The sequence below is a fragment of the Mya arenaria genome, chromosome 6, assembly GCF_026914265.1.
Source record: "Mya arenaria isolate MELC-2E11 chromosome 6, ASM2691426v1".
NCBI classification, from domain to species: Eukaryota; Metazoa; Mollusca; class Bivalvia; order Myida; family Myidae; genus Mya; species Mya arenaria.
The window spans coordinates 37,705,424-37,849,602 of record NC_069127.1 but is presented as its reverse complement, the minus strand read 5'-3'; the positions used below and the strand labels follow the sequence as shown (position 1 = coordinate 37,849,602).

The 144,179-nt window shown below is 34.3% G+C and overlaps 3 protein-coding genes, 1 long non-coding RNA gene and 1 pseudogene across 6 annotated transcripts; 2 read left to right on the top strand and 3 right to left on the bottom strand.

The window, feature by feature from the left end:
* The first annotated feature begins 24,328 nt into the window (after positions 1-24,328).
* LOC128237768 (uncharacterized) lies at positions 24,329-27,515 on the top strand. The gene is made up of 5 exons (XM_052953354.1): positions 24,329-24,444; positions 25,092-25,229; positions 25,574-25,653; positions 26,111-26,217; positions 26,637-27,515. The coding sequence occupies exons 1-5, from the start codon at positions 24,329-24,331 to the stop codon at positions 27,513-27,515; spliced, it is 1,320 nt and encodes a 439-aa protein (XP_052809314.1).
* A 478-nt stretch (positions 27,516-27,993) lies between these two features.
* LOC128237425 (uncharacterized) lies at positions 27,994-32,404 on the bottom strand (annotated as a pseudogene).
* Positions 32,405-42,070: 9,666 nt separating this feature from the next.
* LOC128237423 (phosphatidylinositol phosphatase PTPRQ-like) lies at positions 42,071-80,436 on the bottom strand. Of its 2 annotated transcripts, none has more exons than XM_052952952.1 (27): positions 80,238-80,436; positions 79,509-79,668; positions 78,280-78,573; positions 76,237-76,545; positions 71,301-71,501; positions 68,126-68,221; positions 65,638-65,834; positions 63,435-63,627; positions 59,924-60,082; positions 59,465-59,599; positions 58,667-58,833; positions 57,791-57,892; positions 54,987-55,062; positions 53,680-53,859; positions 52,687-52,791; positions 48,723-48,840; positions 48,265-48,341; positions 47,355-47,469; positions 46,790-46,832; positions 46,349-46,400; positions 45,460-45,503; positions 45,218-45,349; positions 44,812-44,934; positions 44,216-44,346; positions 43,967-44,111; positions 43,013-43,085; positions 42,071-42,874 (listed from the first exon to the last, which is right to left on the bottom strand). In XM_052952952.1, the coding sequence occupies exons 1-27, from the start codon at positions 80,283-80,285 to the stop codon at positions 42,831-42,833; spliced, it is 3,519 nt and encodes a 1,172-aa protein (XP_052808912.1). In that variant the 5' UTR covers positions 80,286-80,436; the 3' UTR covers positions 42,071-42,830. The 2 variants fall into 2 exon arrangements, with proteins under 2 accessions (XP_052808912.1, XP_052808914.1); XM_052952954.1 differs by having other exon boundaries at positions 78,280-78,570.
* On the top strand, positions 71,920-73,931 carry LOC128237424 (uncharacterized). 2 transcript variants are annotated; one of them, XR_008261603.1, is made up of 3 exons: positions 71,920-71,987; positions 72,652-72,709; positions 73,091-73,931. It is a non-coding gene; the product is annotated as an uncharacterized LOC128237424 (long non-coding RNA). The 2 variants fall into 2 exon arrangements; XR_008261602.1 differs by lacking the exon at positions 71,920-71,987 and adding an exon at positions 72,372-72,419.
* Positions 80,437-87,504: 7,068 nt separating the features above from the next.
* On the bottom strand, positions 87,505-130,354 carry LOC128237767 (fibrillin-1-like). Its single transcript, XM_052953353.1, has 60 exons — positions 130,246-130,354; positions 122,189-122,351; positions 121,281-121,412; positions 120,716-121,139; positions 120,120-120,257; positions 119,776-119,913; positions 119,490-119,639; positions 118,737-118,874; positions 118,217-118,354; positions 117,931-118,080; positions 117,181-117,318; positions 116,661-116,798; positions 115,625-115,762; positions 115,288-115,425; positions 115,002-115,151; positions 114,257-114,394; positions 113,739-113,876; positions 113,453-113,602; positions 112,708-112,845; positions 112,190-112,327; positions 111,904-112,053; positions 111,151-111,288; positions 110,770-110,907; positions 110,484-110,633; positions 109,704-109,841; positions 109,376-109,513; positions 109,090-109,239; positions 108,344-108,481; positions 107,828-107,965; positions 107,542-107,691; positions 106,788-106,925; positions 106,397-106,534; positions 106,111-106,260; positions 105,331-105,468; positions 105,001-105,138; positions 104,715-104,864; positions 103,970-104,107; positions 103,454-103,591; positions 103,168-103,317; positions 102,416-102,553; positions 102,080-102,217; positions 101,802-101,951; positions 101,044-101,228; positions 100,353-100,554; positions 97,150-97,308; positions 96,772-96,906; positions 96,455-96,624; positions 95,667-95,768; positions 95,051-95,126; positions 93,970-94,096; positions 93,733-93,768; positions 92,379-92,421; positions 92,052-92,103; positions 91,497-91,552; positions 91,242-91,373; positions 90,981-91,103; positions 88,449-88,579; positions 88,190-88,334; positions 87,909-87,990; positions 87,505-87,733 (listed from the first exon to the last, which is right to left on the bottom strand). The coding sequence occupies exons 4-60, from the start codon at positions 120,837-120,839 to the stop codon at positions 87,690-87,692; spliced, it is 7,512 nt and encodes a 2,503-aa protein (XP_052809313.1). The 5' UTR covers positions 120,840-121,139; positions 121,281-121,412; positions 122,189-122,351; positions 130,246-130,354; the 3' UTR covers positions 87,505-87,689.
* Between the last annotated feature and the right edge of the window lie 13,825 nt (positions 130,355-144,179).

Sequence of the window (144,179 nt, the reverse complement as noted above, 5' to 3'; positions counted from 1 at the left end):
TATGTGTCATCGGATCATAATTTGAAGTTTGGAAAATACAATGAAACGTTAGCCAGCAGATCAAACTTTTAGAACGCACTAAGTTTAAGCTATAGTAATATCCTCTATAAGGTGTGCATGTGTGTCCACAGGTCACATAATGTAATAGTGTAACACTTAGCCACTCTTAAACCATGAAACAATCCTTTTATAAGCCATTTTCATTACCGGGTGACTTTCTCTCAGAAATATTTTGAACACAAAGTTTTGCAATTTTCAAAACTTTCTGCAGATCATTCATCAAAACAGCAATGGAGAAATGCAACGTTACCTTAAATAAACGAAATAATATGATCCCTATTTAAAGCACGAAAATCGATGACAAACATCAACAATGGAAACAATACAGCCGAAACATGCTATGCTGAAATCTGCTATCTAGATATTCTGATTTTGTCTATTTTCTTTCCAATGTGTTGGGTTTAGTTTGACATGTTATTTTTCAGTTATATCGAAACTTTGTTATCTCGAAGGTTTTTTCCCGAGGCCCATATTTTAACCGACAATACAATAAACATCACGATTACGAAACATAATGTCAATTAAGGATTGATCGCATGTGTTCTTGCGTTTATGCTGTTTGAATGCAGTTATACACGAACACTTCTTGATCATATGCCCGCCTGCCCTACTGCGTTCATACAACATAAAGGTCATTTCCTATCATTGATATTATATAAAACATTTAAACAAAACATTTACCATTGAAAACGAGAAGCAATGGAGTGTTTAGTCTTACAACATACGTTTGTTTTAAAGAATAGATAGGTATTGTAACGTCTTATGTCGTTGGTTAAATGACGTCGAGCATATCCTATCGAAGCGCAATATTAAAATAAACAATGACATCATACCACCTTGCGTGTTATACAAAATAAACGCCAAATCATATCTATACAGAGGACAAGGGGAATGAAAATGTTGGAAAATGTTTACAATTAATTACTATCAAGGTAACAGAAACTCACGTTGTTTTGAACTGCGATGTGCTGGCCACACTTCCCAAAAGTTTAGTTGTATCACATTTGACTTCGTAATATTGAATTGTCCCTAAAGCTTTAAATAAAAGGCTGTAAATCGAGGCCGTACTGACCTACAAGATAAAATAAAGGTATTTTACGATATATTTGATAAATATAATGAGTTCATATATCATACAAATACCTTTGTCGCAAATCAATCATAAAGAAAATATGTGTGACATTTTCCAAATATCATAACCAAAAGGGTAACCCAAAGCTAATGTTTTAGGAAATGTTAGGTCTACCCGCGCCCATTTTCTGCATTGTCGACTTACGATCCTTGCGAACTATCGGACAAACCTAGTGTAAATACGACCGATTAGGCACAGTGGGTTCCACAATGGTCAAAATAAAGGTAAATTAAATTGATTCGGCTGTATACGAACTGTACTTCATCCGATTTTTTATTTTTTTTTTCTTAGAATTTCTAAGTGTCACAATATGATTAGACCGCCCATGGCTGAATAAATAGAAACTTCGGAAGTGCAAACTACATGTACATCCAAATATTAATTTTTTAAACGTATTTAGCTTTGTTTTTGAAGAGAACCTTTAATAAAGTTAACATCTAATATGAACGACAGCCAGCACGTTGAACAGCGACTTCAAAAGCGACTAGTTTTAAAAAAAAGGCGCAGAAAGGAAAGTTTTGAAACTGTATTTGAAGAATAAATTCACATAATTCCAGAACAAAAGAGACAGGTATATTGTAGATCTTTGCTTTAAGTTTCAGAGAAGTACGACGCATAATGTATTAATGGGAAGTAGATTAATAAGAGTATACAGTAGTCTCGGTTTAATTGAAAGTCTTGGTATGCTTCAAACAGCTCATTGTCAGCAATTGAAGATTCTACACAACGTCACCAATACTCGGGTAACGGCAGTCTCTGTATGCTTGTAACTGCTCATTGTAAGCAACTGACGGTTCTTCACAATCAACGACACCAATCCATCGGTTTACAATAGACTCGGTATGTTTGAAACTGCTCATTGTAAGCAATTGACGGTTTATACAATCAACGACAGCAATCATCGGCTAACAGCAGTCTCGGTATTCTTGAAACAGCTCATTGTCAGCAACTGAAGACTCACAATCAACAAACCAATCTTCGGCTTATATCACTCTCGATATGCTTCAGACAGCTCATTGTATGTTCTACACAATCGAATACTTCATCCATCGACTTACAGCAGTCTCGGTATGCTTCCAACCAACTGCTCATTGTCAGCATTGGAAGGTTCTACACAATTGATGACACCAATCATCGGCTTACATCACCCTCGGTATGTTTGAAACAGCTCATTGTCAGCAATTAAAGGTTCAACACAATCAATTACACCAATCATCGGCTTACAGCAGTCTCGGTATGCTTGAAACAGCTCATTGTCAGCAATTGAAGGTTCTACACAATCGACTTCTTCAACCATCGGCTTACAGCAGTCTCGGTATGCTTGAAACTGATATGCTTATTGTCAGCAATTGAAGGTTCTACACAATCGACGACACCAATCATGGGCTTACATGACTCTCGGTTTGCTTTAAACAGCTCATTGTCGGCAATTGAAGGTTCTACACAATCGATGACACCAATCATCGGCGTACATCACTCTCGGTATGCTTGAAACACCTCATTGTCAGCAATTGAAGGTTCTACACAATCGACTTCTTCAACCATCGGCTTACAGCAGTCTCGGTATGCTTGAAACTGATATGCTTATTGTCAGCAATTGAAGGTTCTACACAATCGACGACACCAATCATGGGCTTACATGACTCTCGGTTTGCTTTAAACAGCTCATTGTCGGCAATTGAAGGTTCTACACAATTTATGACACCAATCATCGGCGTACATCACTCTCGGTATGCTTGAAACACCTCATTGTCAGCAATTGAAGGCTCTACACAATCGACGACACCAATCATGGGCTTACATGACTCTCGGTTTGCTTTAAACAGCTCATTGTCGGCAATTGAAGGTTCTACACAATTTATGACACCAATCATCGGCGTACATCACTCTCGGTATGCTTGAAACAGCTCATTGTCAGCAATTGAAGGCTCTACACAATCAACGATACCAACCTTTCCGTTCAAGAGTCTCGGTTTGCTTGAAACTGCTCATTGCCAGTAATTGAAGGCTCTATACAATTAACGATACCGGCCTTCGGCTTCAAAGTCTTGTTATGCTTGAAACTGTCCATTGCCAGTAATTGGAGCTTCTAAACAAACAACGATACCAAACTTTGGTTTACAAGTGTCATGGTATGCTTGAAACTGCTCATTGTCATTAATTGGAGTTTCTACGCAATCCACGATACCAACCTTCGACTTACAAGAGTCTTGGTATGCTTGAAACTGCTCATTGCCAGTTATTGGAGTTTCTACGCAATCAATGACACCAACTATCGGCTTACAGCAGTCTCGGTATGCGTGGACCTGCTCGTTGCAAGCAAAATAAATCACCACAATCAACGCTACCGACCAACGGTTTACAGTCGTCGGGGCATGCTTGAAACTTATATTGCCAGGAATTGAAGGTGCAATGCAATCAACGACGCCAACCATCGGCTAACAGCCGTCTTAATATAATTGAAACTGCCAGCAATTGGCCGTGCAACATAACCAACGACATCAACCATAGGCTTACAGCAGTCTCAGTATAATTGAAACTGCTCATTGTCAGCAATGGAAGGTTCTACACAATTAATGACACCAATCATCGGCTTACATCACCCTCGGTATGCTTGAAACAGCTCATTGTCAGCAATTGAAGGTTCAACACAATCGACGACTTCAACAATCGGCTTACAGCAGTCTCGGTATGCTTGAAACTGCTCATTGTCAGCAATTGACGGTGCAACATATCCAACGACATCAACCATAGGCTTACAGCAGTCTCAGTATAATTGAAACTGCTCATTGCCAGCAATTGACGGTGCAACATATCCAACGACATCAACCATTTGCTTACAGCAGTCTCAGTATAATTAAAATATTAAATTGCCAGTAATTGAAGGTGCAACATAACCAATGACATCAACCATTTGCTTACAGCAGTCTCAGTTTAATTGAAACTGCTCATTGCCAGCAATTGACGGTGCAACATAACCAATGACATCAACCATTTGCTTACAGCAGTCTCAGTATAATTGAAAGATTTAATTGCCAGTAATTGAAGGTGCAACATAATTAACACCAACTATCGGCTTGTTGCAGTTTCAGTATGCTTGAAACTATTAATTACCATCATTCACATTATGGTTCCTGTTGACAACGTAATCTAATATAACGACACATTTTACTTACAACTTTTGTTACACCACAATCCGAATCTTCAACATTTATGGACTTGCTCAGCACGTACGTTCCATCAGTTAACGTTGCTGAACAATTCGGAGTAGCTGAAAGAGACACGTCATTATTTTTTATCGATTTGTATGCTCACAAATGTGCAAATAAATTAAGATACGAGATATGTCGAAACAATCACTGAAATCATTAGTATATCTTTTTAATGTGGAAAACAATTTACCAAGCCTTAACCATCAATCAAAGAGAAACTACAAGTACACATGAATTTTGTTTTCTTTAAAATACCCAGATAAGCTAATAAATTGAGGAAAAAAACTACTAAATTTAAAAAACGACATTCGTATGTATTCAAATTTGGGCATCATTTTTGAGATATAATTATGTCAAATATATATTAAAATATGTGCCTCACTTACTTAACACATAATAGTATTTTACGGCAGACTGTAAACCGGTAACAGCCGTATCGCCACTTGGTTTCAATCGCAACTCCAGTATGAATTCATCTGCGTCATTTATGGGCTTATGACACGTGTATGAAACTGGAAGAAACAAAAAGACAAGTACTGATGATGATGATGATGATGATGATGATGATGATGATGATGATGACGATGACGATGACGATGACGATGACGATAATGATGATGATGATGATGATGATGATGATGATGATGATGATGATGATGATGATGATGAAGATGATGATGATGATGATGATGATGATGATGATGATGATGATGATGATGATGATGATGATGATGATAATGAATTGGTATAAAATTGATTTTGCTACGTCATCTCGACATCGGTATCTTTGTACTTAATGGACTAGCGAGCACATTTGCGTAACGAAATGTTTGAATTTCTAAAGATCTGTATGAGCCATGAAGCGATATGAAAATGTCCTAGTACCCTCTTAAATTTAATTGCGCAATTTAAAACATTCAAAAACCAAAACTAATATTGCGATTAAAACTCAGATAAAAAAACAGAAGTGAATTTTCCCATAAGCTGCTTAATTGTCATTTATGAGAAAATTACGTTTATTTACTTATAACTTTAACTAAATTATCTTTTAAGTTTTTTTATCAAGATAAAACGCAACGACGAGTCTCATTAATTTGTATGTACACATTTGGGTACAGCAGACCGTATCGGGGAAATACACTAAAGAAAAAAAGACAAGCAAAAATAAACATAATAGCAATATGTCTGATAATATGATAGAATGATGTTTAACACCATGTACAGCTGTGCTTAATAATAATGCAATGTTTTATTGCTTTTTTATATTTTGTTGGTTTTTATTATTTGAGAACCCAAAACATACCACGAAGATACCGCTGATTATATTGATTGTATTTGGTATAACCTTAGTTTACATTATGTCGAGCATCCCGACGGTTTACATTTCTTTTATAAGCTCATCGTTGGTTTATAAAGATATATCAGTAAACAAATTATTTTCATTTTTTTGAAATTTCAGTCCGCTCTCAAGTCAAACTTAAACGGCAGAAGCAGGACTGATGGGCACCAAAACTAGATATTTTACACGTGGCTACTCCACTCGTTTAATACATCTTTCGGTGCCCACGCGCTGAAATAAATTACACTCCTACACTAAACAAATATCCTTTCTATATAATTTTTATTTAATAATCATTATTGTCTATTAACATATTAAGACGCTCAGAACAAACTACTGTATTATTTCCACAACTAAAAGAATTCTGGAATTGTGTTTATTAAATTTTCAAAATGTTACTTAGTAATAGAGTTCTCAACTTGTTGATAAATAATACATGGATATAAGTTCTTACCTTGATGTACCTGCGCAAAAACTCGTGTACATTGATGTAGAAGGACCACACGAAACACAGCAGCACGATTCTGACAAAAGGTTTGAAACATATCCATAATGTAATGATGTTCAAAGTTTAACTACGAATTGATATTGGAACATGTATCCTTGGGCTTTAAACACATCCATAAGGAATGGCAAAATTTAACAAATTCTACTTCAAATAAATATCATTGGTGAGGTTTACTGGCTTTAATCATATTCCTGAAATTGGGTTGTACAGTTTGGAGTAATTAAACTTGGATATTTTGGTACGTTTAATAATATCCGTTCGAATGTTTATTTATAAAGTTCAACTTATACGATTTGGAAAACATATGTACCCATTTAAATATGCATGTTAACAAATATTTAAATCTTTATCGATATCTTGAGTAATAATTAACAAATTTAAATTTTATGAATCAAAGATATAATTCTCTTTGTTGTTCGAGATGTATTTTTAAAAGCTATTGTTTTACATCTTGATGTGAAAATATCGGCATAGAAAATTAAAACAAAAATCGCAACAAAAGCACAAAAACAAGACATTGTATTTTATCATATTTAAAAAAAAAACATATAAAAGTTGATAGAAATATACTTACGCGCATTTTGGGTGTATGATTCGTCTGTCTCAATACTCCTTCTTTCAACTACGATTTGAAATACACCTAAGCAGTTTAAATTCATCGCATATAGTATATCCTACTGTAGAACATCTCATATTTGAGGTGAACTTATTTACATTGCGCTTATTTTACATTGATATATTGACAACTACAAAGACAACGGATCCCGAAGACTACCTTTAATATTGAATAATAGTTTGAACTCATTGCGCTTCCTTAGACGAGCGTATACGTTCAGCTGCATGTATCTTTAAAATTCCTCTGACTACATACACTACAAATAATGCTAATTAAACGACGTTTCGTTTCATTTAATTGTTCGTGACGTCGATACAACAAGTTACTTATATGCCGTTGGTCGAGACCTCGAATTACTGCTCTCGTATGTTTTGTGATGATCATCGTCATTGTGAGCGTTTTCAATTATCCCGAAGAAAGTTTGCAATAAACGAGTGGAAATAGAAAAAAATGATGGTTAAAATAAATAAAACCACCAATAGAAAAGCAGTCCATGGGTGTTTCAAAACACTAGATTACGGACAAAAATGTCTTTGCTAAACCATTCCAATCAACCCACCCTTGAAATGCGGAACAAGTAGCACTATATGGAACGGGTCTTCCATTTATTGATAATCTATTGATGACTGCCTTCGAGCTGTAGTGAAAACAGTGCTTGTCCATCATTTATCAGTATAAAAAAGTAACAATGTTTAACTGAGCAAGTCAATACCGTTCACATTTAAGTACAATTTATATTATATGATCAACATATGCATCGATTTTACAGTATTCACAATATAGCGGATTTCAAGTTTTCGCACTAGTGCGTTTTGAAACATGTTTTCTGAAATGATGCATGTTAGTGAAGTGAATTTATATTTCCTTTGATATTGACAAAAGCATGTTAACTAAATTTCGCTTGTCAACATAATAACGCAATTAAAATGTTGAAAGCGTTTACCCCGACAAGTCGTTTTTTTATTCTGTTCACAGGCATAAACAATCGAACTCAAAGTAATAGTTTAAGTGGCCCCAAACGATTATCGATGCGTGCCTGTCAGTAACTAAGAATTGGTTATGGGAATTGTTATGTTTTTAATCCTAATAGATAGTTCCGTATAGGAACTGATAAACCTTTAAGTACTAGGTTATATGAATATTTTTGTATGAGGCAAGTTTATTGAAAGTGTAAAATTAGTTGAAACCCGATATTTGCTGGGGACGTTTTCACTATTTGTTGTTGATAAGGTAAGGTAGAGTCTCAGTAGTTTTCTGAGTAAGTATATATAATAACATTTACCCCTTGTTTAAATACCAACATGTATTGAAGATTCTTCCGCTTGCTTTCAAATCCATATTAACCTTGCAATTTTAAATACCTATGTTCTTTTAATTCACATTTTAAACTGTGAAACACAATACGTCCCATTGTGTAACCCCACCCATTTATTCCTTTAACCTGTTATGTCAGGTAAGATTTCTCAAGATACCGCAGTTCATTTTGCGGAAGACATCCTAAAAAAGACAACAATGCAAATAATTGAACGTTTATTGTCAATTACCACATGGTGCAAGCTTACAGAAACTTTGATTTATTATCAATTTACAATAATTGCATTAAGAACGTTTCTTTAAAATAAGGATTTAAGCTACACGGTAACAAATCATATCCAGGATAGGAACACAGAAGCAGTGTCGCGAAGGATTTATGCGCAGTTCATGACGAACAATCATTCGGATAACTCATATCATCCGCTCAGAATATTTGATAGTTAAAGAAAGCATCTACCTGGTTTGCTGCAAAGTATGTGGTTAGTCAGTAACAAACTGTTCTGAATAGTTTCGGTCTGATGGATGCGTGCAATCGTTAAATGTTGTGTCACTTTAACTGTTTTTACTTACTTCATTATCTGCTTTAACATTTCATTCATCGACCCGCCTAGTACATCAAAGTAGTTCAGCATAACTGGTTGAATGCATCACTGGCTTGACGTCAGCAAGACTCTTATATGACTGTAATTTATGAGATGAAGAGAATAACGATGAAAGGCTCTATATCACACTTGGTTCACTTGGTTCACATGAAATCAGTCGCATAAAAGTAATTAACGTCAATAGTGGATTATCATCTCAACAATGTGACATGAAATCAACATTAGAGCCTCTAGTCTTCTACAGCTTTTGAATTCGAACCAGAATATGTTCAAAATAGTTTAGCATTAAAGACATGAACAAAAATCTTCAGATATGAGAACTGTGTAGATATGAATTTATTAAGAACAACTTAATATAACTTTGAGGCAAGTCAAGTATGGAAAAACCTTCCAATGGAAATATGGTGCCACCAAAAATGGCTAGAATGTAGAAGCTGGATCCGCACCTTCACCGGTCCGTTTTGTAAAAGATCAATGCGCAAATACTTGTTCATGTTTAATAAATAAGAATGAATTGAGAATCAATAGGTATTTTACTAAATATCTATAAAAAAATATATGCTTTGTCTTTATAAAAAAAGAGTGGTTTTTTTTTCAATGCGATGGCTAACACCAACTCAACAAAACCTGGAATTCAAATAGCAGAAATGATTCCAGCTGGAATTTAGGATATGAAAGCAAACAAGTATGTTGTTTTTCTTTTAAACCCTTATATCATAAACACCTTTCGAACATACACAACTATTAGTGATGTCTTGGCAACTTGTTTTCATGCACGAGTCATTTGTAACCACGGCGCCAGGTTCGGGGGTATAACGGGGAAAGCGGAGGAAATGGGCCGTGTTACTACCTACCCGTTTGCCCAGCAGTGCCAAGTGAATGCGATGGGGTTTTTTTTGCGCCAAAAATAGCGGGTAAACGACCGTGGCGTTGTGCCGGGAATTATTGGTTCCTTTAACGGGTTTTGTATGCTTTTTAGCCAAGTAGTTTTCCGAGTTTAACGAGATCACGCGATGAAGAAGATGGCGCCACATCCTGAATTTCTCCCAATCTGGAAATAAATCAGTTTCAAAGAGCCCTGTGTGCGGGGGCATTTAGCGGGGATATTACCAGCAGTTTGTCGTCGAGTGTCAAATTCCCCGCTATTCCCCGGACCTGTGGGGGTGCGTGGTGACTATTGACTGGTGCATTAAGGTGCTACGATTTGGTATATTGAATAATCATTTGTACACGTTGGTAAGTGATGATATTGTCAGGACTATTGCAGGCAGAGATTTTGATGGTAAAACTGTAGTTAGGGATTCACCCAGTCATAGAAGTAGCCATGTCTTTGTATGGTACTGTTTCATATAGTGTACAACCAAGTAGTTATTAAATAATATGATAATAGAGCCTCTAAGCAATACTTTCCAAAGCGGTTTTGTCTAGCAAGCTAAAGTAGAAGAATATATGAATGTACTCTCTTTTTACCAACTACAAAACTATACCATGCTGTAGTTCAAATGTACATACTGCAACAAAAAACATTGCTTTTTAAAGCTTATACTATGAGAATCAGTTTATAGACTTTAAAATATAACTATTTTTCAGTGGATTGTCACCTAGCGTGTTGACCTGCCGTACAAGTGGGAAAAAGTTAATCTTATCATTGCATACAATGTTTAAAGTCATCTCACTTTTTGTACTTGTGTGCATAAATTAGAAACGGTTTTTTAAACCTTTTCAAATATGAAACCTATTTAAAACTTCATGATTTATTTAAATTTTACCAGTTCCATGTTATGTTTTGTTATGTTTTGTATGTTTGTTTTGCTAAAAATTAGCTCATTGAGCTAATGCTTCTCATTATCATTTATCCGACTTTAAGTACAGATTCTTGAATATATTAAATCGTCATTGATTGTATATCAGTATCAATATCAATGAGAGTCAAACAATAGTCTCAAACACCGAGCTAATTAAACTGTTATTAGTTCGCGTTTACCAAAAAGGTATACCGAGTGTCACATTCAATCTTACCCTATATTTCTCCCACCTCAGATTAGTAGATCCATTGATTTAACCATGCAAGAAATTCTTATCTTGCCCACTGGCGAAGATAAAATGCCCGTATGGAACTCCTTTTTATTGGTCACCACATTGTAATTACCTCCCTTGTTGAAGACTGTCGTCTGTAGCATCATGGAAACCTTGTCTTGTGGCAATATTTAGAACGCCAATTAATTATTTCTCGCATCAAATGTCACAATAAAACATTTTTCACGAACCATTCAAGAAATAATGCTTCACTCTCCTTAGATCTAATTAAAGACCGATTTGACTATTAACTTAATCTGAACCTCTGCGCGCATATCCATGACAACCACGAATTATCACATATCCATACGCAATTATTTTCACTAAGCACAAAAGAGTTCCAGCAAAAAATACATTTTTACTTAATTTTATTTAACTGAGATGGGAGAAAAAGCATCTACCATAGCCGCTCGTGTAAGATAGGTTCGGTAAACCTCGTTTCCGCAAAACACCCTACGCTCGGGTCGGATTTAACCTATCTTACACTCTCGGCCATGATGGAAGATACTTATAATCTTGGTACCTGCCTACTAATAAACTGGAACCATTACACTCAAGTTATGCGTATAAAGTATTCCCATTTATGTCTGCAACATTCCCTTTGAACACCACAGGTTAACTACCTCACTTCAGGTGGAATATAACATAAATATGAGGTTAAGCAACGTGGTTTATTGAGGGTCATCCGCGTGGTACATCTTTTAACTATTTTAAAACACAGCATTTAACATATCATAAATAAACACTTGCTGACATGTTGTTTTACGGGGACTGCTGATACAATACAAACACTAACAAGATAAACACTCTTCTATTTACATTTATATTGGGATGCGATAATCCATGATACGAACATATCCAAAGATGTGGCGTTCATCTGAAAAAAAATGCATTTGCTGAAAGGCAGTTCATTCAAGAAAAGTGTACAATATTTAAAGGTATTACTTTCTAGCCGGTTGAACAAACACATTAGTTAAGCGCTTAAGATACATATATTTGCATATTTATTTTTTGTAACACCAAACACCTTGATTGTACATTGCCCATACACAAATGAAAACACTAATTAATAAGCATGTATCATGCACAAGTACATAACGTCCTGGCCATGTGTTAGCCCAAGCTATGCTGTTCACTATTATTTTAATTGTCCTACATTGAGTGAACAAGTTTCAACGTTTCGGTACGCTCATCCCTGTGGTTTTAGGTTGCTGAAATGCCCTCAAACTAACGTATTATGTCAGATATCAACATTTCCATCATTTCTTTGGTCATTTAAGTCCGTCTGTACACATACAATATTGAAATTACATGTCCGTAATTTGCAACTATTTTATAATGTCCGTTTTCCTGACGAAATATTGTTCTTTTATATGTGTTTTGACTTATGATACCAATGCTTTATACTTACTAATAGGGGTTTAAGTATTATATCGGCTTAACTTTGAAGAGTACTTGCCTTTCTGTTTTAAATGATGAATTCCCCATAAGAAATATAAAGTTTAATATGCGTGGCGTACTTTTTTCAAAATTATACTTTGAATTTGGAAGAAGATTTTAGCAAAAATATGTTGTTTTTTATTTGAAAAAATGCTTACTTTGTTTGTTCCCAGCTCTAGTAAGATAATGCTTTTAATTATGAAACTCTATGATTACACATTAGACCTAAATTTGCTAAAGCAGGCTGTGTGTATTGTCATCATATATTTCAAAAGTGTTTGCATAATGTACTCTGAATTGTATTCCTTCGTCTGCAAATAGGGTCTGATCCCTAATCATAGACGTCCTTGGGTATAATCTATTAGTTTATTATTATTTGTTTTATTATTAAGTTTCCTTCAGTAAATGCATATTTTGATCAGATGTGCCGTTTACTTTTTTGGGGATGGGTGGGATAAGCGTCAGCTTGTGCACACAACACAGACTTGTTAAAAAAACCAGTGAATTTACATTTTATTGACCGTTCAAAAGCGATACCTAACAATCCTTTATAAACACACCTATTTTATACGGTTTAACGTACGGTGTTATTTGTGGCCTTTACCCAGTGCCATTTAACGGGGTTTATGTTTAATTGTTTGGCTACTGATCTTGTTTCTGTAGTTTTTCACATACCTTTTGTGCTGTTGTTCCATGTTTCTGATGTGTGATTGTTTGTTTTTTTGAGTTCTTTGTCTTTGGCGTTCACCCTATTCCATTAAATGGGGTTTATGTTCAAACATTCGGCTACTGAACTTGTTTTTTGTAGTTTTTCATATAAATACTAGAATTATGTTCATCGATCAACACATTATTCAATACCTTATTCAAAGCAAATAAAATGCAAGTTTCAATACTGATACATTACTGATACTTTCATATTAAACTATACTAGGCTAGTAGATTGTATTAACGGTAATACATATTACGTACACATGAATATTAGTCACCAGTACTTAATGCTAACTAATGACAGTACAAGGACTGGAAATGAAATGTGCAATGCCTTACTTAATACCTTGTTCGAAGCGAATTAAACGCAGTTTTTATAACTAAAAGCTGAAAAGTATGTCGAATCCAAAAGTAATAGTGAGAACTATCGATAATGGGAAGAAGAACAATCAAACACAGTTAATACCTCGTTGCTGATGAGATTTCAGTTGTCGCTCTAAAGGTTGTCTTTATAGAACATAGTTTCTGTATTGTGTTTGGAACAAGTGTCTCTTTTAATAATATAACGTTCGAGTTGTTATATACGAATATATAGCATGAGGTAAATAACCAGATATTCTAAATCATCGATTACCAGGAAGGGCAACGTTCGAAAAAAAATACAGTACTAAAAAACCCTGTGAAAACTTCACAAACTTTTGAATTCGTTTAGGTTGTATTCATTGGTAACGTAGCAAACTCTTTGTTATTTAATTATCAGATACGGCGGTAGATGTCTATGCCTATATTACTGAAACCACACATGCGTTGTTCGCAAATAAATCAACACACAACTACTTAGGTATAATAAGTTCGACTTATACATTTATTGTTTTCATTGCTGATCGGCTGGTTATCGAGTGTGTTTGAGGCTGCTCGGTTCAACGAGATATGAAATATTAAATTAGTGTTAACTATTTTGTTGGTATGTTATATTGTCAAATTATTTTAGCATTAAAGAAAGAATTGTTTGAGCAGTGTGACAGTAATCCGCTGAAGAACCTTGAAAAATCAGCTCAATGAGATTGTCTGCATCTTTTAAGAAGAACAAACTTTTGATTGCTGGGTGTGTTCCATTATATCATTGTTTTAATGAAATAATTGTCCCAGGCTTTCCGAAAACGTGATATGATACCTTCCATATTTTTATTAAGATAAACCTGAATTAAAAAAAAACAGTTCAGTATATCACATAGATATGTTGATAAAAGATATATTCCTATAATAAAGTTATTCGTTCAATTAACAATAATCAATAAACAGTACTTGGGAAAACCGTTTGAAAATTAATCCCAATCCCCCACCAAAACAGCGAGTGCTACGACTGTGGGCTTGCTAATGATTGCCTTACTATCTCTTGTATCTCATTCGTTTCTTCAAAGTCGGTTCCAGGATTTCGTGCTAGAGGGTGCGTAATGAAAGGGACCCCTCCCTTACAACCCTTATGTATATTGTGCGTTGATGTGTTTTGTTTCCTCCCCATTTGTAAGCTAAATAGTATGTACTGGTGCTTTTAGTGTATTTTAAAATATTTTCTTCTATATTGACATAAACTAGTTCTTTTTGTCCATCCTCCTAAGCTTTATCCGCTAGGGAACTTAGGAACCAAATTCAAAACGATGACCTAAAATAAAATAAAAATACTTTGTACGTTATTAGACAATTCACATGAGACACTGCTTGATGCAAAATTTCAGTTAAATGTAGACTAAAATTCACAAAATAACATATATATTTAACTTCTGGCCTGTTTCATTAACACTCTAAGACGAAAACGATTTCAACTCCTAGCCTACAATAAGATGTAGAAGAGGACAATAGTTTGTTTCAGTATAAGATCAAAATATTTTTCACCAAGTGAGTACCAAAGGCAATAGCTTACAAGTGGCATAGCCAAGAGTAAGAAGTTACTTTTAGTGTTCACGTGGCGAAAATATTACGATTTTAAGGGTCTTCCACAAGAGTAAATTTTTTTTGAAGGACTTAAACATAATTCAAAAAACAACCACATTTTTTTTATTTAGATTAAAGGTTGAATATTTAGCAAGCGCAATAAATATATCCGTTGCTACATTGTTGTTGTAATTAGTACTTGTGCAAATTTTACGAAGATTTTTAATTGAAAAAGCATTTGCATTTTTCCGACAATGTCCATACATACAATAATCATGTATATGTGTCAATACAGTAAGTACTACCGCATCAACACTATCTTGAGGCTTAGTCGTGAATAAAGCTATTTGAAGAAAGACAGTTATGTAACCAAGAAATTAATTAAATCAAATTTTTGCATTATTTATATTGAATATCCTTTTATTGAAAATATATCATCAAGAACTCCCAAGACATTGCTAATAAGGTTGTCTATGGCATTTGAACACAGTGACATTGTTTACAGACTTTTTCAGAAAAAAACGCAAAGGCGTTTTTGGTCCAAAACTTTCTTTCGTAAAATTTGGTCAACTTTTTATTACTCAAAACATGTCACAAAGGTTGTTTGAATAACTCTTTAAAAATATTGTTTCTCAAGCCATAATTGAACATGATTTTTTGGAAAGTGTAATTTTGGCATTCCCCACCCACTTTTGCACAGGAGAGCTTGACATATAATATATAGTAGTATAAACAAACAATACATAAGAATGATACAAAGTCCTATGATATTATGCTTACCAAGCTCAGTTTATAGGTGAAACCAGGTTCACATAACTATGAGTCATGAGTTTGCGAAATTCCTTTGAGCGTTCAGCCTATTTTATGTACAAATTATTTGGGCGGGTTTAAATTTTAGTCTGGTTAATGCGTGCAGTCGTTTGTGACGTTTGGCATTTCAACTGGTTATACCTACTCTCTATAAGTGTTTTTTGAACTTCAATTGTCGATCCGCCTATCATACCAAAGCAGTTCAACGTTATCTAGATTATCTAGATGAATGCACCGCTGAATTGTCAAAACACCGTACTGATATGTCAGATTATAAATATATATTAGTCGTTTAAGAACATTAAAACTAAATGGTTCTACATATCACTCACGGGTTCACTGGCGATCAGCCTAGACACAAAAAGTAAAGTATACAGCGGATTAGAATCTACTATATGTGCCTTAATTAAGACACAGTGTTTAAAATTTAAATTATATTCAAATGGATGAAAGTGATTTACAAATCTGTCAAACATTTATTTTGGTGGATCAGCCGTCAGACGTCATTAATTGTTATCAGATAAATCGCTTAAAAAAGTGAGTGTCTGATATGCGAAAGCAAAGTTCAAACACACAAATGCATGATTTGACTATCTAAATTACATCATCAAATTGTAAAACGCTCGATGTGATCGTATGCAATGTAGATATGGCAGATAATATTGTGAATTTTATGATCACAAATGCCATCTAAATACAGTAAAACTGAGGCATAGGAATACAGATATCACCTTAATATTGAACAAATGAATGTGATTGATATTGAGTACGATTACGCAGCATATTGTTGAAATTAACACGTCTGGATTTGGCAACGAATATCCTCCTTACAATTTAGGCTAATTATTGGAAATATACATGCATTCTTTCTTTCAAGTGCTCAGGATGTATTATATTAAGGTATCCGTAACTATCATTATTTGAGACCCGACTTAATGTGGCGTCATTAAAAAGGATTGAACGAACACCATTGCATAAAAAGGTACCAAAATGTGTATTTATACAAGGTGCAATAATACATACAAAAATACACAAAACATGTATACAATAAATTGCAGTAGGAACTGACCATACATCTTGTTAAGTGTGTAGACTTAAAAAAGAAATCACACATTGTTTGGTAATATTATTAGTTTTCATACGTGTTTTCCTTAATGAGCTTAATATTTTGAAAGACACCTTCGATCGATTTTCCATATTTTGTAACGAATACCAAAATCCATACCTTTAAAATATGTTTACAAATTGCATTTAAATGTTTCAAAGTAATAATTTTACTCTAAAAAATATACCTTAAACGTTTCATATAAATCGCATGGCCTTTCTTTCATATTCCCTTTTTTTAAATTGATAACAATAATAATTCCACGTGAAACACTTTTCGTACCCATGTATTTTTTTATAAACATGGCAATTTACAAGATTAAATAACATTGATAAAAACAATAAGAATATTGGTTTTCTTTCATGGACGACATAGCAATGCACTGCAGTTTTCCCATCAACTGCGCATTTCATACGATTTCTTGCCCGAGCCCGTACTTTCAAGCCAAACACAATTCTCTAATTTCGTATTCACCCATGTTTGAAATCAATCAATGGTTTTATTCTCTAATGACTTACGTACGGTTTCTGTTTTCTCTAGTGGCCCTGCTTAGACATATTAACTTTCCACATTTGATATAGGCACTGCATATTCATAAAGAGTGTGTCCAATACGATATAGTAAATTGATGAAATCGAATACAAAATGTGTAATAAACAATTGGAATACCAATGCAATTTCCAAAACCACAAATGGAACGGCTGATCCGAGTCCTTCGCTATAAAACAAAGATGAATTTGTTGTTAAATGTATACACTTATGGAAGATCTTTGGGTTGATGATCTTCTATAAAAGTACCTTTAATGATAACCACGAAAATACAAAATTAATATTCTATTAAAGATTCACCTAGAATGTATGATAATTCGTCCTGCCTTTACGTTCGATCTACAGACTTTACAAGGTCAACGAATCCATCTTAACTGAACGTGGAGACTAGCGTGCATTGAAAGTGGTTAATATTCCTTGCGGTTCCCATCTGAAAGTTACATCCTTATTTTATCGTTAATTGACGAAGAAATTGTTACACTGCTGCTTTAAATTTAAACACTTGGCAAAGCTGTTCAAACAAGGAGTTGATGCCGTTCACGGACAACACACAAAACTGCTAGAGATCATCGTTTTAAATCTAGTTTTGGGCGGATATATACAACTAAAATGTCCTTGGTTAGATCAGAATATGCTTTAATATATGTAAATGACAACTTAATAAACAAGAGATAAAATTAAATAGCACGCTACTTTACTTACGTTTCAGATGCTCATCTTCATATGGGTATAAACTTCGTGTGTGTTCAGATATGTTACTTCCACATCTACATGTCTGTAGTTTTTTGGTTCATTAAAAATAATTGGCCAATACCGTAATTCTTTCTGAAATAGTGAACAATAAATTTACTTAACCTTTACCTATGTCTTTCGGTGGGTTATGTTCATCATGTACTCGACACATTACTGTTGAGAAAAAGTGATTATTGGGAAGAACATATCACTCAAATTATGAAGCAAAATTATGTGTTATTGAAACAGTTCATTGCCTGAATTGGTACGTACACCAATGATAACTCACTCTGAAAATAACCGTTTATGGTATTCATTTGCAAAAACCTCTATTCAGTAATACATAATGGTCCGAAAATACAACGCTTCATAGTGGATAATTCTTACTATATTTGTCAAAAAACAATTAACATTGTTGGTCAAACCTTTGGTGTTTTGCTCCCAGCAAACATAACAATAGTGTCAACTGCCTCCGCGAAAACCATTGTCCAAAATTGGTTTACGTAATCGGGCTTTGGGGCAGAGCAAAGCATATAATCCTCTTCAGACTTAAAGCCCTGAAAAATAACTTGTTTCATTAACATTTGAATTCAATTGTAACATTTAAACATCTACATTCAGAAACCGTTCAGTTTATGATTAAGTCGTATTGAAATGCACTTACAGAGATGTTCACTGTAGTGTACTTTTGGCAAGCAGTTTTAAGGACCCCTTTGTTTCCTGTTTAATAAGATAACGAAAAGTTATCATCACAAGAGATATGATATATATCATATTGACATTAAACTATGTGATGAATGTACAATTCCATAAGTTAAGCCACACATGGGCAAGATAGTATACCCGTAAACATACAAAACAGTATCGTAAACCATTGGATAGGAATTGAACAAGCCCAGTAGTGAACAAATCAAAACTAAGCCATGGCACAAGTCAAGAACCCAAACGACTATGAATACTAAACACAAACGTATAAGTGCAAAAACAAACAAAAATAAACACCGTAAACAGTCCACAAACAAACCGCACACTTTTCAAAATAGCTTTACCGATAAATGGTACGACATAAACGTCTTTGAACGGTCAGTCAAACACAGTTCGCCCAAACATGAGACTACTTTAGGCAAAGTCTATGGCCTCACAGTTGTCAAAGTAGTTATCAATAATTTCAAAAATAAAACAAATAAAACTTCATCAGAGCCAGCATCAACATACAGAATAGCGAATGATAAAGTACGAAAACAACAACATAACATATAAGTAAGCTATTTCAAACACGCAGCGAACGTATACAAACACCACCTAGAAATGAACGAATCAAGCCGGAGTACCAGTGCTAGCACTTCAAAATTGCCATCTGATATAGTTCGCCTTAGCCAGGTTTAAAAGAATATCTGGATTAAGTATAATAATGGAAGTCTCATAAAAAATAATAATACAAAAATATGTCTAAATGCTGTCGAATATTTTTTTTAAAATGCAAATAACAAGCGAATCGAAGTATTTGCCAAAAGTATTTTGTGTATAAGAGAGTATCGGCTTGTAGAACACGGGTGTAAAGAAGACTCAGGCGAACACTGTTTTGAAAACAATATTTTGACGTCAAGAAAACGAAATTTAAGCAAAAGTCAAACATTGATATTCGCATTCAGATAATGAGAATAAGAGCAAACATAGACAGTTCCCAACCGCTTGATGAGTCTACCCGCCATGCAAAATCCAATTAACCAGGTACGTTAATAAATATGAATCTGAAAATAAATGAATATAATATGTTTTGTGGAATTGATTTACATTATGAGTCATAAGCCAATACAAATTAAAGATGAATGCATTAGTCATTAGGCCACACCAAATTGTTAACTTGTTCATCGGATTTTTTTCCAAAAAATAATGGGGCGAGCGAGCGAAATAATAATAAAAATATTTGTTTTACATTTAGCAAAAAAAAGGAGCGAGCAAAGAGCGAACAAATATATATAATCATTTAACTCACTTTTGCTCACATTTTATTCACTTATTAACTAAACAATGATATTGTAAACAATACAAGGATAACATCCAGTGAAATAATGATAACACTAAAAGATAATTATATACAAATATTAGTTTTGAGATCAAACAAATGCCATTTGAGATCAAGCAAATGTATTTCTTTCAACAATTTCATAAATGAGAGAACTCAAAACTACAGTTTTCCAGATTTTTAAACCTTTTTGAAGTTTTTTTTCAAAATACCCTATGCATGGCTAAGTTAAAGCCTGGACACAAGCGCCAATGGTCACAGTCACCTGCCTGCCAAATGGCTTTTAACTAGGCTTTCCACTTTTCCTTAGGAGAACTTGGTTAAAAATAATTCTCTATTAAAATTCATTGTCATATCTCATGCCATGGAAATGACTAGACAAGGTGACTTGAAAAATAACTCACAAAATGAATAAAGGCATTTGCAATCAAATATAAACTACAGCTATCACTCTTGCTTTGACTACACAATTGGCCTTGGTAGCCATCTAAGTTCTGTAAGAGAATTTACAAAAAACCTATACCGTATTGTAAACCATTTCAGCTGAAATTATGTCACAGAAAATTCCAGCCAGCGCCATTTTGATTTTAGGCTTTCTCAGAATTTAACGCCTATTTTTTTTAAACTTGCAGATTTTCCTTATTTGCTTTAGATAGCTTGTTCAAATTTAGACAAGAAATAGAAAACATTAACATATATACAAAAGACACTTTTACTTCTTTTGTACTGCAGATACTGATTGGGTCAATTTTCATGTATAGCAAAAACATATTTCAAGAAAATACAAGAATATGCAATATATTTTCATAGACAATCAGCATAAATATTTAACACTTGAATGATTTCCATATATAGTTTTAATATACACATAAACATCTAAAAAATCTATAAACATTTATTCGCAACACAAAGTGTGATTACTAACTTTTTCAAATCACACAGTCTGACACCATTTTTTGTTATCCTTTTTGACTAATATTTACAAAATATACACAATCCGGCTTGTTTGATGTTTTTGTGTGAATGGTAAAACTCATGCGATTGCATGAAGCCCATATGAATGTCAGTCAGGTTAAATTTTAGCGTCATCCTACTGTCCACGAACATTGACTCATTGGTGACCAAGGCCTCTACCACAAGCACGCCCTCATTGCCTCGAGGGGACAGGAATTTCGTGATCCGCTGCGTCAGAGGAATCTGAAATTTTTATAAGCAATATTATACATAAATGTTCATTGTAGTATAATGTAGTATGCATTACTGAAACAGTTTGATGATAACACAAGAAAAGTGGTGCTCGTTTCTTGGCCAAACTTTATTTTTCTATTACTGTACATGCATTGCATATGAATTAAATAAACACTATACTCTGATCTGTAGCAAAATAAAAACAAACATGCATAAATCATTAAATGTATAAGTGTATAATTATTTTTGAATGAAACAAATAATACAAAAATACATCATATTTGCTATATTAACAGCAAAACAACAAAGAAGTTAAAATACACACCTGAAGTTTTTACCTGGACAGGTGTAGAAGGCATAGATGACCGATTGGAAACTGTATTTTCACTGTACACGGTTATCCGAATTCCCGTCAAACATGTCCGAACCAAATTCAAACTTTGGATTATCACTGTCATTCACGATAAAATTCAGCACTTCTGGCCCAGTATGTATACGTTTACTTTTAGCGCGAGCGAAATTGAAACAAACACATTTGTCCAAAATTTAATCAAACTTTAAATATTGGTAGAATTGTCAAATTGTTATTTGTTGACGTAATGTAGCCAATTTAGGCTCGATCATCTAGACGCTTGTATTCGGGTCTATATCGTTCATTGACTCTAATTAGAGCGGCTGCATGATTGAGCCGGTGGTTTGATAATTGTTACGATCGAAAAATGCGGTTATAAGGGAAAAGGCTACATTCTACTAAACAAATTAGCGCTCGTAAAAAAATAACTATTTTTTTTAAAATGGTGCGGGCGCAAGTGATACAAAAATAAAAATATTTTTTTGCTTTTCTGAAGAAATAGGTGCGAGAAATCCGATGAACAAGTTATCAATTTGGTGTGGCCTTATGGTGTGTTTGAAGTTGTTTGAAAATTGTGTTACCTGATATAACATTTTCGCAGAAGTTTAAACGAATGCCATCTTTATTCGAAACCTGAAATTATAACTAGCGATTAGATGTTGTTTTAATATTCAAGAACAATTTGTAAAGCAATACTTTTAAATAACTTAAAACTAATAATTGAATATGGCAATACGTAAAACTTAAAACTAAATAGTATTGACCGATAGATAAAAACAATATCGTGACTAGTCAGGATAAAATGATTATTAACGTTAATGTCATGGCTCAATGCTAGAAAGTATGACATATGTGTCTAATGAATAGAATGCCACATTTTTCCTGGGATAAACATAAACATATTTTGACTAGAACACTTCAATTTGAATGATGTGATCTTTGACCAATGAAGCATATTTTTTCAAAGCAGATATAACCAAATTGTCTCTTAATTTAATAATGAAAGAACAATTATCTTGATTCCTATCTATGTGAATATTAATATTGTTTCTATATTAACCGAGTCAGTAGTATTCTCCATCCCAATACTGTGATCTCTGTTCCTGAAACAAACAAGAAATAACGTAATACTAAACTTATTCTGTTTAATGACAACACGCAACTTTGATAGGAACTGCACAACTAAAGGTCACAAAACATGGACTATTTCCAACTGTTCTCTTAAGGCATAACCAGTCGGAAGATTTCCCCATGAAATCAAATAAGATTGCGTACCATGTACAATATTGGTTGTATCTACACGTAATGACTTTTACACACCACTTGATATATTGATGCACTTCGCAAAATTCGTTCAAATGCTAAGGCTTTATTTTCAAAACACATTGCATAACAAACTAGAGCTATCACAGCATATGATAAGAACCCCGAATGATAGAATATTTGAACCCAGGGACCATTTTATGACATGTGATAAGTCAACCGGGACACTTTTAAAATAGGGGTTCAAACATTGGTCATTTAGTGTTATGGTGCTCCTTGATTACGCACATCTGCTTTGAAATACTTCATGTTGTATAAAATATTCAACATCACTCTTAGGATCGAATATTCATTTGCAATACTTAAAAAAATGTAAAAATGTCATGTGATCAAGCAAATTTTGAAATGCATTGCGCGGTCGGGAAAGGACCAGTAAAAATGTCATCGGATGTTTGTCTCGTGCAATAGTGGAGTCGTCCTTCCTCGAACTCGGGTAATTATAGAAACATAACTGACATTACTTGAGTTTGATTAAGAAAAAATGAGTGGGAGGACGGACATACGGACAGGACAGCGCTTAGCCGTATTAATAGTCGGCATTAATGTTTAAGATTTTTTCAATATAAACAATTTACTTAGTAGAGTACAGAACTTAAAAATAATGAAACTGATAAAGTAAACAATGTTTAAATTCAGAGAAATCTTTCAAACAATAAGCTTCTCACAAAGATAATTTTATTGGATCAAGGGCCTTTTTACACTATGACGACAGAACCATTGACAACACTAAGGCTATCTCATCACTCTTATATTACTACAACAGCACAGGAGGTAAAAAAAGTGGTAACTTACATAAGTAGAGCCTTGCTCGTGCGTCTTCGGCAAAGGAAGATCAGTACAATGACAACCACAACCAAGGCTGCAACAACCCAACCACTATCAAGCCGATATTCACAGGAGCTGAAACAGACAAGGGACCTCATTTTGCTGTAAACGTATATATGTATAGGGTTTTCTTTTCGTGCCAACTTTACTGGGATTCAAGATCAAGTCTACTCCAGGCCGACCACACTTCAACTCCTCTTCAGCTTAAAAGAGACAAGTGACCAAACAAACTCGACTTCAAATGTTACCAACCAATCATCAATATTTTAACTCTTCATCAACATACTTAAAACAAACCTGACATCTACCATATCCCTCTTACCATGTCATTTCTATACATCCAAATTACATCAACTATTGTATTTTATTTATACATGTCCTGTTACATGTGTTTTATCTGCTATAGGGCGCGTAAGTCTCGTTTTACTTTCACTTTCGGTTTCGGACTTCCGGGTACATCACCGCCATTTATGAAAATGGTGTATTGTTATGCTTTTGGCTGTACGCATCGCACAGGGGCCAGACAGGCTTGTGGACTCTACAGGTTTCCGACTAATGACAAGGACAGAAAGAAATGGATTGACAGATGCAGGTAATTGCAACATTTTAGTCTACAAATACTAATTGTGACTAAATAATGTTCATTTTGTCAGTCGATCAGACGATGTTGCTGACATAAATGACCTTTGCTATTTATCACTGTTCATCAACAGTTGAGTTTAAGATACACGATATGTTGTGTACTTTTTCCATGCTGATTCACCAATGGTGTGAATACTACGAGATAACGAAGGTAAAACTAATTAAACAGAACCGTCGTCTATCTATTATATCATTACCCCACCCATCTCATTTAAAGAGACACGTTCATATATTTGTAATGTACAGTATGGTGGCAAGATTTTATAAATTTCATTGAAAAGTACATTTTGTTACTTGATTCAGTTACTTTACTTAATTGTATTAACAAACATTAAAAAGTTACTGACAGAAGTGAGATACCCAATTGTACCTAAATGTGTATGGCATAAACTCCACACGTCATGTACTGCCTTGATGTAGTGACAGTACTGGTGGAGTTGTATAACCTGAGCAGTTTATGTCTTACTATTGTATATCTACATATTTAAATAATTGTTCTTACAAGTACGCCTTATCACTGTTTAAATGTTCAACTGCTTGGATTGTCCCAGTATTTTCAATAGTATGATTATAAACGTATTCATGACAATATTTCAGACGGGCAGACAGGCAATATAACAGCAACGACCGGATATGTAGCTGTCATTTTGTTGATGGGAAGAAGGAGAATGGTCCAACCATCTTCAGCTTCAGTAAAGATGTTGGCAGCTTTCCAGACCTGCCAACCCCAACAAGGTAAATTTAATGAATATGTTGTGTAGTGTAATTGTTTTAAAACTTTTCACAGCTTATGCTAGATAGAACTTCCTCGTACGATAATAACACTATTTGTTGTCCAATATCCTTATAAAATCATAGCCACTGTGATTAATATCACAATCATAATGTGCTCTTTAGTAGTTTCAGTATGATTAAAATAATTAGACTACAGTTACTAAACTGCAACAAGGTCTGTAATTGTTATTTGAAATGATATTTATACATTTTCTTTCTTTATTTATTTTCATCCAGACGTAAAAACGCAAGGTGGAAGAGGCTGTGGAACCAGAAATTGACGTCCCTGATACAGCCACTGGCAGCAACCATGACCATAGCTACATAAAGCAGCCATTGTCAGAAATGGATGATATGGAAGGTTCTACAGCGTGTTCAAAATCTGGTACATTTTTTAGTATTCATACAAAAATAATAGACACAAAAAAGAACGCGGTCAATCCAGAGATCAAACCCAAGATCCCCTTGCAATACAGATGCTCTTACAAACTGAGCTAACTGAGCTCAATAAGTTTCATACTCTCTGACCAGTACTTTGTGCTGAACCATTTGAACATACATGAAGACAAACTTATTTTTGCTGAATATATTATTTCATGTGAAATGTCACAACAAAATTCAAAGATCAATCCCTGCATTGTTTTACTTCTATGTTGCCCTTTACTTTGTCCACAATTTACAAGTATATTTTAATGAATTTGTTTTATACAGAATGTTCCAATTTGTAATTAATATTCGTTTTTCTTATTTCTTGCCATTCCAGGGGCATATTGGACAAAAAACATTTTACTCCCAGGTGTCATAGGCAGTATTAATTACTTTTGTCATACAAAATGTTTCAGTTCCACAGCTGGAGGAGCAGATTGCAGAGTTAGAGAATGAAATCAAAACTCTTAAACTGTCGAAACCAAGACTGACGCTGCAAGATATAATTCATGATACAGATAAAGTAAGTTTGTTTACTTCAAGAGGATCTGTTCAGTGACATATTGAATTTATTTAATCAAGTGAACATCTAAAGTAATATTTTCACAAGTGAAAATGGGAAATGTTTGTGTTGACAATATGAATTAAGATTGATATCTCGATGAAACAAAACAATTGTTTTTATCATATGGTCAAAAGGACATTTACCAAGTGATAAATATATAAATGGTATGAATACATATTTACTTTAAAGTACTTAAAATACCTCTTATTGTCAAAACAATTGTGTTGTTTACATTGGTGATAAGCATTTTCACTTTATGACAGATACTCAGATTTCATATATTGATATGTCTACTGAATGCACAAGATCATTTATCGTAACATAATATACAACAGTCGCGTGGAATTAACTGACAGTATTGTTTCACTGTTTTGCAGATGCTGTTGTACACGTCATTCCCAACAGATGTTTTTCAAGTGCTGGCGAGCATGGTTCAGAGGATGGCCCCATTCAACTATTATGCTGGTTGGACTGTCACATGCTTTAGCATTCAGGATCAATTTCTGATGGCTTTGATGAAACTAAGGTTGAATTGTAAGGACCTAGATTTAGCTGTCCGGTTCAATACCAGCAGGGCAACTGTGTCTAACGTTATAAACACCTACATATCTGTATTGCATGAAATACTACATGATGGTGTTTTAAAGGCAGTAGGAATTCCAAGCCAGCTGAAATGCAAAGGCTCCATGCCAAAATCAATTGAAGATTTCACCTCTGCTAGAATCGCTATGGATGCTACAGAAATCATACAAGATGTGCCATCAGATATGAACAGTCAGTCGCTGTCTTACAGCAGCTACAAAAGCAGACACACTGTGAAGGCTGTAACCTGTGTTGCTCCAAATGGTGCACTTGTTTACAGTTCAGATTTATACCCAGGTTCCACATCCGATGCTGCAATTGTCGAACATTGTCATGTTCTAGACCAGCTTCAGCCTGGAGATCTAATTCTAGCAGACAAAGGATTTAATATATTTGATAAACTTCCAGCTGGTGTTTCATTAAATATTCCACCATTTTTATCCAGTAAAGGACATTTTACTAAGGAAGAGGCTGAATTGTGTTTCAAAATAGGAAGAAGTAGAATCCATGTTGAAAGAGCAAACGAAAGAATAAAAAAATATGATATTTTAAATCATATTCCTGCTCAGTATAGACATATGTCAACCAAAATATTTCAACTATGTTGCTGTTTGGTTAACCATCAGGCACCATTATTGAAGGAAATTGCTGATAAATATGAGATTTTGGAGTGAAACAGTAAACAACTAAATGAAAAGATCTTTCTTTTACTTCAGTTTGTGTCCTGTGCATGATAATCAAACACCACCTGTATGAAAAAAACGGTATTATATTTATGACAAACAAATATAACACACCAAATTTCTGTGCATAAGGTCAAATTTAAAACGAGAATTGAGGTCAATTGTGCATACGCCATGTGATCCGGCTTTTTTATACAAAAAGAGTTTCTGTAATGATCGCAGGACTTCCCTTTTGTTTAAAATAATTGATTCAATTAACACATTTTCAAACTTTAAAATAGTTTTCAAAGATGACAGAAGTTTGTTAAAGCAGTGTTTGATAGTTAACATTGAATGTGATACAGACTACTAAATCTTCTATAATGGCAGTGTCAAACTCTGACAATGGTCCATTTTCAGTGTCAGCTATTACATTAGTACATTCATCATTTTCATGAAGAAAATAAACTCAATAAAGTATATCTTATCATTAAAGAGATGGTAAAAATGTCAACATGTAAAAATCAATCATAGAAGACATATTAATTTCCCAATAATTGTCTTTTAATATTCTAACAATTTGCATGTCTTTCGTTGTCCAAACAACCAAATCACAACACTGAGTGCCAGTAATATGAAGCTGTCCCTGAATTTGGTGCCAGTAGTCATGTGAGCGTTTCAAGCACATCCTGCCATCTGGAGATAGGTCTGGAAAAAAAACAAAGTCGTCTTTTGATCATGTCTTATGAACAAAAAATGCTTGTTTCATTTTCATTTAAAATGATCACTTAAAGCTGCACTCTCACAGACTGACAGTTTTGACCTCTATTTTGGTCTCAGAATCAGCTGATTTTGGAATCCATGTCTTCAATTCAGTCATAAGAGGTAACTCACTGTAGAACAGATCTCAATTGGATGGAAAACTGCCGAAAATTTCATTTCTCTTCGAGCAATTTTAATGCTTTTAGCCATAGTATATTAATTTTGAAAACGTAAATATGAAAACTGCGATCAGCTCTTTTGGCAGCAGTCTTACATCACTCGTTTCCTGGCATTTATGCAAAAATTGGCTCATTCCAAGACAAAACTATAATAATTCAAAAATCAATCTGTGACAGAGCAGCTTTAAGTTAAATAAATAATAGTAGTTGATAGTTAACTGAAACATAATGGTATAAGCAAGCAGCATCAACATCTTCCATCAAGCGATAAGATAAATCAAGTTAACAGTTTGTGATATGTGTTTACAGTTTATGTCCACCTTTTTCTGTGTCAACAATCCAGAGATAAAATTATTATTTTTCACTTATATTGAAAATCATCTTATAGAATAAAATGAGTGAAAATACCTAGGTAGAAGTCTCTGTTTGAATGGCATGCCTCCGTAATAGTCATGTCCTTGGCAGAGAAAGGGCACTTCACCTCGATGATGTCTGGTGACATTACTGGCTGTTCCTTATCTTGGAGGTGAACGCGGCCACAATAATCTTCTTGAACAAACCCGTCAGGTGAAGCCCCAAGGATGCCTGATTCATGAAGCCAAATGCCTGTACAATACTAGATACACGTAAACAGTCATCAGCTACAATATGGTTTAACGACACTGGTCAATTAATGAATGTACCCATACTGGGGCTCAAATCACAAACCTCTTGATAACAAGGTTGATGCATTACACAGAGAGCTAAATCTCTACTTGTTTATTTATCAGCAAATTACAAATATTTCACTTCAATACTTTACAATCAAACATTCTCGGCAATAATACATAGACTAGTTATTCTTGAATATAGCAAACACCATTTACAGTATTATAATCATTTTCATCTCAATACAAATGTAATATACATGAAGGTCAATGAAAAGTGGTGGGAACTTAAAATGTACATTGACATGAGCTTTGTAACACAGATGAAGATGAATCCAATTTTGAAATTAAATATTCATATCACATTATCATTTGTGCATTGTGTAATATATTAACATGCAGTAACTGGTTGATGTCATTAGGTACCAAATCACATTAAAATGTACAAATCTTTATGGTACCTTTCAGCATTAAGCATTTTCAATAATAAGTATCATTGGATATTTTTCATGAATCAGAAAAAAACTAAAAGACATTTAAAATATTTACCAGTTTGTACCAATGTCACCCCTCCAGATCTGCAATATGCATCTAACCCATTTTTCTCCTAAGTTATTCCCCACTGGATAGGCGCCCTCTTCTGAAGATTGTAGGCGCTCAGTAGCCGTTTCTTCAGGGATGCACATAATCTGTAAATACATTATCATACTAAAGTGACATCATACATGTTATTAACAGTTGTATATAACTGAATACAAAGTATATTGCTATCATAATGCTTGGATAAAGGGAAAAATAATAATAAAGATAGTTTTACAAGAGACCTATTGGTTAGTTTATCATCCATAGCTTTACCGATTGTGTTTGGAAGCAGCAATTATTTGTCCAAAGTTGGAGGCAGTGAATCGGAGCTTTCTGGCGGCTGCCCAAAGGGAGTTTTCCCTCTGCCCGGTTGTCATGAAGGCTATCTGGGTTATATTCTCCTGGGACAGAACAAGTGATCGCCTAAAATATGTGCGTGGATCTTGTGATGAAAGGTACCCTGGGCTTACTAACACATCTTCAATCAGTGGTAATGGAAGTTGTGGCCGCTTGGGTTCCTCCAACAGAATCCAGTGTAAAGCTACAAGTAGATAGTAAATAATAAATTTCATTAATTAAAGGAAAATTGCAAAAGTTAACTATTACAAAAATAACATGCATACAATGCACAATCGTGTGAATAGGTATACATCATTATTTTACAAGATCCTTGTTTATCAATATTAATTTAATTATTATACTAAACATTATTATTTTGTCATTTGCAATATCAGAATTTGTCATTTGCAATTTTAGAAAATTTTATCAAAGTTCAGACCAAATATTTTGAATGCAGAACATTTTTTTATCAGAAGAAACAAATGAAAGTATCAAATTATGGTAACTAATAAAAATGACAACGTCAATGAACAGACATATTATTCAATCCCAACTGTAAAACAGTAACAAAAATCAACATTTAACCCCACAATTTCGCAACCTGTGAAACGCCCTAACTGCCCTAGGCAGTTATATAGAAATGAGCTGTCGTCTGCTGTGACAGTCCTCTTAAGAGCCCTGGATAAAAATATTTTTCAACAGACATCGATCCAGACTTCAAGCTTTTACCAGACCAAAGATTTTTTTGTCAACTTTGTTCTTTGCTGTTGTAAATTAGGCAAGTTTTTTACCAGTCATGCTCAAATCATACCAAACATGACTGATGGGTCAGGCAGTATCTGCAAATCGTGGTATTTAATCTTAATTGTTCTAGTTAATCAATAAAATTTATGTTAGCATTTCATATTAATAATGTAATTATAATATTTTTACCTGTACTCTTGTTGCCTTGGGGGATATAAGTCAGTCATTGTAACTGTAGTCTTTGGAGGTGCTGACTTCGGATGTTTGAGCCAACTGCATTTTATATCTGTTTTGCTAGCTCTCTTGTACCTGCAAACAAATGTACAAATGATGACCACATTTGAACAACATTTAAGAAGCAGTTATTTTACTATTGGAGACATATTATTGTACTTCAAAATGATAAATCACTGCTATGATTTCCGTTCAACAGTAAAAATGTATTTTTAGTCTCAATTAGTAATGTTCATATAGCCTTAGAGAAAAATAATCTGTATTTGTCCCAGCTATAGCAAATAATAATATCATTGAAAGTTAAGAGCTTTTAATGTGTACATATGGATATTTCGGATAAATATTTAATTATATTCAAAATATATATCACAACTGGACAAAAGTGATTAAAATATTTACCCAAACAACAAGACTGCTGCTACATGATGGCATTTATACTCAGCCATAGGGCATTGGCAACGTGTAGACTGCACTGCACAATTGTTTTCTTGCTCTAGGAATATCTGGGGGGAAAACACAGAAGAGCCTACTATAAATTAATACATACTATATATTTAGCATTACTAAATGAAAACAGTGAAAACCAAAAAATAAAGTCTAAGTGAGCTTTGCAACCATAACATCAAGTACAATATAAATCATTAGGATACATGTACAACATTATACATGTTTTATCCACAGGGGGCAGAAGCAACTTTGTTTTAAGTTTTCCTAGCCTATATATATATATATGTATATTAATTTTTATACATTAGAGAGAGAGAGAGAGTGAGGGAGAGCGAGATTATATACATTTACTCTCTATATATACATATTGGATAGGAAAGCTTACAAATAGTTTGCTTCTGCCCCCTGTGGTTGTGTCTGTCATCTGTCAAATATGTTTTCATCTATATTGAAATATGTCGATGAACAATAAAAAAGTAAATATTTGATAAATACACAATATCTTATAGATGCATAAGGGTAATCATATATATATACATGAATATACAGGTGTACTTCACCCACAAACTCAACGTTTTCAACTCTAAGATAGACAGAAGAGAAGATATGTAATACATCACTATAGTCATCAATAAATACTTGTTATTATTTAAAACGTAGTTCTCCACACATTTTTGTTTGAAAGTAACAGTTCCGGGATATTAACCAAGGCAGCAGGCACTATGAACCGGATTGAATCGATTTTTTGTTGACTGTACAGTAATGCGTAATACACAAAATGATGTTTTTTTACCTGGACAGAATACGACGTATCTCTCATGGATGCCTGAACATTTGCCTGTATCACTCTCAGTTCATCGATGGAAAATCGTAATACTCTCCCGCTTTCTACCGCTGCTTCACTTTTTCTTGTAAGCTTCACATGACCGTCGACGTATCTCGACCAATACAAAATAGATAGCGCCATGTTGTAGTTTGTTTGTACCCGGAAGTGCAAACTCTCGTTAATTCTCGGAGGTCACATGAGGTGACTTACATGCCCTATTAACTCAAATGCATACCTCATTACAATTTTTAATACGATTCATAATAACTTACACTATCCAATAGTATAGCTACTATACCCTTCAATACACATAGTTTAACCTAACCATTTTGTATCTTAGAGCAACTTGTTAGAACGACAGAAACGAGACATTTCAAAAGCTTTTAGCTTTGTTCTCACTTATGTCAAATCATTTTGATTTTGCATTTTCCTCTAACTTAGCTAGCTTTTTCTCTTGTACTAGCTTGAAAGTTGTTTATATTCTTTATATTGTATTGTTTATTTAAATGAATACTGTTTAAACCACATACTGAAACCCTGACATTCCTAATACTGAGCGTTGATTTGATTTGTGCAACAATGTTTTAAATCTGATATACGACAATAAAATTACAGCCTTTAATCGAAGCATATCTTGACGTTGTCTATGTGCATTTCTAAAGCATAACACACGAAACACCAATTTGACGGACATATCTTTCAATGGCCTCCAAAAAGGACAATGCAGTAACACCGGTATCAGCCCAGATGACAGACTCAAATACTTATAGATGATTAGATTTGAATGTTTTTTTTCTCTAAATACCACTTACCTGCCTCGGTGATAAAAGGTCCATACGTTTTATTGAGTGTACATCCCGTGCTGGTACAGACGACGGTAACAAACGTGCATGAAAATACATGTTAACATAAATATTTGATTGAAATTACTAGCGCAAAACTGATGTTGTTTATGTATGTTATATTTGGACGATGACCACATATTAATAAATTAGCAATCAATCTTACTTATTCCGGGTAATATGTGTATAACATTCTATATGGATCCCTCTTGTAGTTATGGCCAACGCAGAATTTTTGAAAAAAGGCAGCCAATGGCACTAATTTAATCACAAAACTTATCATAACCTATCTTTGACATAACGGACCAGGTATTATTTTTTAAAGCACATTGTATCAAATAATACAAATAATACAAAATAAAATACGATGATGCTGTATAAAGGCCATAAAGACTAGAGAAACACAAAATAAACAAAACAACACAGATATACCGCCCATGCATATACCATTCATATACTTTAAATTATTTACTGGATTATGCAAAACTGATGTTCGAGTATATACTTATTCAATTATTGTAGGACGATAATAGCTGGTTGGCAAGCTATTTATCAATGTTCGGGCTTAATACTGGTATCCTTTTTCAAAGTATATGAACTTAACATTCTTAAACACATGCATAAACCTATTTACAATCCGTCTCTGGCTGAAGGGGTCCATAACAATATGTACCCGCCGGGACCTCATCTCATTTTTTTCTGGTTCAAATTGAAGTGTTATGTTTTGATCAAGGGGAAGTAACTACAGTGGATTTTTAAAGTTATTCTAAAAGTTGATATTTCCACTCCTCCTTTCGATATTTCACTGTTGTTATTTCACTGATAAAACCCCATATTTCATAGAAAAGCATGAAATAAATATGTATATATGACATTTCAAATTTATTAAGTTATATTTTAAGAAGTAATTTTTGAAGCTGACAAATTAGATTTACCAATTGTTTTGATGCATTTTTAGCTGTTATATAATAATGACAATAGGACTGACTTACAATTTCATATTGTTCCATGGATAATGCAGCATCTTGGAAAATATAATGGGGAGACGTGTTGTGAACTGGGCATCAGTCATTTTACCTGTTTTAATAAACCTTATGTATTGTATTGGATCAACTTATAGGAAATAGGCTAACTTTGACTGAAGACCGACTAAGACGACATTCATTTTCACGTTCCTGATATCTATTAGTGTTCCATCTACATCTGTACTGAGAGCCGATGCTTGAGCTTATCCTACACAAGGTATGTACATTGGATGTTATAATATTTGTCTGAAGCACAATACATACCTTTAAAGAAACCAATGCAAAGAAAAATGCACCTACCAAGACGAAATAACGTGCAGTCCCCATTTTTTTGTATTTAGGACTAAACTTGTGTTAAGAACCAATGTCAAAGTCCAATTGAAATAGTATGTGTATAAATTTATTAAATTGATTTAACGAACTATTTATTCCAACTGACAAAAAGAATATGCACAAACATGTATTTTCAATATTCAAGATGGTCGACGAAACAAGGGAGTTTTAAATGCAAGATTGTTTGCTGAGTATGTGATTTTTTGTTAGCTTCCTGGTCACAGAGATTAGTTAGTTACGATTCGATAAAATTGTCACGCTATGCTGGGGTTGTCGTTCATTAGTAAGCATGTAGGCTACACAACACTATTAGTCGATGCCCTTGTATACAAGGCCATTGATTTAGTCCAGTATCAATTGCCATTTTTGAAACTTATAATTTAATATTAGTGTTTACTGTTCGCATGGAGAATATAGAAGATAGATATGCGGTTAATATATTTGTAATACATTTCCACATACGTGTACATTTTATTCATTTGACCTATTAATTACCCTGTACTTTACACAATAAATATCAACAAACATGCATTAGTTCAGTTAGTTTAGTTTCTAGGTGCGAGCCCAGAATTAGACGTTTAAGAAAGTTGCATGGAATTTAAACAAAACTCGACTCATGAAATGTAAACTGCACGCGTGTGATTCTCAATACACTAGGACATGCCCATGATTCATCACTTGTTTGTAGGAATAATAACCTTGAAACAATAAACGATACGAAAAGACTGGCAAGCAAACGACAGGTTTGCATATTTATATTGTTTAATAACTGATAAATACATACTTCAAAGACTAGATCTCCTGATATGTTTTACCTTTAATTGACTGATGGTACTTCTATGGAGGTAGAAACAAACGAAACTATATGTACATTCAATAGCTTGATCTCCTCCTATTGTGAATCTTCAATGGCTTCCTGGTGTTTCTTTAGAAGTAGATGCATATGAGACTATCGTTTTTATTCAATTTCTTGATCTCATAAAAAAGTGTACATTCAGTTGGATGCTGGTTGTCTATATAGGGAGATGAGAATATCGTGTACATTCAATTACTAGAACTCCTTCTATTAGGTACATTCAATTGGCTGCTCGTCTTTGTAAAGAAATAGAGACGTATGAAGCATTGGACTACCGTATACATTATATTACTAGTTGTCCCATAAGCGCGATTTTCATTAACATTACAACAATAAGTTGAACCGAGAACTGTCCCCTCTCCCCCCCCCCTCTCTCTCCTCTCTCTCTCTCTCTCCATCTCTTTCTCCGACCCACCCCCCTCTCTCTCTCTCTCTCTCTCTCTCTCTCTCTCTCTCTCTCATAAAAAACACGAATTAATGATAACCTGGTCGGAAGCTTTTGTAAAGCCTTATTGACTTTTCATTGCTTTCTTTCAGGCTTCCATTCTCAGAAAGATTTCCGTGCAAGTAATTTTCTGTACGTAACTCATAATTCAATGTAAAAGAATGATGTAATAACTAAATTTACACAAATCTATTTAAATACATTAAAATTTTCTGATTTAAGAAGTTTTAATCGAACATGAAACGTGTTGAATAAAACGTAGCCTTGACACGCTGTTCCTGTTTTTTTTTAACGTCGAGGTTTATTCGGGTTTCCTGTTTCCAAGTTATGAGCTTCATTTTAAGAAAAGCTTTACACATCTTTTCCATTTACAAATTATACACTCATATACATTACATATCAAACACAATTTTTCACCTTTTTACATTTTTGTTTAATGTTTTCTCTTACTATCATTTGTTCTTCTATGTGTTAAAAAACATTGTTTTTATCTAGATATTTAACAATTATTTGATTTTTTATAAATTCTGGCGGCCATTTTAAAAAAGTTACAAGACGGGTCTAGGTTCATAATGATTTTTGACAAAGTTGTATTTACCGCCTATTGCCTCTTTTGTCTACGTTTTGCACACTTCTCAACGACCTTGTAAATAATTCAAATGAGACCATGCTTCAAATGAAGACTGCATTAAGAAGAAATGATCAAAGATAAAGCTATATCTACAGAAAGGGATATGGAGATAGAGGAACATTTTAAAAAAAAAACACTCATTAAACCACTTGTTTTGTGTAATAATATTTTCAATGGCAAAATATGTGGTCCTCCCATTATTATTTTTATTTCATTTAATTAAAGAAAGAGTATTCATTGTACAGGCATATTTACGTACGCCATGTTGTGTTTTAGCTTAGTCCGTTATACCTTGATCTGCGTTATTAAAGAGACATACATTCCTCTCTCTCACTCACTCACTCACTCACTGACTCACTCACTGACTCACACACTGACTGACTGACTGACTGACTGACTGACTGACTGACTGACTGACTGACTGACTCACTGACTCACTCACTCACTCACTCACTCACTCACTCACTCACTCACTCACTCACTCACTCACTCCTAGAAATTCAAGAATGATAAGAAAATGTCATTTGTTTCCTTGTTGAAAAGCTTAAGTGAAGTGTATACAACTTATGGTTAAAACCGTAATTTTGCAAAAGATGCTTATCTTTCACGGTCGCATAAAATTCTTCCGCATTGTAATGTATAAATACGCACGATAATTGTTTACTCTCATAAATTGTTGATGTTTACTTTTCATCTGTATATAGTGTTATCTTTTCGTTCGCGACTTTTTTAAAGTGAAGAACAGGGCTATCATCAAAATTTGCCATTAAAAGGGCCGGCAACTAGATGACGTACTTTTGACCTGCGCATTCTCTCTCAGAATCGAATTTATTGTTAGGGATTTAAATGTAGAGCGTTGTTTTTTTTTATAGTTGGATTGATTTTCTCAGATATTATCAGAACTTAATTTGGTCAGAATAAACGCTTTGCTTCTGCCTAGATGAAACGACAAAATGCTAATGCTCAATACAATACGCCTTTCGCTCGATATAAGTACTAGCCAAGTATTTTGCATACCTCATACCATCATCTTAAAGAGATTCTTTGCCCGACAAGTGTACACGCGAGATGAGCCTTTCACGAATACACATCATAAACGCGACATATCCATGTATATGAAATGTCGGATCAATACCAGATAAAACAGAATCAAAAACGAACGTTGTAAAGCGATAACATGCTGAGAGAAACAAAAAGTAACAAGTGTTCATGCAAGCACATAACAAGCGCCCGTCGTTGGCATAACGCCCAAAATATTAGCCTATCAGCGGTCGTTTTCGGCTCTGATTTCAATGTCAAGTTAAAACAGCAAGTTATTATTTCGTTGATACAGCCGAACGTGTATTTTCTTGAAGACGCTGAACGACAAAATTTATAACTGGACGTCTATGTTATTTTAATTCTGCCCTGTTATCGCACCGCTAAAAAGGCGTACTTTTTACGAAAGTCAATGCAGAAATAATAAGTACACTCCTAAATAATTTTGTCATACGCTGGTTTTCACACACATTCATCTGAGGTTTAAAACCTTGTGAAATTACTTGCCATTATACAAATTCTATAGAATTTAATGCAAATTGTACATGCATAAATTACGCCTCCAACATAAATGACGCAACGTTATTGGTGAAGGATTGGTCACGCGGTGAACACATATTATTTCACTTCCGGTTAGCTTACATTGTACTAAAATGGCCCATATTTTCCGATTCCGATGAATCAATGAATTATTACCAAGCTAGTGGTGATGTGTGGATCAATGGTAACAGGGTGTCGACGTGATACATTCATTACGGGTGTATTATGTGACTCGATACATGGTTGACCCTATTTGGGATAAACTGGGCGCAGTAAGTAATGTACACTGACAGTGCGATATTTTTAGGCGCCGGGACCTAGAGAACACAATCGATATTACGAGTTGTTGACGTTTTGAAAACGATGTGACACAACTTGAAACTACTCTAACACCACAAATACTACACTCATTGCCCCCATTAATTATTTAAGGGAGATCCAGAAACACTTTTAACACCAAATTAAGTAAGCCTTGGAGATAGAGTACGCATGGCTTGGGGCTCGAAACCACGACAACCACGGAGTTCTAACCAAAGACAGCCGGATCTCTAGGATATCGCTAAAAATATCAACTGAGGTAATCAGACGGCTGTTTCCTACTCGCATTTTTTAGTATATAGATTATTTTGCTCTCAAATTAAATGACAGCAGTCAATCAGATTGCAGCCTGTAAGAAATTCATTAGTGGTGTTACAATATTTCATAATTATAATCTCTTGAAAAAATACTATTACTTAATGATGCATCATAAACTGTCAAAGGAAGGATGAACTAACTTACCAATGTTAAGCAATGTACAATCCCCATAGTTCTATATATCCATCAAGTTTTCAGAAGAATCAAAACATTTTATATAAAAATCCAAAAAGAATTCCTGTACAGAATGTTTATTTCCACTGACAATAGAACAATTTACAGACACTAGTGTAATTTTCAAAATTCAAGCTGGTCGAAATAAGAAGGAAGCATTTCTTCATGGATCGATACGTATGTGAATTTTGCAGGCTTTAATGTCACAAATAATAATAATAATAATAATAATAATAATAATAATAATAATAATAATGATAATAATAATAATAATAATAATAATAATCGTAAAGCTTTATCTAGAGCGCCTTTTGATTCGGATTTTCATTCGGAACCTTTTCACGGGTTTCGGTCTTTATCATGGTTTAACATGGACATGTGATTCGTACAATACGGAAAAAATATGGGATTTTTTGTACGTGCTTGCGTCCCAATACGGAAATATATTGTACCATCACGTGGTTGAAAACAGCGTCTACGATTGGACGTATATATTAGGAATAGAATATTTACATGCATATGACATTAGTCGTTCTAAGATATATTCTTATTCTGGATTCAGCAGATCGACAACTTAGTTGCAAAGTAATTTATATGAATTTATACCAAGAGAAGCCTATCGTGTGAGAGTTGGTTCACGATAGACCACGTGTTACCTTCGAACAATCAACAGGTAAGTTTCCTTGAAAACTGACCTTTATGTTGCCTGTATACTGTGGCAGAATATACAAATGATACCTAGTTAAGATACCTAAGATTTCTTGTGTTCGAAATTCTTTATTAACTATTAATTATCAAAAACTTGAATTAATTTTATTTGTCAGCAATGCCATTTTTGTGACAATTTCTCTCTATGTAAAACATGCTTATAAAAACAATCCCCACACCCTCACCTTAGAGCGACTTTATGCTACAATGTGTAATCAAATGAAAACCTGTTTTGTATAGTATGTAAACATGCTTAAATTGAAAACTTGAAATGTATACAATAATAGCATATGTGTAATGTAAGCTGAGAGGAAAAGTGCCCCCGCAGTGGGGCTCAAACCTATTACCACCTTAACACTAGCACTGCGGTCTTTGCCTACGGATCTTACTGAATGACTGGTTCTTGCCAGAACATACTACAAGCCTTCCTTATTAACCCTTTTTGCCAACGGATTCACTCATGCCGTATACCGCTGCAACCGTTACAGTAACCCTGTGAGGAAAAGTATGCCCGATGTGTGGCTTGAAATTATGAACGCCAGTACACAAGAACAACACAATACCTAATTGAGCCAAACCTAGGCGGATAGTTTTTATCCATAATTTACATATCGCAAAAACTGTAACAACAACAGCCCTAATGTTTACTTTCATCAAATATTATCAACAATTATAGTGATGTTAACATTGTAAACCCAGTAAAAAACACAACTTCAATCAATATCTTACTCAGTCTAAGGGAAATCGTATTTACACCGTTATACTATTGCTTCACCAACCCTCGGAATTCGCAAGGTTGACATTGTACATGTATATTTGCAGCAATTCCTTTTTTATCCGGAATATGCGTAAGCAACCTATCTGTGCTCGTCTGCGTTTCTGCGTACCAAAAATTACATAGGTCGAGTTCTTGGAGTAATCAATAGAAGGAAATGTCTCCTATGTACATTTAGCTATTGATATATATTTTTTGTCGTTTCAAATGAATTCAAAGGTTTATTTCAGCATCAATTTCAGAAAAGTCAACGGATCTTGTTGCCGTCCTTTGGATATGAAGGAAACTTCGTGAATGGTCACTTGAGGAAATTTATTTAGGTAATATAGACAGAACATTTAAACAAGTATTATCAGAAACTGTTTAAAACTACATATGCATTGGGTAAACCATCTGGTAATGTGTAAAAATGAAATTCTGTTCGTTTGTCTATGTTATTCTTGTAGCCATTAGCTTAATATTGTGCATTATGCTATTTATATCATGAGGTTAGGCCTCATGATAATTGAAGGCAACAATTGTTCTAGATCATTTGAAAACATTCATTATTTTAATTTGGAACTATGCATTTCACTTATTCATTTGTTGTTTATGATATAACTTTTTTATACTTGTCAGCATTAGACCTTCGTTTTAGTGTTCCTAAATACATGAAATACTGAAATACAAGTGAGAAATGGGTTTTCTTAACATCACTAGTAAGCTGGTTTTGTAAATATATTTTTAATCATTGACTGCAAAACAATGGTGTAAATGATGTGTTGTTTGTTTCATTCGATTGAAAAACAGTCACTTTCACCATACATCATATAGTACCATTTTTTCGAAGGTATATGAAACATAATAAATACATAATACACATGGTACTATATATAGTAACATTTTACTGTAGTGATTCGTTCCCCCCAAAATGATTATTGTTTCCACCGGTGATATTATCACGACACGTGAAGGCGATTATGGCATAATTGCCCGAGGAATACAAGTAAGTGCACCATGACGTCATTTTCACAAATAACTTGGCCGACGAAAACCTTGTTCTAGCAAAGCTTTTATCGTTTACCGTTACAGTTAATGACCCATTCCGTGATGCAGTATCGAGTACTACCGGGAACCGTACTGGGTGTTTATATTCGGTAAAGGTCAAACATTCCAGTGATTACAGAAATGGATTGCCGTCCAATTCCGAAAACAAGTGATAAAAGGTTTGCTTTTTTAATTTCCAGTAACTCGTTTTTTTAAAAGCTGATGCATTTTCAAACCAATTTGTTATGTCTCATTTTTTTAACTTTTCAAACTTCCTGATTATCAAATCTTATGTTGTTCCACAATTTAATTTTCAAAACCGGTTAAAGTCATAACTGCTGACCTACATGTACTCCGTTAAACAAATGACCAGTATGAATCATTTCAGAGAGAATCAAATGAACAAATGAAGGTTGTTGTACATATGTATACAAATGCGGGTGTACTGTCAAGAAGTATGTGCCTTATTTCATATCAATGAGTAGAAGGTATTATAATATAACATAATTGCTGCAGGTTTTTTTTAACCCATTCCGATGCTTAGTTTAACAAATAAACCAGATTACAGTGTAGACATACCACGTGTGATATCACAATAAGTTATTACAGGAAGCAAAATACATCTCGATTCAGATAGGATTATCAATGTAAGTTGGTTTTTTTATCTATTTTTACAAAAAATAGCGTAGGTCATGGGGAAAAACTGTACACTTTACTCGGTTTCTGAGCAATATGTTGAACATTTGTGTTCAAAAATCGTGGGCAAATGCTTAAAATGCATAACTATTGTTTGTTACAGCGAAAAGCAAAATAAGTTTCTGGTCTGTATGTTTATATATACATAGTCACCGTGTTTGCCTTTAAAACGGAAGTCTTCATATTTTGATAGTTATTAAGCCGAGGGTTGTTGGATTTGTTCGAACCCGTACTGATCAAACTGGTTATTTCTCGTAAAGGTTCATGAGTCAGGAGCAACTTTGCACCACGAAAATATCTTCAACAGTAACAATGCACATATAAGATATAATGACCCTGAAGTATTTCTCAATGGCTCTGTCTTTTTGTTCACAAATATTGATTTCGATTTCACATTTCTGATACAGTCTTAGACGATACCTAAACAGTGTTTCAATTATCATGTAGTTTATTGATAAAAATAAATGTAAAATATGTAGAACACACATGTAATATAATATTAATATAGAATGAGTGGTATTATCCATATCTTCGGGAAATGCCCATAACATATATTTATACAAATTGTTGTAAAAAAAACAGAAATGGAAATTTGTACATTTATCAGTATGAAAATTACTTAACGTGGCTTATATTTTTTGATCACATTATGCCAAATCGTTTCACCAAGAAACGTTTTCATCTATAAAACGTTAGTTTGTATTTCTGTTGTATATTTACGTATCCGAATAACTTTTTTCATATCATAAGTACGATAACAGCAGATATATAATGTAATATAAACACTTGGATACAATGAGTCTGGTTAAGAATGAGTTCAGCAGCAGACTTAGCTTCGGACCTCAGTCATCGACTTGCAGCGTTTGATAAACACTTTCAATTTGTGCTGAAATGAAAGTTAGACACTAATGGATGCTAAGGTTTAAGTAAGTTTGAAATATCTTTTACCAAACTTTTATGAACAGTTATCGTAAACCATTTTAACACAAGGCATAAACGGACAAACAAATTAATACCAATTTACCCGTGTTTTGGAGCGGTTCGTAGTCCCCAGTTCCGAGACGTTGCACACAGTCATGGGTAAAGATAAACAATTCCTGAAACGAACATCCATTGCACGTCCATCATAAACATTCATACCGTATTGTCATTTAAGATTTACTATTATAACCCTACAAGAAATGTAAAACTAAAGAGCTAACCCAACCATTGAAACACTTCCATGGGAATAATATCACAGTATTAAGGTAGTACACCCCTAATGTAAACCTTCACATGAAACTCCTCAATTTTAATGCTTTAGCCTATGTTGTTAAGCACAGGACTACAAATCTTTTGAGGGTTTCAAGGAAGTGCTTCGAATCCAGCTAGAAGCAAAAAATATTTTTTTTTTATTTACTAACATTATTTACAAAAGTTAATATTGTATTTTCACTGAAAAGTAATTAAATACATTTTTACACATAAACATTAGGTTCTGTGAAGATTTTATAATAACTTTTTGTTGCAGGCACGGCTGTAATAAGTAGTTGGGAATAACAAACTTTTTTTTTAAATGAGACGGCAAGATATTTTGATTTTTTGGCATGATTTTCCCGAAAGATTAAATAAAAATATTAATAAAAAAACAGGCCATGAGTATTCGTAGAACTTGTTATTTTTGCTTTTAAACATCGATGTTCTAATTTTACGCGGTCAAAACAGTTTGTTAAATTGAAATGTCATATTGCTATTTCAGTACAGTATGATTAAATTTGTTGGTGATGTGATCAATAATGTAATATTTCTGAAAGCAAATATATTTCTTGTTACTCTGATACCAAAATATTAGCAAAATGTTGAAAAATAAATGAAATAAAGGATTGTTATTGTCTTTTGGTTGATGTCGTTTTAATCGACAATTCTGAAATGGGGGTAGGGTAATTCAAATTTAAATAAAACAGAATACAGTTTTATTGCATTTTTTCAATAAACTAACCCGTGGAGGCATAAGGTCTTTGCGTGTCTTCGCCATATTTACCAACATTTTATAGACGTCTACTTTCTCTGCCAATGCCCCATCAGAAAGTTGCTGTAAACATGTATCCAATACCACGAACGGAACGGTAGATGCCAGGCCTTTGCTATAATATGATATTGTTGTTTTACTTCTTAGCTATAATATCTAATAAAGAAAGCTAATTTACATAATGAACAACTAGGAATTACATTTTGTTAAATATTTCACCTGGATTGCAAAAGGATACGCCCAGTCTTAACGTTTGATCTCACACACTTTACAAAGTAAACGAATCCATCTGGACTAAACGTGGAGACTGGCGCGCATTGAAAGTGGTTAACAGTTCTTGTCGTTAATCTCTGAAAGTAAATAGTATGTTAACTTCTCTAAAACATCAACATGAAGACATAAGTATCAATTGTTATACTGATGAAAAGCATATATTAAATTACACTTGACCAAGGTGTACAATCAAAGAGGTGTTGTCATTCCGGGAATGGCACAATGCATCTGCTAAGGGATCATCGTGTTGAATATCGTTTGGGGTGGAGATATTATACAGAAATACCTTTTTGAAAACGCCATATCAATGCGTTTATGATTTACAAATGACAGACAACTCTGACGCTTTTAGGAAAGCAGGGAATATATTGTGGAGTTACAATTAAGCAATTTTATAAATTGATTATAGGTTTGATTTCATTTACCATATACACTATATCTTATCGAACCCAGTTTGTCCAGCCAGAGTCACTTGAATGTGTTTAACGTGTAAAAGAGAACTTAATGAACGGAAGATAAAACACCCATGCTACTTTACTTACGTTGCAGATGTTAATTTTCATATGAGTATAAGCATTGTGTGTATTCAGGTATGTTACTTCCAGATCTACATGCCCGTAGTTCGTTGGTTCATTGAAATCAGATGGCCAATACCTCGATTCTTTCTGAAACAATGAACAATTAATTTCAACGTTTTCTTAACTCTTTGAGTGGGTTATGGTCATCATGCGTTTGACATGAAACCGCTATTGGTCACTAGGAATCAGTGTATTCAACAGAATTTTAGGTATTATTGAAATAGTTCTTGCCAGAATAAATACGTACACCAATGTCATCACAATCTCAAGTACCAGCTTAAGGGTACTATATTGCAAGAACTCCATTAAGGCAGACAATGGACACTTTGAATCGTATTTACCAAACGCCAACTGACATTGTTGGTCATACCTTATGAGCTTTACTTTCAGCAAACATAACAATGGTGTAAACTGCCTCCTCAAAAATCATTGTCCAAAATTGGTTGACTTTATCGATCGTTGGGTTAAAGCAAAGCTTATAATCCTTTTCAGGCCAACAACCCTGAAAATAAATTGTTTCGTTAACATTCGTATTAATTCATCACTTTTAAATAAACAGATACAGTTGAAAAACGTTCAGTATATGTTTATTTAGTAACGAAATGCACTTACAGAAATGTTCACGGTATTGTAATTTGGGCCAGCAGCTTGGTTTCCTGTTTCAATTAGAAATGATTGTTTGTATCTTGTGCAATATTGAAAAAAAGAATATGTGGTCCCCGATGTGATGAAGCCAACACCCGCGAAAAAAGTTATCAGTCCATATGAATCATATTTAACACATAAATAATAAATATAAAATATATAACATCCATGAACATTGAAATGAAATTGAGTAAAAAAATAGAATGTATTTAAGTTAAGTCACACATTGTATCCCCGTTAACGTAAAAGAAGCTTGGTAAAACATTCGATACATTTAAGAGCTATATATGTGAATATACATGTTTAGTTAGTTTAGTAATCCGGTTATTAATCGATCACGCGCAATCCAATTAACTTATAAGCATTGTAACTTGGAATGGTAAGGATTAAAAAAAAGTGTTTGGGTTGGGTTAGGGAGTGAAAAAGATCGATTTGATCAAATGTCGACATGTAAATGTAAATGTAAATTAAGGAAGTATTTCTAAAAAGACGTGTTTTTAAATTTGGTGAATATTTCATTTAAAATAGTAAACATCAAAGAGCGGAGAAATAATTGCTAGGTGAAGATCTATATATATTGAGGATTAGTTGGGTCATCAGGTTGGTTATCGAACGCGTACGCCATAAGCATTTTAAAGCATGATGACATGATGACAAACATACACGATGGCCACCTGCCTTTAAGTCAAACCCTAACCCAATTAACTATTATACTTTTTTAATGTGAATTTTTAAATAATTCATTCGATAGGAATAGAAGGAATTGAACTTTATTAGGAGTTTAGAAATGGTTAATGTAAAAGAAAAATGAATGCATAGATCATGTTATTTGAAACGGTATTGAACATGGTGTTACCTGATATAACATTTTCGTAGACGATTAAACGAATGCCATCTTTTGTTGAAACCTTTAATAATAAATAGTGATTTAATATTGCGAAAGGCTACCAGAGTTACGAGTACTAAGTAAAGCAACGCTCTGAACAAAATAAAGAAATGTGCATTGAGTATTTCAATACATTTTCATAAACTAAATGGGCTTTTTAAAGATATATCGTTTTTTTTAAACGTAAATATTTTGCTTAGACATTGACATTAATTCTTAACGCAAACCCTGTGTTGATTATTTCCCTGCGCTAAACACATTCTATGAATGGAACACTAAAATTGGTTGATGGTATTAATATTCAGGCATTTGACCAATTCATATTATTTGTGCCAAGAGAAGGTATCTGCAAATCCTCTTAATTCTGTAAATCCAATATAATTGAAAACAAAGAGTTTTTTCTTTATTCACCGAGTCAGTATTAATCTCGATTCCGACACCGTGTTCTTTGTTTCTGAAATAAACAAATAGGTAATATATAATAAAACAGAACATACATTAACTGTTTTAAGACAACATGTGATTGTAACCGCACAAAAACCTCACCATAAAATGGAATATGTTTTACTTCTTCTCTTGGACTGCATAATGATTCATAATACGTAGCACATTGGTAAAACTGACACATACTTGATAAAAATATGCTCAAATATTTAAAACCTGATCATTAAAAATACAATCTTTGCGGGGCCCTATTTAAAGTTAGTGCACCAAACTGATTATGATGCTAACATTTTTTAAATTACAGATCTCTTATTGTGTGAAACCTTCTTCATATTTAATACAACACCGAACTAATAAATAAGAACAGAATTAATAAAGAACACACATGCGAATCCAAACACATCTTTCAAAAAAATGAATCGAACAAGTGGTAATTTTGCTTTAAATCATTGAAAATACCTAGGCTCAATAGACTGATAATTATTTTGAAGAAAAGAACACCCATACGAGCTTAAAAGCGATGGTAACTTACATGGTTGGAGTCTTGTTCCTGTATCTTCTTAGAATAAAGACCACCACAACGGCAATGGCAAGGATTGCAATTACCCCAACAACTTTACCCACTATCATGCCTACAGGCTGAGGATCTACAATAGATCAGGGACAACATTTAAACATCTTTATCTACATTCCAATATAATAATATATAACAGCTTTAAAATTATAGTCGAGTCATATTTGGGGTTTGCTTACGAGCGCTTTTAAGATCATACATCATACAGAAACAAAACACCAATACACTTAGGATTTATTCATCATAAACTTAATGCAGATATCATCTTTGATTCAAATAGACGTTTAATCCCCGTATGTACTTTAACCGTAACAGTAATTGACCGATACATATAACGGAAGCACATAAGGAAATGGGCTAGTGAAACAGTGCACGTATCAAAATGAATAAAGGCCAAGTATCTTTACTATACTTTCATGTGAAAATATACAAATCGACATGAGCATTTAAACAACATGCATATTCTTTATTATACTCTTCAAACACTCTGACTTCTTAAATATATTCATTGCTAAGTCAATCAACGATTGCACATTTGAAACATCCAACAATTTAACACATTAAAAGGGCAACATTTATATCTAAACATCTTCTTGATTCGAGCTACGTACGTTCGCGCCAACAGACATTCCGTGCAAAATATATCTCCCAACATTTCACGTAAATTTCATGTTATATTAAGGTTTCCTAATGGTATAGGTATCCAATTTAACATATGAGGATTCGGTTTCGATCCGAACGTCTTACAATGATCTCCCAAAACGGACAATATCACCGGTACCCACTGAGTAAACAGTGTCAAAGGTGAATAATCTGTCTAAGAGGTCAGTATTTATAAACGATACATGCATTCATATATACCACTTACCTGCCTCCTTTGTAATGAAAGGTCCATACTTTTTGCTGACCGTACATCCCGTACTGGTACAAACAACAGCAACAATTCTGCAAGAAAGTACACGCAAACACTGCATACAATATTATGCTATATATTCGACTACCATTCGAACAAGGGGTATATCTTGATTAGTATTAATGCCTTAGTAATGGGCGTTGCTGGTAAGGTGCATGAACGGTCATTAAAAGTCTTAAAGCTTTTAAAGAGGTTAATATTACACAAATTATAGAAGAAAATAAATAGTGAGCTAAGCTTAATCGTGTTATAGCATACTTAAGTAGTTTCGAAAAATCCAACCCTGATGTTTAAGTATGCATTGAATGGACGACAAGCCAATGATTTTTCGTATTAATGGTTGAACTTATATAGGCAAACCTTTTCAATTTTAATGAACTTATAAGACAACATAAACACATGCCTCAACCTACATATATTCCGTCCCTGGCTCAAGTGGACCGTTACAGTATGTGCCCTCTGGAACGCCATCACAACTCTCTGTGCCCACTGTGTACGTGACGTTTGTGTAAGTGCTTCGACGCCTTCTCTCTGGTTATATTAAATTTTGAATAAATAGAGGATATTTGTTTATTCAGTGTAAGATCATAATTTATTTCACGAGTGTCATAGAAAAACATATTTTTTAAAATATAGTTTTTCTATGATCACGAGTGAAATAAAATACGATCTTACACTGAAATAATCAAAAAATCTGTTTCTTTTATGCTTATTTTCGGAGTTTTATTTTTTTTAAATTTATTTCTTAATTACCCTCTTTTTTGAAAAGGGTGTTATTTACGACGTTACCCGTGGGGCGCCCCTCACGCAAAATTATAGCCGTCAGCTTTTCTATTTCCGGTTTGTTGAGAAATTGTTCTCTGCTATTCATTCTTATAGTTTATAATTCGCTCGTTTTTTAGTGCAAACATTTTATGAGCAGTAATCAATGAAGTGCACATATGTTCCAAAACATAACGAAAACACTTTTATTTTAAGTGGGGCATGAATATATAACCAAATTACTACGCCGCCAATTAATGAATGAAAATTTGGAAGGTCAAATGTGTTAGTATAACAAATGCGGATACTCATTGAATTTTAAACATTTTTCTTAGTTTAAGACTGCATGTGTTTCACGGTACATGAATATTCAGTCATCTTACTGTCAGATACCAGTCGGTTTCGCTTGAAAACAGGTTTGTTTTCCAAGTAAAGAGTGAATGCCACGCTAGTTTGTTGACAAATATTTGGGTGTGGGTGGGGAAAAAAGATCAGATTATCTATAAATTGTTGTTTGAATTTTCCGGGAAGCTCGTTTTACGTATAACAACGGCAAACAGTTCAAGAAAGAAATAAACGATGATATAAAATTATTTTATGTTCGAACAGTTGTTTTCGTCTGTAATTTGTTTGGTATGAAAGCAAATGTTCGAGGATTCAGCTTCAAAATCAAGAAAAACGTTTGAAAAACGGGATAACCGGTAATAAACGGTAAGTGGTTTATTTCCAAATATATATTTATATAAATTTATAAAACATTTCTTTAAAGTAAAGTGTTCCATTTTGATCAAGGAGAAGAAACTACAAAGGAATTTAAAAGTAGTTCTGAAAGTTGATAGTTTCACTCCTTATTTTGCACTGTTGAAATTTCACTGTTAAAACCCCATATTTCATCAAAAAGCATGAAAGAAAATCAATGCTTTTAAAATGGAGACAAACTTGATATATGAGATATATAAGTATCTTTCATGGCCGAGAGTGTAAGAAAGGTTCTTTCCGACCCGAGCGTAGGGTAGAGCGTGCGGGATCGTCGGGATGATACTATCTTACACGATAGGCTATGATAGATGCTTTTTCTCCCACCTCAATTAAACAAAATTAAGTAAAAATGTTGTTTTTTGCTGGAACTCTATTGTGCTTAGTGAGAATAAATGCGTATGGATATGCGATAATTCATGGTTGTCATGGATATGCGCGCAGTGATTCAGATTATGTTAACGGTCAAATCGGTCTTAAAAAAATTCTGAGGAGAGTGAAGCATTATTTCTTGAAAGTTGAGTAAAAACTTTTTTATGGTGACATTTGAAGCGAGAAATACTGAATTAGCGTTCTAAATATTGCCACAAGACAAAGTTTCCATGGTTTAATTATTGGATCTACTTATCTGAGGTGGGAGAAACCAAATTCTGCTGTATCAGGCATTTCATTTATAGTGGCACTTATTGTTAACCGGTCTCACTATTAAGCTAACCTTTATCGCGATGCAGTTTAAATGAATAGTATATCATTAAATGAAAAAAAGTATTGCAATTAGAATATCAAAGCGAAATTAACACAATATTTGAAACAAACATAATAAAATAAGACATGCTAAGGGATTGGACCACAAGTTTTACCGACATAAGTTACGCTCCTGACCGAACAATGCATTAGTCAGTTTACGCCTGTAGAATGAGTGATGGTAGGTTCGATCCCCGCTAGATTCACAAAGTATATTTGAGAAGTTAGGAGACATCAAATTGAAAAGATATCCTTCTGACTGTGAATTCATAGATTTTACAAAATCAGAGACTCTAAACGAAAACACAACAACTGGCCCAAACAGCATGAAAACTACTTCAACGGCCTCCCGGTTCCTAGTTTCCCAGGAAACGGACTAGAGTGCAATTTTATAAGCTAGAATATCATCATTTATCATAATTAATATTAAGATCAGAATAAGATAAAGAGTTATCTGCCTCTGTAATACCTCTCTCAATATTTTGAACTGTTGAATAATTGCTCACAAGTATTGAGTTATACTGAAGTTGTTTTATGCGTAATAACTAAATGACCTTATTTGAGTATCATACATCACCTTTCCGCTAAATAACATTGGTAACAAAAGCTGTCTTAGGTCTGTTTGCTCAACTATACGCTGATTTACCTTAGAAATGAATGCATAAAAGATGTTAAAAAAACTAGAGATTGCTTTTTTGAAAAAGCGCTAGTCTTCCCTATAGTGTGGTCGTAGCTAAGAAAAAAAATGATTGGCATGAAATTTGTAATATTGGACTGGAGACAAACCAACGTTGAAGTTTGGTTTGTTTACCCATATTAAATAGTGAACATCTACTGCGACCTTGACCTTTTACCTACTGATCTCAAAATCAATAGGGGTCATCTTCTAGTCATAAGCATCTTGCATACCAAGAATGAAGTTCCTGGGTGCAAGCGTTCTTTAGTCACTGAGCGGTAACCGTTTCTTCACCTCAAGATCATGGCGACCTTGACCTTTGACCTGATCTCAAAATCAATAGGGTTCATCAACTAGTCATGACCACCCAGCATACCAAGTATGAAGTTCCTAGATTCAATCGTTCTTTAGTTATCGAGCGGAATCTTTTTTCATCTCAAGGTCACGGTGACCTTGACCTTTGACCTATTGATCTTAAAATCAAAAGGATTCATCTTCTAGCCATGACAAACTGGCATATCAAATTAAAAGTTCTTGGGTACACGCTTTCTTAAGTTTTAAAGCAGAAACTATTGTTAAGCTTAATGTCACCGCCAACATATTGTTTTTTTTTACCTGGAGGTAACCGCGACCTTGACCTTTGACCTACTGATCACAAAATCAATAGTGGTCATTTACTAGTCATTACCATCCAGCGTACTACGTATGAAGTTAGTGGGTCTAAGCGGTCTGTTGTTATTGTGCGGAAACGAAGTGTGACGTACGGACAGACTGACTGACGGACAGGGCAAAAACATTATGTCTCTCCATGAATGGGGGAGACATAAAAATCAAAATCAATCAGAGGCTGAAATTTGTATTTGTGTTGATATAGAGTTATGTAACCTAATTGTTTAAAGGCCCTGAACAACTACTTAAAGTCCATTGAATAAATATTAGTTGTTCACGGCCATCACGCAATTAGTTTACTTAGCTGCATATTATTCTAAATCCAAATTATTCACCCCAGTATGACTCAGGATCTTATGTTAAAACAAAGTTTAAAGGTACACTGTGTCTGGTTCAAGTTTTTCGTCAAATTTGGCTTTTCACTTAGTACTTCATTGAGTTGACTTTATGCTGCACAAATTGTTGAAAGCCATTATAAAATAAGGTTACATAACTCCATATTAACCTATATACAAATTATGGCCATTGATGAACGTTAACATTTAATGGCAACTTGGGATTTCAACTCCTATATCAGATAATTAACACTATACAATACAATAATAACTATATACAAAATTCACTTACTGTTCTTTGTTAACCAGTTATATGTGGTGATCCTGTACAGGCAGTTTTAAGCAGCATTATGCCAGCTATCCAGTACAGATAACTGTAACTACATGTATATCATTGAAAGTCTACAATTTCTATTATATACAAAATTCCCTTACTGTTCTTTGTTAACCAGTCAGCTGAAGTGATCCTATACAGGCCATTTAGTGCAGCCTTTTGCCAGTTGGCCAGAACATCAACCTTCTCTTGAGTGTCTGCATAGTCTGAAATTGTCCGCATATCAGTATATACAATGCTCATACAGAATTTTACAACTTTTGATAATGATCAGCATTGTTTAACAAAATGATATATTGACTCCAAGTCCAAGTGCATTTATGTTTCATGCGATAAGTAAATCTTCCTCATTCAAGTTAAAAGTGGCACAATATAGGTTGTTACAAACATTTTTTTAATTAATGCATTATTAAGTTTTACTCATTTGTTTTTGATGACCAAAGACAGAAAAGCATGTGATTTGTGTACATATAATATAAGATGTTTTTGGGTGTTTTTCATTAAGGAACAAAAGGCTTTTATATTTTTCTATCTGTACCTAAATCATACGCCTTATCTTGGTTTGATCATTCAAGTCAAATAAGTAATAAACATAATACTGCATTCAAACTGAATTAATTTTCTTTTGGCATCAACCCTTTTTGTGGCCCTTTGACTGACAAGATAATCCTATCAGAGTTCACAAAAATTCATCTAGGCCCTAATTTCTGGAAACTTTTTAAGTTCCTAATAACAGGGTTAAGTTAAGCTCACCATTTTTTTCAATAGTTCGTGTAATATTTACTTCCTTACTTCTTTTTTTTCTTTAGGAACTTTCTTTATATCTTTATTATAATCACAATAAAACATTTTCATCTATCAAAATTCATGTTAAGCATATATTTTGGCTAATTGAAATAAGCTACTTAAGCCAGTTAAGCTTAAGAAGTTTCGAGAAATTGGGGCCTGTTTTTCAATAGTCGAATAAGGGGCATTACTTATTTAAGCCAGGGTTATGGTTCTTGCTAAAGATCCTGTCTAACTTAGTTATGTCAAATGGGATACTAAATTGTTTAAAAACAACAACAGCAGGAGTAACAAAACATGATTGATACCAAGAAAGTTTTCTGGACATGCACTGCTTTTACACCCAAGTAAAGCGGTCCTCTGTACTCTTCCATTGGTTTCCTCAGTGAAATAATCCCTCACGAGATTCAGACTTATGAAGGTTTTGTCTTTCGAGCCTTCTTTCACAACCTGTAAGGTTGCGTCAGCTTCTTCAATATTTACAGGGACTGAAAAAAGAATGTAGAAATAACCTCAAGCAAAGGTTAGAAAACTGCTACCCTAAAATTATACCCAACAAAATTACTAAGTGTAATTGACTAAAACATTTGTTTCACTTTTTTCCACCAAAACACTCACATAAACCACTAACTTAAAGTAAACTTTTGAAATATAATGTCCATTTCTTAATCAATTTTAATGTAGCAACATTCCATTTTTTGTCGTTTGTTAAAAGTCAGTTGCTGAATATATTTATTCGAGTCCCTTATATAATTTTATTTACGCAAAGATCTGTTATGACCTCTATTCTTGTCTATTATTATACATGGGTTTAATCAATATTCCATTTCTCATGATCATCACAATTTTTATGACATTATGTATTACAAACTGACTACATTTAAAACTCAAAAGTTCATTTTCACTGCATTTTTTTTAGCGTGAGGCCACTATTTTTATCTGCCCGATCGATCATATGGTCATTGGGCACTCCTCATGGGACCTTACACTGTTCAAATTCTTGATGATAAGGTTTATGCTTGAATGGTGTCCACTCATTGGCTCCGTATATACAAAAGAATATTTTTAATGAGTATTTTGAAATGTAAACATTTTTGCTATGCGATGAAGACACCGACAATATGAAAATATTAGACAATCAAAATACTCTGACTTTATATTTTTGCAAAAACAGATGACCTAATTTAAAAAAAGAAAGACAAAAAATGCTAAAATACTATGTTACATAAATTTTATTCTGTGACTGTATTCATACATTTTTTAACAACGAATATCTTCGATACCCTGTATTTTTCAAATGTATTTGCATGCCTGTATTATGTGCATCATTTTCTTGCTTTTTTACATCTTACAAAAAAGATTTGTTTTGCTGAGTTGAAAATATTCACTAAGATGCTTTATGAATACAGCCCCAGATATTAAGAAAAGTTATGAATAAAACATGATATTCAATATTCATAAAAAAAATTATACTTTTCAGATCGAGTAACATTCAAAGTTCTTTTGTATTTTTTATAAATGACCAAAATGTATGTAAATGATAAGAGAATAAAATTGAAATTGTGGAAGCAAAACATGAAAACAGAAACTATGTAATCACAATTCAGCCACTCACATCCAGCTGGGGCCATTTCGTTGATCGTCATCTTCACCCCAATATTATCTGTACTCTTAGTGTTTACAGCATACACCTGTATATGTAATAAATATGTTGATTTTTTTTATAAGGCTGTAGGACGCTTAAGGCCTGCAGACTTTTATAACCGTATCTCGGAAATTGCATCGGCAGAACGACATATCATTTTAAACTTTTGGCGAATTAATGCACGCACGGGCGTATCAACCCCAGCGCAGTTAGAACTGCGTTGGTCAACGACCTAGTTTACAATTACATCGAAAATTCCTAGTAAGCAATCTGCTTCAATAGCTACGGACTGCGTTCTGCATATTAATTAGCTAGCTTAAAGTAGCTTAAAGTAGCGCTGTAAGGAATTTTCACTTAATGTATGCGGTTAATTTTGTTCGAATAAGATGCGTTTTGCGTAATATAACGCAATTAAAATTGTACAAAAGCAATTATATCAATATCAGCAAGTTACAGAACGCAAAATAAAAAGCATTATCTGCAAAAAGTTTCAAAATGAACGCTTACTGAATCGAATAAATACATGTATTATATACCTATGTTTAGATCTTGCTGCGGCCGAGGACCGAACATATTTACAGGTACATTGTACTTAAGAATAGAATCTGGGTAATCGCATTCGGACTGCTTTATACCCCGGAAATAAACTCTGCAAACTCGTTAAAACCCGGAAAAAATGGATCATATCTATATGATGCAATTAAATGCTAATTAGGCGTAAGATATCAAACCATAATGTTTTGAAAGAAATTTTAATCTTTATTTTATCCTACAATCAGTTTATTTTTGGAGATGGAAGTTCATTCATAAGAATATTTTCTATGTTTTAAATTGCTAACCAGTACTAAATGCATATTATACACTTTTACCATTCAAATCAAATCAGGTCAAGCGTTTACAGGCCGTCGGCCTGCTACAATTTGTGTCATAGTCATGTTATGCCGAATGACACTAAAAGTGTGTGAATAGTTATCAGTTTGTCTTAGTAATTTCAGAACAAAGTGTTGATCATGTAGCATAATGCAAATGCATATTTAAGAAACATTAATATAAATGAGTAGTCATTTGTTCATTTTGTTACATAGGTTGAGGGCATTATTAAGATGCATGTACATCAAACATACAGGGAATAAATAGTATCCGGGTGATTCGATCCAGAGGTATTTGTCGTTGTAGACGGAAGCCTTAAACATAAACCTTATTAATATGTTCAATGCATTTTGTTGGGATGCATTTGGTTACGCTGGCATAACCTGGACGTAAATTAAATACGCCTAAGTCAAGTTTGAAGTGTAGAGTATATTTTACTAAATATTCCTAAATGCTTTATTAGTGGCAGAGCATTGTTTATAAAACCAAAGCTCCAGATAAGGTTTAATATGATATTAAGAATTACTCCATACCTTATAAGTAACCATTTGGCGTATTCCACATTTCAAATGACTTATACTACATGATCTAATTGAGAATCAACATAAAACTTGCGAAGGAAATTATGAGCGAGCATATACTATCTTTAGAATTTTATGTTAATAATTATAGTTAACAATTTCATGACTATACTCACAAAACGTTGCAGACCGAAAGCCATTCAACGCTTTAAGCGCTTTGATTTAAACTAGAGCTATCTCATAACTCAGGTGATAACTAAACCTGCTTTCTGCCTAAACACAGGATGTTATTGAATGACTCGGGCGAATATTGAAATAAGAATCACTATAAAATGAATAAATTATATAGAGGAAAGAAATTCTTAATGGCCACAAGGTCAATATTACTGTTTTAAAGCCACTGTTTTGTGCACTGATGCATAAAAACTGGTTTTAAATTCGCCGATTCAATTCGTTACAGAAACCCTAAAATTCGGTTCGATTCGCATATTAAATATGCATGCCACAAAATGAGCCATTGTATCCGCATTCTAAACATGTCGATGTTTGTTAAGCGGCATTTGATTGTTTAATAATTAATCTGGAATCCAATCAATAATATATTTTCATTCTTACTAGTTACCAGTACCATGGCATCTCCCTTATTAAAAGATGCTCCTAAAAAAACTTAAATCAAGAGTGTGGGCACATTTCGTCTCTGCGACAAAAAGCAACATGTAAAATTTATTTCGATGACGTAAGTTATCCAAAGTACGGCAGCTCAACTTATCTCATGATGCATCATTTAAAAAGGAAACTCCATCTATGTGTTCAAAATTTGAGTCTGTCAAATCATATAATTGCACATGTACAGAAAAACACCACATATTTATAACATGTTTTGTTATTCATTTAAATATTATCAACAGTTTTTGTTATAAGTATGTTTTGTTTTGTTATTTAACTTTGTAAACAGAAAGTTTTGTTAATTATAATTTGTTCGATAAAACACTGTCCTAGTTTTTCATAAATGCAAGGATTTAACAACCTTTAAATATACAACTTTATATTAAATAGGAACAATAAGTAAAACATGAATTGAATCGAAAACAAATCGAATCAACATGTCTGTTATTGGACTTGAATCAAATCGTAAATCGTTGCAGCTCTACTACTACAACCCATGGTGGTGGTAGTGTGTTCCTTAAAGAATCAGAATGATATCTCTTAAACTTTGGGATAAGTTCACTCCACAAACGCTGATGTGGCCAAAAGTGTAAAACAATCAACATGTATGAGCACACAACTCTGAGACAAATGGCTGTATGTCACATATATTAAGCACTACTATCCATTATTGTGGTAATGTGCAGACTGCCATTTTATTATGCCACTCAATCTTACCTCAAAATGGTATGTTGATTCAGGTATCACATCAAACTCTTGACTGTAAAATCCGTCGCCAGTTTCCGACGTGAAGGACATTGTCTTTAACTCTCCGCCAACCTTAAACAAGAAAATCTCATATTCTATTATCATTATCATTTAACATCAGGACTAAATTATACTCTGTATGTATCATTTAATTTACAAGAGTTAGAAAATCACTCATTAAGCTTATTTTTATTATTATTTTAACATTCTTAAATCATCAAAAATGCAATCATGTAAAGTAAAAATCCTATATGCGACCACCCCGTTTTCACGACCAACCGGCTAATAAGACCGATTTATTTTCAGACCCGATCTTTTTCCTCTATAATTCAATGGTTGTAAACCCCGAAAGAACGGGCAGCCCATTATTCAGTAATATGACCGCTTAATCCAGCCCCTTTTAATTAATCACATGTTTAATTGATCCATTTACGCGACCGCAGGCAATTTGTTGATAGGTACTAAACATGTTTGTGTTCACACCTCGATTGACACGCAATACAAAAAAGTTTACAACCCCTGTCCTGGTTTTAGGATAATCACCGACCACTTTACGACAACACATAAGTAGCCGCTTTGCGATAGAGATCAAGATTAGAGTAAAAAACACGGAAGTGTTTGATAATTGATGGGTTTTTGATTGATTTAATGTTTTTGATTAGATTTTCGGGGAGTCACTTACTGTGAAAATATAATTACAGGACATTGAAACTGTGTTGTTTTAATAGATGTTATTCTTTGAAAAAATTATGATTCAAATTAAAAATGACTTTTACTGTATTGCAGAGCAAGTGTTTAAAGTTAACATTACATACTACATTATCGACCAAAGTCATCCAAACTTACCCCCGAATTAGTTGCTATGTTTCCAACATTGTGTTTCAGCACATATTCCTTTATATCACTATTGCGCTCCAACAACGAAGGAGCTTTCCAGCGGATTGTCATTTTGTGAAAATTGTCGGACCGCTGCTCAGCCTTAACTGCTTCAAAGTCAGTTACTGCTCCAGGCGCTGAAGTAATATTTGTGATTAAATAATTTTAACAATACTAGCTGATAATGTTGCATGGACCCTACCGGCTCTACCTTAAATGAGCTCCCTGAAGAAAATATCAGCACTTTTTTCAGTCAAATGAATGGCAACACTTGACAATCATTGAAACCAGAGATATTGGCCTTGCATGTGTTCATTTGAATATCTTGAACATTTAAACAATATAACAAAAAATACAGATTTGAATGCGTCAATGCAGCTGGTAACAATATCAAGGCTTATGTAGAACATTAATGAAAAAGCGTTGAAGAACAGACAAGCTAAATATTATATTTTGCAAAGGCTCATTCCTAGATTTGTATCTGTGATTGTTCTTGCTAAATCGAGTGAAAATTGCAGACTAAATGCTGGAGATTTCGTGGTTTCTGAATGAAGATTGGATACCAAATGATAAATATATGGGTATGAACTGTTTATTGGAGAAAATGGAGCAAGTTTACAAGCTATCAAAATGATATTATTTTTCAAACTTCAATCAACCTTTCTAGCTTAACCAGATAAGGTGGAGGTCGATCTACAACAATTTCATTGAAACATGTGTACAAAAAGGGTTTAAAAATATTAAACAGGATATAAATATTTTACTTACCTGAATGCAGAGTCCTATATTTTTGTGTAATATCTGATGTTTTAGCACAACCTACATTAGTTATTGCTTTGACACTCACAGTATAGTTCCAATACTCTTCTAGTCCATCAGCAATCCAACTGTTGTTTAAGTAACCTGTTTAATGTAGAGATTATTGAATAAAAATGTATATCTCGGATAAGACACATCATTCAGCTCAAGTTAAACAAAACAGGCAATATTACATTATTAAGTTACTTTTGTAATACATGTATGTAAAAAAACTATACTTACTTAGGAATTTGTTCCTTGGCATGCTCCTCTTCATTTAATTTAAGGTATTGTAATGCACAGTACTAGTATTAAGGGGGGTTATGAAAAAAATCAATCATAAACAGAAATACTTAAAAGGGTCTGTCTTACAAAAGATATTTGACTCAATAATATCCTATTATGTAGTGGATAATCTTGCTTGTTTACCAGTAACATTATATTTTTTGGAGTCTGCTCCCATGTCGGCAGTAAGGATCACCGTGTACGTGACTTGGCCCGGCCTTGGTCCTATCAGACTCCACGAAACATTGAAAGACGTCTTTCCTATATCAACCACTGGCTTAACAACTGGTGGAGCTTGGGGCTCTTCAAGTAAATGCAAATCGATATAAATATATTTTTTTAATTAGTCTTCAACTGGTATGTCTTAAACCCTTTTAAGGAACTAGACACCATGATACAACTGCAAGAAAAAAAGAGTAAAAAAAATACATTAAATTGGTGTCATAATGTATAACTCAATATTTACACCTCAACTTCCATTCCTTAAATGAACTGCCTTTTGGCAATTGCGTTCATCAATCGATGAACGCAACATCTTCGGATATGTGCGGATCGTAATTCATTGCATAACAATATACATGAAAGCTATTGATCTTGTTATTGGTTGTATTGTGTCTGCAGGTCCCGTAAAATATAGATCAACATTTTTAAAAGTGTTACTTTATTATATTTTAAATATATTGGTACCAGAAGTATTTCAATTTTACGTTATAAAGTGATTTCAAGTGGTTGATCTTTTCCCGCGTTAATGTGACGTCATTTGAAAAAAATGTTTCCTGCTATAGTCGGGTCGTTCTATTTACCGAATGGGTAAGAACGGGTTACTGAAAGGTTTTCTTAAATGAAATGAAGTATTTTTTTAACAATTCTTGAATGAAATAATGAACTATTGTTGTAAATATAAGGAATGCATTGCAGGGTTGATGTCATTATCGGAGATAGAACGCAATTGGGTTGGTCAAACCCCGCAATTCATTCCTTAATTAAATCTTAATTACTGATAATATTATATCGCTAACAAAACATGTGTCTTTTGCAGTTTTTGCATATTTTCCCATTTCCCATTTCAAAATTTACTGGGTTTGTCTAGCACGTAAATCCAAGTCAATTTAAAAATAACCTTGGTATATTATCTGCACTTTATCACATGACCTTCACAGGTTAAATATACACACTATAAACTTGAAAACCATTATGCGCTATTTTTAAACAGATAAAGTCAGCTGAGACAACGACAACATATTCTTTAATCGTGTAAAAATAATGTATTATCGGCCTCATACTAGCTCGTATTTGTAATTAAATACTTAAATGAAAATACCCTGTATTTGCTTAGTTTAGGACTATCTGGTGTCTAGTCCTTTTAAGATTTACATTTGAAAAGAGTGGTGTTCATTTAATAAAAAAGCCTATTATTTAGCGAGATAATATACATAAAGTAACAACATTACATTTAGCAGAAAACATTTCAAAAGTATAATACATCCTACACAAATGTACATAAAGATACATATCGTAGAAAAATGCTTAACTTACTTCTTCATGCATAAAAATGTTCAATCAGTTGTTAATAAAATACCATAGAACCAGAACTGTGTTCATAGGACACAGCTGCCTCTGCAATCATTGATTTGCAACATGAATGCCTTTTTTGAAGTAAGTTCTGTCATTATAAAGTCATTGTGCTGAGATAATGTCATTTTTTTTTTTTTTAAATGAAAATAAAATGACCAAAATGATTGTATGCAGCGAAACCCCATCTTTAATGATCAACGACATATATTTCTGTGACACTCTGTTTGAGGAGTTCAACTGACTATATTTGTTTAACTTTACTTTTAAAAGACAAAGAAATGACACATATCATAAGACTCCTTAAAATGTTCAAAGCACAAAAGTCTTCATTCTCAATCATCACTGCACAAGATGCCTGGCCATAAACTGGTTAAACTTTGAAAATAAAATAATGAAGGGCCTAAATTTCTAGTAAACAATGTACTGATATTAGTGAAACATTATGCCTTCTTAATACTGCTTTATCAGAAATATTGTTTATGGTTCCATATTTTTTTTGAAAATGAATACAAACATTTCAAACTTTGACAGTGACCTTTTCCTTTGAACCAAAGTTTTCCCAAGAGTGTTGACTGTAACATTTGACCTCACAAACAATAAGTTTGTTGTACTGTCTAAAGGCAACCTACCATTGAAGTTTCATGGTTCAAACAGTTCTTGAGTTATTATGTGGACAAGACATGAATCGGATCTAATGAACGACCAACCTACATTTCCAAACCTATATTCCCATTTTTTGTTCAAAGGAGGGCATAAAAAGAACTCAGCACAAAATACATTCTTCATTATCATAATATGCTGAATCAAGATACATAGAAAAATTGTCAAAGTGCCATAATTGTGGTCAAAACAGTCACAGCACAAACTACATCCTTCATACACTACCAACCACGCGTATTTTGCAAAATACATGTTGCCTTCGCAGAAAATTTGCATTTTCGCAGTAAATTTCAGTGATATATTACGCTGTAGCCAGCGTGGTGGTACACATATCACTACGTTCATCTGCTGCTACCGTGTACGACTTCCGAAATACATGCACACGAGTACAAAAAAAGATTATAATTTGTTAAGTGGGAGCAGAATGGCTTTCAACCAATTGCAAGGGTAAACAATTTCATCCCACACACTTGCTAATTAGGTCGCAGGAATATTGAGTGTTGGTTAAATCATTTTCAGAAATAAGTTAATTTCTACTTAGATATTCTGCCAAGACTTAAGGAAGATTTTGCCCCAGAAGCTCCGTTTGTTTTTCATGCGTCTTTGTTGGAAGAGCAGAGATCAGGTATTGTATATTGATTTTAAGTGTCAAAACTAATAAAACAAAAATGGATTTAGTTTTCATTTAAAATATTATCATTGCGCAAATTGTTTGATTTGTTATGTATGTTACTATTAATAGATTTCTGAAAGTCACTGTGGTCAAACACGCATTCAAAGTTCACAGCAGATAAGTTGCAGGCCTTCATGCCTCGTTTTCATGTGGAAAATCCCCTTCATGTCACCAGCTGTTTTTAATCACCAATAACAGATATCATATTATGATTAAATGCTACATATACACACAAGTTTAACCAAGCATTCAAAATTTAGATTAGTGTGAATATGTTGATGAAAGCGTCTGAAGACTTTCCCAGTTGCAAAGCATAATTTTTAAGAATCAAACTATTTCTTGAGTGTGACCCATAAGATTTGTATATTACTGGTTGAGTTCTTACGAACTTAATACAACTGACTAGAATTACATTTAAAGGGCTGGAAAAAAGAAACTGCCTTCAGAAATTGAGAACAGCTGCCTTAATTACCTTTAATTAACACCTTGCAATACTGCGTAAAGCGTTGACTTACCATGGGCGGGGGGAGGTAGGTAAATTATAGAAATAAACATGGCGTGCGATGTATATATCGCAAGGAATAGTGAAAAACAGATTAAAAAGATAGCGTCCGAGGTAAAGAACAATTGCATCAATTAGCAAATTCTGCAAAAAACACATGGTTGGCAGTGTACCATCATATCATGATGCTTGATCGTGTATGGATATTGGGTAGGGGGTGGGGGCATTATACAAAAATATTATACCTTCCTCTAGAGTCTTCATATTGATTGAAGCTGCATAACCTCTACCCTGAATTTGTACCACCGTCACAGAAACTGTGTAGTTTGTGTCAGGTAGGAGACTTTGAAACGTGTATGCTTTGTTTGCACGGATTACATCATGAGACTGGTCAATCTGTACTTGCAAATTTTGACCACAATGTGGCATGTCTATGTCCTGGAAAAAATAAATAAATAAAACTGTGTCTTGGAGCGCTCATGGAACAATTAAACGCCAACTTACGTCTGAAGTTTTCCAGTTGAAATAAAAGGGACACAATTCAACTTTACGTCTGAAGTTTTCCAGTTGAAATATAAGGGACACAATTCAACTATTATTGTAGCAAAAGTAATGTGCTTTGCTGTGTTTGAGTGTATTGTCTCTGACAACATGTGTACTATTTAAGCTTCATATGTATGACACCAAGACTATGACAGTACCTCATCTTTTTTCTTTGGAAATCATATTAGCTAACAAGAGCACTTGAAACGCTGACAAACATTCATCATTTCAATATTTATCTAAAACAAGAGGTCACATGCACAATATTTTCGCTGAAATATTTTAGTTTTGCCCACAGTTTTCATACCAACAATATTCTCCTCACGTCTGTCTGACCTAATAGAGTCACCCACTGAAGCCAGACACTGGGTACCCTTGATATCCCCGCAGTATTAAAATCAATCTTAACAGAGCCGCTAGTTATTTAAATGCAGAATGATTCTTTACCTTAACTAAACAAGAGCTTTAGTAAGACAGCGCGCTCGACTACACCCTTTGAATACAATAATGATGTAATATGTGCCTGTCAGAAGTAATAAAAAAAATATTAAAAAGTAGGGAAGAATCGCGATTTGAAAAAACCAGGTTTTTAATGATTGGCAGAAGAGATTCAGTTTCAACTGCTTTCATTTATTTTTTGTAACAGTGACCTTGATCCTAGTGGCCCCAAACACAATCCCATGGAAGTCCCCCATACACTTTTCCTACATATCAAGTTTGGTCACGTATGCCAACCATAACTGAAGTCATTCAGTACCAAACAGTAATCTATTTATAGTAACAGTGACCTTGACCCTAGTGGGCCAAAAGGCAATCCAATGAAAGCTCTCCATAAACTTGTCCTATATACAAGTTTGATCACACTATGTCAACCCTTACTCAAGTTATTCAGTACTAACCATATTTCTTTTTTTAGCAATAATGACCTTGACCTAGACAATAACTCTTGGGGCCCAAAACACAATCTTATAAAAGGTCTTTATAAACTCTTCATATATACCAAGTTTGGTCAAATATGTTGACCCTTACTTAAGTTATTCAATACCAACCATTTTTCTGTTATGAGTAGCCTCCCACCAGCCCGCCTGAACAATGACACAAGTCATTCTTGAATGACCTAAAGTCATTATTGAATGACTAGAAGTCATCATTGAATGACTTGTTTTCCCTTTGTGAAAACCTGGTAAAGAATTTAAAAATACGCCTGTGTAATAAGAATAGTTTGTATTAAGAGTTAAAATGGAGTTATGTAACCTTATTGTAAGACAATTGTCATTAATTGTGCAAAGAATCAAGTCAATTGAATAAAGGGTATAGATTTTTTTTATTAAAATCCCAACTTGCCCTAAAACTTTAACATAAGTCAATCAGGGGCCATAATTTGTATAAAGGATAATAAAGAGTAATGTAACCTCATTGTGTGATGATCCTGAACAAGTGTGTATAGTATTAAGTCATTTAAATGAAGGGTATAGAAGTTATTAATAAATATTCGAACCTGCCCTTAAACTTTAACCTAAGTTCCATAGTCAATCAGGGGCCATAATTTGTGTTAAGGATAATATGGAGTTATCTAACCTCATTATGTGATGGCACTGAACAACTGTGTGAAGTATTAAGTAAATTGAATGAAGGGTATTGGAGTTATAAGTGAAAATCCTAACTGGATGCCAACTCTAAGCGAGTTAGTATAGCCCTCCTATTCTTAGATTGTCAAGCTAAAAACAGTACACTGTGACTAACGAAGCAAAATATCAAAACATGCAACAATATTTAATGAGACAAAGTCACTCAAATGATGACAAATATAGCAATGGCTGATCATCATGACATTAGTGTGCCAGTTGGGTTTACAGAAGGCAATTTAAATGCCATGTCTACTTACCTTTTAACAAACACACTTACGTTGATGTCGCCAGTGGTGCAATTACTGCATCTCATAATGATTTCCTTGGCACACATACTGGCATCATTGTCTTGAAGTTGAACTATGTAACCAAGGTTTTCAGAGCTGTAGATATTGACTGGTTCAGACCAGGTGACAGAAAGTGCTCGGCTGGTTATGTTGTTTACAAAATTCAAGTTTTGCGGTTTGTCAGCCACTGAAAAGATTCATTGTAGCTACTTTAAATGTTAACATTTGAGCCACTGTATTATATTGGTACAGTAAAACTATGATGGCTCAAGCGACGCAGGGCCCGAGTAGGTCACAATCAATGTCATCAAAGCACAACATCGATATTTGTTAACAAAACTGTACACATGGTCCAAATTTCATTGCTGTAGCTTCATCAATAAGAAAAGAGGTCAAGAGGTCACAAACAAGGTCATCAAAGTACAAAATAAATATTTGTTGACAAAACAGTACACATGGTCCATATTTCATTGCTGTAGCGTCAAAAATCGAAATTAGGTAAAAAGGTCACAGTCAAGGTCACCTGAGGACAACATTGATGCTTGTTTGCAAAACTGTACACATGCTTCAAATTTCATTGATGTAGCTTCATATATAAGGAAGTAGGCCAAAAGGTCACAGTCAAGGTCATCAAAGAACAACATAAATATTTGTTTTCAAAACTGTACACATGGTCCAGAATTCACTACTGTAGCTTTACAAATAAGAAAGTAGGTCAAAAGGATTGGGACATATTAAGCTCCACAACAAATATCAAAAGGCCTTGTGGTTTGAATCAAGAAGATTTTGAAAAACATTCATATATAAGTCTCTAGGAAGCCCCGGTGCAGGGCCAGTTTTGACAAACCCCAGGGACATAATTTGAACCATCTTGGTAGAGTACCACTAAATAATGCCTTTTTGAAAAGAGCAAGAATCTTGGAACAGGGGTTTCAGACAAAAAAAAAATTCAAGCTTTTCCCTATATAAGTACAGTAAAACTGTGATCGACCGAGGACGCCATGGACCGAGCCAAAACCTCGAGGGAACCGATGTTTTGAACGACCCGAATTTCAATTTTCCAGTCTGTTATGAAATATCTTTCAGTGTATTTAAAGTTTGAATTCGTCAAACCAACTGTTTACTTAAAGAACCGATTATGTGTTGTGTTGTGGAAATCGCTTATATGTTCAAAGGCTGTCGTATACAAAATGTAAAATGTAAAAGATATATCGATAAACGAATAAATAAATAGAAATGTTTATTTTTACAAAATTGCCATATTGCAAAACAAAGTGACACGAAGGAATTCTTCTCGGAGACTCCGATGTTGAATCGATATGGTAGTGTTTATTCATATTTTTATTACTCATTTACATTTCTCACAATTAACTTCTCGTCATTAACAACTCATAACTATCTTCTCAAATGCCCTTATCAACTACTAATGGTCATGCGTAAACAGTGATAAATGGTTTTTCACACCGTATCAATTTACCTTTCAACTGTCATTGCAATTTTAACAACTTGCGAAAATTTTAACACCTAGCAACTGTTTGTTTATTTTGGAACACGCGTTTGGGAAAAAGTGAGAAATTATGACCTCGAGAGAGCCTTAAGGTTTTGTGCATGATTTGTGTACTTAGGACCGACTATATTGCTCGACTCCTCAACATATTTAGGTTTCGATGCAGCGTAGGTATATTTTATATGAAAATAGAAGAAAAATGTGCGGGACCAAGCTCCGACCTCGAGGGACCGCCGGTTCTCGAATGACCGCTTGTTCGAACGACCGCAGTTTTACTGTACGCCGACCTGTGAACCTCAGGGTGTGGCCAGTAGTGACCCCAAGGTCATGATTTGAACAAACGTTCACAACCAATTGTAACGAACGACAGACACTTCTGGTGTGACCAATGGAGCTAAAAATTAACCAACCTCAACTATAATTATGATCTCTTTTTAACAAGGGCAAGGTAGAGTACAACATAAAACCAACTGCACAACCAAAAATTAAGTTGTCTCTCTTTTATCCTAGACTTGGCTATAGACTTGGATAAAAATATCATTTTTGTTTTATATTTTCAAGTCATACATTGGTGGATCTGGCAGGTTTACAAAAGGAAACGAGCTCTTATAGATATCTAAAATCTGTACAAGTTTCATCCAGATAAAATCAAGACTGAAGACTGTATCGTGTTCACAAGCAATTTTTTACAGACACACTGATGCAAGGACGCACTGACGCACATACGACGTACACATTGTCATCGCATAAGCAATAAAAACAAACTATTTTGATGAAAACTGTTAAAATTGCAACATGAAATTAACTGATTTTAGTCTTAGATTTTCAAAATTATGTACAAAGGTGTATATCTGCCAGTTGTATTTCGGTGTTTGTTCATAAAATAAGCAAAATTAAACAAATTTGAACAACGTTTGAAAATATTGTTGCCAACTTCATATCTGTGAGCGAGTCCCATTAAAATAACTTACTTCTTGCCTTTGTTGTGCAAAATGTTTGCACTGCCCCGTACTCTGTAGACTTGTAGCCTTCATTCTGTGTGTACACCCGGAATACGTAGGCTGTACCTTAAAACAAGAAGAACAAGAAACGCCGCAATGCAACGAAACCAGGTTGTTAATGATTGACAGAAGAACTTCAGCCTGTGTCTGTTTTTCTATTTTTAGTAACAGTGACCTTGAACCCAAATGCAATCCATTGAAAGGTATCCATAAACTCTTCCTTTATAACAAGTTGTGTCAGGATATGTCAACCCTAACTTAAGTTATTCAGTTTCAACCATTTTTCTATGTTTAGTAACAGTGACCTTGATATTGAATCCAGGGACCCCAAACGCAATCCCATGAAAGATATTCATAAACTCTTCCTTTATACCTGGTTTGGTCAAGATATGTAGACCGGCCTGACTAAAATTATTCAGTTTCAACTGTTTTTTTATTTTTAGTAACAGTGACCTTGACCTTGACCCTAGGGATCCCAAACGCAATCCCATGAAAGGTACACATAAACTCTTTCCATAGACCAAGTTTGGTCAAGATATGTCGACCCTTACTAAAGTTATTCAGTTTCAAAGGTGAGTTTGACGCCGACCGGCCGCCCGCCGGCCCGCCCGTCCGCCCGCCCGAACAACGACGTTCGCCATTCTAATAACCAGGTTTCACTATGTGAAAACCTGGTTAACAAGAGATGTTTTTCAAACATTATGCCCCCCTGAGCGCCATGTGGTCAGGAATATTTGGACAATTGAATGAAGAATGCATGGACCAAATGACAGCTGATTTGGCATTTGATGCCTTTGAGGCCTTTTTGACCATTCAAAGTGTAATGATAGTAGGTAGAATTTTAAATCATGTTCAGATGATGACTGATATTTGCAGATAATCATGTATTCTCTTAGCACAGTCATCAAAATTAGACTTTTGGATGAACAAGCCCGAATTCTTATACTATTGCATGGTCTCTCTGACCTTGACCTTTGACCTGATGACCCTTTATGTTTGATGACCATAGGTCCTGGTATTAACTAGTTACCACTCGGACAAGCTTTGGTCTACCAACGAACAGACCGACCTACCGACTGACATGTGCAAAACAATATACCCCCTCTTCTTCAAAGGAGGGCATGAATATATAAACAAGAGATGTTTGTCAAACATTATGCCCCCCCCCCTCCTGAGTGCCATGTTGTCAGGATTATATGGACAATTGAATGAAATATGCATGGACCGAACTGACAGCTGATTTGTCACTGACATCTGATGCCGTTGAGGCAGTTTTAAGATTATCAACATTCAAAGTTTGAGGATAGAGTGTGTTGTGACCATGACCTTTGACTCTATGACCTCAAAATCCATAGGAGTCATCAACTGGTCACCAAAAATCTAAATGTCAATTTTGAGGGCCATGGATGCAGGCATTGACAAGTTATCATACAGAAAAGCTTTTTTCGTTCAAGGTTACTGTAACCTTGACCTTGGACCCGATGACCCCTAAAATCAAAAGGGGTGATCTACAGGTCAGACATATCACCAAGTCAAGTTTGAGGGCCATGGGTGCAGGCATTGTCGAATTATCACTTGAAACATTTTCCCATTTAAGGTCACTGTGAACTTGACCTTTGACCCAATGACCCCCAAAATCAATAGGGTTCATCTACGTGTCAGGCCCAACCTCCAAGGTAAGTTTGAGGGCCATGGGTGCAGGCATTGTTGAGTTAACACTCGAACAACATTTTACCATTCAAGGTCACTGTGACCTTGACCTTTGCCCCGATGAGCCCCAAAAACAATAGGGGTCAGCTACTGGTCAGGCCCAACCTCCAAGTCAAGTTTGAGGGCCATGGGTGCAGGTATTGTCGAGTTATCACATGGACAACTTTTTACCATTCAAGGTCACTGTGAACTTGACCTTTGGCCTGATGACCCCTAAATACAATAGGGGTCATCTACTGGTCAGGCCCAACCTACAATTCAATTATGAGGGCCATGGGTGCAGGCATTGTTGAGTTATCATTCGGACAACCTTTTAACATTCAAGGTCACTGTGACCTTGACCTTTGCCCCGATGAGCCCCAAAAACAATAGGGGTCATCTACTGGTCAGGCCCAACCTCCAAGTCATGTTTGAGGGCCATGGGTGCAGGTATTGTCGAGTTATCACATGGACAACTTTTTACCATTCAAGGTCACTGTAGCTTGGCCTGATGACCCCTAAATACAATAGGGGTCATCTACTGGTCAGGACCAACCTACAATTCAATTATGAGGGCCATGGGTGCAGGCATTGTTGAGTTATCACTCGGACAACTTTTTACCATTCAAGGTCATTGTGACCTTGACCTTTGACCCGATGAGCCCCAAAAACAACTGGTCAGCTACTGGTCAGGCCCAACCTCCAAGTCAATTATGAGGGCCATAGGTGCAGGCATTTTCGTGTTATCACATGGAAAATCTTTTACAATTAAAGGTCACTGTGACTTTGACCTTTGACCCGATGACCCCTAAAATTAATAGAGGTCATCTACTGGTCAGGACCAACCTTCATGTGAAGTTTGATGACCATACGTCCAGGAATTGTTTAGTTATCACTCGGACAAGCTTTGGTCTACCGACGGATTGACCGACCGACATACCGACATGCCTGTGCAAAGCAATATACCCCTCTTCTTCGAAGGGGGGCATAATAATAACAAAAACACTTTCAATCAAACAAGTGGCACAATTCAACAATTATTTAAGCCAAACTTATGGGCCTTACTAGTAACAACTGAACTAAGTTTCAGTTCAAAATCCTGATTTTTAAGGTATTGCCAAGGTTAAAAAAACTGCACACAATAATTATAATAATGACATTAGGATTAAGATAAAAGCTGAGCTAAAATTTTTGTAATTTCCTTGGTACATGTAGATTCACAGAAAATGCAACAAAGCTCTGGTATCTTTAGGGCAAGATTGTCACTCACCAATCAATTTAGTTTATATAAGTTTATTATAGATAGCTTGCTTGTGAAAACAGCTTTGATATACTTAAGTATGAATCACTCACTTGAATTAGAGGCATACTTGTATTCCACTTAATCACTCTCACCCATATGCCAAGATTTTGAACAGGCAGGGATAGGATTGATAGGGATACAAATGACACTAACCTGGTTCTAAGCCATGCACATTATAAGTTGTCCCAGTAGAGATTGTGTTATTCTGGAATTTTTCGGTATTTGATGGATATGACAAAGTGTGGACAACATATTGATCCAAATCACCATTGGGTTTCAGAGGAACAGTCCATGAAAGAGTAATATACTCATCATATATACTTTGGCAGGAAACATCAGTTGGTGGATCTGGCACTGAAATGTAGTGTTACAGGTATTTTTTAACCTCAAATAAAAACATAAAACTTGATTTAAGATAAGATTTATTATCAGAAATGAAAACTGATTAAAGATCATGAGGCAAGCATAAGGTAATGACAACTGGGGTGCGTTTCAGAGACGATCGTTAAGGCGATCGTTAGGTGATTTTGGTAGTACGACCAAAATCACCGATCGGCACCGTTTCAGAGACACAACGTGCACCTGCTTTATCGTTAATTTTGCTCGTAAACCTACGACCGGTAAGAGGCACTCGTTAACTTAACGATCAAGATGGCGGATGAAGATTTTCTCCATATCAAAGTATACTTTTACTTTTTATCAACATTTGAGAGTTTAATATTGCGTGTAGCATGTTCGCTGGTGTGGAATTTTCAAACTATGTCTAAAAATAGCTGAAAACAGTATGAAAATGTTCTTTTTCCGCCGTTCTGTCAAAAAAGGATTTTAACTGTAGAAGATGTAAGCTTTTTGTTATATCTGTGTAGTATGATGATATTGTGTACATCTAAAACATGGAATATGATGAAGAATTTGATTTGGTTTCATTGCTGTTAAATATGTCATGTAAAACATTTTCTATTTCGGATGGTTTTTAATTCGGATAAATAAATGCCTGTACATATTTTGTTGTAATATTACCGGCCTTTGTGGCATGTAGTCAGTGAATTATTGAACAGTGTTACCATTTTATCATGTCATGATATAACATAATTATTTTTTCTTATTTTTACACATCTAAAACTGATGCTAAATATGTAAATATACTGTACAGTACTGTAAATGGTACCATTTGATGCCAAGTGTACAATAAAAACTGAAATGAAAATTGCCATCAGTGTCATGGTCTTGGTGGAAAATGCTGTGTTCTTCATTGACATCTGTTTAATAATGGTATGGAAAAGGGAATTAAATTTTAATGTTGGTTTTATGAATAATAATGGAGGTATACATATTCAACATTTGAACACATTGTCATAAGGACTTATGTAGAAACTAAACTGCAAAACCATATTATGTATCTGCAGTTAATGCACAGGCTATGTACAGATGCTTATTGATATTCTATGTTTTCATTTTTTAGTGTTTTTACTTGTTAAATATTTGTTTTAGTTAATTATTTCAGGCTGGTGATAGAAAACTATCAGGAATGCTTCAAGCTGGCAATGGAGGGAAATGTAAAAGTAGGTAGGAAATGATAAAATGCAAAAGGATATTAACCAATGTTATGAATAATACAATAAGATGAATTTTATATTGATACAATGTTGGGCATCTTACTTTGAGCAGTTAACTGGTTCAACATACTTGTTATTTAACTTATATGAACATTAAACAAGAAATAAAATGTGACCAGAATGGCGTTGTTCATGTTTTCTTAAAAACCCTACTTATTTTTTTTAAAAAGACAATAATTTTCATAAAATATGCAAACTATTTCAGTTGAAATATGGGAATGTAAATTATGTGTTACTTGTAGTTTAACCATTAAAAGGAGTTTTCAAAAATGTATTATAATTATTGTGCTGTATTAAACATTATTTTGTAACTTTTTGCCTTTTCAGGACACTGAGATATCACAAGGTTTCAAAGATCTAGAATATGCTCACAGTCAGTCTTCCAGATACTCACCTTAAAGGTTCCAGTGTGTTTTAGGAGACTTTGTCAGAACAGTACTTTATACCTACATACACTGGAGATACCAGACCAAGCAGATAATTACAGATATATTGACACAGAATCTGAAATTAATTGCATATCCCAACACAACATAAGACTTTAAACTGTTAAATAGGCGATGAGGCATTTGTGTAACCTTCATTATTTGAAATGAAATTTCTTATAGTATTTATTTTAAGTTTGACTTTGCATTTAAAAGCCATTAGCATTAGATTTTTCAAAAATATATATATATATATTTATATAAATTCAACTGTGATGTATATCCAGTTGTACATGTTTGTGAATTATATAGGATTATCTTAATGATACATTTATTCAAACTTATGAATATATAGAAAACACACTACCATGGCTAATCATGTAAACATTCATACTATCTTTTTATAGAAATTAAGTGAATCTTTCGATATTTCTGAATACATTTATTTTTTACTTTGACTGGCTCATTTATAAACACAGAATGCTACATAAAGTGTATACTCCAGTGTATATCATAACATGATTGAAATAGATAATAGATAATATTTGCATGAACCTCTGAACACTTAACCACTATGGCAATCTGCACCAGTTAAGATACTTTTTGTTGAATAATGTGTTTTGATGAGACGAGCTTGTAAAATAGCTGTATTTCTTTTAGTAATTTTGTGTATTTGAAGCATGTCTGCAAATGTAGACTTTATCATGTATTTTGAATGGATCGGAAATGCTGTTTATTTAACTGTTATTACAACGATTGACACAATAAAGATGGATTTATGAATTGTCTTCATACAAAAAAACCAACCAGTCAATGTATTTTCGAACTGTTTCCCAATACAATAACTCTTAGTCACAGTTTTGGTGTGTATGAACTTTACGCGTTATCTAAGGCCGGTTGTTGATGATTGGATTCATCATCATCATCATCATCATCATCATCATCATCATCATCATCATCATCATCATCATCATCATCATCATCATCATCCACTGCACCAACCACAACCACCTTCACCACCAACTTCACACCTGCATCATCATCCACATCATCAATCATCAGCAACATCTACGCATCATCATCTCGTCATGAGCATTGTCGTCATCGTCACATCATAATTAGTATCATTGCCGTCTTCGCATCATCATTATTATTATCATCATCTAAGTCGTCGTCGTCGCATTATCACTATCGTTGTCATCGCATCATCATTATAGTGTCGTTGTCGCATTATTATTATTAAATCATCATTGCCGTTGTCATTGCATCATCGTGACTATCATCATCAGCACCATGCTGCACGTTTGCATTTACTTTACACAACGCATACTATAATATTTCACTTATCAAAGACGAATTTAAAGTAAAATCACCAGCCTGAAAAAAACAACGTAATTTGTTGTTGTCCAATTTTCATAATAATTACACAAATATTAAAATGAGCGTCGGAACCGCCACTGCCTCCATCACCAAAAATCCCGGATGACGATGTACTTAAGATACAATTGTAACATAAATAGCACATGGTTAATCAGAATAGAGACCACGAGTTTTATCATTTGTGTTAATCATTATAAAAAGGAGAGTTTCATTAATTGATTCCATTCAAGAGATTATCGGTATTATTATTATTATTATTATTATTATTATTATTATTATTATTATTATTATTATTATTATTATTATTATTATTATTACTATTATTATTATTATTAAAAAAGACAGGTGCGCTCATCAGGTCAAAGTGACGTAACGTCATTTAACTTCAGACTGGGTCACTCGCTTTAACGCTGTGCTTTATCGTTATTTTTTACGTACGACCGGAGAGTTTACGAGACGTTTCTGAAACGCCTTTATGATTATCGTTAAGTTGGTCGTTATAACGATCGTAAATTTACGATAATGGCAGATCGTAAAATCTATCTGAAACGCACCCCAGGACTCTGTTTTCATTTCAAACACAGTTTGGTACATGGAGGTTGCAGTTTTATGCAAATTGAACTGTAACGCATGACAATAAGAGTCATTCGTATGTTTGTTTCTTTCATTTTTCATTCAAAAAAGGGGCACAACTAAACAACTCTTCAGGCCAGAGTTATAGTCCTTGCTTAACATGTTCATATTGTCTCACAATAGAAACAAATCTACCAAGTTTTATTGAAAATATCTGTCATGTATTTCCGTTTTGGGAAAAATCCGACCCGAGGGCACCTGCATTTTCAGATTAAGAGGCTTGTAGAGTTACCGGCTACTCAGCGTGCCCAAGGGTTGGTTTATCTATCTGGAACTAACACACATGATTGATATTTTTTCTAGCATACCTTAAATTACATTTTTTGGTGAAAAAAAACCACACAGAAAATTACATTTTTGTACATTTCACCAAAAAGCATGTGCGGTGATGCTTACTGACATCATGACACGCAGTATTTTTTATTCATTGCATATGCCAAGAAGTTCCTTTGATATCACTTCTTGAAAGGGTTATTTTGTTTTGTTTTGAAGGCATACTTTTTGTAAAGTTAATATATATGGAACTCGTCTATGGATATATCATAATTATGGTTACATAAAGTGTATAATAATATAAATAGAAAATATTACGTCACAGCGTGTGACTCATCTGGCATAGGGGATGTCCGACAAATTTTCCAGCTCAGCTGAATTCACCGGAAATGCCTATCAGGTGTGCTTTAATAGAATATCATCAACAATTTTTGAGGAATGGCCAAGGTTAAAGTTTGCGCACAAAGCAAACACCCTGACAGCACCTAGGCTATCAGACTTGCCACACTAATTTTCTTTGAAAATCGCATACACACCATTATAAATTGATATTAGGAACATTTGTTCTGAAAAAAGGTTTAGTTATTGATATTCGGGATGATGATATGTGTCGAATATTTGAAAGTTATTATAACTTATCTACAAGTACTTTCTGTAAATTTCCTGAGCAATGCGCATCATTATAATAATTGCATAATGCATACAATCAATAGTTATGTAATATCGCAGAACAATCACTTTCAAAGGTAACAGTCCACATACCTTGAACAACAGTTTTGAATGTTGACTCAAACGTATCACTGGGTTCCGTATTTGATCCAGCATAGGTTTCACTTTTAGATATGATTTTGACATTATACACATTACCATTCTTTATGTCACTAAAAGATAATGTAGCACTGGCTGTTCCAACATTGGAAATTGACTGTTTTGATTCATTCCCATCAAGCACTTCTACACTATATCCTGACACCACTCCACTTGATGGTGCTGTCCAAACAAGTGTTACTCGCTGATCACTTGCATCTAAGTTGCTACTACCCAAATCTAATCTTCTGGGAGGCATTGGTTCTTGTGAAAACAGAAATAAAATCAGTTGTTTCACATGAATATATAAAAGACAAATACTTTATTATGTATATAAACAAGAGATGTTTGTCAAACATTATGCCCCCCTGAGCGCCATGTTGTCAGGATTATATGGAAAATTGCAGGAAATATGCATAGACCGAAATGACAGCTGATTTGTCACTGATATTGGATGCCGTTAAGGCAGTTTTAAGATTATGACCATTCAAAGTGTGAGGATAGAGTGTGTTATGCTCGCTTGCATCTAAATTGCTACTACCCAAATCTAGACTTGTGTGCGGCATTGGTTCTTGTGCAAAATGAAATAAAATCAGTTGTTTCACGTGTATACATAAAAGAAAAATACTTTGAATGAATATTATAATATTGATTTTGGTGATTATAAGTATCTTCCATGGCCGAGATTTTCATTCCGACCCGAGCGTAGGGGGGTTTTGCGGAATCTCGGTTTACCGAGTTAACGCAAAACACCCTGCGCGAGGGTCGGAATGAAACTATCTTACACGAGCGGTTATGGTAGATGTTTTTTCTCCCAACTCAGTTGAACAAAACTAAGTAAAAATGTATTTTTGCTGGAACTCATTTGTGCTTAGTGAAAATAATTGCGTATGGATGTGCGAGTATTCGTGGTTGTCATGGATATGCACGCAGTTATTCAGATTATGTTAATAGTCAAATCGGTACTTAAATAGTTCTAAGGAGAGTTAAGCATTATTTCTTCAAAGGTGCGTGAAAACTGTTTTACGGTGACAAATGAAGTGAGGAATGATTAATTAGCGTTCTAAATATTGCCACACGACAAGGTTTCCATGAGGCAGACGACAGTCTACAACAAGGGAGTTAATTACAATGTGGTGACTATTATAAAGGAGCTCCATACGGGCATTTTATCTTCGCCCGTGGGCAAGATAAGAATTTCTAGCATGGTTGAATTATTGGATCTACTTATCTGAGCTGGGAGAAAATGATATCTTCGTAATTATCTTAAAGGCAACAAGAGCATCTCATGAAGTTGTTAAAGCAAACATACGTTCTATTGCTTCTTTATTTAATATCCCTAAGAAAGTTTCTGCTTATATCACTAACATTCAACACGCATATTCTATTGCTCATTATAGTAATCACTTCAAACAAAACATATGTTAAGTGACATGCACAATAGCTTAGTATTTCCAAAGGCTAAGAAGTGTGGACAACTTTTTAGTTGAATAATTCAAAATTTTAGAAACCTCGTTTTACAATATTGCAAATATTAGGATTTGCTTAACACATATAAGCAGACATAAAATATGTAAGTACTGGTTTAAACCCCAAGCAAATTTACATTTTACTGACCGTTCCAATGCGATACCTAACAATCCTTGATAAACATACCTAGTTTTTTTTATATAGTATATATGCACCGTGCTGTTTGTGGAGTTTTGTGCTGTTCTTCCATGTGCCATTAAACCGGGGTTATGTTTATACTTTCTGCTACTGAGCTTGTTTCCGTATATTTTGGCATAAAATGAAAATCTTAAAGTTGTATTAAGGCTTTGAGACTATAGTAGACCACAGTAAATCTTTTAGCATTTATCTGCTATTAAACACACGGTTACAAGCCATTTTAATTAATATTTTCCATAAATGCATTATTTAGCAGTTAAAGGTGTATCAGTCAAAATTGATGTTTGTTATATATGTGTGATTTGGAATAAGAGGGTCACTTAAACATACTTGATGATTTTTGTATGAAGAGAGACGCAGTTCTTGGAGAGTCAGTTTGTGTGCCCCTGTTCACTGATGTCACTGTTATTAGGTAGTTCTTTCCTGGTGTAAGGCCTGTTATTGAAGTTGTTGTTGACATAATATTATCCTCAACACCTCCAACTATGGTATTATCATTTGATCTCCACTGAACCTTGTAGTCATAAATAAAGCCGCTTTTTCCACTTGGAGGGGTCCATGACACAATCATTGAAGTTGTGTCCACTTGAGAAAAGGTAATGCTGGTTACTTGAAGTTGTGCTACTGAAATCGCACAATTTATAAATTATTATGTATTCTTCTTCCAGATAAACTTAAGAAAAACACAATAAGATTAAATCCAGTTCATGAATGTTTAATGCTGATATAATAACACAATATTGTTTTTATTAATATTATTACTAGGCAAGACATGTGGACATACTCTCCTGGCAGTTACCACCAGCACTTAATCCATTGTCATCAGTATAGATATTTCACAAGAAACATTAACTAGCTTAAAGGAAGAATAGAACTTTTCAACATCAAACTAATGTTGTTTTATTTCTGATTGACATTCGAAATAGCTTCCTTACAATACAAAAGATATATTTATTTCAAATTTAGTTTAAAACTAATATCTGTAAAAATTATTCAGAAAAAAGGCTGCTTTAGCTTGCCAAGTTACAATAGTTTGATGAGAATAAACTTCTGCTTGTGTGTCATATGACCTTTAAACATGTTGGTGTCATTTGACCTAAAATACTTATTTTTTCTTTAGATTTTTTAAAGGGGTCACTCCCACCAACGATATAAAATAAAACAAAAAAACATGAATTGCTGTAGTTTTACAATGTCAGAAAATCTCGAAATGCATAAATATCTGAAAGTAAAACAACTTAAATTTGATACAAATGTTTTGAGTACGAAACCCATGTAAAGAAAAGTGCACAAACATAATGTTGTAACAAAAAGATGCAGCCAACGTGCACATTATCCATCAATCGCTCAATAGCAATCATAATTCTTACCTGAACACGCGTCTAGTTAAAGAAAGAAGTTTTTGAATGTATCAAAAAATATATGAACACAGCGAGCGGGTTCACTGATCAACTTATTGTGAAACTGCAGATATTTTATGCTAGATCGTTGGTAAAGTTGATTCCTCGGTTCTCGCTTGAGAAATTTAATTGTTATTAATAATGTCGACTAATAATTACTTTCTGTACATCCTCCATTAGCTGTGTAGTGTTCTGAGTCACAAACACAGGTGTTGCTCCCCAGGCAAACCTCTCCAGTACAAGTACAGTTGCTTGGATTAACGGTGCACGTTTGTCCAAGTCCGTGGCAGCTCCTTGTTAGTGACACCAAATTAACCAACTATAAAACATTATGTTTTAATAATAATTAATATTGTCAACATGAAGAAAATCATTTACATTCCAAACATATATCAAGCTTTATTTATAGGTGACGATACTATATCAGTGCTAACACAAATTTGGTACGTTGCTGATTAGAAGTAGATATCATACATATAGGATGGTAAATGGTTTAATCACTACAGCTGAAATGAAATTCCTACTCATCTGATAATTGTAAAAAAAACTTTTAAATCACTGAACAATTATCTGTAAAGACTTGGTACCAACAAAATATTAATAATAGGGTACTTATTCATTTCAGTGTCACTGTTACCGAATTTTTGTATGTATTAACAAATAACATTTACTGGCAGACCCCGATTCAAAGTGAGTCTTCAAATGTGATATTAACATCCATGCATCTTATAAAATGAATTGTATGGGAAAACCTTACCTGGCTTATTCGATCAATTATTCCTGTCATAGGCACTTTAGTTTGTTCACAAATTTATTTTATAAACAAGAATTCATATTATTTAATTAATGTTGCGACCAAACCTCAAAAAGATCAATAAAATAACCTACCAAAGCAAAATAGTGTACAGTTTCCATTGTTCTTAGTAAACACCACATGTTGAGAGCTGTCAGTGATGCAATGTATATATTTTATTTTTGACAACATATGTGTTGTCAATATTCAATAACAAATATCCTGTTCAAAACTGGCATCACCACAAAATGCATCATTTTTAACTTTTTCATGATAGTAGCTTAAACAAGGAAGTTTTAGACAACATTTATTCAAGTGCATAACTACATTGAAATGCTTGTGAAGATCTACAAGCTTCCGGGTCATAAATATAAGTTCCGTTACCCTTCGATAATCTAGTCAAAATACTTAGTTGTTGAGTTGTCGGTCCTTAGGTAAAGTGTAGGCTTCACATTACTATTACTCGACACGATTAGGATCAATTTACATTTTGAAACTTATAATTAATAAAGTACGAGTTAAAAACACATACACTTTTTTCGCAGCTAATTAACATTGAAAATAATACTGTGTGGCGGCTATGCAGTTATATCTATTTCAAATACCTATGCATTGAGTTCAATATATCCAAAGTTCACATTTTGTTCAATATACGTGCTCAATATTATTAGTTATGGGGTTAGTATGTGACCCGATATGCGATATACGGGGCGCAGAAAACCATATTGGAGAAGAACGAACCATTAATCACGTAATTTATATATGTCGATATTGTGTTTACATTGATCTAAATGCCAACACATATGGAAAATGTTACATTTGTTCATCGTTATCGGAAAAATACATCATTTAGGTACACTATAAATGTAGGTGACCCAATATGAAAGATATGGGGTCATCGCGTGACCGGTCGTGGACCAATATACTTGGTATAGGTAGTTGCTTGACCTTTTAATATCTGGCACTCTACTCTAAGATAAAACTTTTTTTTATTTAATGCACATGTACTCGTTTAAAGGATCGATGGGGCGTAACCATACCATAAGGTCCGTGGATGTAAAAAAAAATAAACTCATCTAAATTATGTGGTATTCCAGACGTAAATCGTTATTAATATTGAGATAAATGGTTTGAATAGAAAATGTTTTATATAATATAAAGAGATGGTTATGTGTATGATACACCATCCCCTTCCCTTGGAACGTTTGATTCCCAAAAATGTGGCGGTAATCTGGATGCCGACGTCTAGTACGCTTGGATTTAACTTGGAGCAAATTTGGACATTTATAAGTATTCGATATTCCGGTGCAAGCTCATTCCATGTCTATCAAAATGAAGGAGGTTTGAGGGCATGCCTCTGACCAATTTATTACGTTGCGGAAGTGTAGCATAAATAAATATAAAACCTGCTGGCATGCTGATTCATAGTGTTTAATAATAAGACTAACCGTTGAGGTCAGATTAATGAAGACATGTTACAGAACCAAAATTAAACTTAGGTTAATCATACTCCGTCAATACGTTTTTCGACCTGGTAGGCGTTAGTTGACTTGTGAACCCCAATTTCAACAAACTTCGAACAACTTAATGACTCACCTTAGAGTAAAATGTATTGGTTATTTCAGTTTGATGCAATATTTGAACAGTAGTACCTCAATATATTGCCTTTACAACATGTACTAATGTACTAACAACCACACATTCCACGTTGAGGTTGGTAGATTGTGACACAATGCTGTGTTACATTTCCTCTAAATGATATTTAAATCAATCGAATTAATTTGATTGATTGATAACTTTTGACGAGGTTTACCTAAGCAGGGATCCAACGTGTTTAGTGTTTGCCTATTTTTAAGTGTAAGCTTCTCAGTAATTTTAATCTTTCTAGAGGCCTTAACAAAAACGCTATTGAGTGTATAAGCTGAGCGATTGCTTGTTTAGAAAGTGAAAATCGAAAATTGCGTGACTTAAAACTATGACTTAGTTAAATTTTACTATTGTTTTACCAATTTTAGCTTTTTTACATTGAATTATTGCATCTATTCTCTTTGCCACAGCTAGTGCACTAACACTGACACTATACGACCGATTTTTTTATGCATAAACACCTTTAATGTTGGGCGAGGAAGTTTAATGCAGTTGGTGTGTGATGCAGAATCAGAAGAAGTGTGCATTTATAAAGTGTAATGAAGACACGAGATGTAAGACATGTTAATGTTTATAACAAAAGGCAAATTGTGGCCAAAAGGTATCAGCGACTGGTCAATATTTAAAAATTGTACTTAAATATATTAAGTAACTTCAATGTTACCTCAATATCACAAATAGCGCCGGTAGTCTACTGAAGTTTTAACCGTTTTTTATTCACTGGTATATTTCGCATCTATCATTGAAATAATAAATCACGCAGAAGCATTTTGTTTGGTAATGATCGAATTATTTATACTATATATATTTGTTATATATGTGCACTGATGGAAAATATAAATTGTGACAACTCACAAAACTTGTTGCGAGAATTGTCGAACTCTCTCTCTCTCTCTCTCTCTCTCTCGCTCCCTCCCTCCCTCCCTCCCTCCCTCTCTGTCTCTCTCTCTCTCTCTCTCTCTCTCTCTCTCTCTCTCTCCGTTCAAGAAACTGTGTGTACGTTACTCAGTGTAAAATAATGATGTAATAACTCGATTTTCACAATCTATTTATATAAAGTTCCCCTTATTATTGTAATTTATCGAACATGAAACGTATTGAATGACATGTAAACACATAGCTAATTGTAAAGCTAGATCTTTAATTACAATGATCACAGGCCGAATTGTCGGCTAAACACTGAAAAGTAAACACATAGCATGATTGTAAAGCTAGTTCATTAATTAAACTGATCTAAGGCCGAGTTCACGGCTAAACACTGACAAGTAAACACATAGCATGATTGTAAAGCTTTTTCGTTAATTAAACTGATCTCAGACCGACTTGTCGGCTAAACACTGACAAGTAAACACATAGAATGACTGTAAAGCTATTTCGTTAATTAAACTGATCTCAGGCCGAGTTGTCGGATAAACACTGACAAATAAACACATAACATGAGTGTAAAGCTAGTTTATCAATTAAACTGATCTCCGGCCGAGTTGTCGGCTAAACACTGATTGGTAAAACATAGCATGAGTGTAAAACTAGTTCTTTAATTCAATTTGTTGCAGGCCCATTAAACGGCTTAACATTGACTAGTAAAACATAGCATGGTTGTAAAGCTAGTTTGTTAATTAAACTGATCTCAGGCCGAGTTGTCGGCTAAACACTGAAAAGTAAACACATAGCATGATTGTAAAGCTTGTGCGTTGATTAAACTGATCGCAGGCCAAGTTGTCGGCTCAACACTGACAAGTAAACACAAAGCATGATTGTAAAGCTAGTGCGTTAATAAAACTGATCGCAGGCCGAGTTCACGGCTAATCATTTACTGTAATCACATATCATGATTGTAAAGATAGTTCGTTAGTTACACACTTACAATACACGTATTCACTGCAAAAAGGAAGAAGTCAAAACAAGGTTTCAAGTTAGCATCATAAAGTTGTGTATACAATTTGATAAACTTATGTACTAGGTGAACATATAATTTCTGCAGACTTGAAGAAGCCCCAATTACACCGACAAGTTTTTCACATGTTGCACCACCTGTACATACAGCATGTTTCTCCGGAGTTTCTGTGTACATGAATTAGATAAAGTCTGGTAGAAGTCACTTGTACACTGGCATGAGTTACTGATGCAGGACGCAGTGCCTTTTGAACAGTTGTTGGTAGCATACTCCGAAGTACATATGTCAAACAAACTAATGCTCAACATTTAGTCAAGGACGACTGGTTGTAGCCAACATTTCACTAACCCGTTGTTTTTGTCTTTATATCAAACACTGCTTTTCCGTGAACATGCATTTGTTGCAGACACTCGACATTCGGTATTATAAATAGGTGTTTGTAGCAGTTTTGCACGCTGAACATTTCCCGTTACCCTACTCATAAGGCATGTTTGGTCCAATAACATTTCCAAATCTAAAACACATATTCTGTACATTTATTCGTTGAAGACTTGCTGCAGCAATTATGACACTAATCCTTAGTTGCTATATTTAAAGCAATCATTTTTACTTGGTAAACATGTACTTTCTGCAGATTGGTAATAGCTCCGATTAAAACGGTAACCTCTTCCTGTTTTACACCAATGCAAGCAGCATAGGCAGCGAAACACTGTTAAGTGACTCCGAAATACAAAAAGCATGAGTACCTTTACTTTGCCTCTGTATCAAAATACACAGTAGATATATACAAAGAAGTAAATACTTCATGTGTGTGAACCAATAGATAATATTTACATGTTAATTTCCTAGTAATAAATTTGTGTGTATCCTAATTACAATACTAATGTCTACTCTGATAACATGTAATGGCGGCAGATCGGTATTAGCCACTAGAGCACTGGCAAGTGTTATTGGTGCAGTCAACATGACCGACTTAACACTGATTGGTGATATTAAAGTTCGCCAAGGTCAACCCCCGTAGTTTATTTTTATTGTTGATATTATTAAGAGCAATAGCTGATTGTAATGGCATTCCTTACCAATTACATAACGGCAAAAGAAAATTGCCAAAGATTATTCTTGTTTTTGCATAATCTGTACATATTTCACGTATGTGTTTCTATATCACAATTAATGTTAAATTTAAAATGACATTTCTGTGCGAATATGTTAGTAATAACACAAATGTTTTACTCTGTATACATATTTTTGGTTCGGCAGTTCGGTAATAGCCACTCAAGCACTGGCAAATGTTATTTATGCAGTCGGCATTTCCGGCCAAACACTGATTGGTGACAGTTGAATATGCCGTACAATCTTGTTTAAGTTTTACACCAGTAGTTTTTATTAACTTTTGATATTTTAGCAGAATTGGATAAACCTTTAATTCTGCATTACCTTCACATATTGAAATAATGTGTTTCCATAGCTAAAAGTCATACTCTGTGTACATATATTGACCACAGACTGTCAAAGGCACTGGAACACTGGCAAGCTCCATTTGTGCATGAAACCTAACCAGCTGTGCAATGAACGGTCCATCGATATTATTATCATATTAATGCATTTTTCTTTGATATATATTGATGCCTACATCAACGTTGTTCTTTCGGTATCGAACGACAAAAACCTACAAGCCAGATTGCGATGGACATAGCATTTTTGCACTGATCAGACCAACGTTAAACAAACTTTTAACTATCGTTTATTGTTCAGATATTTCTTATGATACTTAACAGACACAACTTAAATTAGCATTAGAAAAAGGCCAAGTATTATACCGATTCCATTCGGATTAAACTGAAGTTGAGAATAGAAAGCGACACAACTATTCCCGCTGTGTACATTTTCTTTTCCTAAAGTCATTTCTTAATTACATTGCGGCTTAATTCAGCATATAACACAGTTGAGTATACGCATGTGTTTGTTGACCCTTCGAAAGGTTTTGTAATTTATTAGACGTTTGGGTTGTTTGATCGCTTTGAATTCAATGAAAAGGCAAAGAAGCCAGAGCAAAAGTCCGGTTCAACGGTATCAGTTGCCCTTGTAGACCAAAAGGCATCTTCCTTTTGCATTAGTTTTCGAAATTTTGTTGTCCTTTGTTTTTAAAATAAAGGTAAATGACTTACAATTGTTTATCTGTAAAAACGACATTTAAAAAAAAATCGTGTTTTGTCATAATGTATTTATGCAAAGTAAAAGCATACATACAAAAAACATGAAAAACTATTAAAATGATTTTAATATCACACCATTAGACAATTAGTATCAGTTAATGTTAATATACTATCTCAGATATATACGTTTGGCATACATGATTATAAAATAACTATGTACATTCGCCTATTGCGACCAAATTTAACAAAAGGTTTTTTCTTATTGAATGAGTTCACATTCTGCTATTTCAATTTCAACAGGTTTGTAATCAATCAATCAATCAATATTTCTTAGTTGCATTATATTATTCGAAGAGCAAATAATAATTAGTGTAGATAAAGTCTCTATGATATATATTTGATTGGAATTTGCGAACATAATTTGCTTGATGTCAATGAAATTCTTTATCGTTTTCGTTTGCTCATTTGCTCATATGTTGTATAATTTTTTTTACTGATATTAAATTTTGTGCGGTATTCTTATCATCGTATATAAGAAATGAGTTCCTTGTCACTTAAACATCTAGGTATTTTATTCTGAGGCACCATGCAAATGGTTAAAGTAGTGTCATAGGTATCTTGATCTTTTGACAACAAAAGTGTTCCGTATAACAACTGTATATGATCTAAATACCCTAACAATGTTATTGTATGCAATTATACGTATTGGATGATTTTGGTGTTTAAAAAATACATAAACGAAAGGTTTATTAACACTTTTAACATTAGCAACTGAACAATTGTACACTGACAACTATTTTCCCATATAGCTGTGAAAGTAAAATATGCACTAAAATTTGGAAAAATCAATATTGGGATTTCATGGTAAAAGGGAGTCTGGGAGACTCAATAATACACTATGATATATCAATATCCAATATATACAATACAATATCGTCAACTTGATAATGGTAATGTGGAAAATGTTGCAAGTGTAATATTGGATCACCTTGTAGCAGGTATTATTGTAATTTCTACAGATTTATAACCCATTTCGATGTTGTTTATAAGTAAAACAGTTTGTATCATTATGATTGTGCTCCTTAAGAACTTATACGCAAAAGAAAATCTTGTACAATTCAAATTGATTCAAAACCTTTACATTTGTTTAAATTGTTGATTTTTTAACATTTTAAAGGCTGATAACGCATTATTTCAAATTTTGTACGTTTCATACATTAAACATATCCATGTATCTATGTATAGCTGAATCGCAGCGCGTTTGGAAGCTTAAAATGTATTTGATATGTGCGATGGACACAATCAATCAAAAATACAAAATTCATCTTATAATGTAGCATTTTGACGCTTTAATTTTGACAGAGTCAATGGTTATTGCCCTTTGAACACTTACATTCTAAAATATGAAAACAATATTGGGGGTTTGTTAGCGATTTGAAACTTTAAAAAATTGCTTTTAACAATTTTCATTTAATAAGTATTTTAAACATTTTCGAACGGATGCGTGCCTAAAATTTAATGATTTTTTTATCATACTCAATAAAAATGATTTTACAAATTTAAAAACAAATCACACACCTGATGTATGGTTACTTTTATTGTTACGTTATTATCATTATTTTTATTATTGTTTTTTTATTAGTAGCATAATTATTATTATTATTATTATTATTATTATTATTATTATTATTATTATTATTATTATTATTATTATTATTATTATTATTATTATTACAGCACACATTTAGCCTTAAATTATATATCATAATGCACATATTTCATTACAGGCGAATAAACTTTTGGGTGGATCTGGAAACGAATAAATCCAGTAGGAGAACTAGTCAGGAACATCAGTCATCAATATGCAGCATTTGATAATCACTTTCAATATGTTCTGGAAATATAAATCATATGACAAATCGTTTGACTTTCGCTTAAGACGATCAATGTTAAGGTTTTGGATATAATTAATACGTTTTATCGAATGTTTTTGAGCCGCTTTCGTCATAGTAATCGATCAACACAAGGAATGTTACGAAGCAGAATCTAGGATAAATGCATGGCAATACCTATATTATCCGTGCTTTTGAGCGGTAGGTAGTCACATTTTCCAATGCGTTGCACGCACTCATGGGTAAAAATTAGCAATTCCTGAAACGAGAATACATTGCACGACGATGAATGTATTCCTATTATATTTTCAATGCGATTTATTATAATTATAAGTGTGTAAGTACGGAAACAAAACACCTTGTATGGAACAAAGTCGCAAAGAGCTAATCGAAGTCATCGAAAACTTTCATGGAAACAAGATCAAAGGCTTTTTATTTTACTATTTCTATATACTCACCTGTGAAGGCAAAAGGTCTTTGCGAGTCTTCATGATATTCACCAACATCTTGTATACGTCTATTTGCTCTGCCAAGGACCCATCAGAAAGCTGCTGTATATATGTATCCAAGACAACAAACGGAACAGTGTATCCTAGGCCTTCGCTACAAGATTCAATGATTTCTTTTATTTTTGTAATAATCACCTAGTTATAACATTCAATAAAAAGCTCAACAACAAAATAAACAAAATGATTGAAAGATTGTTCAATGGTTCACCTTGAGTGTAACAGGATACGCCCAGTCTTCAGGTTCAATTTCACAAACTTTACAAAGTCAACGAAACTTTTTGGACTTAATGTCGAGAGTGGCGAGCATTGAACGTGGTTAATAGTCCTATCAGATCCTCTCTGTAAGTACATAATAAGTTACCTTCTCAAGAAGTTGCAACATATGTTTTCAGATGGAACAAGATTCCGTCCACGAGCTGATTTGAATAGTTTGTATGGTATAAGTTTAGTCCACGAAATACAGTATATATACTTGAAACAAGCTCAGTAGCAAAAAGTGTTTAATCATAAACCCGGCTTAATGGCACTGGGCAAACGCCAAAGACATAGAACATAAAAACAAAAATTCACATGCTGAAAAGTATGACAACATTGAATGTACTGTTTTACTAGAAAGGTATTAATAGTCAGTTATTGGATGCTTACTCACCAGAAAGATTTACAATAACCAAACTTTAAGTGACCCAAATTGTCGTGACCATAACCATTAACAGTTTTATTATACCTCAAATGCAGCACTCTGCATATATTGTATTCATCGACCCATAAGTACATAACAAGAGTGCCAACTGTCACAAAATACACATGTCATATTTTTTCGACACGAAGTGTGGTGAAAAGTGGTTCTACGTTAAGCCAAGTTTAGAGAAAATACAAGAGTCATAACTCCGGACGGAGGAAACATGGTTGGTTATCGAGCCTGACCGAGATTTTGTGCCCATACACAATTATCATCAATTTGGTGATGATCTGACAAAAGCTTCAAAAGTTGTTGATCGGAGAAGACTGATTGAAGGTCAATGCTGTAACTAAATGGCGATAACTGTCAGGTGACTCATGCAATAAGGCTGGTTATCGAAAACTTCCTTAAAATTATGCCCATACATTTTGTGACCAAGTTTTGTGATGATTGAACAAAAGTTTCTAAAATTGATTGGACTAAACCGATTTCAGGTAATTTATATAGCAATAGGGCGTTAACTCTCGGGTGATATGGCTGGTTATCAAACATGTCCAAATTATTATGGCAATATACATTCTAAATAAACTTGTCTAAGATTGAACACAGGCTTCTTAAGTTATTGAACGGACAATACCGATTTAGGTATTACTTGAATTAAAGAGCAATAACTCTTGAGTATCTCCAACGATATTGTTAGTTCTAAAACTTTTTCGAGGTATTATGCCAATACATTATGACCTAATTCGGATATGATTGGACAAAAGCTTCCAAAGTCATTGATCAAACAAGAACGATTTAAGGTTATTTATATATTCAAAGGGCAAAAGGTATTGAGTGACTCGTGCGATATGGCTTGTTATTAACAATGTCCGAGATATTATGCCAATTCACATTTTGACCAAATTTTTGAATGATTGGACAAGTTTTTTTAATGATCGTACAGTATTGAGTTGAAGTAATTTCTTTATTTAAAGGGCATAAACTCTCGGGTGACATACGTGACATAGCCCGATGCCCGTTTGTATAGGTGAAACTATAATGCGTCCCATTCTATGAACATGTATGTACAGATGTGTATTTATTCTAAATGTCGGGTAAAGAAGACAATGGTATATGTCATATATACTTTTTTATAGTCTCTATGTGTTTTTCATGCTACGCATTCAACACAATTAAATATATGCAAATATCGAAATCCAAAAAGAAGAAAGTTATTCATAAGCAATCAAACGGTTAAGTATTCTATTTGCAGATTTGATTTTCAATGAATTGGTAAATACCATTCTTAATTTCAAAAGCTATACATAAGGCATGTCACCTGACCGATAAATGAAGAAATTTATTGGTATTTCATTACACTTAAGCAACAAGAGTTCAGTTATCTTGCAGGTAAGTCATAACACTAAGGTACAATTCATTGTTATGGTATTGTCTACAATTTAATTATGTATGATTATACTCAACAAACGTTTAATCAAAATTTAATAATGTAGATGCCACTATCTGTATGAAATCATATATGTTCGGAGATGTCCAGCATAACGGCCTTAAGTATAGAATTGAAATTTAATACGATAATATACTTCGAAAGAAATTCATGCAGACATGATTTATACATATAATAGGCCATAGTTGACGCTGAATTGGGAGCGCCGTTTTGTGAGCTCGTGCGTGCGTGTGTGTGTGAATGTGTGGTTCCAACATGTATTTGTAACTTGATGCTGAAGTTATAAGACGCTTTTCATCACCTGTTGTTGTTTTCTATAGAAAGGCAAGTAAACAATTAAATAAATCCTGAATACCTCATTAGTAATTAAAATGAGTTGTAGGTGAACCGATGATAAAGCCCTTACGAACTTATTGGAAAACATGCACATTATTAGGAAATAAAATGAACCAAATCATTGATAAACTACTTCAGAAAATGATTTAACTCAAATAATATAAAAACTTCATAATTTTCTAACATTTTGCAGTGATTTTCCAGTAATTTGTTATATAATAAATCGTTTTTACGTTCTGCTTGTATCTGACCTGATCAAATCAAACGTAGCTTACCGAGGAGATGTTCAACGTCATATGGGTATGTGCTTCATACGTGTTCAAGTGTGCAACTTCCACGGCAACTTGTTTATAGTTTTTTGGTACATTGAAATCAAGTGGCCAGTACCTAAGCATTTTCTGAAAGAAAGGTAAAGAAAAAGGTTCAATTGTTAATCTTTCTGAACTTGTTTAATTGTAATCGCCTCTGATTTCCAACACCCATATTAATGATTTCAAAATATACTTTTCAAACTACGACTCCAACTGTTCGCATACCTTTGAAGTTTTATTTGCAGAAAACATCACAATGGTATCAACTTCCTCCACCAAAACCATGGTCCAAAAATCATTGACGTTATTGGGCTTAGGATCGAAACAAAGAATATAATCCTTTTCAGATTTACAGCCCTGAATTGACAAAAACAATGTTTACTGCCAAGCGTATTTTCTCAAACACTTTAATAATTTAAATATAAATAGAATAAACTTGATATTTGTACTGTGTGCAACTTATTACAGAAACACACTTACAGAAATATACACGGCATTGAACTTTTGGATATCAGTCAAAAGCATCCCTTGGTTTCCTGTATATGGTGAAAGGCCAAACATTATTATATATTTTGCAGTAATGAATTATAAACCTTAAGTTCAACACGACAGAGCAGAATACGCATGCAAAAGAAGTCATAAGTTCAATGTAATAATTTAAACAGAATTAATTAATAACATATTGCAAATATTATATGTTTGCACAATGTGTACAAAAACGTCTGTAAAATGTGTGCAAGATATTTTGCAAACAAACATTAATAAAAATGGATAATAAATGGAAAAGTAAGATACACTGTCATTAATATCAAATTAGGACAAATAGTCATTAATCATAAATGAGAACACTCGCTTGTTAATAATATAACTTTCCGTGGAAAACAGTATGCATAATCATTGTGACTACATTTGGTCTAGAAGCTAAAGAGATGACACAATCAGTTTGGTCACAATTTGATCACAAAAGAGCCATATGTGAAGTTCTAGATATTTCATTTATTCATGTTTGTGTACCACACAACATGCTATTATTACCTGCTATAACACGATCGTTGACGTTAAAACAAGTGTCATCGCTCGCTGAAACCTGAAAGTAAGACACGTTCTCGATCGATATTGTTAGAACTAAGATTAAGGTCATCAATATCAAAACGTTTTCACATTGGTCAAAATTTAACTTAAATATGTGTAATCTGATCCATGTCTTTTAAAAATTGGGGAATGAAATCTTCTATATGCATTGACTATTTAAGGGTTTTATACATGTACTTTTATTCAGTTCAAATATCACCCGATTGTTTCTCAATAATTTAATCCTAAAAGAGTTTCTTTTTAGTGAGCTCAAATAAATATTTAATTCACCGAATCAGTAATATTCTTGGTCCCCACTTTGTATTTAGTGTTCCTGAAACAATAAAATAAATTAATTAGTACAAACAGAATGTACATTATTAAGATACCTTGTGATGGCAATACCTGTATGACATTCATCGCACAAAAATGACGAGTAAGGACCATTCCAGGCGGAGATTAATTTCCGTGCTTACTTCTCTATCATAATGATTTAGATAATGGTATGGAATTAATAATTCATGTGCCAAAGTCGCAGCAGGACATCAGCCACTTTGTTTCATAAGGATATGCAAATTAAATAGACATGGCACGAGAAAGACAAGACACAATTGATATTCCCCCCATTGCCAAATGATTCATTGTGAAGGAAGAACAAACAATATCTGACTCCAATTTAAGGAAAGCTTTGTAATGAAAGTGAAAAACCTATTGTGTTACTTATCTGATAATTTGTCCGTACCTTGTAAAAGTACAATCATATAAAAGATATATGCATTTTATGTGAGTTACATTAAAATAACATATTTATCACTTACAATTTTAGCTTATTCAAAACTTAATGAGCTATAACTCTTGTGCTACTGAATCGATGAACACGTATTTGTGCATGAAACACCACTCCATATGTCAACACATTTCACAGATGTTTCATTAATTTATGTCAAAAACTTTATGGTGTAATACTTTTGACGAACTTATTTAGGGGTTTTTCCATTTAATAAAGGATAAGAAAAATCTTACGCATGCATCACCACACTATATTTGTACTCATTTTGAATACGTTTTATTAATTTCTTTCCTTTAGTTGCATAGTAAATTTTAGCCTTTTTAAATTAATTGAATGGCAATCACTCCTGTGTTACTAATTCGATCTAGACGAAATTTGGGCGTACGCAGCAGCGCTATGGTTTCACGTATAATTCTTGCCGGTGAATTACATCATAAAAGTTACGGACGGACGTTTTTCAGTTTGTTTCCCTTAATGAATGAGCAATCTCGTGATTCTGATACTTGCCACGTGTAACTTTCACGTACAACATCGCACTATAGTTATACTCACTGCACATAATTGGCATACATTTTTGGCTCAGTTATATCGTTATGGCTCCTGGTGGACAGCATTCAGCTCTTTAACTTTTTAATGGGCAATAACTGTTGGGCTACTCACTTGATGCAGACAAATATTACCAGTGTTCCATCGCACTATGATTATTCAGACTAGATTTTAGTTTCATTAACCTTGACTAGTAGTAAAATAATAATGGGACCCAACGGATTATCAAACTCATAACGCAAATGTATCTCCCTCCTTCAAAGCCTTCGGTTCGGCAGAAGACGGTTAAAAAAACGTTATTTTTCTTACTTTTTTTCTAATGGCATCAAGTCTATATAACTGCTCCTGTAATAAAATAACATTGGGTATTGCGCAATGCATTAAATGAACCGAAACTTTTTAATAACGCCGAGAACATATTTTTATATACTGTACATTGTGTTTTAATTTTTAAGTTATTTTCAAAATAAATTATACAATGTACATTACATTCAAACAGTATTCATGTTATCACTCGGTAACCAGTAAGTCATTCCGAAAACTTACTCTTCAGATTTTCTCTTTCTTCTTCGAATACAGAATACAACCAATAGTCCGACTCCGACAACCACAACAAACACAGCCACGATGATTCCAGCTAGCAAACCAGACCGACTCGTCTGCTTGCCTGGATCTGTAACTTATCATGAAATGATATAGTAATAATATATAGGATATTGCAGCAATTTGTTAATTCTGCTGTAACCGTTTGCATATTATATATCATATTATATATGTTGAGAGTTAATTAATCCCGATAAATGGATATAATGTCACGTGACTTTCTAATTACCTAAAATTCTATGTTACTTTAAAAACAAATGATCTGCATTTTTAAAAAAAAAATGTTAAAACAGTTTTCCCGGTAATATAGTCATAACTCTTGTTGTATCAGAATTTAACTTTATGATATTAAAATTGCAGGAAAAATACAGGTATAGTATACAAATATAATGGTTTTACTAGGGTGCGAACCCGCTCCAGTAAAGTCAAGGAAAACAAAATTCACAAACATCTACTCACAAGACTATGAGGACTTCGATACATGTTTGCAATATTTTATAATCTTGTGCATACATACATAACATCACGTGATAATGTAAATTAACCAATCACAAAACAACAAAGCATGGCAATTGTCGTCTTCAAAGACGATATTTGATCAAACATCAACATTTGCTGAAGGTTTCAAGCATTTAGTATCTCCTAATGATAGCCAAACTTTATTTCGACATACACAAATAGTGCATTTTAAAAATCATGAGCAAGTTTCTTTTCTCTTAATACCATTGATGCTTTGCCCCGCCCCATTATCAGCCTAATAAGCATATAGTAGTAAGTCAGGGAACCATTTTTGGAATTTATTTGGTATTAGCCGTACATTTCATTTTAATTAAAGGATCGTGTGGACCTCTGAAATTTATCAGACATAACAGAGACTCTATCATAGTTATATACTTATTTTCATTTTTCTCTAATTACTTAGTCCTAAGTGGCACTGAGGCATTAATGCAATGCTTAAATAGCGGCTTAATTGTTGAATTGATATGATAGTACGAAGCTTATTAACAAATATACTGTCACTCACATTCAGATGGTGCCGTAACTGTGATTGTTGTCTTCTGGCCAATATTGTCTGCACTCTCAGTGTTTACAGCATAAACCTGTTACATATCATAATAATATAGCAGTTACTTGGGACTGGGAACAGACGAAGTGCAAATGAAACATTTCATTCTAAACTACTACTATATTATAACAGTTTTCAATCCATTATTAAAACAATATTAAACTGGTCTGGTACTCGGTCATCCTCGATTTAAAACGATTGTCAAATCGTTTATGTCTAGAAAGGACATGTGCGTTGCAAGCGATAAAAATCGAACACAATACCAATATAAAAGTTATATAAATTATACGGTCCATTTAGAATGACATTATACGCAATATGATGTTTCTTTATTAGCAATCGTGTGGCACGCTTACCAAACTGCAAAAAGCTAAAGAATCAAGCGCATTAGCAAAAAGTTTAAACATAAACCCCGTTTCAATGCACGGGGTAAACGCCAAAGACATATATAATAAAATAATAAACAAGAAACATGGAAGAACAGCACAAATCTCCTAAAGCAGCACAATGCATACATACTATATATGAGACTCATCAGACTTAAAAAATGGGTTGTAAATGATAATAAACTTACTTCTAATTGGTACGTTGTTTTTGGTATCACGTCAACTTCTTTACTGTAAAAGTTGTTTCCAGGCTTGGATTCAAATATGAATGACTTGAACTCAGAAGAAATCTGAAAATCAAATGCATCTCAAATTTGCTTCATTCACCCCATTTTGTTCTCGGTCAGTGCTTTTTGTATGAGTGTGTTGTTGTTTTCAGTTTCTAAGTAATTATATAAAAGCTGATATTTAATGTAAACACTCAATAGTAAAATAACGTACACGCTCAACATTAGCGTAACAACTTATGTCACCTATTTCAATGGGCCAACTTTTTGTACTTAATCTTGAATTTACTAAATAAGTAATAGTTTATCGCGATTATCATTAATATCATTTCAAATTAAGTCCAACAACTCTTAAGATTGTAATAACTACACAAAAACAGAAATATTGAGTGAGTTGAGTTTTATTTTATATTTAAAGGTGCACTCTCACAGACTGAACCTTTAGATATTTTTTTTTTATTTTTTGTCTTGAAACAAGCAAATGATCAGATCGCAGCTTTACATATTTCCGTCACAAAATTGATGTTTTATGCATTTTTTTTAAACCGTTTGTATAAAAAGGGTGGAAAACGGTAAATCTGTAAGAGTGCAGCTTTATTATGTTTTGAGTAAATAGGGCCAGTGATTATCCATAAATTAACAATAAATAGTTAAAACATTTACAATCTTTGTTAAGCTCACTGACAAACCCATGAATCAACACTTAGTAAAACAAATCCTATACACTCTTTGTTAACGCAGTGACTAACCCTTGAATTGTCGGTTCCGTTTCCTAAATTGTGTATTATAAGCATATATTCCTTTATCACGCTATTGCGCTCAAGCAACAAAGGGGCTTTCCATGTAACAGCCATTTTGTAAAAGTTATCTGTGTGCACGTGAGCTGTAACTGCTCTTAAATTGGTTACGGGTCCAGGCGCTGAAACAAGGATTTTGTAAGAACGGAAGTTTAGCAAGCACAAATAATCACAAACACATTGAAATTTGCACTTCTTAGATGTGGATTTGTTATGTGTGATTTTCGTTTACCGCTTAACGTAAAATCTTAAGGATAAAAATATGTTACCTGATGGAAGTGTTTTATATTGTTCTGTTGTATCGGATGTTTTAGGACTGCCAACACTTGTTTCTGCTTTCACGGTTACTGTGTAATACCAGTTTTCTTGCAGCCCATCAGCAAAAAGATATGTGTTATCATAGCCTGTTTAAAAAAGGCGTATTAATGATACTTATCATCGCATCAACAATAGTGAAGAAGTAAACATCTAATTATTCTAGTAAACAATTAAAACTACTGATACTTGTATAGCTTATTAATAAGTTCGTCATAATTCGCTGTTCAACCTTATTCAACAAAAGGAACATCGTGATTGATAGTCTAAAATCATTCATGCGGGTTTAAGAACTAGAATATTTAAATAAATACAAAACAACATAATGTTACCAATAACAGTGTATGTTTTTGACTCAGCGCCCAAGTTTGCAGTTAGGGACACCGTATATATGACGTGTCCCGGCCTTGGACCAATCAGACTCCATGACACATTGAAAGATCTCTTCCTTATGTCAAAAACAAAAACAGCATTTGGAGGCGCCTGTGGTTCTACAAAAAATATATCGTCCAATTTTTTGCATAATACTAAGACGATTATATAAAGCTAGGATCAATAATTGTACTTCGCGAGATACGTTTTATTAAATCCGATGTAACAGAATTAGGTCCAGGATGCCCTCTCTTAATTCAGATTGAGGATGCTACTTAAGATTGATATTTTGTTTATGTCGGAGTGATTCACATATTATATAGTTGTATTACTTTAAATTCAGTCAAATTCCTAAAAAATAAATTCATAAATATTTTAGAGTTTAGATATTTTCTTGCTGGAAAATTCATATCTGATCTCAGAGAGAATAATTTCAATAATAGCTCAGAGATTAAATATTTTTACTAGAACTAGAATTTGCTGTTTTCCGGTCTGATACAACATCCATACTTTGAAAAATAAACGGTGCACAACTTCAAATGAGTATGGACAAGAGATGTTTGTCAAACATTATGCCCCCCCCCCCCCCTGTGCGCCATGTTGTCAGGATTATATGGACAATTGAATGAAATATGCATGGACCGAAATGACAGCTGATTTGTTGCCATTAAGACAGTTTTAAGATTATGACCATTAAAGTGTGAGGATAGAGTGTGTTATGACCATGACCTTTGACTTTATGAACTCAAAATCCAGTGTCATCAGCTGGTCACTAGAAACCTAAATGTCAAGTTCGAGGGCCATGGGTGCAGGCATTGTCAAGTTATCACACAGACAAGTTTTTCTCGTTCAAGGTCACTGTGACCTTGCCCTTTGACCCAATGACCCCTTAAATCATAAGGGGTCATCTACAAGTCAGATGCAACTCCAAGTCAAGTTTGAAGGCCATGGGTTCAGGCATTGTTGAGTTATCACTCGGACAACTTTTTACCATTCAAGATCACTGTGACCTTGACCTTTGGCTCTATGAATCCTAAAATCAATAAGGGTGATCTACTGGTCAGGCTTAACATCCACGTCAAGTTTAATGATCATAGGTTCAGGCATTGTTGAGATATCAGTGGGAGAAGATTTGTTAACTTTTTTGCGTTAAAGGTTACTGTGACATTGACCTTGGACTGATGACTGATAGGGGTCATCTACTGGGCAGGCCCAACCTTCATGTCAAGTTTGATGACCATAGGTCCAGCAATTGTCGAGGTCGCTTTCAAGGTCACTGTGACCTTGACCTTTGACCCCTAAAATCAAGAGGGGTCATCTACTGGTCAGGTCCAACCTCAATGTCAAGTTTGAGGGCCATGGGTGCAGGCATTGTTGAGTTATCACTCGGATAAACTTTTACCATTCCAGGTCACTGTGATCTTGACCTTTAGCCCAATGACCCCTAAAATCAATAGGGACCATCTTCTGGCCAGGCCCAACCTCCAAGTCAAGTTTGAGGGCCATGGGTGCAGGCATTGTCGAGTTATCACTCGGACAACCTTTTACCATTCCAGGTCACTGTGACCTTGACCTTTGGCAAGATGACCCCTAAAAACCATAGGGTCATCTCCTGGTCAGGCCCATTCTCCAAGTCAAGTTTGAGGGCCATGGGTGCAGGCATTGTCAAGTTATCAAACGGAAAATCTTTAACCATTGAAGGTGACTGTGACCTTGACCTTTAGCCCGATGACCCCCCAAAACAATAGGGGTCTTCTACTGGTCAGACCCAAACTCCAATTCAATTATGAGGGCCATGGGTGCAGGCATTGTCGAATTATCACTCGGACAACCTTATACCATTCAAGGTCACTGTGACCTTGACCTTTGGTCCGATGACCCCCAAAAACAATAGGGGTTATCTACTGGTCAGGCCCAACCTCCAAGTCAATTATGAGGGCCATGGGTTCCGGCATTGTTGAGTTATCACTCGGACAACCTTTTACCTAAAAAAGGTCACTGTGAACTTGACCTTTGACCCAATGAGCCCCAAAAACAATAGGGGTCAGCTACTGGTCAGGCCCAACCTCCAAGTCAAGTTTGAGAGCCATGGGTGCAGGCATTGTCAAGTTATCACTCGGACGACCTTTTACCATTCAAGGTTACTGTGACCTTGACCTTTGGCCTGATGACCCCCCAAAACAATAGGGCTCATCTACTGGTCAGGCCCAGCCTCCATGTCAAGTTTGAGGGTCATGGGTGCTGGCATTGTTGAGTTATCACTCGGACAAGCTTTAAAATTATTTTACCATTAAAGGTCACTGTGACCTTGACCTTTGGTCCGATGACCCCCAAAAACAATAGGGGTTATCTACTGGTCAGGCCCAACCTCCAAGTCAATTATGAGGGCCATGGGTTCCGGCATTGTTGAGTTATCACTCGGACAACCTTTTACCTAAAAAAGGTCACTGTGAACTTGACCTTTGACCCAATGAGCCCCAAAAACAATAGGGGTCAGCTACTGGTCAGGCCCAACCTCCAAGTCAAGTTTGAGAGCCATGGGTGCAGGCATTGTCAAGTTATCACTCGGACGACCTTTTACCATTCAAGGTTACTGTGACCTTGACCTTTGGCCTGATGACCCCCCAAAACAATAGGGCTCATCTACTGGTCAGGCCCAGCCTCCATGTCAAGTTTGAGGGTCACGGGTGCTGGCATTGTTGAGTTATCACTCGGACAAGCTTTAAAATTATTTTACCATTAAAGGTCACTGTGACCTTGACCTTTGACCCGATGACCCCCAAAATCAATAGGGGTCATCTACTGGTCAGGCCCAACCTTCATGTGAAGTTTGATGACCATACGTCCAGGAATTGTTGAGTTATCACTCGGACAAGCTTTGGTCTACCGACGGACCGACCGACCGACCGACATGCCTGTGCAAAGCAATATAACCCTCTTCTTCGAAGGGGGGCATAAAAAACGCTGCATACCTTTTGTATTGTTTAAATTAAGTGGGCTTGAAATGGATTTTACGGAAATTTATGGTTGCAATACACGTGAAACGCTAAAAAATTGCACTTTTCTAACTTGAAGTGTTTTCTTTTTACTTTGAATGAATACATACGGAAGTTAATAAGTAGTATTTAACCTATAGGGTAAAACAATAATTAAATTAGGTAACCTTCTTCTTTAGTTTGAATGAATTGTTGTGCCTGTTGGCCCCATCCAACACCATAGACAGCAGCAACTAATAAAGTGTAGTTTGTGTCCGGTTTAAAAGTATTACTACTAAAAATAATTCTGGAATCTTGGAGCTCGGCCTCTGATTGATTAACATTTGTTTTTTCTCCTTCATCGCAAAATGCGCTTGCTAACGGAACACGCTGCAGAGGAAAAACAAATTAACTTTGCACAAAAAAAAACGACATGAAAAATGATGTGCATTATTCATTACTAAATGTATCCATCCATCTGGTAGCATGCATTTATGCAAAACGATTTTGAAAATGTAAACAAATGTATTTCCTTATTTTGAAAGTACGTCAATTGATGTAAAACTTACCATGTAATTTCAATAAAACAAACCATTGACCGTGCTACTAATCCCAACGACTACAGAATGAATTGTTGAAAAGTTTCATAAAATATATTCTTATCAAATGTAACATCATTGATAAATGAATAAACTCATACTCGGCGTGAAAATACATATTCGACTGGTCTACCAGCTCGTTTCGAGGATAGGTACAAGTCAAAAACAGCGCCATATTGTGCCATACTACTTTGACTACTTATTAATTACTAGATAATTTCATTAAATCATCCTTCATTAAACTCTCGTTATACGGAGAAGAAAGCATCAACATGCTTACATCAAAGCTTCCTTGGCAATTTAAACACTTGTATTTTATTTCTTTTATGCAAAGATGTCCTTCCGTTATTTTCAGAACATAACCCAAGAACCCTTCACTGTATGCATTTTTGGGTCTCTCCCAAGATATTGTGAAAGCTCTGCTGGTAAGTTCCGTAATTTCAAAGTTATGTGGTGCATCCGATACTGGAAATTAAAGCAGATATTGGTATTTTCTTGTTTAATAATTGAAAAGAACAACGTGCACAATACTCCTAGATCGGCCCAGACTTCTGGCAAATGATCAAACCCTTATATTTTTCGCAGCGATAATAATACCAAAGTGACGTAGCAATCACTTAAGTGTCTTAATTAGTGAATTTTTGTTGGGTACAGACAGGTAATTACTTAAAAGGTGACCATTCGGAAGCAAAAGCATCATACAAAGTTTGTTAAAAGCCGAAACGCTAAGATTGAAATTGTTCATTTAAACCAATGAAAAGTGAAATGTTGTAAACGACCTTAGCAACGGCTAAGGCAATATTCTATTTTCAACACTGACAAGGGTTACTGATACTGGAAATATTGCTGAATGTACATTGGTCGAAGGCATAATTACAAGCTAAACATTGACTGGTATATAGAGAACTTGATTGTGAAGCTATTTTGTTAGTTAAACAAAATCATAATACAAATATTCAATGCAGACGGGAAGAAGCTGACGTTATGGGCAAGTTTTGCATCATTAGGTTTTGTATACCTACAGCCAAAAATACTAACTCAGTGAACATTGATTGTCTGCAGACTGGTAGTATCCCCAATTACACTGACAACTTTCACGTGTTGCTCCACCTGTACATACAGCATTGTTGGCTGAGCACTGCTTTGTGACACCGGAGAACATATTGCATGTTTGTCTCAATTTTGATTCTGTATTCAAAGGCATGATAGATAATGACAAGGCATTAAGATATGTGAATCAATAGATAAAACATAATACTATACTGAAACATATATGAATCTGTGCGAGCATGTAACATAAACCAAAAACTTCTTACTTTCAGAACATATATTGTCTGCAGATCGGTAATAGCCACTGGAACACTGGCAAGTGTTATTTATGCAGTCAGCATTGTCGGCTGAACACTGATTGGTGACATTTGGGTATGCTGTACATGCTTGTGCAAGGTTCACCCCTGTGATTGATATCATATTTTAATAACTCTAAGACCAAAACTTTTAATAATGGCATTGCATATCTATTTAAGGGCAAATGAAACCATATCAAACTTTATATAAATATATATATATCCATCGCCAAGGATAAAGCTACGTTTCTTCAGGATTATCTGAACATGTTTCGCAAATGTGTTTCTATAGCACAAAAGTCTTACTTTGTGTACATGTATTAGCCGCAGACTGGTAGGAGCCACTGGAACATTTGCATGTTTCATCTGTGCATGAAGCATAGACCGCTGAACACTGGTTGCGCACTCCAGTATATAAAGTACATCTCTGTCCAAGGTCAAGCTCTGTATTGATCGAGGTTGTCAGAAATCAGTTCTCGAAGACAATTTTCAAGAAATAGTTAAAATTCTGTAAATACTTCAAATCCTCTTATTAAATCATTAGTTTATACCATATTGATGATTGTGGGAATGTATCGTTTTTTCTGTTTACATGTATTTGCAGTAGACTCGTAGTAGCCACTGGTAAACTGGATTAAATTTAATTATGCATGTCGTGTTGCCAGCTGATCAGATCTTTGAGGCAGATTCCGGAGTGCGCAAGTCTTACATACTTACTCCGTACCTGTATTCAATGCATATGAATGGTAGCAAACATTATATTAAGTTTTTATGTGTGTGTTTATCGGAAACACTACTACTAGGTTTACATTCATTTGCTGTATACTTTCAGAAACCTCCTCTTGCACACTGGCATGTTGCACTGGTGCTAAAGGTTCTGTTGCATGCTGAGAAATTTGCGGGTACCCTACTCAGGAAAAGATAAGATATGTTTGTTCTGGGATATTTTCAAAGCAAACATTCTTATTCTGTCCATTTATTTATTTATTTATAACAGATTGGCTGCAGCCACTAATATACTTAGCCTTATTTACTGTATGAATAGCTAACATTCTTACTCTTTGAACATGTATTTTCTGCAGATTGGTAAAAGTTCCCATAACACTGGCAAATGCCTCTTGTACCTCCACCTATACATGCAGCATTGCCGGCGGAACACTGGTTGGTGACTCCAGGATATAAATAGCATGATCCTCTCAACTTTACCTCTGTACAAAAATTCACAGTATACTATCTCAAAGCTGTACATACTATACGTGTGCGTACCAATGAATAGTACACAGCTGACAAAATTCAAAGTGATTAATGTATACAAATGTGGTAGAACAAACAGAAATGTCTTACGATATACACATTCATTGTCTGCAGATCGGGAATAGCCACTGGAACACTGGCAAGTGTTATTTATGCAGTCGGCATAGTCGGCTGAACACTGATTGGTGACGTTTGGGTATGCGGTACATCCTTTTGCAAGGCTCACCCCTGAAGCCGACATAATATTTAAATAGCTTCAAGACCAAAAAATATGATTATGCCATTGTATTCAATTAAATCATGGATAACCGCTGGAACACTGGCAAGTGTTTTTTACGCAGTCAGCATTATCGGCTAAACACTGATTGGTGACATTTGGGTATGATGTACATTCTTTTGCAAGGTTCACCCCTGTGGTTGATATCATATTTTAATAACTCCTAGACCAAAAGCTATGTTTATGACATTGCTTATCTATTTAATGGCAAAGGAACCATATCATACTATATATACATATATATCTCTATCGCAAAAGATAGAGCGACGTTTCTTCAGCATTATCTGTAAATGTTTCGCTAATGTATTTCTACAATACAAAAGTCTTACGTGGTATACATGTATTAGCTGCAGACTGGTAGGAGCCACTGGAACATTTGCATGTTTCATCTGTGCATGCAGCATAGACCGCTGAACACTGGTTGCGCACTCCAGTATATAAAGAACATCTTTGTCCAAGGTCAAGCTCTGTATTGATCGAGGTTGTCAGAAATCAGTTCTCGAAAATAATTTTTAAGAAATAGTTAAAATTCTGTAAATTCTTCAAATCCTATTATTCAATCAATAGTTTACATCCGTATTGACGATTGTGGGAATGTATCATTTTTTCTGTTTACATGTATTTGCAGTAGACTCGTAGTAGCCACTGGTAAACTGGAATAAATTTACTTATGCATGTCGTGTTGCCAGCTGATCAGATCTTTGAGGCAGATTCCGGATTGCACAATTCAGACATTTTTATTCAGAATTTGTATTCAGTGCAGATTAATGGTAGCAAATAAATTATTAAGTTTTAGTTTGTGATTTTATCGGAAACACTACTACTCAGTATACATGCATTTGCTGTAGACTTTCAGAAACCTCCTCTTGCACACTGGCATGTTGCACTGGTGCTGGACGTACTGTTGTATGCTGACAAATATGGCGGTACCCTACTCAGGAATATGTAAATTTAGTGTTTTCTTGGATATTTCCAAACCTTAAGTTCATATTCTGTATATTTACACATCACAGATTGGCTGTAGCCATTTATACGCTTAGCCTTTTTCACTGTATGCATAGCAAATATTCTTACTCTGTGAACATGTATTTTCAGCAGATTGGTAAAAGTTCCCATAACACTGGCAACTGCCGCTTGTACCTCCGCCTATACATGCAGTATTCTCGGCGGAACACTGGTTGGTGACTCCATGATACAAAGAGCATGATCCTCTCAACTTTACCTCTGTACAAAAATTCATAGTTTACTATCTCAAAGCAGTACATACGATATATGTGTGTACCAATGAATAGTACATAGCTAACTAAATTCAAAGTGTTGAATTTGTATAAATTTGGTATTAATAACACAAATGTCTTACGATGTATACATATATTGTCTGCAGATCGGTAATAACCACTGGAACACTGGCATGTGTTGTTTACGCAGTCAGCATTGTTGGCTGAACACTGATTGTCGACATTTGGGTATGCTGTACATTCTTGTGCAAGGTTCACCCCTGTAGTTTATATCAAATTTTGATAACTCTAAGACCAAAAGCTATGATGATAATGGCATCGGTCATCTATTCCATGGCAAAAAAAAAACATATCTAATTACATATATATCCATCGCCAAGGATAACGCTACTTTTCTACAGCATTATCTGTACATGTTTCGCTAATGTGTTTCTATAGCACACAAGTCTTACGTCGTGTACATGTATTGGCTGCAGACTGGTAGAAGGTAACGACACACTTGCACTCTCCATTTGTGCATGTAGCATAGACGGCTAAACACTGGTTGCTAACTCCAGTATAAAAAGTACATCTTTGTCCAAGGTCCAGCTCTGTATTTATAAGGTTTGTGAGATATCAATTTTGGAACATGATTATTTCAGAAATTTCACATTCTGTGCCTTCATTTTGAATAGACTTAAAGATAAAATGCATTTTATTTTCCTGTGTTCATGTTTTGCTGTATACTGACAGTTGGCAGTGGTATACTGGCATGAGTAACTTATGCAGTACGCGTATCTGCTTAACAGGGGTATAAGACTTTACTTGGAGTGATAAAGCCAGACATACTTATATTAAATCAATGTACACCGGTTGTAGCCAAAAGTACAACAAGTCTTAGTATGCGTCTCTTTAGTAATACTTATACTTTATTTACATGCATTCGTTGCAGTGTTCCAGAAATAACTGTCACACTGTCATTTTACACAGGTTTTGTCAATAATGATAAATGCTAAACATTTGCCAAAACCCAACTCAGAAGAACATGTAGATAAAATATGCTTGTCCCTAGATATTAACAAAGCTAAAATTCATACTATTTTTCAATTGCAGACTGTTTTAGCCACCATAACACTTAGCATAAGTAAATTATTTATAAAATCCATTTTTTGTGGTCATATTTTGGCAGCAGAATGTTTAAGACGATCATTGTGCTAAGTCTTAGTCTGTGTAATTATAGCAAACTGACGTACTTGGTGAACAAACATTTTCTGCAGACTGGTAATAAATCCCATTACACTTGCAAATTCCTCTTGAGCTTCCACCTGTGCAGGCAGCATTGCCGGCGGAACACTGGTTTGTGACTCCGGAATACATATAGCATGATTTACTCAACTTAGCCTCTGTACAAAAGTACACCGTAGATAATTACAAATAAGTCAGTACAATATGTTTCTAAACCAACAGATAATGCATAAACGACTAAAATTAAAGTGATTAGTCTGTGAGAATTTATTAGTTATAACACAAATGTCTTACGATGTGTACATGTATTGTCTGCAGATCGGTAATAGCCACTGGAACACTGGCAAGTGTTATTTATGCAGTCAGCATTGTCGGCTGAACACTGATTGGTGACATTTGGGTATGCGGTACATCCTTTTGCAAGGTTCACCCCTGTGATTGATATCATATTTTAATAACCTCTAGACCAAAAGCTATGCTTATGATACTGCTTATCTTTTTAATGGCAAAGGAACCATATCATACTATATATATATATATATATATATATATATATATATATATATATATATATATATATATATATATATATATATATATATCCATCGCCAAAGATAGAGCGACGTTTCTTCAGCATTATCTGTAAATGTTTCGCTAATGTATTTCTATAATACAAAAGTCTTACGTGGTATACATGTATTAGCTGCAGACTGGTAGGAGCCACTGGAACATTTGCATGTTTCATCTGTGCATGCAGCATAAACCGCTGAACACTGGTTGCGCACTCCAGTATATAAAGTACATCTCTGTCCAAGGTCAAGCTCTGTATTGATCGAGGTTGTCAGAAATCAGTTTTCGAAAACGATTTTCAAGAAATAGTTAAAATTCTGTAAATACTTCAAATCCTATTATTAAATCAATAGTTTACATCCGTATTGACGATTGTGGGAATGTATCATTTTTTTCTGTTTACATGTATTTGCAGTAGACTCGTAGTAGCCACTGGTAAACTGGAATAAATTTACTTATGCATGTCGTGTTGCCAGCTGATCAGATCTTTGAGGCAGATTCCGGATTGCACAAGTCTTACATACTTACTCCGTACCTGTATTCAATGCATATGAATGGTAGCAAACATTATATTAAGTTTTTATGTGTGTGTTTATCGGAAACACTACTACTCGGTTTACATTCATTTGCTGTATACTTTCAGAAACCTCCTCTTGCACACTGGCATGTTGCACTGGTGCTAGAGGTTCTGTTGCATGCTGAGAAATTTGCGGGTACCCTACTCAGGAAAAGATAAGATATGTTTGTTCTGGGATATTTCCAAAGCAAACGTTCTTATTCTGTACATTTATTTATTTATTTATAACAGATTTGCTGCAGCCACTAATATACTTAGCCTTATTTACTGTATGAATAGCTAACATTCTTACTCTTTGAACATGTATTTTCTGCAGATTGGTAAAAGTTCCCATAACACTGGCAACTGCCGCTTGTACCTCCACCTATACATGCAGCATTGCCGGCGGAACACTGGTTGGTGACTCCAGGATATAAATAGCATGATCCTCTCAACTTTACCTCTGTACAAAAATTCACAGTATACTATCTCAAAGCAGTACATACTATACGTGTGCGTACCAATGAATAGTACATAGCTAACTAAATTCAAAGTGTTGAATTTGTATAAATTTGGTATTAATAACACAAATGTCTTACGATGTATACATATATTGTCTGCAGATCGGTAATAACCACTGGAACACTGGCAAGTGTTATTTATGCAGTCGGCATAGTCGGCTGAACACTGATTGGTGACGTTTGGGTATGCGGTACATCCTTTTGCAAGGCTCACCCCTGAAGCCGACATAATATTTAAATAGCTTCAAGACCAAAAAATATGATTATGCCATTGTATTCAATTAAATCATGGATAACCGCTGGAACACTGGCAAGTGTTTTTTACGCAGTCAGCATTATCGGCTAAACACTGATTGGTGACATTTGGGTATGATGTACATTCTTTTGCAAGGTTCACCCCTGTGGTTGATATCATATTTTAATAACTCCTAGACCAAAAGCTATGTTTATGACATTGCTTTTCTATTTAATGGCAAAGGAACCATATCATACTATATATACATATATATATCTATCGCCAAAGATAGAGCGACGTTTCTTCAGCATTATCTGTAAATGTTTCGCTAATGTATTTCTATAATACAAAAGTCTTACGTGGTATACATGTATTAGCTGCAGACTGGTATGAGCCACTGGAACATTTGCATGTTTCATCTGTGCATGAAGCATATACCGCTGAACACTGGTTGCGCACTCCAGTATATAAAGTACATCTCTGTCCAAGGTCAAGCTCTGTATTGATCGAGGTTGTCAGAAATCAGTTTTCGAAAACGATTTTCAAGAAATAGTTAAAATTCTGTAAATACTTCAAATCCTATTATTAAATCAATAGTTTACATCCGTATTGACGATTGTGGGAATGTATCATTTTTTTCTGTTTACATGTATTTGCAGTAGACTCGTAGTAGCCACTGGTAAACTGGAATAAATTTACTTATGCATGTCGTGTTGCCAGCTGATCAGATCTTTGAGGCAGATTCCGGATTGCACAATTCAGACATTTTTATTCAGAATTTGTATTCAGTGCAGACTAATGGTAGCAAATAAATTATTAAGTTTTAGTTTGTGAATTTATCGGAAACACTACTACTCAGTATACATGCATTTGCTGTAGACTTTCAGAAACCTCCTCTTGCACACTGGCATGTTGCACTGGTGCTGGACGTACTGTTGTATGCTGACAAATATGGCGGTACCCTACTCAGGAATATGTAAATTTAGTGTTTTCTTGGATATTTCCAAACCTTAAGTTCATATTCTGTATATTTACACATCACAGATTGGCTGTAGCCATTTATACGCTTAGCCTTTTTCACTGTATGCATAGCAAATATTCTTACTCTGTGAACATGTATTTTCAGCAGATTGGTAAAAGTTCCCATAACACTGGCAACTGCCGCTTGTACCTCCGCCTATACATGCAGTATTCTCGGCGGAACACTGGTTGGTGACTCCATGATACAAAGAGCATGATCCTCTCAACTTTACCTCTGTACAAAAATTCATAGTTTACTATCTCAAAGCAGTACATACGATATATGTGTGTACCAATGAATAGTACATAGCTAACTAAATTCAAAGCGTTGAATTTGTATAAATTTGGTATTAATAACACAAATGTCTTACGATGTATACATATATTGTCTGCAGATCGGTAATAACCACTGGAACACTGGCATGTGTTGTTTACGCAGTCAGCATTGTTGGCTGAACACTGATTGTCGACATTTGGGTATGCTGTACATTCTTGTGCAAGGTTCACCCCTGTAGTTTATATCAGATTTTGATAACTCTAAGACCAAAAGCTATGATGATAATGGCATCGGTCATCTATTCCATGGCAAAAAAAACATATCTAATTACATATATATCCATCGCCAAGGATAACGCTACTTTTCTACAGCATTATCTGTACATGTTTCGCTAATGTGTTTCTATAGCACACAAGTCTTACGTCGTGTACATGTATTGGCTGCAGACTGGTAGAAGGTAACGACACACTTGCACTCTCCATTTGTGCATGTAGCATAGACGGCTAAACACTGGTTGCTAACTCCAGTATAAAAAGTACATCTTTGTCCAAGGTCCAGCTCTGTATTTATAAGGTTTGTGAGATATCAATTTTGGAACATGATTATTTCAGAAATTTCACATTCTGTGCCTTCATTTTGAATAGACTTAAAGATAAAATGCATTTTATTTTCCTGTGTTCATGTTTTGCTGTATACTGACAGTTGGCAGTGGTATACTGGCATGAGTAACTTATGCAGTACGCGTATCTGCTTAACAGGGGTATAAGACTTTACTTGGAGTGATAAAGCCAGACATACTTATATTAAATCAATGTACACCGGTTGTAGCCAAAAGTACAACAAGTCTTAGTATGCGTCTCTTTAGTAATACTTATACTTTATTTACATGCATTCGTTGCAGTGTTCCAGAAATAACTGTCACACTGTCATTTTACACAGGTTTTGTCAATAATGATAAATGCTAAACATTTGCCAAAACCCAACTCAGAAGAACATGTAGATAAAATATGCTTGTCCCTAGATATTAACAAAGCTAAAATTCATACTATTTTTCAATTGCAGACTGTTTTAGCCACCATAACACTTAGCATAAGTAAATTATTTATAAAACCCATTTTTTGTGGTCATATTTTGGCAGCAGAATGTTTAAGACGATCATTGTGCTAAGTCTTAGTCTGTGTAATTATAGCAAACTGACGTACTTGGTGAACAAACATTTTCTGCAGACTGGTAATAAATCCCATTACACTTGCAAATTCCTCTTGAGCTTCCACCTGTGCAGGCAGCATTGCCGGCGGAACACTGGTTTGTGACTCCGGAATACATATAGCATGATTTACTCAACTTAACCTCTGTACAAAAGTACACCGTAGATAATAACAAATAAGTCAGTACAATATGTTTCTAAACCAACAGATAATGCATAAACGACTAAAATTAAAGTGATTAGTCTGTGAGAATTTATTAGTTATAACACAAATGTCTTACGATGTGTACATGTATTGTCTGCAGATCGGTAATAGCCACTGGAACACTGGCAAGTGTTATTTATGCAGTCAGCATTGTCGGCTGAACACTGATTGGTGACATTTGGGTATGCGGTACATCCTTTTGCAAGGTTCACCCCTGTGATTGATATCATATTTTAATAACTCCTAGACCAAAAGCTATGCTTATGATACTGCTTATCTTTTTAATGGCAAAGGAACCATATCATACTATATATATATAAATATATATATATATATATATATATATATATATATATATATATATATATATATATCCATCGCCAAAGATAGAGCGACGTTTCTTCAGCATTATCTGTAAATGTTTCGCTAATGTATTTCTATAATACAAAAGTCTTACGTGGTATACATGTATTAGCTGCAGACTGGTAGGAGCCACTGGAACATTTGCATGTTTCATCTGTGCATGCAGCATAGACCGCTGAACACTGGTTGCGCACTCCAGTATATAAAGTACATCTCTGTCCAAGGTCAAGCTCTGTATTGATCGAGGTTGTCAGAAATCAGTTTTCGAAAACGATTTTCAAGAAATAGTTAAAATTCTGTAAATACTTCAAATCCTATTATTAAATCAATAGTTTACATCCGTATTGACGATTGTGGGAATGTATCATTTTTTCTGTTTACATGTATTTGCAGTAGACTCGTAGTAGCCACTGGTACACTGGAATAAATTTACTTATGCATGTCGTGTTGCCAGCTGATCAGATCTTTGAGGCAGATTCCGGATTGCACAAGTCTTACATACTTACTCCGTACCTGTATTCAATGCATATGAATGGTAGCAAACATTATATTAAGTTTTTATGTGTGTGTTTATCGGAAACACTACTACTCGGTTTACATTCATTTGCTGTATACTTTCAGAAACCTCCTCTTGCACACTGGCATGTTGCACTGGTGCTAGAGGTTCTGTTGCATGCTGAGAAATTTGCGGGTACCCTACTCAGGAAAAGATAAGATATGTTTGTTCTGGGATATTTCCAAAGCAAACGTTCTTATTCTGTACATTTATTTATTTATTTATAACAGATTTGCTGCAGCCACTAATATACTTAGCCTTATTTACTGTATGAATAGCTAACATTCTTACTCTTTGAACATGTATTTTCTGCAGATTGGTAAAAGTTCCCATAACACTGGCAAATGCCTCTTGTACCTCCACCTATACATGCAGCATTGCCGGCGGAACACTGGTTGGTGACTCCAGGATATAAATAGCATGATCCTCTCAACTTTACCTCTGTACAAAAATTCACAGTATACTATCTCAAAGCAGTACATACTATACGTGTGCGTACCAATGAATAGTACATAGCTAACTAAATTCAAAGTGTTGAATTTGTATAAATTTGGTATTAATAACACAAATGTCTTACGATGTATACATATATTGTCTGCAGATCGGTAATAACCACTGGAACACTGGCAAGTGTTATTTATGCAGTCGGCATAGTCGGCTGAACACTGATTGGTGACGTTTGGGTATGCGGTACATCCTTTTGCAAGGCTCACCCCTGAAGCCGACATAATATTTAAATAGCTTCAAGACCAAAAAATATGATTATGCCATTGTATTCAATTAAATCATGGATAACCGCTGGAACACTGGCAAGTGTTTTTTACGCAGTCAGCATTATCGGCTGAACACTGATTGGTGACATTTGGGTATGATGTACATTCTTTTGCAAGGTTCACCCCTGTGGTTGATATCATATTTTAATAACTCCTAGACCAAAAGCTATGTTTATGACATTGCTTTTCTATTTAATGGCAAAGGAACCATATCATACTATATATACATATATATATATCTATCGCCAAAGATAGAGCGACGTTTCTTCAGCATTATCTGTAAATGTTTCGCTAATGTATTTCTATAATACAAAAGTCTTACGTGGTATACATGTATTAGCTGCAGACTGGTAGGAGCCACTGGAACATTTGCATGTTTCATCTGTGCATGAAGCATAGACCGCTGAACACTGGTTGCGCACTCCAGTATATAAAGTACATCTCTGTCCAAGGTCAAGCTCTGTATTGATCGAGGTTGTCAGAAATCAGTTTTCGAAAACGATTTTCAAGAAATAGTTAAAATTCTGTAAATACTTCAAATCCTATTATTAAATCAATAGTTTACATCCGTATTGACGATTGTGGGAATGTATCATTTTTTCTGTTTACATGTATTTGCAGTAGACTCGTAGTAGCCACTGGTAAACTGGAATAAATTTACTTATGCATGTCGTGTTGCCAGCTGATCAGATCTTTGAGGCAGATTCCGGATTGCACAATTCAGACATTTTTATTCAGAATTTGTATTCAGTGCAGATTAATGGTAGCAAATAAATTATTAAGTTTTAGTTTGTGAATTTAACGGAAACACTACTACTCAGTATACATGCATTTGCTGTAGACTTTCAGAAACCTCCTCTTGCACACTGGCATGTTGCACTGGTGCTGGACGTACTGTTGTATGCTGACAAATATGGCGGTACCCTACTCAGGAATATGTAAATTTAGTGTTTTCTTGGATATTTCCAAACCTTAAGTTCATATTCTGTATATTTACACATCACAGATTGGCTGTAGCCATTTATACGCTTAGCCTTTTTCACTGTATGCATAGCAAATATTCTTACTCTGTGAACATGTATTTTCAGCAGATTGGTAAAAGTTCCCATAACACTGGCAACTGCCGCTTGTACCTCCGCCTATACATGCAGTATTCTCGGCGGAACACCGGTTGGTGACTCCATGATACAAAGAGCATGATCCTCTCAACTTTACCTCTGTACAAAAATTCATAGTTTACTATCTCAAAGCAGTACATACGATATATGTGTGTACCAATGAATAGTACATAGCTAACTAAATTCAAAGTGTTGAATTTGTATAAATTTGGTATTAATAACACAAATGTCTTACGATGTATACATATATTGTCTGCAGATCGGTAATAACCACTGGAACACTGGCAAGTGTTATTTATGCAGTCGGCATAGTCGGCTGAACACTGATTGGTGACGTTTGGGTATGCGGTACATCCTTTTGCAAGGCTCACCCCTGAAGCCGACATAATATTTAAATAGCTTCAAGACCAAAAAATATGATTATGCCATTGTATTCAATTAAATCATGGATAACCGCTGGAACACTGGCAAGTGTTTTTTACGCAGTCAGCATTGTTGGCTGAACACTGATTGCCGACATTTGGGTATGCTGTACATTCTTGTGCAAGGTTCACCCCTGTGGTTGATATCATATTTTAATAACTCCTAGACCAAAAGCTATGTTTATGACATTGCTTTTCTATTTAATGGCAAAGGAACCATATCATACTATATATACATATATATATATCTATCGCCAAAGATAGAGCGACGTTTCTTCAGCATTATCTGTAAATGTTTCGCTAATGTATTTCTATAATACAAAAGTCTTACGTGGTATACATGTATTAGCTGCCGACTGGTAGGAGCCACTGGAACATTTGCATGTTTCATCTGTGCATGAAGCATAGACCGCTGAACACTGGTTGCGCACTCCAGTATATAAAGTACATCTCTGTCCAAGGTCAAGCTCTGTATTGATCGAGGTTGTCAGAAATCAGTTTTCGAAAACGATTTTCAAGAAATAGTTAAAATTCTGTAAATACTTCAAATCCTATTATTAAATCAATAGTTTACATCCGTATTGACGATTGTGGGAATGTATCATTTTTTCTGTTTACATGTATTTGCAGTAGACTCGTAGTAGCCACTGGTAAACTGGAATAAATTTACTTATGCATGTCGTGTTGCCAGCTGATCAGATCTTTGAGGCAGATTCCGGATTGCACAATTCAGACATTTTTATTCAGAATTTGTATTCAGTGCAGATTAATGGTAGCAAATAAATTATTAAGTTTTAGTTTGTGAATTTATCGGAAACACTACTACTCAGTATACATGCATTTGCTGTAGACTTTCAGAAACCTCCTCTTGCACACTGGCATGTTGCACTGGTGCTGGACGTACTGTTGTATGCTGACAAATATGGCGGTACCCTACTCAGGAATATGTAAATTTAGTGTTTTCTTGGATATTTCCAAACCTTAAGTTCATATTCTGTATATTTACACATCACAGATTGGCTGTAGCCATTTATACGCTTAGCCTTTTTCACTGTATGCATAGCAAATATTCTTACTCTGTGAACATGTATTTTCAGCAGATTGGTAAAAGTTCCCATAACACTGGCAACTGCCGCTTGTACCTCCGCCTATACATGCAGTATTCTCGGCGGAACACTGGTTGGTGACTCCATGATACAAAGAGCATGATCCTCTCAACTTTACCTCTGTACAAAATTTCATAGTTTACTATCTCAAAGCAGTACATACGATATATGTGTGTACCAATGAATAGTACATAGCTAACTAAATTCAAAGTGTTGAATTTGTATAAATTTGGTATTAATAACACAAATGTCTTACGATGTATACATATATTGTCTGCAGATCGGTAATAACCACTGGAACACTGGCATGTGTTGTTTACGCAGTCAGCATTGTTGGCTGAACACTGATTGCCGACATTTGGGTATGCTGTACATTCTTGTGCAAGGTTCACCCCTGTGGTTGATATCATATTTTAATAACTCCTAGACCAAAAGCTATGTTTATGACATTGCTTATCTATTTAATGGCAAAGGAACCATATCATAATATATATACATATATATATATATCCATCGCCAAAGATAGAGCGACGTTTCTTCAGCATTATCTGTAAATGTTTCGCTAATGTATTTCTATAATACAAAAGTCTTACGTGGTATACATGTATTAGCTGCAGACTGGTAGGAGCCACTGGAACATTTGCATGTTTCATCTGTGCATGAAGCATATACCGCTGAACACTGGTTGCGCACTCCAGTATATAAAGTACATCTCTGTCCAAGGTCAAGCTCTGTATTGATCGAGGTTGTCAGAAATCAGTTTTCGAAAACGATTTTCAAGAAATAGTTAAAATTCTGTAAATACTTCAAATCCTATTATTAAATCAATAGTTTACATCCGTATTGACGATTGTGGGAATGTATCATTTTTTCTGTTTACATGTATTTGCAGTAGACTCGTAGTAGTCACTGGTAAACTGGAATAAATTTACTTATGCATGTCGTGTTGCCAGCTGATCAGATCTTTGAGGCAGATTCCGGATTGCACAATTACATACTTACTCCGTACCTGTATTCAATGCATAGTAATGGTAGCAAACATTATATTAAGTTTTTATGTGTGTGTTTATCGGACACACTACTACTCGTTTTACATTCATTTGCTACATACTTTCAGAAACCTCCTCTTGCACACTGGCATGTTGCACTGGTGCTAGAGGTTCTGTTGCATGCTGAGAAATTTGCCGGTACCCTACTCAGGAAAAGATAAGATATGTTTGTTCTGGGATATTTCCAAAGCAAAAGTTCTTATTCTGTACATTTATTTATTTATTTATAACAGATTTGCTGCAGCCACTAATATACTTAGCCTTAATTACTGTATGCATAGCTAATATTCTTACTCTTTGAACATGTATTTTCTGCAGATTGGTAAAAGTTCCCATAACACTCGCAACTGCCTCTTGTACCTCCACCTATACATGCAGCAGTGCTGGCGGAACACTGGTTGGTGATTCCAGGATATAAATAGCATGATCCTCTCAACTTTACCTCTGTACAAAAATTCACAGTATACTATCTCAAAGCAGTACATACTATACGTGTGCGTACCAATGAATAGTACACAGCTGACTAAATTCAAAGTGATTAATGTGTACAAATGTGGTAGAAAAAACAGAAATGTCTTACGATATACACATTCATTGTCTGCAGATCGGTAATAGCCACTGGAACACTGGCAAGTGTTATTTATGCAGTCGGCATAGTCGGCTGAACACTGATTGGTGACGTTTGGGTATGCGGTACATCCTTTTGCAAGGCTCACCCCTGAAGCCGAAATAATATTTAAAAAGCTTCAAGACCAAATAATATGATTATGCCATTGTATTCAATTAAATCATGGATAACCGCTGGAACACTGGCAAGTGTTTTTTACGCAGTCAGCATTATCGGCTGAACACTGATTGGTGACATTTGGGTATGCTGTATATGCCTGTGCAAGGTTCACCCCTGTGGTTGATATCATATTTTAATAACTCCTAGACCAAAAGCTATGCTTATGACATTGCTTATCTATTTAATGGCAAAGGAACCATATCATACTATATATACATATATATAAATATCCATCGCCAAAGACAGAGCGACGTTTCTTCAGCATTATCTGTAAATGTTTCGCTAATGTATTTCTATAATACAAAAGTCTTACGTGGTATACATGTATTAGCTGCAGACTGGTAGGAGCTTCTGGAACATTTGCATGTTTCATCTGTGCATGAAGCATAGACCGCTGAACACTGGTTGCGCACTCCAGTATATAAAGTACATCTCTGTCCAAGGTCAAGCTCTGTATTGATCGAGGTTGTCAGAAATCAGTTTTCGAAAACGATTTTCAAGAAATAGTTAAAATTCTGTAAATACTTCAAATCCTATTATTAAATCAATAGTTTACATCCGTATTGACGATTGTGGGAATGTATCATTTTTTCTGTTTACATGTATTTGCAGTAGACTCGTAGTAGTCACTGGTAAACTGGAATAAATTTACTTATGCATGTCGTGTTGCCAGCTGATCAGATCTTTGAGGCAGATTCCGGATTGCACAATTACATACTTACTCCGTACCTGTATTCAATGCATAGTAATGGTAGCAAACATTATATTAAGTTTTTATGTGTGTGTTTATCGGACACACTACTACTCGTTTTACATTCATTTGCTACATACTTTCAGAAACCTCCTCTTGCACACCGGCATGTTGCACTGGTGCTAGAGGTTCTGTTGCATGCTGAGAAATTTGCCGGTACCCTACTCAGGAAAAGATAAGATATGTTTGTTCTGGGGTATTTCCAAAGCAAAAGTTCTTATTCTGTACATTTATTTATTTATTTATAACAGATTTGCTGCAGCCACTAATATACTTAGCCTTAATTACTGTATGCATAGCTAATATTCTTACTCTTTGAACATGTATTTTCTGCAGATTGGTAAAAGTTCCCATAACACTCGCAACTGCCTCTTGTACCTCCACCTATACATGCAGCATTGCTGGCGGAACACTGGTTGGTGATTCCAGGATATAAATAGCATGATCCTCTCAACTTTACCTCTGTACAAAAATTCACAGTATACTATCTCAAAGCAGTACATACTATACGTGTGCGTACCAATGAATAGTACACAGCTGACTAAATTCAATGTGATTAATGTGTACAAATGTGGTAGAAAAAACAGAAATGTCTTACGATATACACATTCATTGTCTGCAGATCGGTAATAGCCACTGGAACACTGGCAAGTGTTATTTATGCAGTCGGCATAGTCGGCTGAACACTGATTGGTGACGTTTGAGTATGCGGTACATCCTTTTGCAAGGCTCACCCCTGAAGCCGAAATAATATTTAAAAAGCTTCAAGACCAAATAATATGATTATGCCATTGTATTCAATTAAATCATGGATAACCGCTGGAACACTGGCAAGTGTTTTTTACGCAGTCAGCATTATCGGCTGAACACTGATTGGTGACATTTGGGTATGCTGTATATGCCTGTGCAAGGTTCACCCCTGTGGTTGATATCATATTTTAATAACTCCTAGACCAAAAGCTATGCTTATGACATTGCTTATCTATTTAATGGCAAAGGAACCATATCATACTATATATATATATATATAAATATCCATCGCCAAAGATAGAGCGACGTTTCTTCAGCATTATCTGTAAATGTTTCGCTAATGTATTTCTATAATACAAAAGTCTTACGTGGTATACATGTATTAGCTGCAGACTGGTAGGAGCCACTGGAACATTTGCATGTTTCATCTGTGCATGAAGCATAGACCGCTGAACACTGGTTGCGCACTCCAGTATATAAAGTACATCTCTGTCCAAGGTCAAGCTCTGTATTGATCGATATTGTCAGAAATCAGTTCTCGAAGACAATTTTCAAGAAATAGTTAAAATTCTGTAAATACTTCAAATCATATTATTAAATCAATAGTTTACATCCGTATTGATGATTGTGGGAATGTATCATTTTTTCTGTTTACATGTATTTGCAGTAGACTCGTAGTAGCCACTGGTAAACTGGAATAAATTTACTTATGCATGTCGTGTTGCCAGCTGATCAAATCTTTGAGGCAGATTCCGGAGTGCACAAGTCTTACATACTTACTCCGTACCTGTATTCAATGCATATTAATGGTAGCAAACATTATATTAAGTTTTTATTTGTGTGTTTATCGGAAACACTACTACTCGGTTTACATTCATTTGCTACATACTTTCAGAAACCTCCTCTTGCACACTGGCATGTTGCACTGGTGCTAGAGGTTCTGTTGCATGCTGAGAAATTTGCCGGTACCCTACTCAGGAAAAGATAAGATATATTTGTTCTGGGATATTTCCAAAGCAAAAGTTCTTATTCTGTACATTTATTTACTTATTTATAACAGATTTGCTGCAGCCACTAATATACTTAGCCTTATTTACTGTATGAATAGCTAACATTCTTACTCTTTGAACATGCATTTTCTGCTGATTGGTAAAAGTTTCCATAACACTCGCAACTGCCTCTTGTACCTCCACCTATACATGCAGCATTGCCGGCGGAACACTGGTTGGTGACTCCAGGATATAAATAGCATGATCCTCTCAACTTTACCTCTGTACAAAAATTCACAGTATACTATCTCAAAGCTGTTCATACTATTCGTGTGCGTACCAATGAATAGTACACAGCTGACAAAATTCAAAGTGATTAATGTATACAAATGTGGTAGAACAAACAGAAATGTCTTACGATGTACACATTTATTGTCTGCAGATCGGTAATAGCCACTGGAACACTGGCAAGTGTTATTTATGCAGTCAGCATAGTCAGCTAAACACTGATTGGTGACGTTTGGGTATGCGGTACATCCTTTTGCAAGGCTCACCCCTGAAGCCGAAATCAAATGGTAATAGATCTAAAATCAAAGGCTATCTTATTCATTTATCTACGGTTAACTATTTAATAGCAAACAAAATATATCTAATTATGTACATAATTCATATATAGTATCCATTGTCAAGGAATAAGCTACGTTTCTTATGCATTATCTGTACATGTTTCACTGATGTGGTTCTTTTGCATGAATATCTTACGTTGTGTACATGTATTGGCTGCAGACTGGTAGAAGGTACCGACACACTTGCACTCGCCATTTGTGCATGTAGAATATACAGCTAAACACTGATTGCTAACTCCAGTATAAAAGGTACATCTTTGTCCAAGGTCAAGCTCTGTATTTATAAGGTTTGTAAGATATCAATTTTGGAAATTTGTTGTTTGAGAAATTTCACATTCTGTGACTTCTCCAAACATTTTCAATAGACATATAGTTTAAATCCATATTTATTGTTTTCAAATGCATTTGCTTTTCCCGAATTCATTTTTTTTTTTGCTGTAGACTGACAGTTGGCAGTGGTATACTGGCATGAGTAACTTATGCAGTACGCGTACCTGCTTTACAGTAATTTAAGGTTTTCATCGAAGCTTTAAGCCAGATATTCTTATATTAACAAAGTTAAAATCCATACTCTTTATCGATTGCAGACTGTTTATAGCCACAATAACACTTAGCATAAGTTAATTATTTATAAAACACATTTATTTTCTATGGTCATATTTTGGCAGCAGAATGTTTAAGACGATCATTGTGCTAAGTCTTAGTCCGTGTAATTATAGCAAACTGACGTACTTGGTGAACAAACATTTTCTGCAGACTGGTAATAAATCCCATTACACTTGCAAATTCCTCTTGCGCTTCCACCTTTGCAGGCAGCATTGCCGGCGGAACACTGGTTTGTGACTCCGGAATACATATAGCATGATTTACTCAACTCAACCTTTGTATGAAAATACACCGTAGATAATGACAAATCAGTCAATACAATGTGTATCTAAACCAACAGATAATGCATAAACGACTAAAATTAAAGTGATAAGTATGTGCGAATGTTTTAGTAATAACACAAGTGTCTTACGATGTGTACATGTATTGTCTGCAGATCGGTAATAGTCACTGGAACACTGGCAAGTGTTATTTATGCAGTCAGCGTTGTCGGCTGAACACTGATTGGTGACATTTGAATATGCCATACATTCTTGTGCAAGGTTAACACCTGTAGTTAATATTATATTTTGGTAACGTTTAGATAAATAAAACATTGTAAGAGCATGTGAATTAAGTTAATAGTAGTCCAAAAAAACTGTATGTTCACTTCACAGCCAAGGATTAATTTATGTTTCTGCAGAAGTCTTACGCCGTAAACATGTATTGGCCGCAGACTGGTAGTAACCACTAGAACACTTGCAAGTTCCATCTGTGCATGAAGCACCGCCGGCTGCACACTGGTTAGCGACTCCAGAGTAGCATCCTTGTCCAAGATCGACCTCTGTATTGATAGTAGTGCAATATTAATTGTCAAACGCGAACGTTTTAGTATAAGATACCATTTATATAAATATTCTTAGTCTTAGTAAAAATCCATATTGATGAGTTTAGTCTGTCTAGCTAGAAGATAGTTAATTAAAATAGAAGGCAGCATGTCTTCGAAAGTCGATATTTTGTTGTTTTTTCTTATTCTATGCAATACAGTTTGAACTAGAGAGCTGCATGGCTTATACAAACGCACATTTGTTGTTTCTGTTTTCAATGAAATATAATAAGACATAACTCGACAATTGTTAAAATTGTTATGCTTTTGTTTACAGACTCTGTCGAAATATGTACTATGTAACACGTGCATAGCACAAACAAGAAGCATATAGGTCGGCATGTTACTTTACCAATAGTGCTATCCATGTGAAGGTTGGATAAGGAAATGCTCAATAAAAAGGGTATTGTTTTTGAAAATTTAAGGCCAAAGAAATCATATGCTATTTGTGGTTTAAAGTGTGGTATATTTTATAGACATGCAAAATCGTTTTCCCAAATCGTTTATGCCAAGTTTGTTAGCGTAAATATTTCCCTTTTTTATATAGCTTACACCACCTGTACTAGAGACCATCATGCAGAAACAAATCAAGAGACTGGCCACCCAAATTAACAGTTTAACTAAAGAGAAGAATAATGATAACTAAATAAAGGTTTATTGGAGAATATAATCATGATACTAAACCCATATGGCATAAAAATTGCCGTCAATACAAAATTTAATGTAATTCATACTCTTTGAACATGTTGTTTGTTTTGGTTCTTGGTAGTGCGTATTGGAATCACAAACACAACTGCTCCTTTCACAAAACTCTCCAGTACCAGTACAGTCGCGATTACCAATGCAGGTTTCACCAATTCCATAACTGCTCTTTGTAAGTGATACCAAGATCACAAACTGAAAGCAATAAGTGTTAATTCATTGTAGTGAAATAGTGTAAACCGGGCTAGTGTGAAGAGTAGACAGTGAAGAGTGTATAGGGAATTGTGATTAAAGGGTCCCACCAATATGTTCCAATAATACTAAAAAAACGATTACATTTTTAAAGATAGGATCTTTCGTTTTAAGCGCATAGGATTTCGTCTTTGACCGATGAAGAGTCTAAAATCAACTATCGGAAAAGTTTCCGCGAAATCGCTGACTGTTGTAAGATGGTCTACGATGCTTTAATAGATCAAACGCATGTATCGCTACAGAACTTTTCTTCATGAATTTTGTTAGTAGTTTTCTGTGGACATATTTTTCTAAACACTGAATGTTGAACTGACCGTTCGTATGAGCGTTTTGAGTGTGCATTTGGAAGGTTATGTTCACCAGTATGTGCAGACGGTTGTAAGTCAATCCTTTTTAGAAAAAGGTTGTTCGTCCGTGTGTGTGGACTGGGTTTACTAAGAGTGTAAGTACGTCTTTTTGAAGAGATTGGACATTCAGTCGCGTTTAAGTTGCATTATTTACTTATGCATTATACTATTATTGATCGCTGTGTTATTTGAATAAACTGTTGTTTGACATCGTTAATATTGCCTTGAGTATATCATATGCGATATAATAAGTGTTTAAACTGTATGTGCTGTTAGGTTGTGACATGGCTATATGTTCTTTGTTGTATTGTGTTACAATTAATATTGTTATTTGATATATTGGTATCTTTCATACGCATATTTTTCTTTTTGTCAAGAAAATAGTGTATTGGTGTATTTGTGATTCAGCGATTTGATCAAGTCAGTTCAATAAATGAAAAGTGTGTTAATCTAAGTGCCATTGAAGTCAATATTGACATTTACCAATTAAAGTGATTTTAAGTGTGAATTGAATGCAGTGGGAATAAAGAAAGAAATAATGCCTAATTATATATCTGCAAATGAGTCAAAGAAAGTTCAAGGGGAACGTCAGATACAATTGGACTGAATGAAAAAGACATTAAGAAAGGAAAGACAGTTTTAAAACTTAATCTGTTTAGGTAACAAGATCACTCTTAGATTTGTCGACTTAATTAATGGATTTGCGGATATTGCTGTACCACTGAACAACCTGTTGATAGATACTCGACAAAGAAGACGATTGCAAAACCTACACCATTTCTTGGGAGCAGTCTTAGCAGGATGCGTTTGATGTATTGAAGAAAAGGTTGGTCAACCTACCAATTCAGTGAGAAGATTTATCCAGCACATTAGCTGGAATTTTGGGCTCTTAAATGGGCGGTTATAGAGACGTTAATGACTTCCACTTTACCGACTAGAGCATCTCACAGCGGTATCGTCGTTGATGACCCCAAAAGTACCTACAATTAATGCCCATGTAAACTATTGTATATATAAAGTCGATGATATTGCGGTTCAATTTTAAACAGCAACATGCTAGTTTTATTATGGCCAGTTACCTTTGTAACTTCTAGCTTTATATGCATTTTTCCGATGGAAAAAATGCAATGGTGGATGATAATGACGGACTATTTGTGTTTGCATTTTAAATTTCTTAAAATATATGTATTGTATAATACTTGATGTCCAAGTTTCACTTTTTCATCGCTCTTATTAGATTTAACAGCGTCATGGATAGTATTACAGTATTTGTGTTGTTTCTTCTTATAAAGAAAATATTTACACAATGACAAAGTTATACATCTTTATTCCTACTTATTTTATTATTTTTTTTGTGGACAAACGCAATGCAGATTGTATTTCAATCCAAGCAGGACGGTCTGCACGAAATACAACTAAGGTATGTTGTTTAACATTGTATAAGGGGTATAGTTATTAAAAATTAAGCAACTTTTTAAACTTAGAACAGTATTTGATTTTATTTAAAACATTCTCGTGTATATATAAAAATACCTTTTCATACCAGAAAATACTTATGTATACTTATGTTGTTTCCCTATATTAGACAACCGGGAAATGAATTTGGCTTATCTTTAAAATATCATAACTTATTGCATTAGTAAATGGCAGGAAAGGTACAAAATGAATCTATGAGGTAAAATATATATAAGATAGAAGGTAGAATATATAAGGTAGCAAAGAAAACATCACTTAAACAGCTAATAATCTCAACCATTGAACTATGATCACTAAAAACATTCAAGTTATGCGTTATGAAGTTGTCGCTCAGGCCCCAATTTCTCGAAACTTCTTATAATAAGTCCCTTATGACAGGATTAAGCTAATCTTACTATTTTTGTTGTTCTATAAAATGCGTTATATTGATTTCTTCAAGAATATTTAGAAATTATGTACGAATAATCTGAATGATTATCAGAATAATCCATTTTTCATTTATCAAAATCCATTTTCAGTTGTATTTTGACTAATTGAAATAAGCGACTTAAGCCTGTTAAGCTTAAGAAGTTTCGAAAAATTGGGACCTGATCCGGGGTTCAAAATCGAAATATTTTGATTCACTTCGAAACTCGAATCCAGTAAACTTAGTTATAGGGATTGATGGAAAATCATTTATCATAGCAGTTAAATCGCGAGGCATTTCCCAACTACACTCACTAGGTGGTCAGTGCAATGCAGACGATAAAGGCAAGGCTCATAATCTCAATGATTATTTTGTCATTCAGACCTACGTTGACGATTCAATTACATCAATTTGATTTAATTATTGATGATGCTAAACTTGATTCGATTGTTATTACACCTTCCGAAGTTAAAGGTTCTATAAGTAGTCTCTCGGTTGGTAAATTTGGGCCTGATGGCACTGCTTATCATATTCTACTTGAAGCTTCTTCAGAACTTGGCCAACCTTTATTTGATTCGTTCAATGCTTCGTTAACTTCTTATATTGTTATTTCTAATTGGAAATATTTTAAATGTTTCCGCTGTCTTTATAAAAGGGGGATCCCTATAACCCATCAAATAATCGTCCTAACTCTCTTTTATATACTATGGCGAAAGTCTTTACATTTCACTGACCGTTCCAAGGCGGTACCTAACAATCCTTGATAAACATACCCATTTATATATATAGTATGAATGCACTGTGGTGTTTGTGGAGATTTGTGCTGTTCTTCCATGTTTCTTGTTTGTGATTTTTTGTTTTTATATGTTCTATGTCTTTGGCGTTTACCCAGTGCCATTAAACCGGGGTTATGGTTAAACGTTTTGCTGCTGAGCTTGTTTCTGTAGCTGTTCGCATGAATTTTGAGAGAATTTATTTAAACATGTACTCAACTTTCTCCGTGAAATATGTTTCTTTACCCGATTCCAATCCGGCTTCCTGTCAGATGATTCCACTATTTTACAGCTTTCCCACCTCTATAATAGTTGTTGACAAGTTCTCGACATTAGTCTTGACTTTTTTTATAAGCAAAGCTTGGTTAGTGGTCTTCTTTATAAACTCGAAAAAGCAGGCATATTTGGTCGCTTATTGTCTTGTTTTCCCAAGTACATAGAAAATATGCGTCAGTGTGTGGTATTTCCGGGAGCAACGTCAGCATTAAAATCAATCAAACCTGGAGCTCAATGCTGTGCTCTCTTTTTTATTTCTTGTTTAAATTAACGAGCTAGATTCAAAGATCACATTTTTCTAATAATACAAGTATCTTTGTTACTGTGGATTGCCCCAAGACTGGAGCTTTTTAACTACAGGCAGACATCAAACAATATATATTTCTTAGCTGATAAGTAGTTTGTTAAGTTTAATCCTAATAAATTTGAATCAATGGTCATATCTCGGAAAAGGAACAAACCCATTAACCGTCGTGTGCATGTTTGGCACTGATATCCCGTTTGTAATATCTTACAAACACCTGGTTACTTTTCTTTCTGATGAAGGCAATTGGCATACTTATATTAACTATATTAGAGAAAAAGCTTGGTCTAGGATTAACATTATGTAACGTCCTCGCTATCAACTTGATAGGAGGTCTCTGTGGGTTATTTATCTTTCTTTCTTCAAGCCAATCTCGGAATATGCGAACATCATTTTGAAATATTGTTTACAGAATGAATAAAATCAAAACGAATGCGAACGTTATTGGTTGTATTCACCTTGTTTCTCCCCGAATGCTACGAATGGAATCTATCTTAGAGAGGCTAGATACAAGGCGATAAAAACACAAGCATCTGCTCTTCTACAAAATGAACACTGGTATCTCTGACATAACATACCGAAAAACGGAAACACATGTACAATCTAGAGAAAAGGATCGGAAGATAAATATATCTTTAAATGTTATTCTCCAAACCTTCAAAATATAGTTAGTGACGGAGATTTGTACAGCTTACAAACAGATGACATTTTGAATTGATTAAGGAAGTGGTATTTAAGTAAATTGTAAAATAAGTTTTATTATTCACAGACAACGTACACAGTACAGTAGATAAAAGTAAAACTGTTTTGTGTTATTAACATTGTTAAAATATATAAACGCTGGTGAATAAAATATGTTTAGATTAAATTTCAATTTAAGTTAAGATATTTTTAAAACCATACTGATTGAGTTTGAAAATCCGAACAGTTTTGACAGTCTTTTAACCATATCTTTGCGAGTTTTGGTTCTAGTAACTTCAAACTTGGCATTAATAATGTTTGGTTCAAAGCTCAGCCTCTGCTGAAGTACACATTCACAAAATATTTTGATTCATAAACACAAAACGTTCATTTCAAGCACAGTAAATTACCATTCAATTTGTGAAATTGAGTATGTAAATCCCGATCACTTTTAAAATTATATTTTATCTAAAAATAGATTGCTATTCCGTCATAGTTTGTTTTCATTTCTAATCAAACACACAATGGAAATTGGAATCAACTCGAACAGAATCTAATCTTAGACAATTTGAGTTGTGTCCCTTGCTTTGAAAATCTAAGAACATTCCTTACCCATGATATTGATTGCAATGTAAAATCTGTGACGTCATTCCCACGCGTGCTGCATATTTACATTTCACCTGATTAGGAGTTTGACAGGGATTTATAAGAAAATACTCAGATAAACCTGCCGAAAATTCGGAGATCATCGAATTATTGATCGAGGTAAACAAACGCGTGATTTAAAAGGTGTTCGGTATTTATAGACTGCTCGGATTTACAAACTCAACCAGTAATGTTTTCATCAGCATGAAGGAAATATCAGAACGCTTAATATATATCTTAAAAAAGAAAGAAGATAGACATACCAGTATATCACATATTTCCAGTATTAAAATTATTCTAGTATGATTTTATTTAAAATATAGTTACGGTAGAAAACGTTACAATCTAAAGCTATTATTAAACCGTGGCACTGTTGGAACTTTTATCTTTTACAAAGAAATGTGTTTTTTTTTAATTCTAGGAACAATAAGTCAAGCCTGAAAATATCATCTCCAGACCCTAGCAAAACAAACATACTAACTATGACAATATTTCGAAAGGAAAACACTTTTTTCTTTTTACAAAATATGCTGTAGCAAAGGCTGTATTTAATAACAATCCCGAAAAAGATGAAGCAGAGTTTCTTCACAGCGTTCCCAAAAAGAACATAGCATATCATCAATTAATTTCGTTTTATATAGCTTAACGATTGCGTTGGTAGTTTTCTGGGAACTATTCTTGCTTGTAACAATTGAATATATGAGTCTCTTGTGCAGTAGAATGCATAGCTATATGCAATTTTCAATTTTATATTGATATTTTCATAATTGTTCTTAATGACAACTGTTACATATTATGATAGCATGAAGTTATCAGTCATCTGACATTGGTTTATTGGTGGATGATTTCTAAATTTATGTCTCAATTATTCTTGTTACAGCAAAACACAATGTTATTTATGGTTTATTTATAGCTTGCAAAGACCCAAAACAGCATAAATTGTTTTCCTTATTTCTTACAAATAGCCAAAACATTGTACAAAATGAGTACTGCCGCTCCCAAGGGCACAACCTCACAAAATGAGCCAATCTTCGCTAAATGAATCAATCATCGCAAAATGAGTAAATCATCGTAAAAACACTACGAGGCGAGGGAAGTCGCAATGTATACAGCTTCAATACAGACGTTACAGTGTGATTTGAAGGTACATGCACCGAAACCTTATCCTAATGCTTTTCAGGAATGTCAAAGGCAAGAGATCAATTGCTGAATTATGGGAATACAACCGTATGTGATACTTTCCAGCGCAATCAGTTAAACCAGATGATTATCGAAAAAGATACATGAAGATTCATGAATAACTTTTTGCTTTGTTTCATTTTTCACGAGACATATTCTTACACGTCTCCAGAGCTGCCGAGGTCAATTATATCGCATTTTTGCACTGGTATCAGCGATGAAAAGTTGTCCGAGGATGACTTATCTGCTGTCCGACGCTCACGGCGATAACAGCGCCCGCCAAGAAAACATGACTACGCTAATAGGGTATTATGTTTGTAAATGCTACTGCTGATGATGAAGATGTCTCTTTAAGTGGTGAATTGTGTTTGCATATTAAGTTCATTTAGTTGGTTTTTAAATATATTGTTTTTAATTTAGTTGATCGAGCTCAAAGATATGTAAGTTTTGGAATCGTACATGGTTTTGTTTGTTTTTTAAACTTACACGCCGATTTAACCATTACATTTATGCTTGACTCGTCTATATTTTTTTCAAATGTCGGGATGACTTTTCCGAAAAGGGGGAATGTTCCATTGCGTGTTGTTTTACTGTTATATAATGTTTATATTATAATCCTGCTTTTAAACCAACATTTGGCAACAGTTTATACATAACATTAAACAGTAAATCTTGTTTTGTTGTTCGTTAATTACTTTGTTGCAATTATCTAAAAACTAATTATTTGACGGTGTGTGAATACAGATATACGCCAATTTTGTGTTAGTGATGCGGCTGAATCTGCTCAAAACTGTGAGAATAATACCATGGGAAGTCCGTGATCTCCATCTCGACGACATAACGCTGATAAGATGGCCAGTTTTTGAGAACTTAGAGATGGTGAAAGACCCGCATTCCATCAGAACTATCCATGAGGCGTTATGGACATAACCTCGATGTAAGATAATCATGTCTAATGGCATCAAAGTAAATGAATACTCGGAACTTGTGCTATTATGGTATATATGAAGACAACGCTATGAATTGAAGGCTATTTCGTCATTTGTTACGCCGACGCAGATGGCACGTCCGTTTCATCTTTTCTACATTCAAAATTGCTGGGTCCAAAACGTAATTAATGATTGGCTTTCATTGTTACTGATCAAGGGCTATGACTAATATATTAATAAATGTGTTGACTAATATTTCGAAAATATCATTTTATTTTCTTATAACCCTTTCAAAAACATGATCTTTTATTTTCCTAGTTTCCTTTATTTATGTCAATATGTTTTGTTTGGTGAATTTTAAACCTAGATTAACAATTAGATATGATCTGGATTTAACCATTCATTTACCATGTTACAAAAGAGTTTTGAGTCCTACGTTAAGGAAGAAAACACATGAGTATTTGAGACATTGATGTGTAACTTTAAAGACAATTGCTCACAGATTTTATATCGGCAAGTTTTTTATGTTGTTACAATTGAGTGAGTTAATTTACTAACCATTATGAACAATTACCATACAGCAATTGAATTATTCAGTTTTTAATAGCGTTATTAACACTTTTGAGAATTTAGAGCCTTCTATGTCATTTATATCTGACTCGTGTGGATTATTTCCTAACATCAAATTATGTACATACCATTGTAAATATATTTCCTGACATCCCCTATTAAAATATTATCCTATATATCTCAAGCTGTGTATAACTTGCTTCATGTAAATAACAACAGGTGTTTGTAGTTGCGCGCTTATAAATATTTACCGTTTTCCAGCAATTTGTTATCATCACAGAATCCATAGCCTTTTCACAGTATCACTTAATTCATCGTAGTGAGTTAAAGAATCGATTCCTTGAATAAAATACATTCACGTTACTAAAAACGAAATGGCTAACTTCCGCATTACTTTAATCTTTTGTCAACTGAACAATTTTTATGAAACAAGAAGAAGGAAAATAATTACAAATCAGGTAATCAGTCACGTATGTATACGGAATGCATTTGTAATATATTACTGAAGCTACCTGATGGTATTGTAAGATTAAAGACAATAGGTTACTTTAAAACTCTTCGAACAAAATGCATTTAATTTGCTAGTTATTGGAAGGAAATGCAAATAGAACACGATGAATATGAAAGATGTATATCCCTTGAAACAAATGGCAAGTTTCTTTAATTATTTTCAATTTATTGTTTTAATCATAGCATTTTTGGATATTTTCCTTTTTTAAATTTAAACTGACTTGCGTTTCAGTTCATGCAATTACAAAATAAAATGCACATACCTCCTAAACAATCAAATGAAAAAGAAGTTGATATATATTGAACGTTTATTATAATATCCGACTACAGATAATTTGTAGAAAGTTTTCGTTTTATTGTTCTGACTTTCACTGAAAATATTATATCAGTTTATTGTTATGTTAGAATAATGTCTAGATCTATTTCAGAAGCACACGAAGCATCCCAGTTATTTCATTGACTCCATGTTGACGTTGACCCGAGCGTGAAAGATGAATTGTCAAGTTCAGCCTCTCATTATTCATCTTGCCGAGATAAGGTGTATGTATGCTGTACATACGTATACGCTGCATTTAATGTTCTAGCCTTTTGAGACTTTCCATTTCTTTTTGTAAACCAAATAATGTTATTCGGACATTATGTAATTTTTCAACAATAAGTAATAAATTTCATAAAACATTACCCACCATAAAGTCTGGTTAAATTGTGAACAAAATGTGTAAACAATTTTAAATTTTGTGTACTTGCAAAGATATTTTAAACCAAAAAAAAATCATTTCTGAGAGAGGGGTGCAAGTCAAAAGGTTACGCCCCCTAAGTTACGTCTCATTTAACGTTAAATGCTTGATCCTCACCTTGAACTCTTTGTTTTAAGTGGATGCTTATTATAACGTAATGTAAAGCTAACACCCATTCAATGTGTTGAAGTTGGCAGAGACTTTCAAACTTATTTTCGTTGAACGTATGTATAATGAAGATTGAGATATCCATGATGGCGTTCAATATGGCCGCCTAAATATCTTATTGAGTATTTTCTGTCTCTAAATATGGCACCCATTTAAATATGTATATGATGTAAATTGCATTAAAATTATGAAGAACTGGACTGACCTAAGAATAGACCCTCTGAGGTTTACGTATCTATGAAAATGTTTGACTGTAGTCGCAAAAGGAAATATTCAGACCCGCAGACCAGCAAGGGTTTGTGTAGTAGCCTTATGTAGTTATTTATGCCGAGTGTTTGCTTTACACATCATGGACTTATTTGCATCTGTACTTGTGTCTGTTTCGAACTGAGATGGATGTAGAAGAATGCCTTATGGAGAGCCCTGTGGTATGTATGACACTATATTAGCCGGTATAAGAACACTAACACATTAGGTTTTAAAACATTGGATAACCTTAAAAAATGATACTTTCGTCTGGAAGGGCGTACATGAAAAAATATAATTTATATGCAGCTTGTTAAGCACTGTATTGTCTAAAGTAGGTACATGGTATTTGGTAATTTAACTCGTTTATATGGTAATTAAGAACTTGTCAGTAGTGTGTGTGTTGAATGAATCATGAGACATAACGATGAAGATCATATTACTGACGTATGATATCAGTAGCTGTATGTAATGCAAATTTTATTCAAATAACGATATTGTGTTGCAGTAGTTTAAAGTTACACTCTTATTCAAAATCAATACATACGCAAGTAAACCAACATACATTTTGAGTGATACACCCTCAACTACTATCTTAATAATGCATTTAAGGAAAATATTAATCACCATTAACAATATTATAACCGTGAATTAAATAGCTGAACAAGCAAAAATATTAAATGAATGCTTTAAGATTTACTGCGGTCTACTATGGTCTCATTAGGTAGCAATACTTTGTTTTATGCTCATTTCTTTTAAATTAAACTCGGTATCCTTCATAAGCATCGTTGTTTTTGACATTTGTTTTTGGTATATTCAAACAATTGTATTAAATCTGTTTAATCTTATTATGGAGTAATAGCGCATCTTTAAGGAAAATAATAAAGGTATATTTGTCTTTCAAAATAAATTAATAACAGAAAACATTTAAACTGCATAAAATCATTTGTTCCATTCTAGACAAATGCAATCATAATGTATGTTAAGTGGAAAAATTCCAAAGTGTCAGCTGAATTTGGAGTGCGATAGCCTTTTGGATGCGATATTGTATTTGTTGGTCCACACCACTATTTTGGATTGTGGACCACTTTCATACTTTGCAGAACATTTTGATATACCATTGCGTGTTACTTCTTCCTTTTTTGATCTGTTTGTGACTCTATATTATTAATAGTCATTGCAATAATTATTGATGATTATAAGCATGATATGAAAATATGATCATAATTATTTTCAACATCAGAGACTTAAAATAGAATTGACAACATATACCTTATGCATGTTTACCAAAATAAATCTAGCAAGATTATTTACTTTTTTTTATTTGTTCAATCTATTTCTTAGTTGAAAACTAGCGTTTAAAAATGATTCTTATCTAGATTTTCGTGGGCCATTTCGCTCTATATATACTAACGGTGCGTATATATTTATTATTAAAATTGCGGATAAATGCAGATTTATGATTTGTGTATGAATAAAACATCAATTAAATTTGATATATACGTGTTTGAAATTTAAGCTGACATGTAACATTGGAAAATATATAATGGTTATTCGTTTTGTGTATCTGTGATAGGTTCAATGTTCTTTTCGTTTACTTACCACGGATTTTACAGATGACCTTTTTATCGTGAGTGTTTGCCATGCCGATTAAAATTTGTAATTATTTTGAAAGCGAAATTGTAAGTATAAGCTGATTGATATTCGAAATCAATGGCGTATCGTACTGCAAATATTCAGAATGGATTGAAGCTGTTTTGTTTCAAATGTTTCTGTTTCTAAGGAATTCCCTGTATAAAAATAGAACCCGGAAGTGAAATTGTTGCAGCAGACGACTGTCAAAATGTAAAAGTGTAAACAAAGCCCAAGACGGCCAAATTTTACGCAGCAGGATTACCTCCACCTGGCTCAGGTCATGGGGAAGAGCATCCTGAATTAAAGATGCCTTTTTACAGGGTTGCAAAGCATAGGTAAGGTTAAACATTGTTAATTAAGTCATTAAGGAAGCACACCTCTAATGAAAACCTCCACTTAAAACTCTTCAATTTTAATTCTTTAGCCTATGTTGTTAAGCACAGGACAACACATTTTTTGAGGTTTTCAAGGTAGTGGTTCGAATCCAGCCAGAAGCACGATTTATTTGTTTCTTCTTCTTTGCTTTCATAAGCTAACCTTTTTACAGAAGTTTTTATTGTATTTTCAGTAAAAGGTAATTAAATACATTTCTACACATAAATACTAGCTTGTGTGAAGATTTTATATCTTGAGGGCATGGCTGAAATAGGTAGTTGGGGATTACAAACATTTTTTTTAATGAGACGGTAAAACATTTTGTTTTTTGGCATTATGTTCCCAAAAGATTATAGATAATTATTAATAAAGAACAGGTCAAGAGAATTTGAAGAACTTGTTGATTTTGCTTTTAAACGATTATGTTCCAATTTTACGCGGTCAAAACTGTATGTTGAAATTGAAATACCATATGGCTATTTCAGTATAGTATGACTCTAGCTATTAGTGGTGTGATCAAATATGTATTATTTCTGAAAGCAAATATGTTTTATGTTACTCTGATACAAAATTATTACCAAAATGTTGAAAAATAAATGGAATAAAGGATGTTTCTTGTCTCTCTGGTGATGTCGTGTTATCGACAATTCTGAAATGGGGGTAGGGTAATTCAAATTTAAATAAAATTGTTATTTGATAGTAAATTTCTTTTAAATTTTGTTTTTGAATCCAGGAAATAATACACATTTAGAAATTATCAAGCTGATCACAGTTTGAAATCGTGGTTATTAGGGGTTCGCTACCTTAAATTTGAACTTTTCACAAGCAACAAGTTGGGCAGGTTCCTGTACCAACCATACTACAAACTTCCTACAGTTTGGGAACTGCATGAGCAACATACATGGCTCCTCAAACAGCAAAGGCAACTATTTGTCAGAGGCAATATATTAACTTCCGGTTAAATAGTAAGAAAACAACGGTTAAGACAGTCAACACATGTGTTCAACCGCATCTGTAAAATAAATGTTTGGGTACTTTGTCAAAAAGAAAAAAATCTTTGTATTTGCCTATTCATTTACCTGTCAAGAGTATTTACATAGGTAAATATTTCATGTATTTTGAAGGAATGATGCAGGCAAAGTTCAATGCATCTGTATCTGAGCAACGGGATGCATACAACTTGGAAAAAGGGGGACAATCTGTGCGCCCTCCACAGGTCAATTTATGCTGACCACCAAAGGTCACAAGCCATGACAGGTAGGATATCTGAGATATATTTCATTAAATAATACCATCTGAAAATAAATTTATTTCACTTTGAAAAAAAAGTCAATTAAAATTACCGTCATAACCATTATTGAAGCATGACGCCCAAAGTATCAAAGAAAGGACCTTAGAATTGGAAATGTACTAGAGCACGAGGATATAAGTATATATAAAGTCAAAACTGGCTATGTCGAAGTCTGTTATATCGATGTTCTGGTAGGGTCTTGACTATGCATACTCCTTTGCCCCCGTGCGTACAATGCGATTCCGTCATCGGAAAAAGCAAGGCTTAAACTTCGAAACAGTATTAAAAATAAGAGGCTTAACTTAAAGGGGTATGTTACACTGACTCTGTGGTTTGTCAGAACTCTGTTTCCTTTTGACATACATATACATCATTGGATTTATTTGCTTAATCAGGTATATGATTTATAGTTAACTGATTTATCTAATAAATAAAGAAACATAAGTCGCAACATTTGCGTTTTTTGCCGATTCAAAATGACGGTCTTCCCCGGGAGAATATAGAAGACGTGTACCAAGCCATTTGAGCGGTGGCGTATTTGGTGGATGGACGCGACCTTGGGGGTTGACCGTCCAGCTGACCCCGGGGTCTCTAGCGGAATCAATTACCCTTTCAAGCAAAGCCCTTTAACCAAACAAACGACACTGTCCCTTTTAATGGTCATGCCAGGGTCTACGGCGACAGCCGAACAATCGTTTTCGGTGATGAGAAGGGTCAAGACATACTTTAGAAGTACGTTCAGTACTAAGCGTCTGTCAGGTCTTGGTCTCATGAATGTGTACAGAGAAAGAGAAATCAGTGACGAGCGTGTTGTCGACAAGTTTACTAATTAATACAACAGACGCATTGCGTTTGTATTTAAGGTTAAAAGCTTAATGTCGCTTGTGAAAGACACAAAGATGAAATTTTATGAAATCAGTTATGTTTTATAAAATGTTCTGTGTGTCAGAGAAACAGTATATTAACATTTAACCTACCTGTTTTGATTTATTTTTTTCAACCCGAATATGTCGTCAGTATAGCCTCTGGATAGTCACAACATTGCTTCAGGGAATGGGGCCAGTGTCTTCAAAACACAGTCTCATCACAGATGCTTTAATGGATGTTGTAGGTAGGAGCACTGTTGCTGTTGTAGGTGCTTCAACTACGGCTACTGACAGCACTTTCAACATGATAGTCAGGTACACCATTTAAAAAAGGATTGTTTCGAAGTATGATTTGTATTAAAGCTGAACATTCATAGACTTACCATTTATAAAACATTTTTTTTAGTTGCCTTCTGAGAGACCTATGTATATGATAATCATTTATGTCAAATTCATTTTATTTCCCCATTTATTATTTTAATTTATTTGCAATTCCTTAAATAGAACATCTTTTGAATATAACATGATGCTACTTAAACTGAAATATATTGCCGTTGTTATTGAACTTAATATATTATGACACCTATTCTATAAAATATGAAAACTTTTTACACAGTCAAGGAACAGACGCAGCCGATTCCACGGCCGCCTTGGCGTTAGACAGGGACTGTTTGTGGTTTGTTTTGCTAATTACATAATTTAATTTCTATTGTAATTATTGCCCATTTTTAAATATGGACACACGCAATAAAAGTATTATATTAAAAAAGATCATCCTCACAGACTCTGGCTCAGGCAAAGTGTATTTATATTGCCATTTTCTATTAGTATTTAAATGCTGTAGTGTTATATTATTGTGTTTAAAAAGATTTACTCATGACGATCTGTCAGAAAATAAAAAATACACAATTTCATAACAAATGGCTTGATAATAGGTTACGTGTATTTCATTTATAAAGGAATATGGTGGTAAGTAAAATATTTCCTAAACAGTATTGAACAACATGTGAACACAGTACCAGCCCCCGCCTTGACACCATCAAAAGGCCCGGTTAGGAGGTAGGTTTACAATATATAAACACTGCTATATGGGATCATGAGGAATATACACATGACTGGCACAATCAATGTCTGTTTTATCCTTATATTTTATTTTAACGTAATTTCAGAAAGTTTGAAACATTTTTATTTCACTGATAAATCTCTATTGACCACCTGAAAGTATATTATGATTTACAATGAATACATTCCTTCCTTTTTTCCTGCTGCATTTGGCAAAATGCCAAGCAATGGAATGTTGCGCCGCTTGCAAATGTTGTGCAAAACAGCACATGCAATGATAACCCTGCAATAGAAGAAAACATATGCTTTATTTGATATGTAATTCAATTATCACAGTGATGTGTGTTATTGATATATTTTTGTTTATCTGTATAATTATACACCCACTACACAAATTTGTTAAGTCAAAGCTCTATTGTAATTTGATTGTGTAAACATGTAATGTGTAAATGGTCTGTTTACAAATTCTTGTTTACAATTGTAACATATCAAATGGTTAGAAAATCATGCTGTTAGGTTTCCTTCAAAGGAAATATGTACAAATTCAGAAACTGCAAATGTTAACTTTTTTCTTAAGGTAAGGCAACCAGCATTATAATGCAAAGATGTGTGAGTGCATTTAAAATACTAAAATAAAGATTTGTCAAGCACATATCACGTCTGTTTGCTTGTCCCAAACAGGTGCAGTTTAAGGAAGGTCTTATACATGTATTCACTTGATGCATAACCATTATTAACTACATTTTATTGTTGAATGAAAATATTTTATAACTGTCTATCATTATAAAGGTCCAATACATTTAAAGTTTTGACGATAATTGTTTGCAGCCATTCTGAAGGGTACATACGATTTTCTGCCAAACCAATCGCCACACCAAATGGGCTAAGCGAGTACATCTTAAATGCGTGTACTAACTTGCCTAACTTGATCAATGACAGTTGCATAGCTAGTAAACAAGGAATCATTTCGATTGCATAACCTTATGCTTTCCAAACATTAATTTCAATCAAGTCTGTAACTGTTACAACAACTCGAGTCTAGAAATAAGTTCGATCACAGGCTATGTTCTGATTGGATGTACATTACATTTGCAATAACAATAATTATTAATATTTAATATCTAGGGCTGTAATTAGCCACATTGATAATCATATACATGTATTTTTAGATGCATCGATTGTTCACCAATACATAAAAGGGTGTTATAAAGGTACATCTACTTTGGTAAAATTCAATATGATGTTAAAATATGTTTTGAATGATGGGTGTCAAGTATCAATCTCAGTGATGAATGCTACCGGAACGACTATTGTTCATGAGAGAGTAAAAAATAACCAAATGTCAATAAATTCTATTACAACATATACGAAACAACATATCTGCACTCATATTTATTTTTTATGATATTTTTTTCTTTATACAAAAATAGTACAACCAAATAAGCATAAAACATTGAAGAAAAATATCATCAAGTCATATATGAAGTTGTTTTTCGAGCACATGTATTTGAAATTTAACACTGGTAAAACATTTTTTTTAAATATCCTTCCTCATTTTGACTATTCTGACATATATTCATGGAGAAACAACTTCGTCTTACATTGTATTTCTACATAAAGAACTTTAACAGAGTCTAAGTCTAGTTCATCAAATTAAAAAAGGAACAAAGGAAGTTGATAAAAAGGTTCAAAATTGTGTTATCGTTATCTAGTTGTTGTTTTCTGTATTCCAAATAACCATTTTCATTCTGCTTGAAACATGTTCAATTTTGATGCGCAAATTAATATGCTATAGCTATGACATTGTTATGTACAACATCATCAATACTTGAATATTACAAATGAAGCAATCAAACTAACATAAACATCAATATATCATGTTCATTTTCTTTTATAACTATTTATAACTTTCTACACAATCCTTCATGCTGTTATGACACAACAGTCTTAGTAGAAAATATATGTCACAATTTTCCTCTTTTGTTTTGTTCCTCAGAAAGCTGCATGATTTTCGACCAATGAAGCTGCTTGGGCTATATATCTGGTAGTAAACACAATCCCGTTAGATATTCAGGATGCTGTAGTAAGAAAGTATGTAATTTAGTATTCAATTTCATTTTCAGTATAAAGAAAAACTTCAGGTATCCGATGTATAAACAAACTGTGTTTTTCTTAACATAGCAGTTATGTCAAATTTTGATGCATAGGTTATCCCATACTTATAAAAAAACACAATTTATATCAAAGTAATATTGAGTAATAAAAGATCTCTCTTTTTTTATTGGATACCTTAAATGTAATAATAATATATGTTGATAAAATATATCACTTAAACTATAAATTAAAGCACACAGATATTTACATGTAAGTAGAGGTTAAAAGTACGTAGTTGGTTTGAACACCGGCCTGTGCACACTGCAATTTATTTGATTCTGATTCAACCAACCATTCAACGTTAATTGATATCGTTAAATATGTGTTCAGGCGGTATAAAATGCATGTCCCAATCACCATAAATAAACATTATACGTTTTACCAATTGTCGGTTGTTGAACTATCACAGGTTGTATTGTGTGTTGGCCTAAAAAGTTAATGGATGGTCGGGTGTAGTTTGTGTGGGTTGGGTTGAGCCGTCCAGTTAGCTCAGTTGATTAGAGAGCTTTGCTAGTTTCCGGCCGTCATGGCTTCGAGCTCCAAACTTAGCGCACAATTGCTTTAAGGCCAAACTTTTAAAACTACATCAGGGAAGGAGTTGGTACATCAAACCTGTAAATAACCATGCATTGTTAGTATTAATGAGTCAACGCAAAATGAACATTTAAACGGACTATACACCAGATTGGCAGCAAAAACAGTTGTTTTCTGTAACGAATCTCAGGACAATTATTTAATAAAATGTGTTACTCTTTGATATCATAATTGTAAAAAAAAATACCAAAATGTAAAAAAAAAATTGTGTCGGAGACCGGGTTCGAACCGGTGTCGCCTAAATTGCAGTCCAGCTTTGTATCCACAGTGCTTCGAAGGCTTACCTTAAACAGTTGGATTATTTAAGCTATATATCTACTTGGTATTATCACGTGATAACATCGGCTAGCCAATCACGCATAAGGAATGAATTCTACTAGGTAGACATACCTAGTAATCTTTTTTAATAGAAAAATACAAAAAAACTGCGAAAGTCTCTTTTTTTTCGCTATTTCACCATACGGAGTGCAGCCCCTTATAAGTACGCATCAAGATGAAATATTGAAATTTAGTGGAAAATCATTTAATAAACAAACAATAAAAAATAAAATCCTTCAGCAGTGTTGACATTCGATAAACAGTGTTGAATAATGACCCCATAAAATTTAACGTACATTCTATTTTTATTGACATAACCTTATGGCGATCTTGAAATAAATGATAACACCATAATGATTAACACATACTAGACATTGACATTCCTTCATAGGGTACTTTCCAGTCATGTGTTGCGAACTGACAGAACGCTAAATTTTGCAAAAGTATTTAGCCACGATTGAACGACCTTGACCGACCGTATTATCTGTAAATAGAATCTTTCGATCTAACGATCTTAGTGATTTCTCAATATTTAAGGGGAAAATAACTGTTTCAAGGCAAACTAAGATTTGCACTCAATTTGAATTTTCCAAACTATTCATTTCTTATCTATCGTCAAGATAATTCTTGAATTAAGACAGATCTTGAATCGTCGGTTTTCCTTAGGACGAACCCTGTCCACGTTCGACTTTTTCATCGCTTCACATAGCAGTACGACAATTTTTACTTTTGTATCACTGCATTGTAGACCTCGAATGACAAGTAGGCTTTTATACTAGCCATTCAATTGTATAAGCTTGTCGACCATTACCATGTCAGGTAATTCTCGGAAAAAAGTAAATGTATAAACAAAACCTGCATCAAAGATAGACAAGGTTGACAATACGGACAGAAAGGTAAATGATTATGGCGTCACCATCAAAGGTTACCACATTTTGGACAACACTATAGTGGAAACGGTTTAACCGGTCATTCTGTTTAACGAGGACCCTCTTTACGTATGGATTCTTTAGTTCTGCATTGTTTTAAATATCCAAAATGGATTTGGTCCGATATCGATACATATGAGGTGACTTATGTTCCTGCGCTTACTGTACCTGTGTTTAAAGTGATTGTATACATTGATATGATGACTCAATACCACAGTTATCTGCCCTTCGTTGACCAAAATCCTGATGTTAATGCAGATAAATGAATGCTTGTGTTGAAGAATCAATGTGTGATTATAGTTGAATGAAAGAAAGAAAACAGGTGCTATCAAATATTTAAAAGATCATAGCATGTTGAAACATGTAATTGGATGTTTGAAGGCAAATAACGTCGTGACCTAAGGGTCATGTTTTTCTACTCCATTTAAACATTTGAGTTAATAGTCAGCATGATGTTTTATTGTGATTAATACTTGTGTCTTGGATTGTTCTACAGTTGCCAGTTCCTTGTCATTTAATTCGGATTGTTTTTAAGTGTTATCATAACGATTATTTTGGCTTCAGGCCTGATATTGAAAGACAAGTATATGGTCATTGACCTTTTTAAAATAGTGACTTTGTATCCTTACGCTTAATTTGATGGCAATGACCCTTTGTCGATTGATCTTGTAGCCATGCTGTTGAGCAAAATACCTGAGGTTTGCCTCAAACAAAATTAAACACTGATATACTATATAGAATTGTTCTTACGTTGAAAGTTCGAAGTGTTATAATAAGTTAAATGACCATGATTTTCACTCAACATAATAAAGTTTCTTCATTTGCTTGTCCACCATATCGTCAGAAAAGTTGATTACGTTCGCGTTCGTCTGGCATTTCAATCGCGCATTCTAGTGAAATGTATTCGAACATAATGAGATAGCTATGTCGTGGAAACGAGATAGTAAGTCTTTGACACGACATACTAAATCGTGGGAACGAATAAGTATCTTGTGGTCATGACATTACATACTTGTGGCCAAGGGATAAATAAGTCGTTTGAACGAGTCGTGGCCACAAGATGATAAAATATTTACAGGTGTCACCTCTATGCCACGGTAACGTTTTACAAGCAATATGAAAATTTAAATAAAATATGGGAATACAAAGATAATTAAAAAGGTACTTATCTTTTAGACGCTGAAATTGGCATAGACATTTTAATATATAGTGTTTATGTATCGAGATTATTATTGCATTGTTAATTATGTAGATGATTTTAAAAAGAAATGTTTTTATACGAGTTCGAAAACACGCCGATGATGTCATTTAGGACATTGTTGGTTTAATTTGACTTCATTAGAAGAAGAGTCTTCAAATCATTGTGAAATCGCCCCCATGACATCATTCAGGGCAATAAGTTTTAGATCCAGAAGTTCCATTTAATTGAATATGGCAAATGTTATCCCATGCGATATCACTTAAATACAATCTAGGTTCAGTCAAAGCGTTGTGGCTTTCAAGACTATTCCAATTTAGTTTTAAAGTAGTATTTTAAGGACCGGGAAAATGTATTTTTATATGCAGTGATCAAATCACAACTAAACGCATTCGAATAGGCACCAAAGAGTATGATAAAGATTTAAATGGTGGACTAATTTGTCTCACATCAGATTCTTACCAAGGTACATAAAATGAACTGCATTGCATTGAGAACCAATTAAAATTCCGCACACACGACAGAGTGTAAAACATTGTTCTTAATTACCTGTAAAGTGTTATCGTTTCCACCTAAGTACTTGGGTAAACATGGTTACTTTCAACCATTCGGTCGATAAAAAATTCGTACAAATCAGAATCCCAGCATATTGATGAACTTCATCACGAAATGCTGAACTATGTAGTCGGTTCCCACGAGAAGAAATATGTTTCTAGCGTTCAAAAGTTGCGGATAGTTTGCATTCTGTACGGCTGTTCCAACGGAGCGGATGAATTTGTAGACCGCCTGATGGTGGTGTAATCATCTTATATACACACTTCTAAATCTAGTTGTTTCTAAAACAATATTTTTTGCAAATAAAACTGTTAGCAACGTTGCCTGTTGCTGAAGGTATATATTGATACGCTTAATAGAGTGGCTAACAAATTTGACAAAAAACAATATGCCAAACATGAACAATCGGTCTTGCGCAGCTTGGTCTTTTTATTGAAATTAAGCACTTAAGCTCCCCTAAACGGAAGTCAGCTACATACTTTTTTAGTTTATGAACAACCATACTTTGGACAAAATACGGGGCGAATTAGTTCGACCACCATATAGCGCATAACGTACTTTTCAGAAATAATAATGATTATAGCAATCATTATATCCAACTTAATTTCCTTTGATGCATTTGATTGACTCAGGCCACATTCATTTTATTTTGTAAACGCGGACGGCATCGAAATAGGTCCTACAATCGGAACAGATCGATCAAACTTGTACACATATCGGTGTTTAAAATCGAATGAAATGGATACCAGCTGAGCCAAATTGCTGATTGCATTATGATTCATTTAAAAACAGTATAATTATTACATCTTGACATACACACTGGTGAAATTGAATCTTTTTATATATTGCAAATTCTATGAGTGAATTTTACAGTTCCGCTTTTAAATCATTTGAGCAAATAAAAATATAATTTTAATGAATGAAAATAAATGAAATCTTGTCAAATAGGAATAAAAAGAACAACTTATCTTTTTTTTAAATAGCATCTTGATTTTGTTTTAACTAAATGGCATTTACGTAATTACTTTTCAAACTTTTAACGTGCCATACATGAACTGTACGTAATAATGATTCTAACAATCATTCTTTTTAACATGACGTCACTTCTCTTTGCTGCATGTGGTAAACACGAGGTTAAAATCAAATAAAATCGATACCAGCTGAGCTCGTTTATTAATTGCATTAGGATTAAAAAAGTATATAACATATTTACATACACACTGGTGAAAATGTTTGTTTTGGAATCGTATTATATACTCTTAACTTTACAAATTTCAACTCTTAATTTTCACAGTTCAGCTTTTTAAATCATATAAGCATATAAAAAGTCATTATATATGTAATGAGCATTACTGATATCTTGACAAATAAGAATAAAAGGAACTAGATAAGAACATGTGTCTTAGCAGAAATAGCATCCTGCTTTTGTTTAAACTTAATGGCATTTTCAACATTAAATTTTAAACTTTCCACGTGCCATACATGAAAAATACGGATACGCCTCTGGATTCTGACTCATTGGGATCCCAGTTACACTAATTCCTGTC

Excerpts from the sequence above, each read along its gene's own strand:
- LOC128237768 (XM_052953354.1), top strand. The coding sequence starts at position 24,329 with ATGGTGTATTGTTATGCTTTTGGCTGTACGCATCGCACAGGGGCCAGA. Across the intron at positions 24,445-25,091 it reads AAATGGATTGACAGATGCAG|ACGGGCAGACAGGCAATATA; the intron begins GTAATTGCAACA and ends ACAATATTTCAG. Across the intron at positions 25,654-26,110 it reads TACAGCGTGTTCAAAATCTG|TTCCACAGCTGGAGGAGCAG; the intron begins GTACATTTTTTA and ends AAAATGTTTCAG.
- LOC128237423 (XM_052952952.1), bottom strand. The coding sequence starts at position 80,285 with ATGTGGTGTTTACTAAGAACAATGGAAACTGTACACTATTTTGCTTTG. Across the intron at positions 48,342-48,722 it reads GAGCCAGGGACGGAATATAT|AATTGTTGCTGTTGTTTGTA; the intron begins GTAGGTTGAGGC and ends ACTTTCTTGCAG. Across the intron at positions 46,401-46,789 it reads TCGAGATTAATACTGACTCG|GTTTCAACAAAAGATGGCAT; the intron begins GTGAATAAAGAA and ends TTATTATTAAAG.
- LOC128237767 (XM_052953353.1), bottom strand. The coding sequence starts at position 120,839 with ATGTATTCCGGAGTCACAAACCAGTGTTCCGCCGGCAATGCTGCCTGC. Across the intron at positions 109,842-110,483 it reads AGAAAATGTTTGTTCACCAA|AGCTGGACCTTGGACAAAGA; the intron begins GTACGTCAGTTT and ends TTATAAATACAG. Across the intron at positions 105,469-106,110 it reads AGAAAATGTTTGTTCACCAA|AGCTGGACCTTGGACAAAGA; the intron begins GTACGTCAGTTT and ends TTATAAATACAG.